Here is a 135,178-nt window from a genome sequence, read left to right as displayed (position 1 = left end):
GTACAGGGTACTGAACCTATTAGTTCACTGCCCTGCCATAACTTTTTTAAGGCGTAGGAGCGCGCATACGAGGTACTGAGCCCATTATTCGCTACCCTACAATAACATTTTTTAGGCTTTGGAGCGCGTACTCACTACTTATTAGTACAGAATGGGAAAAAAATACCGTTGGGCTTGCCAGCATTTTATGGACTAACAACGCGTACGCGGTTATTAATGTAGCGCGTATGCGGTACATAGACATAGTTTTAGTTGCCCAAGAGACTCAACAACCTCAAAAGAATTTTTGAGGTCGTTTGAAGGCCCCACTAGAACTGTGTATGCACTTCTATCACTGTTTTATACATAGAAGTAAGTGAATTTTTTTGTTTTTGCATGATTTCAAATAATTGAAGTGTTGTTCTTATTAGTTTTGTAAATAGTATTGTGATTGTTTAATAGTTTGATTCCAAAAAATAGTGATAAGATGCATATTTATGGTTATTTGTTTATTTATGAACTTTTGTTTACATATATATGTAATATGATTCTATTTAGGACAACCGATATCAACCATGGGAAAGAACAAGCGAGGAACAATGGAACAATGAGAGGTTGAAAAGGAAAGACAAAGGTAGCGTATGAAGAAATTACATGACATAAGAACAATGGGAGAAGAAGGTATGTCATCCTCAACATCTCAATTCGATTTACCAAATGATCATAATACACCTAATGCAATTGAAGAAGAGACATTTGATTTACCGTATGAACCTAATGCAATTGAAGAAGATACCGCATTGAATAATCAATTAAATGATGAACATACACCTTCTCTATTTGATGAATTGAATGTACAATAATGCACCTATGTTAACACCTCCTAGAATCATTCGTAGGAAACCAAAGTATCCAATTGACATCGATGAGAATATATTGAAGCCAATGCCCAATAAAATGAATGAACGAACTTGTAGGAGAATGGTTAAAAGAATATGACAAAACTATTTTGAAAACTTAAATCAAACCGCAAGATGTCAATTAATTGTTCAAATGATTAAAAATTTGAATTTTAGAGAGACAATGAAAATTCTAGACCTAAAATCATCTGAAAGTAATAGTGAAAGAACTATTGTGAGAAATCTATTTGATGCATATCAAGCTATTGGTTCAAAATCACGTACTAAATATTCTAATGCTACTCGACGTGTCATTACATCAACCATAATGAGAAAGAAAATAAAAAAAAGATCGTTTGATAAGCAAAACAAGTAAGTCATTAAATGTTAGTAGAACAAAATTAAGTAAAGCATTAAAGAGGCAGGATAAAAAAACAGGAACCTAACAATAATTCTCTTTGGGCATTCTCGGGTAGACTACCACGCAAAGACAAGGTTGTTGTTGATGCACTAAGAACATTAATTGAAATTTTTTGGCATGACAACACAAGAGTTTTGCCCAACCAAAGAGATATTGTTAGAAGGTGAATTAGGTCTAAAAATCATGAGCCAAATGCCAAACACTATTTGGATATGACTCAAACTAAATTTTATGAAAGATTCCTTCAAAAGTTTCCTCAAATAAGAATTTCTCAAAGATTTTTTGAAATGACAAACTTTTTTATATTAAGATTAATCATGTACGCACTACATGTTGTTGTAGGATGCATATTGAATTTTCCATGCACTATGATATTTTTTGTCATATTTGTTCTACTTTGTACACTAACGATGTTTTGTAGGAATGCAATATACAAGAACCTCCTAAGTCAGTAAGAGAATTTATTTCAAGTGTGTTATGTAATAGACATGATGGTTGCATTTATTATAAGATGCCTTTTTTGGAAGGTTCTTGTGCTATATGTGGTGGTTTGCAATGTTTACCAAGATGCGTACATTTGGAAAGTACACATGAAATTGGTACAAAACTAGTTTCTTTCAAAAAATACAAGACAGTCACATATGGAGTTAAAGATGGAAAAGATTTGAAGAGAAGTGAGCTAGTGAAAAATGATATATGTGTAGCTAAATTTATGAAAATGTTTCAAGAGAAACTATTTTATGAGTACATAATGCATACACATAGAGCTTGATGGTTAGATGAGCAATTCAAGTTATGTAAGGACACATTTCCTCTTGGCACCATTGTCTCTATCATTGATTTTGCTGAAAATTATACACTACAACCTCAAAATCAAGTGCAATCTATGTATTATCACTCTACACAAGTTTCTATTTTTGTACACATAGAATTTATGCATACAGATGATAGCACAGAGGAGGATAGAAAGGTTTTAAGAGAGTATCACTTCTACATAAGTGATGATCGTACTCATTCATTGGATTTTGTACAAGGATGCTTTAAAGTTTACTATGATAGTTCAAGGGAAAGGAACATACGATACAAGTGACACTTAATATGGTCAGATAATTGCACCGCACAATTCAAGAATGCAAGGATGTTTTATTCGTTGACAAGGATGCATATGACAAGCGGTGTACAACATTTTTGGAATTTCACTGAGGTTGGACATGGTAAGGGAGAGCACGATGGTGCAGGAGCATGTGTGAAAAGAGCCCTAGCTAGAGAAGAATTGAAGTACGAAGGTGGTGCTAAGTTGATAGATGAATAAATAATTGTGCGATGGTGTAAGTCTACGATGGGTCCAGGTAATACAGGTACATGAATGGTTCATAGATATTTTTGGTTGATCACTGAATCTAACATTGAGAACTATCTATATTGTTGTACAGTTGCAGGATCGAGTGACATGCACTCATTTATGAGTTCAAATTCAAGTTCACTGGTAATTTATACGAGACAGATGGTATGTTTTTTCTCTTCATGCATGTATTGTTTGTGGGAAGAATGTGAATCACAAGAGTGGGTTGACAAATGGTCTTGTAGACCGTTGGTTCCCATTGATTCATATCAAATTCCCAAAGCACTACAATTGAGCCAGATGGAGACATCAGTGGATTTTGACCATGTATCTGACCTAGTGGATTCAAGTGATTTTTTGAGTTAATTTTTTTGCTAGTATTCTTTTTGGTTCATTTTGTTGTACATCATACTTTATTTTTGGTATTAATTAACACTTTATAAAATGCAAGTCATGTGTATGCAGTTGTTGCAGAAGAGAACAATGAAGAAGGAACAGATTACTATTTGTGTCGTTGTGTTGAGCCAAAAATAAAATTGACAACCACAATCATTGATGGAGAGGGTATTGAGTACCCAATAGGGTATGTTGTCATGACAAGAACATGGCTTCGGAGATACCCTATCAAGAATTATGATGTTTGGTTGTTCGAGGACTTTGAAACACACAGACATATTCTTCATTTCTCTAACCTTGTTGTTGCAACAAATATTCATTTGATGAAGTATCGTGGTAGACCTCATAACAAGATTTTATGGAAAGTTTGTGAATCTGATCACAAGGCAATACTTGACACAATACAGGTTAGAGTCGATCCTAAAGGCTCACTTGATTGATTATACGGTTCAGAGTAGAATAATTTTGAGAATTTTGTATAAATTGTCGACGAATTATTCTATATTCATTTTTTGTATATATAAATGCCCATGAGCTGATTTTTACATGTCTAGGGGCATAATTTTGTATATTTAAATGACAATGAGTTGATTTGTACATATGTAAATGCCAAATTTTGTATATTAAAATAGTGATGAGCTAAATCACACATATTGTAATGCCAAATTTTTTATAAAAGCCCATGAGATGATTTTTAAGAATTTTTTTTGTATAATCAAATAGCCAAGAGCTGATTTGACCATATTTAGAGGCAATTTTTTTAATAATATGTGACAATGTTTTGTGACTATGTTTTGAGTATATGTGATGTGTCCCTGGTCAATCATGAGCATTATTGATTCTTGTATAATCATGGATAATTATTTGATTCATTATCAGGTCATAGGGGTCATAGATTGAGACTAGATACAATTTGAGCAAAAATTGTCATTGTTGTCAAAAAAATTGTCAAAAAAGTTGTCAAGCAACTTCTACATTGCGTTGGTAGGGTATGACTCTCAACGTTTCAGCGCTTTGGGATGCATGACAAGGGAATGCCTAGCATAAAAATTTCCACCCAGATGTGCTCATGACGTCAGTTTGTGTACATGACAAACCGAATCAATTCTAGCCAATCCTGCAACTTTGCATTGCATGCAACTGACGGCTTTTGCAACAGGCAAAAAATGCTACCAATTGAAAATGGCTCTGATTCATCAAAAACTGAGATAGGACATTGTAGAGGAGCCTCACGTGACCCCATAGGTTCAAACAGATTGACCATATGTGTCCTGGATTTGAAGAAACAGTTCGTCAAATTTTGACAATTTTTTGGACTCATGGCACTTAAGAGATCACCTCGGTATGGTATGACTCTAGATGTTCCAGCACTTTGGGATGCACAAGAGGGGCATTCCTATCATAAACCTTCCCACCCAGACATTCTCATGACTTTGGTTTGTGCACACGATGAATTGAATCAATTCTAGCCAATCTTGCAACTTTGCATTGCATGCAACTGATGGTTTTTGCAGCAGGCAAAAAATGCTACCAATTGAAAATAGCTCCAAGTCATCAAAAAATGAGATAAACCATTGTAGAGGAGCCTCACATGATCCCTCGGGTTCAAACGGATCGACCATATGTATCTTGGATTTGAAGAAACGGTTTGTCAAATTTTGACAATTTTTTGGACTCATGGCACTTGAGAGATCGCTCCGGTACGGTATGACTCTCGACGTTTCGACACTTTGGGATGAATGAGATGGGAATTCCTAGTGTAAACCTTCCCACTTGGATGCTCTTGTGATGTCAGTTTGTGCACACGATGAACCAAATCAATTCTAGCAAATCTTGCAACGTTGCATTGCATGCAACTGACAGTTTTTGCAGTAGGCGAAAAAATGCTACCAATTGAAAATGGCTCCGAGTCGTCAAAAATTGAGATAGGCCATTATAGAGGAGTCTCACGCAATCCCATGGGTTCAAAAGGATTGACCATATGTATCCTAGATTGGAAGAAACAGTCCGTCAAATTTTTTCTTTTGATACTTTTTTTTAATTTAAAAAAAGTTAAGATGCATGTTTTTTAAGTTTCTAAATTAGAAATCAATTTTTCTCTTTCATGGATCCACTATCTAAATGAATTTTTTTAGGTACATTTTTTTTTTGATCGGTAATTTTGGATATATTAATTTTCAAGAAAAAAGTTACAATCTATAGGGCCAAACAGATATCAACATCAACCCCAAATCAGTTCAAAACTACAATGCAGCATTCTAGCGAAAACAGAAAAAGACGTAACGCAGTACTGTGCATTCATGCACGACATACTACAGTAATCCATAAAAGTTTTTGTTTGTTGTTAAAAAACCAACAAAGGCAGAAAGCAAAAAAAACAAAAAAAACACAAGTTTTGGCACCCTGACCACTTAATCCAAGTCGCTCTGGTTCGACATCTTCCTCTCCTCATCATCGAAATCTGCCAAGGCTTTCCCTTTGGCTGCTTCAGTCTTCATCTTCGGAATACAGTCTAAATTCCCAAAGTCTGGGTCACCTTCCAGGCTAGCTAGGAACTGTACCAATCTCCCCTCCTCGAATCGGTCCCGGATCTCTCTTCCCACCTCCATGCGTGACACCACCTTAAGTGCCTTAAGGACCTCATCTGTTCGTATCAACTTGACATAGAGATTCATGGCTTCCCAGCCAATGTGAGCTCATTCCCTACATTTCTCCTTTAATCGACTCTCTAGTCCCCTAATAAACGGTAGTATCTCCTCCTCTGCTTCGCCTTCCTGGATTCGAATTCCTGTCTGAGGGATCACCCATTCCAGGATAGAATCTAGATTAATTAGGTAATCCCCATCAACAAGCTTTTTCATTGTTAGCTTGATTTTCTCCACTTCAGGCTCGAATTCACACACCCAACCCATTATCAATGAGTAGACCTCCATATTTGTTCTGTACCGGAAATGGATATGCACCAATTCCTCCCCCAGCATTAACTGAGCAGCACTCCACAACTTCTCTTCCTTGTATTTGAAAAGACCTTGCAGACGCTTGTCCGAAACCGTTCCCAGGAAAGGGACCAATTTCTTCTCTGTTCGGAGCGTGAAATTCGCCTCCATTGAAACTGCTCACAACCTGTTAAACTAGAAAATTTAAACTGCAAAGACACAAACAACCTTCATTAATTTGGTTTTTGGCGAATGCATTGCACAACTTTCAAATTAATTATAAATCCGCTGTCATTTGTGGCTAGGAATAAATGCATGATCTGTGAATTTAATGGAAAGAGATTTAACAGTAGATTTCCTGCCCGCCGCCATTGTCTCTAACCAAGACTTTATGCTTTTGAGCTGCCACATTAATTATTATGCCAGTGATAGTGATTACTCGTCCTTGTGAGTCGTCTAGCGTGCTTACTGGTTTGTAGCTTCCAGAGCTGCATTAATACCACTACCATTACCCTTCCACCACTTGGCCACTTGGCATGTCATATCACACCCAGCATTTGAGAGAAGGTCTGCCACTGCGTTAGCGCTTCTCCTGACATGGGAAACCCGAAAAGCTTCAAAAGAGGTGATTTTTTCATGTATTATCTCCACCCAATGAGATAATTTCCAAGAGGGGGTGTTACCTTTCGCTATTGTGTTGATCACCACTTGGGAATCCCCTTCCAAATGTAATTTTGATACTTTCATGTTTATGGCCAATTCCGTAGCCATTAGTGCCGCTTGTGCTTCTGCTTCGTTATTTGTCCCATTCTATATTCGTCAAGCCCCCTTGAATAGGATAACCCCTTTATCATCTCTTGCAACTACTCCCACTCCTGAGATACCCGGATTCCCCTTAGAGGCCCCATCAAAATTAATTTTAATCCACTCCTTTGCTGGCGGTTCCCATTTAACCTCGTCCTTTGTTGGTTCCAACAGGGGACTAACCCTCCAGGACCCATTAACGGGTTGGCATTTCACAAGTGGCCAGTTCGCTTGGATAAAATTGTCTTCACTGGAATACAAATATTTTGTTAAGTTATGATTTCTAGCTGCTGCTAACACTGATTCTGATATTTCTCTTTCAACCCTTGATAACAAGCTCGTCGACGATTCCTCTTTCTCTTGAAATATCCTTCTATTCCTTTCCTTCCAAATCTCCCACACTACTAGGGATGGCGCCACTAACCAGACACTAGAGAAGACTGATCTGCGACTCGGTATAATCCAGCTAGAGAAAAGTTTAAAGACTGAATTAGGAAGTGGAGTTTGCCAGCCTAACTTCTCTAATAGGAAATTCCATACCATTTGTGCTTCCTCACATTGTAAGAGCAAGTGGTCCAGGGATTCCTCTGCCTTCTTACACATTACACATCTGAAAGGGCCAAAGAACCCTAATCTGCTCAATCTTTCGCCTGTTAGGATGTGCTTCTTCAGAGCAAGCCATGTGAAGACTCCTGCTTTTGGAAGAACTGGGGGACTCCACATCAGCTTTAAAGGCCACTCCTTTTTTTCTTCCATTTTGACGAGGATATTGTATCCAATCTTTACCAAATACTGTCCTGATTTTGAGCCACACCATCTCATAGTGTCCTCCTTTGCGGTTAGCATGGGGGTGTACTCTTGCAAGATTCTCTTTAGAGTCTCCTTCTAATTTGCTGGTAAAGGGAGGTTTTCTACCTCTTTCCATTCACACACATCCACCCCTTGCACTCTCTTCTTCAAGAGAAAATCTTCTACCTTCTCTCCCCATTGATATTTAGTCACCTGTCTGATGTTCTCAATCTCTTGCCTATTTGAAAGAGCTGGTCTCCCTTCCCATGAATCTGTCCAGAACTTGGCCTTTGACCCATTACCTATTTCCCATGTGAGATGTTCAGTGATAACATGTCTGCATGAGGAAATAAAATTCCATATGGCTGAGCCTTTTGGTAAATCTGAACTTGTGAAAATTCATTCCCTACTCATCTGGTCTAGATATTTATGCTTTAGGATTTGAACCCATTTCTGGTTTGGCTTAGCATAGATCTGCCAAAGCACTTTTGCCCCCAAAGCTTCGTTTAACAATTTCCAGTTTCTCAGTCCTACTCCCCCTACCTGTTTGTCTTGACAGACTTTGTCCCAAGCTACCAAAGGAATTTTGTCATTTGCCACTTTGCCATTCCACATAAATTTTCTCATTCCCCTGTTAATAAAATTGATCACTTTCTCTGGAATCCTAAGGGCTGACATGGAGAAAATGGGAAGGGCCAAAAGAACTGCTTTCAGCAACAAGATCTGACCGGATAGTGAAATCCATTTGCTCTTCCAACCTTCTAATCGATTTGCACAAGCGTCAATGAGATTGTTCCACAGGCTTAGATTGTTCCTTCCAACAAACAAGGGGGTACCCAAAAATTTTCCCAGAAGGGTCCCCATTCTAACCCCTAAGATGTTTGAGACTGCTTGTTGTCTACCTATTTCTGTATTAAAGAATATAGCTTTTGATTTGGACCAATTAACTTGTTGTCCACTTGCTTTACAAAAAATATCTAGTGTCTTTCTCATGACTTGGGCCTCTTGAAGTGTGGCCTGTCCACAGAGTAGAGTATCATCCGCAAATTGTTGATGAGTCACTGGGTCCATCCCTTCCGCAATTTTGATGCCTTTCCATCTCCCTCGCCATTGCTGTGATTGAATTAATCTTCCCTGCACTTCTGCTAGAATAATGAATAGGAAGGGCGATAATGGATCCCCTTGCCTAAGTCCCCGTGAGGTTTGAAAGAAGCCTTGTGGGCTACCATAGACCAAAATAGAAGTCCACACCCCCCCCAATGCAAGCCCTTATCCAACTAGTCCATTCTTTGGAGAAGCCAAACCTCTGCAATACCTAGATAAGAAATTCCCTATCCACCATGTCATAAGCTTTGCTAATATCTAAATTAATCATCATTCGATCCACCTTCGCTTGGCGGACTGTGTGAATTGCCTCATGCGCTATGATTATCCCTTCCATAATCGATCTGCCCGGGACAGAGCCACTCTGTTCTTCTAATATAATAAGGTTTAATAAAAGTCTCAATCTATTTGCCATCACTTCATAAATGATTTTGTAGATGGTGTTGCATAAATAAATTGGTCAAAACTCACTGAAACTGACAGGGTGCTCCACCTTAGGAATAAGGGCAATGAGTGTGCAATTAAACTCCTTTGCCACACTCGCCCTATTATGAGATTCCTCCACAACTTCCCAAACCTTAAAACCCACAACCTCCTAGAAAGTTTGAAAGAAAAAGGCCGGGAAACCGTCCGGCCCTGGCGCTTTATCCCCTTCCATACTAAAAACCGCCTTTCTCACCTCCTCAAATTGAATTGGTTTCATCAGTGTCTGATTTTGTGCATCTGTTATTAGGTCTGGGATAACATTCAGCCCTTCTTGCTACTTCTCCAGATCTGGATCATTATCCTTAGATAATAATGTTTGAAAGAACTCCACCGCCTCTTTATTGATATCATCCACTTTGTCTAAAACTACATTCTCTCTATTGAGGATGGTCATGATTTTGTTCCTAGATCTTTTCGCCTTGACCGAATTATGAAAGAATTTTGTATTTCTATCCCCTTCCTTAAGCCAACACTCTCTCAATTTTTGTCTCCAAAAAACCTCCTCTCGGGCTAGCACCTCACTATAATGTCCTTTGAGTTCTCATTCCTACAAAAATTTCTCTGATGTCATCCCCATTTGAATGAAGTCTTCTTGTAAGTTTGCTAATCTGTCCTCGAGATCCATTTTGATAGCAAAAATATTGCCAAACTTCACTCGGTTCCACTCTTTAAGTTTAGACTTGATGAACTGCAGTTTCTTAACCAAAACAAACGCTTTAGTTCCACTCACCTCCGGGGCCCCTGACCACCAATCATTTATTAAATCCCTCAAACTTTGATCCCTCAACCACATTTTTTCAAATTTAAAGGGGCATCTGATGGGGGGACCATCAAAAGTTATAGATAGCTCCACAGGTAAGTGGTCGAAAGCAGCCACTGGATGGATATTTGAGGAGAATAGAAGATTAGTTTCCGCCCAGGGCCCACCTAAGAAGAACTTGTCCAGCTTCTCTGCAACATGTTGTCTAGTGATCCTTCGATTTGACCATGTAAACTGGCCTTCCTTGGACTTGATTTCCCTAAGGCCATTTTCTGTCACAAAATTTTCAAAAGTGTGCTAGATTTGCAGGAATTTCACCCTTGCCCCCCAATTTCTCTCTTAGTTCCAGAATAGCATTGAAGTCCCCCCCAATGATCAAGAGACCCCCCTCCAGCTCTCGAATGAGGGAAGACAAGGATCTCTAAAAACCTTTTTGCAACCCGGATTTACACGGTCCATAGACATTGATTATTGTGAAGTCAACATTTAAAGGGTAAGAGTGTAACTTACATACCTGCCACTTATTGGAGGCCAAACCTTCCTCCACCTTATGAATATTTGCATTCCAGAGGATGCCCAATCCTCCCGAGGCTCCTTCCGAATCCACAAAAACCCCCGACCACTGCTTCCATGACCCCAGAAGAGACTTCTCTTCCCCATTGTTCATCTTTGTTTCTTGAAAAAAAAAAACATTTGGCCTTAATTGATCCAACCCTCGCTTGATCAATCGACATTTATCAAGGGCATTACAGCCCCTAACATTCCAGGATATGATTTTCATTGTCCTTTAGGAAGGGTGACTCCCTTCCCTACTATCAATTTACTTTGGCCTTTCACACTACCAACCATCGTAATTTTGAATTGGTTTGACTTTTTGCCCCTCAATCTCTTTTCTCCTATTCGTATCTTAGTACAAGTCGATTCCGATTGCTCTATGGTTCACATTTCCACAATGTCCTCCTCATCCATCCAGCTCCAATCGTCATCCTCCTCGGCTCCCTCCAGCTCTCTATTATCTTTGACTTCCTCACAATCCAACCTCGAGCCCATTTCCTTCTCTGAAGGCTGATTCAGCTCCACATTGGTACCTACTTCTGCAGGAGAGGTAGTCCTGGCATTAACCTCATCCAGAATATCCACTGCTTTCTCAACTCTTGTAATGGCTTCTTCCACCCATCCTACTACCTCCCTATGCTTATTGAGTATATCATCTTCGGTAACAATCTCTTCTGGTTCCAGGGCAGTGATGATGGGAGCCTTTGAAACCTCCCCCTGCAAAACAGGGTTATGATTGGCTTGGATCTCATCCTCCAAGGGTCTCGTTTCCTTGCTTGTGTTGCCCTTACTTGCAAAAAAGTTCACCTCATCTTCTATCGTTGTCTCCACCATTTTCCCTTTTGGGCCTATCAGGCATGTCTCCTCCGAATGTCCTTCTTTTTTACAAATCTGACAATTTTCACTCGACTCCTCCATCTCTATTTTTTGAAGCTACTGTCCTGCATTTGTAATGATCTCCACTTGTTTAGGAAGTGGGTAGTGGGGTTTCCATCCAATACATATTCGTGCATACATGCTAAAGTCTTTGGTCTCAATGGCCTCATCTGCTCGGATGAAGAACCCCAGTTTATTACCCAATGCTTGAAAAAAATCCTCATTCCAGTATTCTCTGGGTAGATTATACAATCTGAGCCAGACAGGTACCATTTCTACCGGGGCCAGCACTGGCTTGAAATTTTGCTCCCAATCCCTAATGTACAAACCCTTTCCACCCATGAAAAAAGGTCCATTATTCAATATTTCATGCTTATCCTTATTATCCTCTGTTATTACCAAAAAAAAACCATTTGGAAGGGTTTTAAGCTCGATATTGCATTTCCAGGTTTCAGTGCACCAACTCTTCATCTTTCCCACCGTCGGCCAATCCCCAAAGCATTTGACAAACAAAACCCTCTCTCGGAAAAAGGAAACCGAGTCGTTCCAGCTTTTGTTATCTATCATCAAAGTTATTTTCTCCATTTTCCTGCGTTCATTTCTATCTGGAGACTTTCTCTGCTTCTGATCATTCCTCTTCGGAAGCCATTCTTTCTCTTGACAATGTTGCTAAATTGTTTTTGGTCCATACTCTGTTCTGCAGTGTCCTTGGTTTCTGAGTCCCCCATTTCTCACATAATTAGGACTTTTGTCTGCAACTTCATCCCCCCATTTCGCGTGAGAATGGAAAAACCTATCCTGATCCTCCCACACCTTTTTTGGGTTTTGCCAAGGTCGCTTTCCAGTCCGTGACTGTGTGGAATTCTGTGGTCGTCCCCTGTCTGCAAATTTTCACTTCTGAAAGCCCTCTTCCTGAGATCGAAACCCTTGGAAACCCTGGAAATTTTGAAATTCCCTCGAGCGAAACCCTAGTCTCCTCTTCCTCTGCTCCATTTTACCTTTCTTATTTTTAGGTACATTAAAATACTTGCCTTTAGCCAATACTATTGCAATGAGTTTATTTTTTTCCTATTATAAAAAAATTATTTTGAACCAATTACAATTAAGTATTTTTATTTTGTTTTATTTTTTTGGTTTTTCTAAAGTATACATGTAAAAATTTTAATTTATAAATTGTCAAAATTATTTCTTTTTGCAATAATTATAAATTTGGTTCTTGTCACATCAAGTTAAAAAGATGATTAAATTGTATTAATTAAAGCAACACACTTACCTATCCTTCTCCATAGAATGTTGGAGCACAACACAATAATAACAGTTTATAAAAAAAAATCGAATGAAATATTTTAACCATCAATAAAAATAAAGAATCAAATTACTTGAATAGAACTACTAAAAAAATTAATAAATATATTTTTTTTAAAATCATATTTATGTCTTTAAAACGAATAAAAATAGAAATGACCTTTAAAACATATATCTATTATTAATTATATTTAATATATTAAAAATAACCAAAATAAAATATATTAATATATATTTTTTATATGGTATATAATTAAATTAAATATTAGATAAAAGATGAATAAATAATTTAATATAATAAATATTGTTGACAAATATTTTTTTTATCGGTAATTTTTGTATTATATTAATTCAAAAATAAAAGATATACAACCACCAACATCCATAGGCCATTTAATTAGTGTAAACAACGACCCAAAATATCCACAGACATAACCTATTCTACAACCATACAAATGCAAAACCAAAAAAGGAACCAGTCCAGAGCATCTCCGCACCAAATATTACAGACATATCACTAAAAACAACTAATTAACAATATATTTAAAGGAGCATGGAAAAAACAATGGCCAAATGGCCACTCACTCACTCTTGCTCTAGTTCTCCTTCTCCCCATCCACCTTATCAGCCAGAGCTTTACCCCTTGTCGCTTCGCTTTTCATCTTTGGAATGCATTCCAAGCATCCAAAGTTGGGGTCACCTTCCAATCTCTCCAGCAATTGAACAACCCGCCCTTCCTTGAACCTGTCTCTCAACTCCCTCCCAACCTCCATCTGCGCCACCACCTTTAAAACTTTCAAGACTTCATCCATCCTAATGAGTTTGGCACAGATCTTCATGGCTTCCCAACCATTGCGAGCATGTTCACGACATTGGTCCTTTATGTCATCCTCTGGTCCATGAACAAACGGCAACAACTCCTCCTGGTCAACACCCTCCTTGATGCAAATACCTGTTTGGGGCACTAACCACTCCAGAATGGAATTGAGGTTGATTAGATACTCCCCGTCAATCAATTTTGTCAAAGTGAGCCTGATTTTCTCCACCTCCGGCTCAAACTCACATGCCCATGCCAAAAATAGGGAATACACCTCCATGTTCGTCCGGTAGCGAAAATGGATGTGCGACACCTCTTCTGCAAGCATAAGGTGCACCACACTCCACAGTTTCTCCTCCTTGTATTTGAAGAGCCCCTGCATCCTCTTCTCTGATACTTTGCCTAGGAATGGCACCAACTTCTTCTCAATTCGCAAAGTGAAATTTACTTCCATGAAACCTGCACAATGTATTCACTCCAGCTTCTAGAATACAAATGACATAAAAACCATTAAAAATTACACTAAATACAAATGAAACCACCAACTCACAAACCAAAGGAATTAAATTCCTCCGCCGTCATTTGAGCTGGGTAATAAATGCAGGAATTATGGCTTAAAGGCCATGAGATTGCATGACAGATTTGCTGCACTCTGCCACCTTCTCTAAAACATGTTGTCTGCCATGGACAACTGCCACTTTTAATAGAAAACGCCAGCTCGCAGGATGTACTTGCCATAACGGGCTTCCTTGCGTGCATGTTGTTGGTTGCATATTTCTAGGACTGCATTTAAGACCACTTCCACAATCTACAGTCTCCATTCCACCACTTGGCCATATAACTATCCATGTCATAGCCAATATTGGAGAGTAGATATGCCACTGCATTTGCACCTCACCTGACGTGGGAGACACAAAATTCCTCAAAAGATTTGAGTTTCTCTCGGATAATAGACAACCAATGAGATAATTTCCAGGATGGAGTGTTGCTTTTAGTAATTGCATTAATGACCACTTGAGAGTCTCCTTCCAAATGCAACCGTTGGACTTTTATATTTAAGGCCAACTCAGTTGACAGAAGTGTCGCCTGAGCCTCTACTTCGTTATTCGTACCATCCTGCAGATGTCGTGCTCCTTGGAAAAGGATAGATCCTTTATCATTCCTCGCCACTACCCCAACACCTCAGATTCTCGGGTTTCCTCTAGAAGGACCATCAAAATTTATTTTTATCCATTCCTTGCTAGGTGGCTCCTATATGACCTCCCCTTTATCTGATGAAGGATTAGCCCCCAAAGACCCATTACCAGGTTATATTGTTGACAAATATTATTAATATATTTAAGTCTATATATATAATAATATAACTAGAAATATTATATTAAGATTAAATTTATTTTTGATATTAAAAACAAATCAAAATTAAATATGTTAAATATAAATAATAAAATTATATATGAATATATTAGTAAGGTAAATTAAATTATTAAAATATAACAAAATTTGAGATAAAAGTTTGACTAAATAATTTAATTATATATATATTATTAACAATTTAATTCTAATCTAAATTATATTTATAACATAAAATAAATAAAATACTATATACCCTTATCATATAATATTAAATCTATATAATACAATAATATAATTTAAACTATTGTATAAAAAATAATATATTAATTATAAATAATTTATTAATAATAACATTACTTAAAATATGTAATAATAAATCCATTATTAATAATTATATTATAACTTTAATCTTTAATTCTTTTTAATTATTATAATTCTAATTAAGATTAAAATTAGGTTTATAATAAGAGTTAGTGTTATAATAAGGGTTAAGGTTAAGGTTAAAATAAGGTTTAAATTATTTCTAAATTAAGATTAAAGTTAGGCTTAGACTTAGATTTTGAACTAGGATTAGAATTAAGGAAAAAATAGGATTGGGGTTGTATTTAATGTTTTTGATTGAAAAAGCAGTGAGAACAAGGGCACTAACCCTTTACATAGCAGAACTATCAATCATAGCGCAAAAACAACACTATAACAACAATTAACAACACCAGCCATAAAAAAAGGAACCAAGTCTTTTTAACGATAAAAAACAATAGCAGAAAAAACAAACTACAAGGGTGCCTTGCGCACCCTAGTGGCCTCCATGGTACTGCTCCATTTGATATATAGGAATTTGTAGAGGTCCCTAGCCTCCTGTTTGTCCTCCTCAGTGTCAGCGTAGTGTTCCCTCAACAAAGAGAGGGTGAGTGCGGAGCTGTGTAACACCTGCAAATGGAATTTGTTCAGGCCCACCATTTGGGCTTCCCAAGTCTCCATCTTGTTCTTAAGTTGTTTGACCTCCTCCTTGATAGACTGCAAATCAAGAAAAGGGCCGAGGTTTTCAATTCTCTGCGTGATGTCCAGTACATCCGTGCTCAACTTTTCCATTTGTTGCAAAGTAGGGGCCTCCTGGGGGTTCTCAAGAGTCAAGTCATCAGTAGTTTCCATAGTCTCTTTGGGATCGCCATCAACAATGGAGTTGTCAGTATCCTTAACCAGGTCCATCAGAGGGATATAATGCATCACCTGTTTGGCCAAGTTTAAATCCTTATCCAAATTTCCAGGATCCAGAGCATTGTTGTCAGTGGTTTCCACACTCATAGGACCCTCAGTATCCATGTTCAAAGGGTCGTATCTTTATCGTCAATGAGTTCCTGGGATTTCCTTTCAGGGGTAGTCATTTCAACAACACCAATAGTGGTCGGGACTATGGGGTCCCTAGTCATATTAACATTATCAGCATCCCCCTCAGGGCCCCCCTTAGTTTTAGGCCCCTCCTCCTTCTTGTCCCCAATGGGGTCCTCCTCAGAGTCTAGATTCTCAATAACCGGGGTCTTCTTCCTGCGGCCTTTGGAAGCAAGTCTGGAGGATCTCCTTTTAACCTCCGAGTCTGGGGAAGGGTTGTCGTTCTCAGTGTCCTCAACTGAAGAATTGTCATCATAGACAACGCGTTTTCGTTTTGCGGGGGTTTTGCTTTTTCCCTTGGACAGGGGGCGAGAAGCACTAGGGGAGGTAGGTAGAGTTAATCTAGGGGAGACCGCCAAAAGAGAAACAACAAAGGCATAGGCAGGTAGGGACATGGTGGCTGTGGCAAAGCCCTCCTAGGGATATTGGAAGAATCTAGGGAAAGCCAAAGACAGGGCCGCAAGCTGCTAGGGAGTCGACATTGGGGCTCAGAGAGAGAAAGATTCCTAGGGGGCAAAGAGCCTCATGAAATTTATACAACTTGTAAATAAGACCCTGGTGGAGGAGGAAATGAGGCTTATCCCCATGCTTAGGGTCCATAGTGTCCTTAACAGAGCTCTCTAAGGAATGCAGTAAATAAAACGTCAGACAAAGCAAATCATTATTGCGGAAGTGATTGAGGAGGGGCAAATGGTAGTAGTAGAATACCTTATACCTGCCTTCAAAAGTGAAGTATTCCATGATCATGAGGCAAATCATGTTCCACGGGTGCTTGAGCTCCTCTCGAGCAAACCCACCTTGTAGCTTGACAGGTTCCTCACGGTTGCAGAAAAACCGTTTCAAACCCTCATTGTTTGCAACATGGCTGGTACGCTTCTAGCGACGGCCATCCAGGGTCAGCTTCGTAGCTTGGGAAATGGTCTCCTCAAAGACATCAAAGGTAATGCTGCCAACCGAGACTCGTCTTCCAGACCAGGAGGAGGCGAAAGCAGTTGAGAGCCGCTCATCATGGCCCTTCAGGCAGTCCAAAAAATCAGCAATTCCACCTTCAACACGGAAATTCCAGACGAGAGGGTCATTTTTAAAATCATCTGGATTGTCTGGTTCATATCTCACTCTATCGCCCCCCATTTCATCCGCCAACAAAGCTTCCTTAGTCATAAAACATATTGAGTGGTAGAGACCCTTCAAGAAGCAAGCCAAGAAGAGAAAATGGGGAATGTGTGAGCCCAACATTAATAAATGAGAAATGAGGTTGGGCGCATGGGAAAATAAGAAGTCGCTTTTAGTAATGATTTGCTGGTTACGAGGCATTAAGAGCCAGCAGATACCGACAGCAGCCAACACGTTTCCAATCCAGTCATACTTCATCATGGCTTTGCAAGTCCAAGTGAAATGCCAGCACAACAACGCGTGCATCATCTCCAGTCTGGCCAAACGAGTCACCGCCTCATCCGAAGGGATCTGAGGAATATTCCCATTATTTGAATTATAAATCAACCACCTCCAAACAGACTCAAAGAGGAGGGGGAGGGAAGCAATTAGCAACCACTCAGTCATTAGTGGGGATCCTAGATTTCTCTTCCTGAAGGAGGAAGTTAACATGATCTAGGAGTGATTTGTGACTCCTCCAACATCTCAGCCCTGAGAGGTTTAGGCCAATGGCTGCCATGGTGTCCACCACATGGTTGCCTTCCCTATAGATATGCATAACTCTGAATGAGTCAAGCCTGGAGATAAGCCTCAAGGTGTTCCTTGATGGTTCCCTCAATTGTCTAATTAAGCTTATTCCACCCTTTGACAACATTAATGATGAGCATGGAGTCCCCCTCAATGTCCATAATTCTGATTCCCATGGAGAGGGCAATGCAAATTCCCCAAGCTAAGGCCATCGCTTCAGCTTGATTAGAGGAATGACCATTTAGGTCGCTTGCATAAGCAGCAACGAGGGCCCCGAGATGGGATCTGATCACTCCACCACCAACAGCTAGGCCCCCCCTAGCAGCCCCATCAAAGTTGAGTTTAAAATTAGTAGCCAGGGGGAACCAAACCGTTCATTGTCTTAGAAGTCTCTTAGAGGAGTCAACAAGAGAGAACGAGGTGGGGAGGTTCCAGCATCTAGCAATTCCTCAGTCCCAGATAGAGGGGGGCTTGGACGCCATTTGAGTTTTTGAAACATAGATGTTCTCGAGAATTAGATTGAGGAACTGAGCAAACACCATTTCCACAAAGGTCTCTTTGTCTTTGAATATCCTGTCATTCTGCTCCTTCCAAATACACCGGCTAACATGGGGGGGATCTGCTTCCACAGTTGTTGGATAAGGGGGTTGGAAGAGGGGCCCTAAAACTGACACAGATTTACCAAATTGTCATTCATAACTCAACTGATATCAAGTTTACTATAGGCCATCCCCCAAAGCTCTCGAGTGAAGGCACAGTGGAGGAAGAGATGGGCTGGACTTTCTTCATCATCTTTGCAGAGGATACATCTGTTAGGGAAATGAAAACCCCTCTTAACCAAGTTGTCTTGGGTCAAAATTTTGTTGAGGAGGGCAGTCCACCATAAGAAATTGACCTTGGGGAGGAGTTGGGGATTCCAAACCTCTTTCCAGATAGAGGAGACAGGTTCCCTGAGTAAGCTGGTGTAGGCAGTCCTAATAGAAAAGTCTCCAGAGGGGTCCCACTTCCAAATAAGTCTGTCGTCCCTAGGGAACAGGGGGAGGAATATACTAGCCAAAAGCTTCTAGAGCTCTCTAGTAGTAGGAAGGAGGAAGGGGAAGTCAGTACAACAGTCCTCCAAGGTCCTCCAAGTGCAATTACTGAAGTAGTCACTGACCCTTTCATCGAAGAAGCCTTTAGTGGCTTCCTACAACCATCTCAGGAAGGGGGAAGAAGCAAGGGGTCTCTCCCCTAACCAATAGTCTTCCCAGAAAAGAATGTTCCTGCCATTTCCAATAATCCACTTCAAACCATGAGATAAAGGGTCCCTGCAACTTAAGATGTTATTCCATATTTTGGAGCCCCTGGGGAGGTCCTCCTCTTTCAGGACAGAGGAAAACTCTACATTACCCATGTACTTAGCCCTGATGATCCTACTCCAATCCGTATCCTTGTTTAGAAGATTCCAGGCTATTTTAGTCACAAGGGCCTTATTGAATCTTGAGATCTTAGAGTTCCCAAGCTGCCCAAAGCCTTGGGAAGACACACTTTGTCCTAGCCCACCAAGGCAAGCCTCTTGTTTTCTTCCATTCCCATTAAGAGGAAAGTCTTTTGAATGGTTTCCAACTTAGCAACCATAGCCACAAAAATATTGAACAGGGAGAGAAAGTACACGGGGATCCCCTAGAGGGAGGAGGAAAGTAGCTGCAACTTCCCCGCACTACTCAGGAATCTACCTTTCTAGCCAGCCAACTTTTTCTGCATTCTTTCAAGGATAGAGATCCAAAAGGAATTAGAGACATCCTTAACAATCAGTGGGAGTCCAAGATAGGTGCCAGGGAGGGAGGCTTTTTCACAGCCAAGGATTCTGCAGACTTTATCTTGGAGTTGGGAATTAGTGTGAAAGAAGTAAATGTTGCTCTTATCATAGTTAATGTGTTGGCCAAAAGCCAGAGCATAGGCATTAAGAAAGGATTTCCAGGCCTTAGCTTCCCAAACAGAGGAGACACCAAAAATGATCATATCATCAACAAATTGTTGTAGAACATTGGGGGGCTCCGTAGAGGCAGGCTTGATGCCCAACAAAGTACCCCTGCGAACCACAAAGTTTAGGTTATAGGCCAACACTTCAGCAAGTATGATGAAAAGGTAGGGGGATAGAGGATCCCCTTGCCGCAGCCCTCTGGAGGCCCTTAATTTCTCTAGAGGGCTCCCATTTAGCAGCACAACATAGGTGACAATAGAAATGCATTCCCCAATAAGTTTAATAAGTTTGTCTCCAAACTCCATAGCTCTGAGAACTTTGAAGAGGAAGTTCCAATTGACCCTGTCATAAGCCTTGGAGATGTCAAGCTTGAGAACCATCCCCACCTGATGACATTTATCCATGGAGTGAATAATCTCATGAGTAGAGATGACCGCATCAAGAATCTGTCGGCCAGGAATGAAACCCTTCTAGGATGGGCTAATCAAAGGATCCAAAAAAGGTTTGAGCCTATTGACAAGAACTTTGCTGAAGATTTTATAAATAGTGTTGCAGAGGCTGATGGGGCGGAAGTCCTTGAGAGAAGATGCCTCCTGCGTTTTAGGAACAAGAGCAATGAAGGTGTGATTGAGTTTGTTGAAGAGCCTTCCCGATCTGAATAAATCTCCAGTAGCCAAAACAACATCAGGGCCCACCACATCCCAAAAATCTTGAAAAAAAGCCCGGGGGAAACCATCAGGACCCAGCGCTTTGAAGAGGCCCATAGAAAAAACAACAGACTTGACTTCCTCCTCAGAGACAGGGGCTAAGATGAGGTTGTTATCTTCCACCAAGAGGGGTGGTGGGAAGCAGTTAAGAAGGTCCTCCCCCGTAGGGTCCCCCCCATCGTCATCATCCCAAAATAAGGTTGCAAAGTAGTTGGTAGTCAAATGACCCAAGCTATCAATGTCGTTGACTACCAGATTGTTGTCGTCCATGAGGGAAGATATGTGGTTCCTACGCCCATGGATAGAAGCAGATCTGTGGAAGAAAGTAGTATTTTTATCACCCTCTTTGAGCCATTGAACCCTGGATTTTTGTTTCCAATATAGTTCGTCTTTGTGGGAATTTTCCTTCCATTTTTTGTGGAGGGCTGCCTCTTACATATGGGTGGCTTCAAGGGAGTCACCTTGGTCAATACGCTCTTGTATAGCAGTCAGTTTACTGTTGAGCTCCTTTTTTTGCTTGAATATATCCCCAAAGGTGTATTTGTTCCAGCCCTAAACGTTTCTTTTGACCAAGTCGAGCTTCTGGGCAATCTTGAACATAGGAGTACTAGATATGTTGGTTCTCCACCATCTTTTAATGCAGTCCTTGAACTCAAGGTGAGAGTTCCACATAATTTCATACCGAAAAGGATACTTCCTCCTAGCAGCATTAGTGGTATTCCATAGGAGCAGGGGGTTGTGGTCAGAGACCGTTCTGGGGAGGGCAGTAAGCTTCAAGGCTGGACCAATTCCCCAGTTACCCGAGATGAGAAATCTGTCAACTCTGACCTAGATAAGATCCTTTCCCTTTCTAAGATTGGACCAAGTGAATTTTTGCCTTGATAGTTCCACATCCATTAACCCATTTCTGCCAATGAAATCAGCTAGATCTGTCATGCTATCAGAGTATTCAGGAAGGCCTCCCAACTTCTCAGAGGGAATCAAAGGGGAGTTGAAATCACCCGCAATCAGCCAGTGAGCATTGGCATCATTTTGTATTAGAGTTGTTATATCATTCCAGAGTGTTAATCTACCAAATCGGACATTAGGGGCATAAACATTAACAAGGATGCAGGAGTCCATCGGGGAGGAGAGTTCAGAAACCAAAAGGCTGGCCAAGGAGGAGAGAAAACTGCCAAAAAAATGGGAGGGGTCCCACATGGTGACCAGACCACTAGAGGCTCCAGTAGCCTCACTAATAACAAACTTAGCACCTGACTAGATTTTCTCAGCCACCATGGAGAAGGAGGACAAAGACATCTTAACTTCTTGAAGAAGAAGGACCATAATTTTATTTTTAAAAATGCATTTTTTTAGAGCATATTTCTTTTGGGGGTTGTTTAGGTCCCTCATGCTCCAAGAGAGGACCTTCATTTCTTACCTTTTATGGTCCTCTCCAAGGTCCTCTGCCTGCCATTGGCAATGTCCCTTGCTGCCTCCTTTTGTCTTGAAAGTCTCTACAATGACTGTCCCGCTTTGAGATCTGTCCCCATGTCAGGCTTAACGGTCCTGGTCTTGCGTCTTTGAGTAATCCAACCCTCATCAGCCGGGGTCATGCAACCACTAGATGACGCACCAAAGGCACCAAGAGAAGATAAGCCCTGGTTCAAGGGGGGAGCCACCAACGGAGAGCGAATTGTCTCCGGGACGAGAGAGGGGTCCCTCGCAATCTCGCCATCTTCCAGTTGACCAGCTAGAGAAACCAAGCTGGCCGTCGAGGACATGCATTGGACCATCCAGGCCGGAATAGAGGCTTTGTCCACAATCTTTGCAGGAGATTGGAGAAGGTTGATGACACTCTTAGCAAATGGGTATTCTTCAATAACTGGATCTTCAACAACCAAGGGAGGCAGGTTCGGGCCAGTAGTAGGGGGGATAACAGGCCCCACAGCAAGGTCATGGTGAATAATAGGAGCATTTGGCACTGGGTCCTCCCCTAGGGTCAGGCCCTTGAGCTTGAGGAGAGGGGGTGTTGGAGCCTTGCATTGAAATATAACATGCCCCGATTTACAACACTTCTAGCAGAAGAGGGTAGCATTTTCATAAACCAAAGCTTGAGTCTAGTTGCCTAGCCTGGATTTAAGGGTTATGAAGTTGGGAAGGTTCTTGCTCACAGTAGCTTGGACACAAAAGTGAGCATAGACCATGCATGATTTGGATCTGGTGATTTCATCAACACCTACAAAGTGGTCAAATGAGTTCCCAATCCATTTGAAGATGGATTCGTCCCAGTATTCAAGGGGGAGCCCCAGGAGACAAACCCATATCGACGCAATTTTTTGCAAGTTAGCTGCATGATCAAAGCCAGCCTTCTAGCGACAAAGGGAGAGGTTATTACGACCATAGGACCAACAACCAGATAGGACATGGGCAACATCCTCCTCGACAGTGAATTTGAAGAGGAATAGGGCGCCATGCATAGCACTGACAGAAACACTCCCCTTCAACTTCCATTTGTCCTTGACCCATTTTTGGACCATCTCCACCGTGGGGCACAAGGAGAAGAACTTCCCCACCAGAGTGTTAGTCATGTTCTGCAAAATGCGGTCCAAGACTACGTCAAGAAGCTCAAAAGACGTTCTCTCCTCAGATTGTGAGTAAACTGGGACAAAGTTGGGGTCCACAGTGTCCGACTTTCCGACCAGTGCGTTCTTCCATCCTTTGAGATTCGCGTTGCCAGTCAGAGGCTCCGAGGATAGAACAATCGACAAGATAAGAATAGGGTCAAAATTTGAAACTACACTCGTGTCCCGAGGGCTCTCCAAAGGAGGACTGTCAAATTGAGGCACCAACGAAATGGACAGAGGAATCACAGTGGGACCAACAGAGGATGTGGCAGATAGTGTCAGCAACGCAGGTTCTAGACCGGGGGCCGTGGGTTGTATTTAATGTTATATACAGAGTTAGAATTAGGTTAAAAATTTGGGCTAGGGTACAGATTATGTTAAAATTAGAATTAGGGTTATTGTTAAGGTTTTAATTAGTTATAGATATTATTGTAAGTTTATAACTATATTACAATTGTAGGCACTCTATTAATATATTGTAACAATATATTATTAATTCAAATTATTATTCAACCTAACTCTAAAAAGAATTATTATTATTGCAATACTAAAAAGGCAAGTACTGACCACTAGGGGAAAGGACCCAGTAGTTGTGCACCCTAGCTTCGCGCTTCTCAAAATCCTACTTGGAAATTTCAAATCACTCCAATTTTTTTACTGCAACTTACTTGGCAAGTCCCCTGCTTATAACTAAGGTTTCAGGGCCACATCATCAAATATGATGCCACATCAGCATGCTTGTTGCCAAGGTGTCCAAAACAACCCCCCAAAAAAGTGAGACCAATAGGCGTGCAAAAGAGACCCCAATAGTTGTGCAGCTGATATGGCTTCACCTAATTGGTTACTTTTTACAATATTAGTACATTTCTTAACAACTATTGGTACATTTCCTAACAATTGTTGGTACATTTCCTAACAAAAATTGATATTTTCTATTTCAAACAATAGGTTTTATTTGTTCAATTTTTGAAATAAAAGGTATCAACAACCCTCACAACAATTGTTACATGCTCAACTATTGGTACTCTTCCCCTATATGACACTTGTTATAGTATTTTTTCAAATTTTGAGTTTGCTTTTTCCCGGGTTTTCATCAAGGAGAGTATTAAGTTGCTCAATGGTACGTTTTTGGGATTTTTAGATACATGATGTTTTTTTCCACCATTACCCACTACACTTCATCGTTATCTACTACACGCAATGTTTTATCTGCTCTAAAACCTCTCCCATGAGTACGGACCAAACAATGTGACCTGCAAACTTCTGGGGTTCTCATTTAGTGCAGTGGTACAACGCCTGGTTAGTGATCTTTTGTTTTTGAATTTTAAACGGTTTTGTGTTTTGATATTTTTGTTTTGACAGAATACCCAATATTGGATATTGTAATGATAGTCTTTGATGTACCCGATAGCAGATTTTGTAGGTTTCTGTAAATATTTGTGAGTTTAAAAGTTTTATTCTTTGTTTTGCACTTTATTTTGTTCGATTGATCCATGCAACCAAGAATCTGGTAACTCTCGTGGATCTTTTGAAATCTACATGTGCTTATCCCTGTTTTGTTGGTTTTCGATGTGTTTTGTTAAATTTGTTACAATCGGAAGATATAGGTTTTGTATATTGAGTGGTTGTTAATGCAAGAGTGTTCGATTAATTGGCTATGAGACAAAAATTTCGTTTCCTGTTTTTCACTTCTTATTGATTGTTTTTTAATTTTTATAAAATTCACTCGCCTGCTCAAAATGCTTTATATGCATAGGAAAATATAAAATTTGAATTTTACGATAGCTCCCCTGATTCCCATGCACTTATCTTGTGGCCGTCAACTGTATACTGAATAAGATCACGAGCATTCCTTGAATCCCATGGTTTTCCCATAACACCTTTTGATATGTCGTGTCTTCCAATTAAGGCTTCCAATCCAAATGCTACTACAGCCCTATAGTCACCATTCATATCAGATAACATCTAACATGCTAATTAAAAACGAGGCTAAGCTTGCATGATGTACAAATGATTTGGAGACCATTTAAGAACTTGCCATGTTATACTGAAAAATGGATTGAGGGCGTCCCATTTTGACATGGGCAGGCATCCACCCATGAATCCAAATCTAGAAGAATTATTCTTCACAAAAGGATGACAAGGTTGCTTTAAGTTATATGACTTGGTCTTGCAATGACCCACCCAATATTAATTTCAATGGTTGAAAAGCTGTATGTCTATATGCAAAACAGCAGTAGACTAATATAACAAATTTTGTAATCTAAATCTATTATTATGGAGTATAACTCAATATATATTTCAATTCAAACACAGACACCAGTATTTGGACCAAATTGTGAAATAGCTTTATTGTTTTTCATTAGTTAACACTGAATATGCTTGCTGTCCCCACGCTTAAAAAGTCCATTTTCCTCAACGATGGGTACATGCATGATGCAACCATAGTTTGGGGATGTATCAATGTGCAAGAAATATTACCAAAAACTAACAAGTACTACTTGAAATTTGAAAATGCAAATATATATGTGCTTTATAGTATTTGCCAGCAGCGGGCTTTCAAGATCCTGCTAAAAGACAAGAACAAGTTAAAACAAGTCCATACTAGATACATTTATATTTCTGCAATGCGTTGAAAATATTGCCTTTTGCAAGAGATTGTGACTAACAGTTCGTCACTCTTTATTGGTTGCAAAGTGCAATCCTACTTATGGCTACACACACACAGTGAAAGTATAAAATTATGCATAACAAGAAATGTTTAAGCAGAATTTTGCTGTGGACCAAGAATGATTTTTTCAAACCTTGTAGATAAACCTTTTGGCATACATTTTAACATGTTTTAAGTGAGCAAATACAGAAAGTAGTTCAAGCTTCTAACTTTGATTCTTAAGCTCACTTATTTTATCTTTTCTACCTTTCTTTTTCCTCAGACTTTGATACTCATTCTTTCTATCATTTTTCTGGAACCCACTAAAGTCATGTCTTTCAGCTTGAGGTCTTGTCAAATAAATGTAGACTATCAATAAAACATAAGGATTTAACTCTTCTCATTTCATCAGAGCATTCTAGGTAACAAAAAAAGTTGGCCACGTGAGGAGTTAGTGTTGCTGAAAATACCTATCACAATATTTTTCTTGGCAAGATGATCACAACCACCTAGGGCCACTGAAAACCATGTTGTATTCAGGTCGTTATCAAACCCTTAAAAGAGACCTATTTGATCGAATTATTTTATCTAGCTGATCACAAAAGTACATATCTTTGATATATATTGGTTGTGGAGCTATGGCTAGAATAACACAGCCAAAGAAAAAAAATGGACAGACACCGATGAAAGTCAAAAGTATCCCAAGCAAAGTACTCCAAATAAGAAACAGACAAATTGTAAACAATTGACAACTGAGAAGCAATGAACAGAGAATGCCACAAAATGGATGATATGCACAACATCATCTAAGATGCCATCAGGCATAACTTTACAAAGGTCAAGCAGCAATTGGAAGGATCTACAGATTTCAAGGTTGCAGAGATTGAGAAAAAATCCAAAGGTTTGTGAGCTTGAGAAAAGAACCTAAGGAGAGATGTTAGGCATTCAAGATCAAGCTAGATATGGCTAATGTTCATACATTGCCATTGCTCTTATAACAAGCTCATCTAAGTACCGATCCTTTATCTAGCAGTGCTAACTTTCTTTCAAAAGGTATGCAAAATATTAGTTTCAACTAAAACAATTCTGGGACGAGATAAAATCAACCAAAACAATTTTGGGACGAGAAAAAATCTTCTGAAGATTGATCTTAAATTTGATGGCAAAAATATAATGTGATGGGTAAACCAATATGATAAATATATTCGGCTTCAACAAATCCCACAGGAGAGTCAAGTGCAAGTTAACGCACTCAACTTGGGGCTGGAGAAATAGTGGACGCCAATAGGACATATTTCATAAGAAGGATACCTAAAATACAAATATATAGACAATCCAACTTTTTATTTTGGTAATTTAGTGGGGCCAATATGGAAATGCATGGATCAAGGATTTATTTCAAGCAGCTAATAAAACTAACCCCAAGATCTGTAATGCAATATAACAATGACACCAAAAGTTGATAACTAAGGTTAACAAGTTGAGTAATGATGAGCTGTTAGGATTTATAAATTTTAGTTATGGGATGTGATTCAACATGAAATTGAGGTTTAAAAGCCAAAATCCGTAGAGGAACCAATCTAGGTGACAAAAGAATTAAGATTATAAAAATGGCTAGCCACAAGTTCTTTCAACGATCTTTATGAGGTTCAAGAGGGGTGCAACTTACACCACACTTAACTTCAGTCTCACATCACAGCAACAAGATGCACAATGAAAAAGGCTTATCAGAGACAATCGAAGAAGTAGCTTATGATCATAACTGGGATCCAAATAAGTTAAGTTGTCGGTTCGGGTTTGGGTTCAAGTTCGGGTTCGAAGAACTGGTTTGTCGGTACGGAAAATTTTTGAAATAGGGTTTGGGTTTGTTAGTTAAAAAACATGTAATATATATATATATATATATATATATTTATATATATATATTAGAATCATGTCATAGTTCATACCATTATAACATCATATACTTCAAGTTCAACATCGAAATATTAAATGATATATCAAATTCAAGTATCATTGTTTCAAAATTCAACTTGCAACAATTGGAACTTTATACTAAGTTAAAATTCAACTTGCAACAATTGGAACTTTATACTAAGTTTAAATCATCTAATGGATTCTTCTTCTTCTTGCTATAGCAGTCAAGAAGACTAATTGCAAGTCAAGAATAAATGCAATAGCAATCAAGAATAACAGCAAGAGTCTTTCACGGAAATGACTAATGCCATTGAAGATGAAGAAGAAGAAGAAGAAGAATGAGCAGTTAGGAAAGTGAGCTTAGGAAACTGAATATTTTTGTTGCTTTTCATAAGCTGAGGATTGTAAATCAGAATGAGCTAATGCATGAGTATTTTGTTGTTGTGATTGAGCATTGCTCTAGTGCATTGTATAAGGTTAACAAGTAAGAGGTCAGAACTCAATTGTTTGCTGTTCTTTTTTATCTTGCTTCAGACATAAATTTTTTGAATAAATCTATCAATTGTCTGTTGTTGTTCTTAATAATTTAAAGTCTTAAACCTGCATGATAACTTGCAAAACAATCATACAAATCTACAAGTCTGAACTCATTGTTATAAATTTTATAAAATTTTGAAAAAAAAAAAAAATGTAAATTTGGGCACCCAGGTGTCCAGGTTCCCCCTAAGTTCGCTCTAGACGAACCAGCTTGCCCGAGTATGAACCCTGGTTGAACCCAAAGGCAAACCGAAGCAAAACCCAAACTCAAAACAAATCGGACCAGTACCGGGCCCTAAACTTGGCGAACCCTGCAACATAGCAAATAAGCAATAACAGAATTTGGAATCCAAAGGGAGTTTTTTAGTGCATGAAATTACACATCCAAATGTTTATAAATAGGAAACACAAATATAACTCTAGAAAAGGAATGTGAGAGTGATAAGTTAGAGAATTTGGTTGCTTGTAGAGGAAGAATCGTGGTGCAGAGAGTAGTTTGTGTGACAATAGTAGTAGAACATACTCTATCTGAGCTCTTTTTAACTGTTTTGGGTAAGTTACATTTTCGTGTTACAATTCTGATACATAGTCACCGAGAATTGTTGACAACTAATAAGAAGGTCAAGCAGAATTTCTTTCATAAAGGATTATAAGGAGATGTCTGGGAGTTTGTGTCTACGTGTTCGGTTTACGAGTATAATAAGGCAGAGTCAATCAAATTACCACCATGACTAATGCAAATATTGACTATTCCAAGCTATTGCTGGAAGCAAGTGTCCATGGACTTCCTCGCAATCATTCCCGAATCAGAAGAGTGAAGGTTGTTAATTGAGGAATGTATAGTGGTAGACAGGCTTACCAAATACAACCGTTTGTCGTATCACTCATCCATTTCCTGGAAGCACATTGGAGCCATTCTTATGGAGCATGTTCAAAAGATTCATTACACTCCTAAGATAGGTGATTGAAATTCAATTCTAACTAGAATGTGTTAGATAGAATTATTCAGGATTTTTACAAGTACTTCGGTACAAAATTCTTTATATCATCCTCAATCAGATCAAAGGCTACTACCTCATCAGTTTGCTTTTGAAAACGAATCTCAACAGATCAAGCACTTGGATGAGTTGAGATATAACACTACTTTGGACATCAACTAAATGGTTTTATGGGAAAAAATCTCTATGACTATATTATTAACATATATATGTTGTTGCAGTTTTCCTAATTTGGGGATTCTTAAGATTTGGACATCAATTTTGATAATGTGTGCAAATAGACAAAATCTCAGAATTTATATTTCTGCAGAAGTGAAAGACAATGCCATTTAGCAAACATATTTCTCACCTATGAAGGTTCCGACAGAGCTTAACAACCAACGACAAATGAATAGACACCAATAATGTCCCATGTTGTGTCAGTGTCAATTGGCTACCTTAAAAGATATCCATTGGCCATTTATAAAGGTTATTTAACTTTTTCTCAAGTGAGTAGATTTTCTAGATGGAATCACAATTTGGTGAGTGACTTGTTGCTAGCTTTGAAACAATTTTGGACAATTATGAAGCCAATTATGTTCCCCCTACCTGGGAGACGATGTTTTCTTGTGTTTGCAATTTTTGCCATTTTATGACATTTTATATCAATGAATGTATTAATATTTATATTTTCCAGATGCCTGGTTTTGTTGAGATCCTAAGGTTGTGCTTTAATGATTTCAATTTTTCTTTTCTATGAAAAGTTTATACCAGTATGATTTACAAAAATAGAAATTTACTTAAAAAGACTATTACAGTAAGGGAAATGAAAGGTGGATGTTGGAAAAAGGACATTGCACAGTCAGAAATAGAGATGTCTAAGGTCCCAGATCAGCCAGAAACATGGATGTGCTTCTTCAAGAAACACCAGATGCTGAATAGGTAACAGTATCTAAACATGTACTTTTTAATCATTTTGTTGGTCATTCTTTTATTCGTTTCGTTTCTCCTAAGTATTGCTCTATGTCCATTTTCCACTGGCCAGCATATTGATGCTTTCTCTCTTCGGTACTACGTTTAGTATTGTGTAGTTGCTGGTAAGTTAGCCGTTTAATTTCAATTCAATTTTTTTAGAGCTGGAGTCCAGTAGCTCAATTAGGTGTGTTAAGGGTAGGATATCAGAACACTAAGAAAAGAAGAACCGGAAATATGAAAGACATAATTGTTATTTGATCCAGGAAACCACTAATTACCAATAAGAAACATTTCCAATGAATCTGGAAGAATATAGATTCTGCCAATGAGAAAGAAAATTTTAGAGGAGTTTCTAGTGCCAAGGATCTAGAAATGGTTAACAAAATCCACACAATTCAACATATCTGACTTAAATGCATACTGATACATAAAATAATTCTCGGCTCTTTAGGGATGAGTGATAGCAAACCATTCAATTGATTTTTTAAGCATTGGCCTTAGGCGCTTCCCCAACATAAACAATCCCTTGGTTGGTTCCGAGTAGTTGGCTGCCATCCATCAATGTGAACCCTAGCTTTTAATCTTATTTCTCACAATCACCTTGTCTTGAATATAGATTCTGCCAATGAGAAAGAAAATTTTAGAGGAGTTTCTAGTGCCAAGGATCTAGAAATGGTTTACAAAATCCACACAATTCAACATATCTGACTTAAATGCATACTGATACATAAAATAATTCTCGGCTCTTTAGGGATGAGTGATAGCAAACCATTCAATTGATTTTTTAAGCATTGGCCTTAGGCGCTTCCCCAACATAAACAATCCCTTGGTTGGTTCCGAGTAGTTGGTTGCCATCCATCAATGTGAACCCTAGCTTTTAATCTTATTTCTCACAATCACCTTGTCTTGAATATAGATTCTGCCAATGAGAAAGAAAATTTTAGAGGAGTTTCTAGTGCCAAGGATCTAGAAATGGTTTACAAAATCCACACAATTCAACATATCTGACTTAAATGCATACTGATACATAAAATAATTCTCGGCTCTTTAGGGATGAGTGATAGCAAACCATTCAATTGATTTTTTAAGCGTTGGCCTTAGGCGCTTCCCCAACATAAACAATCCCTTGGTTGGTTCCGAGTAGTTGGTTGCCATCCATCAATGTGAACCCTAGCTTTTAATCTTATTTCTCACAATCACCTTGTCTTGAATATAGATTCTGCTAATGAGAAAGAAAATTTTAGAGGAGTTTCTAGTGCCAAGGATCTAGAAATGGTTTACAAAATCCAGACGATTCAACATATCTGACTTAAATGCATACTGATACATAAAATAATTTTCGGCTCTTCAGGGATGAGTGATAGCAAACCATTCAATTGATTTTTTAAGCGTTGGCCTTAGGCGCTTCCCCAACATAAACAATCCCTTGGTTGGTTCCGAGTAGTTGGCTACCATCCCATCAATGTGAACCCTAGCTTTTAATCTTATTTCTCACAATCACCATGTCTATTTAGATGTGCTTTAAAATGGCAAATTGTTCCAAGTGTCAATGCACTTAAGTTTTATTCTTTTCCCATATTGATGCCAAGAGTGTTACTCAAAATAGAACGAGTTCCTATAAAATTTTTGTCAACTTCTTTCTCTAATTGCACTAAGAGGTTCCAAACCAAGTATTCAATAAATATCAAGTTCAAAATTTCAGAGCGATAATTAGTGTGTGATGTGTTTTTTAGACACCTCTAACATAGAATACAATACCAAATGTACTCTATCCTCTCTTGATCAAAATCTTCTTGGATGTTGAATTATATGATCAACCAAGACGACTCCAAGGTTTCTATAGTCAGGTCTTGATGTATGGATAGCTCAATGGTTTGATGTGATATTGCTGGGATCACAAGGTGGACTTACGTTGATACTTGAACTCTTTCTTTAATGCTGCTGGAACTTAGATTCTAACTACTTGCTTGGAAAATAAAAGGGCAAAAGAGATAGGGTTTAAGGAGTCTAATATAATCCTAAGAATGTAGGAACGCTGACAATCTTTGGTGAAACTCAACTAAGCCTTGCTTTGACATGCAAAGCAACAACTCCACAAAGCTTAGTGCGATCTTCTAATGAGAGAAAATGATGTTCAAATCACTATTAACAACAAAGATACCATCAAGGGAATGCATATCAAAGTGTGAATATCAATTGAAGTTAAGCTCATTTAAGGATTCTAGTTGATCACACAAGGCGAACTTACAATCAACAAATTGCTAGTGGCATGGATGTATAAATTTCACCATTGATCATTTACAAAGTTCTCTCACTCATCTAAACAGCATGAAAATGAATTGAGAAGTAGAGACCATGCAACTTTTTGAAATAACACATTAAATTCACCATAGCTTCAATGAAATCATATGCTCTTTACAACAAAGTCTTGGCAACAATCTTTGACTTCTCCTAATCCAGCTTCTACTCTATCTTCTACTCTATTCTTCTTACTCTACTACTCCTTTGTTAACCTTTACAAATGAAAAAACTGAGCCTTATATAGAAGTTTCATTACAATGAATGGCTCAAGTTGATTCACAATCAATGGCCAAGATTACAAGATGAAAACCCTAATTAGGGTTTGTTACAACAACTCCCTCTGTCCAATGAGAAAATTACATTTAATTTGACACATGTCATCCATTGAATGTGAACAAATAGGAAATTAGGTTAGGTATCTTGAAGTTTGTGCTTCCATGGGTGAGTCAGGTACATTGCATCTGAACATGTTGATGTGGAACCCTTTGATTGGTGGAATGATGACTAGGATACCACCACAATTTGCTTGGTAGACTTGATACTCAAAATCACAAGCAAGTGTTGATGCCTCGAGCAATATCTCTTGATACTCAACATCTCAAGCTTGCTCAATATGGTGATGATGACGGGAAGCATCATTATGGTCAAGTCAATCCTCTATCTTTGCTTGCTAATCCTGTGTTGATCAACTTAACTTGATTAGACTTGCCTTGATTAACTTGTCTTCGTACTGGTTGACCTCTTGATGATGTTAAACCATGCATCATTTTTGCTTCAAAGTTCCTTATTGAGGTTCCTCCTTCGGTGTACTAGCAATGATTATTGGATTTCGGGAAGAAATTCAAGATTGTAGAACATCTTCTCATCCTTTATGTTATCTTTCTTTCATGCCCTAAGGCCTTGACCTCCTTGTGTCACCATAATGTGATGAGAGCTTTGATGAAATAGAGATCTTGATGATGATCTTATTCTTTTACTTCTCCATGTTCATCATGTCATAGACTCATCCTGCTTTGGTATGATTCTTGATTGCGAAATGTGTCTCTGATATCCCCATCTTCACGTTGGTCCTCCTACAATCAGACCTGCCCCTTTACCTCCAAAACAAACAAGAAGATATCAAACATCATATAGTACATATTAACATTACCTATCCTTCATCTCTATATGTCTGATTTTGTCTGATCAAATGATGTTTCAAGGTTTGATTGCTCACTCTCTTGGTCTGATTTTATGTTTGCTACAGGTCCGATCATGCATGGAAATTTGCTCAGACCTGTTGTTGTTGTCTTTAATGAATGGATGAAACAAGCCTCTTTCTCAAGCTCAAACCTTCCAAATCAAGATCGCACCTCCTTGATGTGGAGTTTGATCAATGAAATGATCAACAAATTCGCTGATCTTAATGAGTTTCGCACTGTCTGAAGGGTTTCTATCAAGATCACTTGGAAAGATTGCTATGAATGATGTTTTGATTGTCTTGTGAGACCTCCTCTTATAGGCGCCAATGAGTAGGGTGCTTCTCTTCAAGTGATAGCCAACTTGGCATTGCAATGAAATGTTTTACCTTTTACTTGATGTGCCTGATCTCTGTGTTCTTATTGGCCAACTTAATCACTTGAGCGCATGAGTTCTTCTTTGGCGGTATTTTAGGGTTCCTCTGCACAATCCGATCGGATTTTGGGGGGCTCTATGCCCAAAACCGATCGACATTTTGCCTTGAGCATGCATAGTGAGGTCGGGATTTTGCATCTCTCATGTACAATTTGATCGGTATTTTATGCTTCATGTGCACAAGATATTGTGTCGGCATCTATCCCTCTATATGCACAATCATGGCGGCAATTTTGGTCTTGTATGTACAAATTTGCTAGTTGGCAATTTGTTCTCTTCATTTACAAATATGTTGAGTCAACATTCTTACCTCCATATGCACAAGATCATGTTGGTATTTTAACCTTGATTTGTACAAGTGTGTCGACATTCTAGGCTTGATGTGCACAACTTATCTTGTTGGACGAAATTATTGATGTTGCCTACGCAACTTTTTTCCAAGTTGGAATATTTGATCTTGCTTGCAAAAGCAAATCGGAAACTTTGGTCTTGCATGTACAACTTACCTCTAGCTAGGCGGCATTTGGGGTCTTCTATGCACAAATTAGGTCAGAAATTTTGGCTTGATGTGCACAAACAGGTCAAAAGTTTTGGTCTTTCATGCACAAATATATGACAACCTTTAAGTTCCTTGCACAAGGTGTTCATCAAGTCGGATTTTAGAGTCTTACATGCACAACTAGATCAGCTTTCTAGCTCTTTCATGTACAAAATACCTAAGGCAAGTCTTCTCCCTAGAGTCTTCTCCATTATGATAACTTGTCACATAAATCGTCATATCATCGTGAAACATGAAAGTGGTTTGGGGAGCCTACCAAGTGACAGCAGAAGTTGCTGGTTGGTGGGAAAACAAGAAGGCCGAATTAGGCCTAAGGTTAGTCGATGTAACCTGGGATAGGTTTGTGGAGGTCTTTAGGCAAAGATGGCTGCCACAACTCTTTTTGGAGCAAAAACTAACAAATTTATGAGATCTGAGACAAGGGGAACTCTCCATAAATGCATACTTGGAGAAGTTTACTCGGTTACTCAAATATGTACCCCAATTCTAGATTGATGAAAATAACCGAAATAGAAAATTCATCATGGGTCTTAACAATCGTATAGGAGGAACAATAGATGTCTTGACTACAACCACAATGGACGAAGCCTATGAGAAGGTCGTTAGACAAGAGCAAAAAATCAGAAAAGATGCCTCTATCAGAGATGGAAACAAGAAGAAGGTTAAATGGTCTCAGTCCTCCCAAACTTTTAAAAAGAAGGGAGATATGTATGAACATAACAGTAAGAGTGGTAAGAGGTTCAAGGGAAGTCGTCAGGAATCTAGAGGATATCAGAAAGGGTTCAATAATTCAAGAAAGGATAGTGAGATAATTAATAGAGGGACAAAGAAGAGAGGACCTCTTGGGGGGTGTTATACATTTAAAGGTGAATACTACGCTAATCAGTGCTCGACAAAAACTTAGGGAGGGCAACCACAGAGAAACCCTCTGCCACCACAACATGCAACATTTCAGCTGAGGATACATGCACCGATGGATAACTGATAGGTAGAATACTAGTTCTCTCCAGTCAAGACTCCAGTTATGTTGTATGGGAACCCCATAACAGTACTTATAGATACAAGAGACACAAAATTTTGTGCTTATAGATACAGGAGCCACAAATTTTTTTATTTCACCTAGGATATTGATTAAATTTCCTAAAAGAGCTGGTTTCATGGCTAAATTTTGGAGTGTAGAATATGCCAACAAGTTGAGAGCTCGGGTAGAACAATGTCTATTTGAGGCTAAGGTTGAACTTCCTATTGGCATTATTGGCATTAGGTTGTCATTGATGTCAACTATTTGGCATGGTCACCGGTGAGTAAGTAGTAGTGACCGTATGGCTGAAGTAAGACATGATGATGTCAATCCATATGTGTGTAAGCAGGCAGATAGGTATGTTACCGATACATATGAAATGCATCATTGATCGGTAAAGTAGAACCACCGGCAAGGCAAAGCAAGCAAGCAAAAGAAGAACTAAAGGATGTGAATTGGTATACACAGAGAAGTTTAATGCTGTCGGTAAATGGACTTAGTAGAAGGACCAACATGTTTGATGGAAGGCCAAGTTGATCCATCGATAGAGAAGAGGTCAACAGGTATGAAGGACCATCGGTGAAGGTAGGTTATATCGGTAAGGTGAGTTAAACCGGTAGTCAATCTTGGTCGGTGAAGGATGTCAAACCGTCATAGCAAACCAAGCATAGGTGGATGTCGACAAGGATGACAAGTGGAAGCCATGTGGTGATCACGCAGAGGTTGGTGAAGTATTTATCGATGTAACAATCAGTAAGAAGGTTGGCTTTTCTGAAGAACCCACAAATTATGGGAGGATGGCAGAAGGTTGTAGCTTGAGGAGGAAAAGGTGGCAAGTGATTGAATTGACCTTGCAAGAAGATATGATCTTTGTACCCGTTTGTCGAAGGAAACAACAACCATTAATGGCGTTTGACAGAGAAACACAGAAAAACATGTTGCAGACATCCAAATATAGAAAACACACATTGGAATGCGAGGGGTTGGCGGTGTTGATCGATGACATGCAGATTATCAGTCCAGAAAAGAAGATTGGATCAAATCTAATACGGATCAAGTTGGTGAAGGGAAAACCTAACATGACATCGTTTGAATGTCGTTTTGGTGGGAACCCTAAACGATAAACATGTCAGCTTGAGACTGAAGTTAGTTGATGCTTGATATGAGGTGTGAGAGAAGAGAGCCTAATCAAGAAAGATAATTTGTCTTAGAGTTATTTTCTCAGGGAGTTACAGTGTGTGTTAGCAAGTTGAACCAGCGAGAGGGTCTAATCGATAGAGACAAAGTAACCGGTAAACTATTGCAGTTCTAACAATCAAGCAAACCGGTGAGGAGTGATTGGTTAAGAAGGCATCCAATAGTGACACAGTGGAGTGTGAGGCCGAGGAAGAGAGAAGAGAGGCTGGGAGTAACTAGTGAGAGACCAAGGAGAGTAATCTGATAACCGACAGTGTGAGAACCAGTGAAGAAGAGGAGTTTGTTAACCAACATAAATCCATTGATCAGGTGTTGCAAAACTCATTTGCAACTAGGTGCTATCACTGTATCAAAATTGTATTTCATTATATATCACTGAGTTGGAGCTTGGTGCAGGGGTTGGTGCTCCTTGGTTTGTTGCCCTAAATCATTGTAATCTGTTGTTTCATTGTGAGGCTGGATTGGAGCAATAGACTCCAACAACATTGCTCACCGAGGTTTTTTCCATATTGGGTTTTCCTCGTACATCTAGTGTTGTGGGTTATGCATTTGTGTGTTTGTCTCTTTTGATATCCTCTCTTATCTTACCGGTTTGATAGCTTAGTGCTTAGGTGGATAACCGGTATTCCAAGCTTGGTTTAAAAGGCAAACATTTGAAGAACCACTGATTCAGCCCCCTCTCAGTGGTACATTTTGTTCAATAATTGGTATCAAAGCCTAGGTTCCTGGTTGATTAAAGCTTTCTCTAGCTTGGGTAGATTTTGGTCAAAGAACACAATGGCAAGAAATGAGTCTGCCTCCTCAAAAGCCCCCATGTTTGATGGATCTAACTATGCTTTCTAGAGTTGAAGAATGGAGACTTATATTTCTTCCCTTGGCTTTGATGTGTGGGTGTCTATCAAGAATGGATATACTGTCCCTAGTGTTCCTCCCACTGATCCAGATGCTAAGAAGGAGTGAGAGAATAATGCAAAGGCTAAACATGCTATCTTAAGCGGGCTGTCTAATAATGAGTTTGGCAAGGTCATGCACTGTGCATCCGCCAAGGAGACTTGGGATAAACTGCAAAGGTTATTTGAAGGAGATGCCAAATTTAGAGAGGCCAAGCTGCAATCTCTAAGAGGTCAGCTTGAAGGCATCAAGATGAAAGATGAAGAAAAGATTGCAGACTATCTTCACAGAATAGATGAAATTGTGAACATCAATAGAGGACTTGGAGAAGAAATTGCTGATGAGATTATTGTCAAGAAGGTACTTAGATCTCTCACATCTAAGTATGATACTAAGGTTTCTGCCATAGAGGAAGCCAAGGATTTGAAGACCTTCACAATGGATGAGCTATTTGGCTCTCTAATAGCCTATGAAATGAGAACAACCGGTGAAGCATCCTCAAGGAAAGAGGCAGCTTTCAATTCCACCAAAAAGGGCAAGGAAGAGGTTGCTCATAAAGGATCCAGTGAAAACTCAGATGCAGAGGTAGCAAAATTTGTCAGAAAGCTCAAGAGAGGATCTGACAAGTATAAAGGAAAGTTACCACTCAAATGCTTTAACTGTGGTAAAGTGGGACACTTTGCCCCAAAATGTCCATATAATGAAATCAGTGGAGATGAGTAAAGAAGTTTAGGCAGATCTGTTGGTAAAGACAAAGAAAGGATTATCTACCAGCAAGGAAGAAGAGGCTACCGAAAGCAGAACAACCTATATACTATTGAGAATGATTCCACATACGAAGAAAGTGCATCAGAAGATGACTACCATGAGAATGAAAGAGAAGTTAATCTCTTTATGGCACTTGATGAACTGGTTGGTGAAGATGAGGAAGAAGAAGACATTGAAGCCGAAGTGGATCTAGAAGGTGAGATCATAAGTACTCTCGAGGAGTTAAGTAAGACAAGAAGAGAACTCAAGAGGGTCAAGCTTTATGTAGTAGAAGAACAAAGTCTCTTGAAGCAATCCCTGGATGAGTCCAATCAAGTTATCTCTGACTTGAAACTCCAGTTGGAAGAAGCCAAGAGGATATGTGAAGTTACATCCTCTGATCTGATGCAGAAGGAAAATGAGCATCAAGATCTGGAAGTAGAAATAGTGAAGCTCAGAAAGGAGCTTGAAAAGAGTAAGGATGAACTGAAAGTGAGAAGCAAATATGAATGTAGCACAGGAGCCTTAGACAAGATGTTGAGCAAGCAGAAGCAATCTAAAGATACCGGTGGCTTAGGATTTGAAGAAGGACAAAGTTCAAACAAAAAATATACTTCTAATAAAGAGATACAATTCACTTCTTCAAGTGAAGGTGAAGAGAAGAAGACATTCACAGTAAGCAAGGATACCGACAAGAAGACTTATGAAAAAGCTATTAGAAACCCTCACACAAACTGGTATGCACAATCAATGAACCGGAGGCCACATTCAATGTATCGAAATACAAATCCTAGGAGAAATGCAACAATTGATCATGAAGGATTTTCTAGAGTTAGCAGCATGAAAGGAAGACCTCCTGTGAGGCAGACGCTTGCAAGACCAAGGCAACCTAATCAGTATGTTCCAAACTTTCATGGTTACTGTTACTGGTGTAACAAATTTGGACATAGGTTAGCTGATTGTAGATTAACCAATAAGCCCACTATGAGTTATAAAAGTAGAAATCCATTTAATGCACTCTAGGATATGCATGTTGTTTGTTATTAGTGCAATGGATTTGGTCATAGGAGTTTTGAATGGAGGAGTAAACCGGTGTCCTACAATAGTTTCAAAGATTCATCTTTCAATGTAAATGCGAAATGCTATAACTGTCAAGAGTTTGGACATATAGCAAAGTTTTGTAAGAACATGAAAATCAAGCAGAAGGGACATATCATGATCAGGAACCAGTAGTCAAACCAGAGCACAAAAATGCAGCTGATAAGAAGAAGGAAACTCAACCGGTTTGGGTTGAGAAAGAATACGACAAAGCATAATCAAGTCTGATAGTGCGGACTGCCCTACATGCTGAAAGAAGAAATCTATGGGTTGTAGATAGTGGCTGTTCCAACCATATGACCAATGATAAAAAGAAATTTATCAAACTTGAAGACTGGAATGGTGGCTCAGTAAGGTTTGGAGACAACTCATCGATCAAGCTAAAGGAAAAAAGGTACTCTCAACATTGATGGCAAACTGAAAGCACATGATGTGTATTATGTGGAAGGCCTGAAGCACAATTTGTTGAGTGCGAGTCAAATGTGTAACAAAGGTTTCAAATTCACCTTTGATTCTATCGGCTACCAGATAAAGAAGGAGAGTACCGATCAGATTGTAGCCGAAGGCAAGAGGACATATGGTAATGTTTACAATCTGAAAGAATGTTTTGAATCCAAATGCATGTTGGGACAAGTAAATGAAAGCTGGTTGTGGCACAAAAGATTAGGCCACATAAATTCTGATAATCTAGTTACGGTAAGCAAAAAAGGGATGTGTAAGAAATATTCCACCCATCATCAAACCGATAAGCACATTTTGTGATGAATGTGGGAAAGGAAAGCAAACTAAGGTGAGTTTCATAATAAAAGAACACAACACTTCAAGACCACTTCAACTTGTGCATACAGATCTATGTGGTTTGACTAGGACAAGAGCTCTTGCCGGTGAAAGATATTTTATGCTTTTCATTGATGACTATTCAAGAATGACATGGGTTACTTTCCTACAAGATAAATCTCAAGCATTTGACAGATTCAAGATCTTTAGGAAGATGGTAGAGAAGGAAAGTGGGTGCAAACTGAAATACCTAAGATCAGACCGGGGTGGATAGTTCACATTTGAAGATTACTGTGAAATACATGGAATCAAAAGGCAATACTTAGCCCCTAGGACACCACAACAAAATGGTATGGTAGAAAGGAAGAACATGACAATCAAGGAGATTGCCAAAACCATGTTAAATGAAGCAAGTTTGTCGGACATGTATTGGAAGGAAGCGGTTCATACTGCTGCATATACCTTGAACTGGGTTCAACTAAGAACAAACAACAGAATGACACCTTATGAGTTGTGGTATGACCGAAAACCATTAGTCAAGTACTTCAAGGTATTTGGAAGCAACTATTTTATCAAGAGAGATATGGATGGTTTAGGTAGTTTTGATTCCAGGAGTGATGAAGGAATCTTCCTTGGTTACTCAACTAACAACAAGGCCTATAAATGCTACAACAAAAGACTAAGAAGAGTCATTAAGAGTGTGCATGTAAGAGTTGATGAGGATATGCACAAACGAAGACAATCACAAGTAAACCGGTATGATGATTTTGGTGAAGAATCTCAGTCAGACAATGAACCAGAGGAAGCAACCAAAAATGTACTTAACCGGTATGTGCAGATAAACCACCCAGAAGAACAAATTTTAGATAATAAGAGTGATGGTGTGCAGACTAGGAGAAGACTTGCTCGGAATGATGAACAATCAATTTCTGCCTAATGACTGAAGTAGAACCTAAAACATTCAATGAGGCCAACAAAAGTCAGAAATGGATGGATGCCATGGGAGAAGAGTTGCAACAAATTGAGAAGAATAAGATGTGGGAATTAGTCCCTAGACCGGAAGACAAGAACATCATTGGCACCAAATGGCTCTCCTAGAATAAGATGAATGAAGAAGGTAAAATTGTTATGCATAAAGCTAGACTTGTGTGCAAAGGTTACTCTCAAGTAGAGGGCATTGATTTTGAGGAAACATTTGCACCGGTGGCTAGACTAGAAGCAATTAGGATGTTTCTAGCTTTTTCAACCTACAAGGGTTATAAGGTATATCAAATGGATGTAAAATCCGCCTTCCTCAATGAAAATTTGGAAGAAGAAGTGTACATGGAGGAACCTGAAGGGTTTCTGTTACATGATGATGAAACCTTTGTGTGTCGGTTGAAGAAAGCCCTATATGGTTTAAAGCAGGCTCCTAGAGCACGATATTCAAGGCTAGATCAGTATCTGAAGGAGCAAGGATTCAAAAAGGGGAGTGCTGACAACAATTTATACATCAAGGCAGATGGAAATCACATGATCATTGTGGTTGTATATGTAGATGAAATCATTTTTGGAGGCAACAAGGACACTCTTTTGCAAAGATTTTGTTGATCAGATGCAGTCAGAATTTGAGATGTCAATGCTTGGAGAATTGACATACTTCCTTGGTTTGCAGATATCACAACTAGATTAGGGAATCTTTATCTCACAAACCAAGTATGCAAAGGATATGTTAAAGAAGTTTCAAATGGAGGACTACGAACCGGTGAGTACCCCCATGGTGACCGGAAGCAAATTAAGCAAGAATGATGAATCACCAGTGGTGGATCAAACTTTGTATAGATCCATGATAGGTAGTTTATTGTATCTTGCTACTTCTAGACCAGATATAGTGCATGCAGTGTGCATGGTGGCTAGGTTTCAAGCAACACCTAAGCAGGCACATATGAATGCTGTAAGCAGAATTTTTAGGTACCTGCAAGGAACACTCAATTATAGATTATGGTACCCTAAATAAGGAGAATTTATCTTGAAAGTATATATTGATGCTGATTGGGAAGGTTGCATTGATGACCGGAAGAGCACAAGTGGTGGTGCATTCTTCCTAGGTGACCGGTTGGTCTCATGGCATAGCAAGAAGCATGATTCAGTCTCCCTATGAACTGCTAAAGCAAAATACATTGTTGCTGCTACATGCTGCTCTCAGGTGCTTTGGATGAAGCAAACCCTCAAGGACATACAGGTGGACATCTTTGATCCTATTCTCATTCGGTGTGATAATTCAAGTGCCATCAACATATCAAAGAACCCGATGATGCATTCAAGGACAAAGAATATAGCCATCAAGTATCATTTTCTCAGAGAGAAGGTTGAAGGATAGGAAGTAAAGATGGAATATGTCCCTACAGGAGAACAAGTGGCAGATGTCTTCACCAAACCTTTATCGGTAAACACTTTTGAGTACTTAAGACACAAGTTGGGAATTGTGTCACCTGCCTCATGTACTTAAGTTTGTAAGGAGATATATGGTTCAGGGGGAGTTCATAACATCATCTATAGATCTTGAACCACATGCTGATCATAGGGAAAGTTCATGGTTGTATATCTCAGTATTGACTGTAATCACTAAGAGAAGATTTGACTAAGGGGGGAGCTAAGTATGAATCAAAGGGGTAGAATAAAGTACCCCGACCCTTTGTCATTGTGTCAAAGGGGGAGAAATCTACCAGTGTCGAAGTCTTGTAGTGTGTTGACATCAATGCTAAAGGGGGAAATTGTTGGCATTATTGGCATTAGGTTGTCATTGATGTCAACTGGTTTGGCATGGTCACTTGTGAGTAAGTAGTAGTGACCGTTATGGCTGAAGTAAGACATGATGATGTCAATCCATATGTGTGTAAGCAGACAAATAGGTATGTTACCGATACATATGAAATGCATCATTGATCAGTAAAGAAAAACAACTGGCAAGGCAATGCAAGCAAGCAAAAGAAGAATTGAAGGATGTGAAGTGGTATACACAGAGAAGTTTAATGCTACTGGTAAATGGACTTAGTAGAAGGACTAACATGTTTGATGGAAGGCCAAGTTGATCCACCGACAGAGAAGAGGTCAATAGGTATGAAGGACCACCGATGAAGGTAGGTTATACCGGTAAGGTGAGTTGAACCGGTAGTCAATCTTGGTCGGTGAAGGATGTCAAACCGACATAGCAAACCAAGCATAGGTGGATGTCGACAAGGATGACAGGTGGAAGCTAGGTGGTGATCACGCAGAGGTCGATGAAGTATTCATCGATGTAAGTCAACAAGCAGGTCGACTTTTATGAAGAACCCACAAATTATGGGAGGATGGCAAAAGGTTGCGGCTTGAGGAAGACAAGGTGGCAAGTGATTGAACCGACCTTGCAAGAAGATCTGATCTTTGTACCCGTTTGTCGAAGGAAACAACTGAGCCATTAATGGTGTTTGACAGAGAAACACAGAAAAGCATGTTGCAGACATCCAAATATAGAAAATGTACATTGGAATGCGAGGGGTTGGTAGTGCTTATCGATGACATGCAAGTCATCACTCCAGAAAAGCAGATTCGATCAAATCTAATACGGATTGAGTTGGTGATGGGAAAACCTAACACGACACCATTTGAATGCTTTTTTGGCGGGAATCCTAAAAGATAAATATGTCAGCTTGAGACTGAAGTTAGTTGATGCTTGATATGAGGTGTGAGAGGAGAGCCTGAGCAAGAAAGACAATTTGACTTAGAGTTATTTTCTTAGGGAGTTACAGTGTGTGTTAGCAAGTTGAACCGGTGAGATGGTCTAATCGGTAGAGACACAATAACCGGTAAATTGTTGTTGTTCTAATAGTCAAGCAAACCGGTGAGGAGTGATTGGTTAAGAAGGCAACCAAGAGTGACACAGTGGTTTGTGAGGCTGAGGAAGAGAGAAGAGAGGACCAGTGAGAGATCAGAGAGAGTAATCTGATAACTGACAGTATGAGAACCAGTGAAGAAGAGGAGTTTGCTTAGCGATAGAAATCCATTGATCAGGTGTTGCAGAACTCATTTGCAACCATGTCCTATCACTATATCAAAACTGTATTTCATTATATATCACCGAGTTGGACCTTGGTGCAGGGGTTGGTGCCCTAAATCAATAGGGGTTGGTGCCCTAAATCATTGTAATATGTTTTTCATTGTGAGGCTGGATTGGATCAGTAGACTCCAACAACATTGCTCATCGAGGTTTTCCCATATTGGGTTTTCCTTGTACATCTAGTGTTGTGGGTTATGCATTTGTGTGTTTGCCTCTTTTGACATCCTATCTTATCTTACCGGTTTGATAGCTTAGTGCTTAGGTGGATAACCAGTATTCCAAGCTTGGTTTAAAAGGCAAAGATTTCAAGAACCACTGATTCACCCCCCTCTCAGTGGTACATTGTGTTCAACACTTCTTGGCTTCACAATAGAAGTTGACCTATACGTAGCACCATTAGGCATGCATGATATTATCTAAGGGATGAACTGGTTAGGAAAGAACCAAGCTAGGGTTGACTGTTATGATAAAACAATAGAGTGCTTAGATGACTTAGGGAACAAGGTGTTTTTTGCAAGGCACCTGACATGAGGTCAAACTACAACAACTCTTTGCTATCCAATTAAATTGGAGTGAAAATAAGGGGTGCCAAATATTTGTAGTTAAAATGGAAGAATTTAACGAATCTAACGAGATCAGATTTCACGATGATATGACAATTTATGTGACAAGTTATCATAATGGAGAAGACTCTAGGGAGAGAGGAAGACCAAAGGAATCTTTTGAAAATAGATATCCATATCTTCGGAATTATCAGGATGTGTTTCCTGAAGAATTACCTGGGATGCCACCCCGATTTCTCTATAGAGTTAATGCCAAGAGCAACGCCTGTTTCAAAAGCCCCATATTGAATGACAACTGTTGAACTCATGGAGTTGAAAGTGCAGTTACAAGAATTATTAAATAAGGGATTGATTAGACCTAGTGTATCACCATGGGAGGCACCAGTAATATTTGTTAAGAAGAAGGATGATACTCTTCGCCTTTGCATTGACTACAACATGTTGAATAAATTAACCATCAGAAACAAGTACCCCTTGCCACCCATTGATGATTTGTTTGATCGTTGAGATGTAGTATTTTCCAAAATAGAGCTTTGTTCAGGGTATCATTAGTTGAGGCTTAGAGACGAGGATATCCACAAAATGACCTTTAGAACTCGCTATGGACATTACGAGTTTGTTGTATTGCCATTTGGGCTTACCAATGCCCCAACCACATTCATGGACTTAATGAATAACACATTCCATGATTGCCTCAACAAGTTTGTACTAGTGTTCTTAGATGATATTTTGATATACTCTAGGAATGAAGAAGAACACCTACAACACTTGCAAAATGTCCTACAACGCCTGCGTGAAAATAAGTTGTATGGAAAGTTGTCCAATTGCACTTTCTTTTAGAAAGAGGTGCATTATCTAGGGCTTATCATATTTGCTAAGGGTATAGCTATGGATCCATCTAAGATAAAGGCTATTTCGAAATGGCGAACCCCTAGAAACATGCAAGAAGTAAGAAGTTTTATGGGTTTGGTAGGTTACTATAGGAAGTTTGTAATTAACTTCTTGTGCATAGCTTATCAAATAACCTCACTTCAGAGAAAAGTGAAAAGGTTTGAATGGACCGAAAGGTGCCAAAAAGATTTTGAACTCAAGGAAAGATTGACCATGATACCAATACGTAAAGTGCTAGATCTAGAGGGACATTTTATGGTGGTAATCGATGCTTTGGAGAAGGATTGGGTGGAGTCCTAATGTAGAATGGACAAGTGATAGCTTATGAGTCCTGGAAACTCAAGAATTATGAGCAAAATTATGCGCTACATGATTTAGAACTCGTTGCAATAGTGCACACTTTACAAGTGTGGCATCACTACCTTTTAGGAAAACCTTTTGAACTCCGATCTGATCATCAGGGGTTAAAATACATTTTCACCCAACCTAATCTTAATGCATGTCAGAGGAGATAGTTGGAATGAATTTTTGACTATGACTTTAAGATCAGTTGGATCAAAGGAAAGGAAAATTGAGTGACAGATGCCTTGAGCCACTGACGTCATATAAATGCTATAATTGCAGTTCATACAGATTTCATGAAACGAGTGCTTTAGCGGATAGAGGGTGACAGATATTACCAATAGGTAAAAGAAGTCCTACAAATTAATCCTAAAGATTCTAGATATGAGGGTTTTTGAATTGAATTTGATGGTTTATTGAGGTATCAAGGCAAAATGTATGTGCCTGGATCCCTATAACTAAGAAACCTAGTATGGAGGGAGGTGCACTCAACACCATATTCAAGACATCCAGTTGTTAGTTAACTCTTAGCTAACATTAAACTCTATATTTTTGGAAGGGTATGAAAAATGATGCCGCAAGATTTGTGGCTAGTTGTTTAGAATGTCAAAGGGTTAAAGCAGAGCATCAACATCTTGCAGGATTCTTACAGTCCAACGTCGTGCTAGAATGGAAATAGTAGATAATTAGTATAGATTTTGTCCAAGGATTGCCCATGTCCAAAAAAAATAATAATGTTATATTGGTAGTGGTTGATAGGCTTACCAAGGTAGCCCACTTCATGCTAGGAAACCTAACTGATGGGGCGCTCACTATATCCTATAAATTTGTTCATAAAATATTTAGACTACATAGAGTACCGAAAAAGATAATATCAGATAAGGATGCCAGAATGACATCCAGATTCTGGGAAACATTGTTTTCAGGCCTAGGTACTCAACTGAACATTAGTTCCGCCTATCATCTTGAAATAGATGGCCAGATAGAAAGGGTCAATCAGGTACTTGAAGATCTTTTGAGAATGTACTGCATGGAATAGCAGTACAAATGGGAAGAATATCTTCCCTTAGTTGAGTTTGATCACACATGGGAAGATTATATTCCTATTCTATTTTGTTGCCTTAATTTTTTTATTTTTTTTTATTTTCCCGCGTTAGGCTTAAATCCCGGATTGGAAGCCGCTCTTGGTCTCGAAACTTTACTTAATGTTGCCAAGAGTTGTTTGCATTTGGGTATTCGTTAAGATTTTGTACTCAAGTTAACAAGTCTTTGAACATTCCCTTCGGGTTTGCAAGTTCTGCAAATCCTCGACCATCCGACTCTCCTTAAAACATTGTCGATCCACATGGCGTGTGAGTTCTTGTAGCCGGTCAGTCGAAAAGTTTCGGATTTCTTGCACCTTTTGTTAACTTACTTCAACAGTATTAATATTAATATACATAACCCTTTTCAACCTTTTCTCTCTTTCATCTCAATATTGATATACATCAATATTATTTAATATTAAAATTATAAATATTTTCATTTAATTATTTACGACTATCTAGCTTTATAACAATTATTATTATTAATTTTTTTATATACTTTAAAAAAATTATAATTTAAAATATAAATTTTTACCTGTATAACATATTTATTATTTATAAATATATTAAAGTGGAAATATTTTTCTTTTTCTTTTTCTTAAAAAAATAGATGGTATGCTTAAAGCTTCAATAAAAGCCTTCACTTTATTAGGATTAAAAGAAGACCCATAAATATGGTATCATCATTCTCTTGACTTTTGACATAATTTATTTTATTTATATGAGCAATATCATTTTTTTTTTCTCATAAACCATAATTTAAATTAAAATAGAAAAATAAGAAATATTGTGTAGAAAATAAATTATTATTATTGCTTAAATAAAAAAACACATGTTTGTTGCATGGTAAGTATTTCAATGAAGAAATATTCATGCACTTTTATTTATTTTTACATTTTCCTTAAGTAATGTTCTTCATCTAATATTATTAATGAGGAAGTGGTGGGGAATAATGAAATTGGTCAATGGGCTTCCCTTCACTTTGCTAATGCCTACTCGAATGATAGGGTCAGAGAACCTACTGAAATGAGTGATAAACTCCTCAGTCTCATTCCTCAAGTCCTGGATGAGGCTGATAATGAGCTGTTGATAAGCCATGTGTCTGAAGAAGAGTCAAAGCAACGGTTTTTGCTATGGCTGCCTTTAAGGCCCCTAGTCCTGACGGCTTCCCCCCGACTTTTTTCTAGACTTTTTGGGAAACTGTGAAGTATGATCTCACTAAAGCTACCAGGGACTTCATTCACACTGGTAAACTCCTGAAGAAGTTGAATAACACCTTCATTGTTTTGGTGCCCAAAGTTCATGATCCAAAATTTATATCAGACTATCGGCCCATCAGCCTATGTAACTCAGTTTACAAAATTTTCTCTAAAGTTATTGTCAATAGAATCAAACCCCTGCTTGATAAATGCATCAGTCCCTCCCAAAGAGGTTTTGTTTCGGGCAGACAAATCCTTGATGTTGTCATTACTACTCATGAGGTCATTCACTCCATGGAGAAAAGTCACAACCTAGGTATGGCTCTCAAACTTGACATCTCTAAGGCTTATGATAAAGTTAATTGGAAATTCTTGTATGCGGTCCTTTCTAAGATGGGATTCTAGGAATGATTTATCAATATTATCAGGGTGGCGGTGGAAACTGTTCACTATTTGGTGATTGTCAATGGCACCCCCTAGGGCTTCTTCAAGGCTGAGAAGGGGCTACGTCAGGGAGACCCTCTCTCACCTTATTTGTTCATTATGGTAGCTGAAGTCTTGAGTAGGAATTTCTCCAATCTGATCAGGACCAATAGAATCTTGGCGGTAAAGGCTGCTTCCACACTCCCTCCTATGGTTATGCAACAATTCGTGGACGAGACCTTCCTTTTCGGCCTATCGTCTGTGATAGAGGCTAAATAATGGAAACATTTGCTGGAAGAGTACGCCCTTGGCTCTGGTCAACTGATTAACTATTGCAAGAGCAAGGTTTACTTCTTTAACACATACATAATTCTCCAGGGTAAACTTACCCAAATCCAGGGTTGTAGTGCTGCTGATCTCCCTGATTCCTACCTGGGTCTCCCCCTCACTACCAAGGAGGTCACCTCCCACTTTTGGGAATCAATCCTAGAAAGATTGCAAAAGAAACTTGTGGGCTGGACTGGAAAAACTCTGAGTAGTGCGGTTAAACTCCAGCTCCTGGCGGCCTCCCTTCAAGATGTCCTTGTCTACTTTCTCTCTCTTTTCAAGATTTCCAATTCTATGGTTGAGAAAATCGAGAGAATCCAAAGAAGCTTTCTGTGGACGGGTTTGGAGGAGAAGACCAGAATCAACTTAGTCAACTGGGAAAAGGTATGCAAACCAAAGGTCATGGGTGGCCTTGGGATTAGAAAAATCTCTGATCTGAATAAAGCCTTGTTGACTAAAATCGGATGGATCCTTATGAAGGACAAAACGGATTGGAGCATGATTATGAGGGCCAAGTACTTCAACCACACCCCCTCCCCCTCCCTCCTCTCTTCCAATGAGTTCCCTCCTGGGTCTAAAATTTGGAACAACTTTGTTAAGAACAAGAAACTTCTCAAGCAGGGTCTAAAGTGGCAAGTTGGAAATGGTGAGAAAATTAGATTTTGGGAGGACAACTGAATTGGTGACAGACCCCTTGCCTCCTCCTGATTCAGTTGTCTCATGATCACTTTGAAGGATTTGATTGGCTCCCTTGTGATCAACTACATCTCTCCCTCCCGCTGCTGGTTAAGGCTTGCTGATAGTCTAGGAAATACCCTCCAATGGATTCATTTGGCTGAAGAGCTTCAATCCCTTCTTAAGGGGATTAGGATCCATTGTTTCACTCACAATGATAAACTTGTTTGGACCGCGAATCCCTCAGGGTCTTTCAGTGTTAAATCGGCCTACAATCTCTTGGTTGCCTCCTTCAATGACTTTTACGGCTGGAAAGAAGTTTGGAACTCTCAGCTCATCCCTAAAATTAACTTTTTCTGGTGGACGACCCTTCACGGGAAGATCCTTACTATTGATAATCTGAAGCGGAGGGGAAGATCCTTACTATTGATAAATCACCTCTTTATCCATTGCACCTTTGCTTCTGGGGTTTGCCACAAAGTTCTACAAAAATTCAATTTGGCTTGGACATTCTCGGAAGACTTGCAACAGTTTATTAGCAACTGGAAGTGCTCCTCTGCTCACCCGCTAGTCACACTTTTTTGGAGACTTTTTCCTCACTATGTCTGTTGGCATATCTGGAAGGAAATAAATAATTTGATTGACACGGTGACTGACATAGCTGAGAATTACCTCAGGGAGAATGCCATCATCAGCAAGTGGAGAACCCCGAAAGCTAGCCCTATGGCTCTGGATCAGAGGTGGATTAAAACTTGGAATTTGCCAGATAGCTTCCTTCGATATGAGAATTCAAAAAAGATGGAGAGGCTTAATACCAGATGGTCATCACCCCCCTTGGCTGATGACCATTTGGGACAATTATCAGGGACAACTTGGGCAACTTGGTTTTGGCCTATGCAGGAATTTTTTACTCTGTATCGAGCAACATGGCTGAAGCCCTTGCTCTTTTTTGGGGGCTTAAGCTAGCCCCTGGCACCAATATCAAAAAACTGATCATTGAAGGGGACTCTAAACTAATTATTGAGGCCACTAAAGGCGCTTCAAGGATCAGCTGGAGAATCATAAATGTCATCAAGGACATCTGGTCCATGATTGTCTGGCTGGAGGAATTTCAAATTCAGGATATCTACAGAGAGGGGAATGTGGTAGCAGACTCACTGGCTGCGATGAGACTGGAGATAAAAGGAATGAGGTGCTCGAGTCACCTTGATTCTCTCACTGACAAGCAGAAGGACCTTATTGGGAACGAACAAATCGCCTCTATCCATCAATGAAGTGCCACTTTCCTTCAATCAATAGGTTGCTTTGGGCCGGCTGCTGGCGGGAAATTTAAATTCAAATTGGGCGGCCTTTGCCTTGCTGGCCTCTACAGGTCCCCACCTTCTCTGCCAAATGCTGACTAGGCTGGCCACCTATTTCTGCGTCATCGAGGGGTTGGAGTGCCAACTTTTGATCATTAATCACAACAAGGACCCTAATTATTACATTAACTGTAAACTTAGAACTCGCCATAATGATGATCTTTGCAAGTTGGCAGAGATCTCAAGAGGTGTCCCTTCGCATGCTTCCCGGAGCTGGTGGACGTAGGCCTTTGGAAACAACACCAAAAATCATTATTACACCTTGCACATTATTTCGGCTAATTACCGTTTGTTTTCTCTTAACTCCATCGCTAGTTTTCCTCTTTGCATTTTTCTTTTCAGGCTTGCACTGTATCTCAACTTCACTCTGGAGGAAGCTAGCATGGGAGGGGATTTAGTCCAGGTTGAACCAGACATAATTGACGACTGTTTTCACAACGACCCGTGCGTCTGGATGTATGCTAAGGAAGGAGGAATCATCCCGTTCATGGAAGCCATGAAGGGATTTGACGAAAACCTCTCCATGCAATTTGTCAACAGTTGGAAGGACAAGAGTGTATTCATGGAGGACATTTCATTTGAAATCAGTGAAGAAGTTATCGCCCAGGCTACGGGTCTCTCCACCGAAGGCAGGAAATGGAAGAAAACCAACAGGGTTGCGGACGAAAACAACATGAACCACTTCTTCAAAAAGGGCGAGGAACCGACCAAAATGCGTTGGGGTTTCAACAGGGAATGTTTATCGTACATGTGGGATTTGGTTTGCAAAATCATAATGAAATACTTCACTCTCGAAGGAAGGTATGGTGTGTTCTACTATTATCACTTCTTGCTGCTAAACCACTTTTGCAACCATGACACCATTTCTTTTCCTTTCTTTCTGTTGCATGCTCTTGAGTCTATTGTCAAAGATGTCCGCAATTGTATGAGTCAAGAGGGTAATTTTACCATCCTCCACCAGGGGTTGATGTTTAGGCTGTACAATTTTCATAAGGCCCTTTGCCCCCCTAAACCTATCTCGGTTCAACCTGCCCCCTCCATTATGGATCCCCCTGAAGGCTCTAAAAAAGGCCTCAAAAAGTCTTCGAAAAAGTCGATGACTCCTTGTCAATCCCCTGACCAACGCCCCCCCTACCCCCTCAAAATTGGGGAAAAAAATAAATGCAACCCTTCTGCTGCGAAACCCAGAAAGAAGCCCAAAATCCTCCTTGTTGAGTCTGATGTTGAGGAGGGTATCACCCCACGCCGATCCCACATAATCAAATCCATGATGAAGCAAATGGTTGTGAGAAAGTATTATGCCGACGAAGAAGAGGAGGATTATGAGAAAGCGGAAAGTGAGAAGGGGGTGGAGGATTTGGAGGCCACGGAGGGCTCACATTCCTCCAATTTGGGCACTAATGTCCTTGACTTGGAGACCATCAAGGAGGATATCAAGAACACCTCCCCTCATTCTAACACTTCCCTGCCCCACACCTCTGAGGGGGATGGTAGACATTTTGACGGCGGGAAGACTGTTGCTGAAGAAGGGGAGAAGGAAGAGGTGGTGCATTGTTCGGGTTGTAGTGCTATCTCTGAAAAATCTAAATTGTGTTAAGAAAAAGCTGGAGCACCTGGAGTCCTATGTCAACAAGATTGGGAAATTCGCTGCCAAAGTGATGCACTCGTCAACTACCTCTCTGTGCTTGCTCCACATGGATAAGGATGATTTGGAAGGGCTGGGATGCGACACCACTAAGGAACTGTTCAAGTTCTTGACTGATGACTAGACTGGGCTTATGCTCTCTAAGCACACAAGTGTTGATAATTAGGTTGTATGGTTGGTTTCCTTCCTTTTTGCTTTAGTTTTTGTCGCTGGAATGCTTGGTTCCATGGTAATATTGCTACTTTTAACAGTTGTTATAGTATTGACATTATGATGGTTTACTGTTGGTTATGGCACTTGTTGGACGATATTGGTTTCAATCTCGGGTTATCCAATAGCGGCAGGGAGTTTTTGTTTTTGATTACTAGAGTAGGGATTGGCCGACTGCCGCGTGTCTGTGGTATTTGTGCTGGTAAAGCTTTTTTCTGTTTCTTTCGGGTCAGCCCCCGGTTTTGGCTGCTTTATAATCAAAAACATTAATTTATATAAATTACATTTAATAATAGTTTATCATTTATATATATGCATTTAATAAGAAACTATTATGTAGATATAAATAATATAAGTAATTTTACTATAAATAGTAAAGTTTAAAGAGATCTTTGAAAATAAATAAATACAATTTATGAATACAAGAGGTTTAACATGAAATATTCATTTTATTTTCATTTGGAAACCATCTTCAGTTTAAAGAGATCTTTGAAAATAAATAAATACAATTTATGAATACAAGAGGTTTAACATGAAATATTCATTTTATTTTCATTTGGAAACCTTGAAGATGGAAGATGAAAAAGTAGACGGATCAATTAATTTAAGTATTTAAAATAATGTTAATAAGAAATTATTGAGAATAGATGCTATAGTCAAGTAAATAACTTTAGATATATTACTTTAATTGAGCTTAGCTTTCAATTTTATTTTTTTTGAAAAAGGAGGGGTAAAAAATTATTCAGAAAGAAACGGAAAGTGCAAAGAAGGCGACCAAAGGCCCATCAATCCCAACCACCAAGCAATCAGATAAATGGCCAAGAGGACCCATAATAGAACACTCAAGCATCCCGATCCTCAATAACTAGCCTATCAAACAACTCCAAGTACTCCGGAGGAAGGAACCCCCGATTATCCAAATTCCAACCGTTCAGGCCCTCAGAGGCCCATTTAGCAAGATATTCAGCCACCTTGTTCCATTCACGAGGAATGTGACAAAGAGAAATCTGATCAACCAAAGAACACAGATTCAAAATCTATTTAATGACCACTTCTTACTGCCAGTTAACTCCATCCAACTGTCGACCATTCATCAGATCAATCACAATTTGGGAATCAGACTCACAGACAATACATTGCCGTCCCAATAAGCAATCTCTTTCAATCGCCTGAAAGATAGCAAGGGCCTCCATAAGATTATTAGAATGTTGCCCCATACAGCGGGAGAAAAAGAACACAATACTCCCATCAACAACACGCCCAATTCCCCCAACTCCCGCATGCCCACGGTTCCCCTTGGAAGATCCGTTAGTGTTAACTTTCCAAACACCATCAGGAGGAGGGAGCCAACAACCCTCCCTTTGAATCCTTTGCTAAGCACAAATCGATCTCTTAAAGGCTAAACGAAATAAGCCATTATCCACCAGCGACAAGTTCCTACCAACATCCAAGTCACTAGGATCAATAGGAATTGAAAGATCACACTTAGCCGAAATAGTCTCCTAGAGCCCGTTGATAAAATTTCTGCATAAAAAGATGCTACTATTGCTAGTCCCTTGGAAAATGCGACGATTCCTTTCCGACCAAATGTTCCAAATTAATAGAGAGGCCAATGTCCCAAGCAACCTCGAGGAAAGAAGACCCGATAGGTGGTCTACCCATCTTTTCCCATAACTCAGCAAGAGAGGTAGCATGGATGCAAACATGATTCCACGCCGCCCACTACAGATGCCAAACCTCTCTGACATACTGACATTGAAAAAAGAGGTGGGAGGTACACTCCTCATTGCTATTACATAAAACACAGATGGAGGGACCCTGGAAACCACGATTATGCAAATTTTCCCAAGTAAGACACTTACTCTCAACCACTAACTAGATGGAAATAATACACAGGCCATGTAAAACCATTCCAGAATTGCTTCCACCAGGAAACACCAACTGAATCGTACACCTCCTTATCCAATTTTGAATACCTTGAAGAAACCGTGAACTTACCTTTAGGATTTGGGCCCCAAGTAAGAACATCCCCATCCTTAAGAGAGTTCAAAGACCTGCTAGCCAGAATCCTAGCCAAATTTAGATGATATTCCATATTTCCTCCCAAAGGCCACATCTGAGGGTCCTTCCAACATATCATTTCAATCTGACCCTCAGCTTAATAGTCTTAAAATGTTCCATTGTATTCCATCTAGCAACCATCATAATATTAGACAAACATTGAAGATGTGGAAACTTATGTATGATCGAAGGATGGCCATCCCAAGAATCAAGCCAAAAGAGAGCAGAATATCCCTTATTGCAAATTCAGAAAAAAATCATCTTTGACGAGTTTAGCCCCTATCTTGAGGGTCTCCCAAATCATAGACCCTTCCCCAATAAGCTACATTGAGGCACCTTAGACTCACAAACCCCCAACAGGTACTTATGAGTGAGAAGTTTGGCCGACACTTGATTCTGGCAAGTGCACCACCTCCAGTACAACTTAGCAACAAAAGATTGACAAACCATCTTGGTTGATCAGAGCCTAAGACCACCTTCATGCTTTGGACTACACAATAATGTCCCAACAAACCAAACTCCATTTGGAGGGAGTAAGATTACCAGACCAAAGGAACTGACATGCCAAAGCATCAAAATCTTTGATAAAGCTAGAAGGAGCCCCTGAACAAAAAACTTGTATAAAGGAATGACCTGCACAACAACCTTCAAAAGAGTCGTTTTGCCAGCAGTAGAAATCCATCTATGGGTTCAATTATTAACCTTCTTGCGAAAGTTTTCCAAAATCTCTTACAAAAATTGTCTTCGTTGGACTCCCAACCCAAAAGGAGTACCAAGATAAACAAAGGGGAGAGACCCAATCTGAAAGCGAAGAATGCGAGCAATTCTAGATTGGATCAGACAAGGGGTATTAAAGAAAAAGATGGAAGATTTATCTTCATTAATCTTTTGACCCAAGGTAACCAAATAAATGTCCAAATTTCTCTTGAAGTTAGCAACCTCCATAATTCTAGCCACACCGTCCACAAACTGAAGGTGAGAGATAGGAAGGGGAATTTTCTGACCATCTCCAACCTTGAAGGAGACCCAACTGAACTTGGGAACAGATAAATCTACCAAGCCCCTTAGCCACAATGATGAACAAATAAGGGGACAAAGGGTCTCCCTACCTGAGGCCCCTAGAAGCCCTAAACAAATCAAAGGGCTCACCATTAATCAAAATAGGAAAAGAAGAAGAGGAAACACAACTCATGATGCAGTCCACCCAATTTGTACTAAAACCAAAGGACAATAAAATCTTTTTAAGGAAGGACCATTTAACTCTGTCATACACCTTAGCCATGTCAATTTTGAGGAACATGACCTTTTCCTTGTAGGCCGCCATAAAATGAATAACCTCCGTAGCAAGCACAATACCATCAAAAATTTGTCTTTCAACAATAAATCTCCCTTGCTTAGTAGATATCAAGGCATTTAGGCAAACCTTCAGCCGGTCTACAATCAGTTTAGTGATAATTTTGTAAACAACATTACACAGGGCAATGGGCTGAAACTGATCAAGCTTGTTCACACCATCCTTTTTAGGAATGAGAGCTAAAAAAGTGGAATTCATAGCTCTCAACATCTTCTTATTTCTATGAGATTCTTGGACAACCTCTAACGGATCAAGTTGAATAATCTCCCAAAATTATTGAAACAATTCAATAGGGAAACCATTAGGACCAGGTGCTTTAGCTTTTTTCATATGGAACACAACATGCTCAAGTTCCTGAAGCGTGATGGGCCGAATAAGAGCACCATTCATCTCCAGAGATATCAAAGAAGGAATATAGGCCAATATAGATCTTTCATTCTCATGAGCAGGGGGAATCCTCTGAAAATAAAGCTTGAAAATACTGGGAGGCTTCACGGGAGATGTCTCCTATGGAAGAGAGATGAACTCCATCAGTAGACATAAGATAAGTAATGAGATTACCATTCCTTCTTGCCTCGACAAAATTATTAAAGAAAGCAGTATTCCCGTCCCCCTCCTGGAGCCAGTCAATACGAGACTTTTGCTTCGAAAAAATTTCCTCGCTAAGCTCCCATTCCTCTAAATCTTTAATGGAAAACTTTTCTTCACTTTGCAATTCCAATGCGAGCATTTGGTTACGAATGAGGCGAGTAATATTATCCAATCGGACTTGAGCATTAATCTTATTAGAGTGAAGATTGCCAAAACATTGTTTATTCCACCTCTTAAGCTTATATTTGACATACTGCAATATTTTGACAAAAGAGTACATTTCCCAACCGTAGGCAAGCTTCCCTTCGGCCCACCAAATAGGCATCAAGTCTTGGAGAGAAATATCCCGCAACCACATAAGTTGGAACTTGAAGGAAGGGTTCTTCAAAACTATGAAGGACTTTGTCGAAAGCTTGATTGGCCAATGATCTAAGCCTCCCCAATCTAAAATCTCTGAGCTAGTAGACCAATTAACTCCCATCCAGAGGAAAGAAACTAGGAACCTGTCCAACCTTTCAGAGATAGCCTCCTCACCACACCTTTTGTTATTCCAGGTGAAGATACCATTATTTTCCTTCACATCTATAACATTCAAAAGATTTATATCGACATTAAGGAGCAGAGCAGAAGGGTCAAGCCGAGCTACACCACCTCTTTTCTCATCTAAGCAACAGATGGCATTGAGGTCTCCAACCAAGATCCAAGGAAGAAAGGGTGCCAGAGATCAAACAAATCTGATATGATCCCACAACTATGTCTTACCCAAAAGATTAGTAGGAGCATAGACATTAGTAAACATACAAATTTCCCCTGACCCTAAAGTAGAAGCAATCAGAGAAATAAAAGAGTGACATGAAATCCATTGGAGGGGAACCACCTTTCTTGAATCCCAGAAACAAGCCAACCCGCCAGAACTATCACGGGCCCCAATACATTGATAGGAGACATGAGCCCAAATCCTAGGAGCTCTATCCAACATACTATCCACTGACAACTTCATCTCCTGGTTGAAGACGACATCGGGAGAATGAGAAACAACCAAATCTCGAGCAACCTTTTGTCTAGGGATGCTTTTAAGATCCGTCACATTCCAAGAAAGTACTATCATTTATGAACTTGGGAGAAATGCGAATCAATGGTTTTCACTGACCCAGATTCCACCAGAGTATCACCCATCAATTTAACTTTCTCTTGGTCCGTTTTATGACCTATCTTTGACAATTTCTCCGAAGGTCCCTTCTTTAAAGATTTTTTCTGCAAACCTAGCCCATCAGAGACCTTACTGTTCTTCCCAGAGTCAGGGGTCCTTGTTGTTGGAGAAGCAACTTGATCACCAGCTGTAACATTCCCCTTTGACACCATCTTCCGATTAAAATCCGTCTCAAATTGGGGGTGTGGAGGCACATTAGAAACAATCTGTTTTGCCTGACTAATCATCAAAGGCAAAGTAGGCACATTACCCACCTTGCCTGCATTAACATCTTCACCCATATCCTTAGCCCCTGAAGATAACTCCATAGGAGTTCCTTCTTCCTGAGTCAAATCATCTAGCATGTCGAAATGATTATAAGACTCATCATTTGGTCTCTCCCTCAGAGTCCACTTTTGTCCTCTTCCCCTATTGCGGGGCTTAACAGGGATAAAACCATCCTTTCAAGCAATTAATTTAACAATTTTTTAAAGTAAACTACTATCATAGTATACCTTTCTAGGGAAGCATTACTTTTGAAGAAATTTGATTTATTATTGTAGTCATCCTTTTAGAGAAAATATTAATCTTAGTTAATTTGATTTATTTTCATTACTCTTTAAGTTATTCGAATTATTATCATAATTTTAAATTCCAAGCAAATAGTTCCTTACAAGTAAATTAGATCTATTATTTTCAAACAAATAGTATTTTTTCAAGTAAATTGATTTATTTTAACTTTTGAAATATTTATAGTGAATAGATTTATTTTCATATAATAGAGTCGATTTCATCTTTCTTAGTTAGATAACTAAACAAGAGGAGATGAAACCAAAAACTTAGTAGTGTTCGGTATCTATGGTGCTTATGGGTCACGTTTACGGGTAATGTCATCATGTTGAACTACTGCACTTAACGCCTAATAAAGTTGCAACAAGGGTGTCTGTGGCATCATCCCTATAAATCATCGGGGAGAAATAAGGGTCATTTGTAAGTTAAAATCCAAGAGGTGGGTAATTCCCCTTGGATCAATAACCTAAAAAGATAAATTCTTAATGAACTAACATTCGTTCAGTTAAAATCCTATTAGGGTAGGTTATGTGCGATGAATTTATAAATTATTTATCTTGATAAAAATTCCACAGATAATAATGGGTGAAGGGTGATGTAACTCATAAGAAATAGGACTTAGTTGTTTAGGCCATAAGTAGAAGGCCACCTTGAGCCTTTTTACTATAAGAGCTACCATCATGGGTAGCAACTGCAGAGAAACTGTCTAGGACATTGACCCTAGAAAGGGTTGCATACCCACCAAAGAACTTACATTAAACATAAATAGAAACTAGAACTACATATTTTATGGCTTGATCCCATGTCGAAACGGGTATATAGGCAGTTTAGGGATGAAGTTGTCCCTAGTACTTAGGCGTTTGTGGATGGGGACTAGGATTTGGTTAAGGATGAGTTATTAGATTTTTGAAGCTCCATAGTCCTTTAATCAAAGGTCTAGATAATACTAATTGAAAGATTAATGTAATTGAATGCATACTCAGAAGGAATCTCGTATGGATTCGCTTGACTTCTCGAGGCTTTAGGCCAATTTTTGAGGCAGAACTCAAGCTAATAATTATTTTCATATAATCCTAAGGACAACGACCTCGGTGCACTCCTAGTAGGGGAGTGTAGTCTTTAGAGAGTGACTCAGGACCTAGATGGTCTCGATGAGTCTATATCTTCGGTTATAGGATCCCATTCTTTATGAATAGATGCCTACCCTGTTTGGGTAGATGCCTATCCCAAATTGGATAGATGAAATTCATGTCTCATATGGATGGATGCCTAACCCATATCGCTAGATGCCTATCTCAGATGGATGTCTTGATGCCGATCTCGTTTGGATAGAAGTGTCTGATTATGTAATTAAACCAAAGATTAATAAATAAATAAATGTTATTGAATTTTTTTAGGTTAAGTGGGTCTTTACATCGATGGGAAAAATTATGTACCTCGGATATATTTTAACATTTCCTCTTTGATTATTGTATGGTCCTCTTTATTTGGATAAACATTACCCATATATGATTGCCATCTAGTGGAAACCTCATCATTGAACCATGGTTTATTGTGAGACCATTTTGGATTAAGTAGAAATCCAACTAAATGAAGAGGACTGTGAAACATCTTCCATCTTTGTAAACTATATTCCCAAACAAAATCCTTTGTCTCTTGATCAAATGATGGTGCCCGAATCTTGTAGTCTTTCCCTCATTTGATCTAGTTTCTCAAATACATCTCGCATGTATCATTTATCATTGTCAAAAAGATGAAGAACTTCAAGAATATGCCAAGAAAGTGTTAGAACGTCACTTGCCTATTGCCAGAATAAAATTGACCCACTACCTATTACGAGGTTAGAAATTTCATCAGATGCTTTGCTATTGGTACTTGGTCTATCTCTCCATCTCTCCCATTCAGTGGACACCACCATTTGTCTTAATGCTTGTTTTACCTTCACAATTCTATTAACCATGATAAAATTGGAAGCAAAACATGTTTCTGCACATATAAGTAACTATAAGGAAGCATATTTCCTATATAGCATGTGATATAGAGTGATTTACAACAAAATGCTTTTTTTTTTCTAACATTTTCTACTACCTCACCTATCCAAGGAAGTGTATTGTGTTAATCTTTAATAAGAAAGTTCATGCAATGCATTGCACATGGTGTACAAAAAATGATTGGATATTCATCTTCAATCCTCCATCTTGTTAAGACATTATTTGAAGTATTATCAGTTATAATTTGTACAACATTATTTCTTCCTACATGTTCAATTGCTTCTAAAAGAATACCTACCAAATATGTTGCATCTTTCACATGATCTGAAGTATCACGTGATTTCATAAACATTGTACCCTTAGGTGAAGAAACAAGAATATTAATTAGTGGTCTCTATGCAATGTTGGTCCAACCATCATAAACTATAGAAACACCTCTATATGACCAACTATCTCTAGTGTCTTGTAGTTGTACTTCAATGTGTTTCTTTTCACCATCTAAAACAATAATTATCTTTTAGGCACATTATTAACCATCCACATAGCCTCTTTTCATAAATGAGACCTAGCTATGTTGAATGATATTCCACAACGAAAGAAGTTTTCCATTAGCATCATGTACATTCTTTTTGTTAGTATCATCAAACATTTTCCCAATTTGAGATTCATAAATATAGGTAGAAGAATTTGAAAAGGGTGGCCTTCCTGGTCGAGAATATTTTGATTGTCTTTCAAAAGATTTTTAAAGAATCTACAAAATTGAACTCTCTGATCAAATCAAATCTGTCTCCTTTTGGAATTTGATTGCAAACAACTATTTGTTCTTTCTTTGCAACCCCAACAAATGATACCAAACTTGTGCAATTGAACCAGTCTTGCTTGATTTGCAATGTGGGCAATACTATTGCCTACTTCCAAAAATTCCATAATTTGCTATTAAATTATTTCTAGACATTGTAACAATCTTCCACAACCTCCACTCCAATTCCTTCTTTACTTTTCTATATTTTGTGGGTTTTGTGGATTGATTTTGTGATTCTGACATAGAAGGATTTGAGGAGGTACCATCCATTTTTCTTTAAATGTTGTTTATGAGTATATACATTTTCAAAATAAAAATATATACAACCTACAAATATGTTTCAAAATTTTAAAATATAAACTTTTTTATTGCAAAAAAAAAAATTGTATAAAGAACCAATTCATGTGCTAAAATTTATTTTATACCAATAAAAAAGTGATTTATAAACTAATGGATAGAAGAAATAAACACATTTGATCTTGCAAAGTGAATTCTTATTTCTCTTCTTGTAAATCTTTCAATCAATTCTCTTTACAAATTTTGTTTAGTAAATTATAATCTTCATTTCAATCATTTTACAACCAAATTAAAACATTTTATATAGAAATATCTATTTCTAAAATAAGTTAAACTATTTATTTAAAAATTACTTTTTAAACTAATTTAGAAAAAAATAGAAATTATGGTTAACTTTCTAAACTAAAATAACTTGGAGAAGAATCTCGATTACTCTCCACACCCTATCTCTTTTTATGGACAAGTCTTACTTCACTTTCCTAATATGAATTATGAATATGTCGATGAAGTAGTGGAAAACTTACACATCCAAAAATTATAAAATATATTTTTATATTGTAATTTTAATTTTAATTTATAATAAAAAAAAAATCTAAAATAATAATATTAAAACTTCTTTATTTAGAAAAAATTAAATTTATTTTTTCTCCACAAAATAATCTATATTATCAATTATTTAATATGTTATATTTCTATATCGATAAAAAAAATATGTTATTTTTTAATGAAAATATAATTAAATAAAATCAATACTATTTGTAAAAATACAATGCATGTAATAAATAAATAATTCCATTAAATAATATTAAAATCTAATGGACAACTTCTCAATTAGAAAATGAACAATTTACTCCATAATCTCTAGTCTTCATTTTAGGAAAAAAACTAAAAATCAAACTCCCAAATCGTTAAAATTTAGAAAAAGTAAAAAATATAGAACTCCCAACTCCAGTGAATATTTATTAAAGTAAAAAATCAAACTCCCTACGCGTGCAATGAATGATCTATGTACACACATTTGGCATTGTGTTGCATCGCTTAGAAACTCGTTTCTACAACATAGAAATTGATTTCGTTCATTGAAACGAGATAGGGTGTCATCATGTGTTTGGTAATGAAGGATTTCTATTGGTTTATCGTAACAATAATAACATTAACAACAAAACAACAACAACAACAACAATAATAATTGCACGAGTTTGGCCGATATCATTTGTTAGGGGTTGGAAAGAAAGAACAAATAGTTGTTTGTAGTCAAATTCCAAAAGGAGAAAGATCTGATTTGATTAGAGAGTTCAATTTTGTAGAGTCTTTATAATCTTCTGAAGGACAATCAAAAGACTCAGTATTTATTAATCTCAAGTTGGGAAAATGTTTGATGCTATTGATACAAGGAATGTAGATGTTGCTATTGGAAGACTTTTTTTTGGTTTTGTAATGCCATTCAACATAGCTAGGTCTCTTTTATGGAAAGAGGCTATGAGGATGGTCAATAATATGCCTAAAGGATATGTGCCTCCAAGTTATGAAAAACTTTGCACTATTGTTTTAGATGATGAAAAGAAACACATTGAAGGAAGACTACAAGACATTAGAGATAGTTGGTCATATACATATGTTTCTATAGTTTCTGGTGGTTCGATCAACATTGGACAACTTCATTACCAAAAATGTGACGACGCCTTGTTTCCCATTTCAACGAACGGAACTGATTTCTACGTTGCGAAAACAAGTTTCTAAGCGGTGCAACACATTTCCAAACATTTATGCATAGCTCGTTCATTGCGCGAATAGGGAGTTTTATTTTTTTACCTTTTTCTAAATATTCATCGAAGTTGAGAGCTCTATATTTTCACTTATTCTAAATTTTGACGAGAGTTGGGAGTTTGATTTTTTAGTTTTTCTCTAAAATTTATACTAGAGATTATGGAGTAAACTATTTATTTTCTAATTGAGAAGTTGTCCATTAGATTTTGGTGGAAATGTTTTCACACATACTTTTAAAATAGTAAAATATTAATTTTTTTTAAAAATTCATATATATTTTTAATATTATTTAACGATTGAATTATTTTTTACATACATTTATTTTTTCAAATAGTATTGATTTTATTCAATTATATTTTAATAAAAAATATAACATATTATTAATTTTTTTTAATATAGATTAACTTATGAAAAAAAAAACAAATTTATTTATTTTATTATTATTTTAGATTTTTTATTTTTATTATAAATAAAAATAAAAATAAAAATAAAAATACAAAATATATTTTATTATTTTTAGTAGGTGTAATTTTTCCACTACCTCATCAACATTTCCACAATTCATATTAGGAAAGTGAAGTAATACTTGTCCATAAAAAGAGTCAAAAGAGTCCTCAAGATTCCTCTCCAAGTTATTTTAGTTTAGAAAGTTAACCATAATAAAAAAAAAATAAAATTAGTTTCGAATGTAAATTTTATATACATTGTTTAAGTTATTTTAGAAATAAATATTTTTATAAAAAATGTTTTAATTTGGTTATAAAATGATTGAGAGGAAGGTTATAATTACTAAAGAGAAATGAATGAAAGATTTACAACAAGATTAAAGTTAAGAATTTGCTTTGCAAGATCAAATATGTTTATATCTTCTATCTGTTAGTTTAAGAATAATTTTTTTATCAGTATAAAAAAAATTAGTACATGAATCGATTCTTTATACAAATACTTTTTAAATTTTTTTTTTATATTTTAATATATTTTTATTTTGAAAATGTATATAATTGTAAACAACATTTAAAGAAAAATTTATGGTACCTCCTCAAATCCTTCTATGCCAGAATCACAAAATCAATCCACAAAACCCACTAAATATAACAAAGCAAAGAAGGAATTTGAGCAAAGGTTGTGGATGATTGTTACAATAACTAGAAATATTATTTAATAGTGAATTATGGAAGTTTGGAAGTAGGCAATGGTATTGCCCATATTGCAAATCAAACAAGACTGGTTCGATTGCACAAGTTCGGTATCATTTGTTGGGGGTTAGAAAGAAAGAACAAATAGTTATTTGTAGTCAAATTCCAAAAGGAGAAAGATCTAATTTGATCAAAGAATTTAATTTTGTAGAGCCTTCAAAATCTTCAAAAGGATAATCAAAAGATTCTCAACCAGAGAGGCCACCCTTTTCAAGTGCTTCTACCTCTATTTGTGAATCTCAACTTGGGAAAATGTTTGATGCTATTGACAGAAATAATGTATCTATGCTACAATTTGAATATTTTTCTTTGGTTGTGAAATGCCATTCAACATAGTTATGTCTCATTTGTGGAAAGAGGCTATGAGGATGGTCAATAATGCGTCTAAAGGATATGTGCCTCCAAGTTATGAGAAACTTTGCACTATATTTTTAGATGATGAAAAGAAAACATTGAAGGAAGACTACAAGATATTAGAGATAGTTGGTCATATACATGTGTTTTTTATAGTTTCTGAGGGTTGGACCAACATTGCACATAGGCCACTAATTAATATTCTTCTTTCTTTACATAAGGGTACAATGTTTATGAAATCACATGATACTTCAGGTCATGTGAAAGATGCAACATGTTTGGTAGGTCTTTTTGGAGAAAAAATGAACATGTGGGAAAAATAATGTTACACAAATTATAATTGAACTGCTTCAAACAATGTCTTAGCAAGAGGGAGGATCAAAGATGAATATCCAAACATTTTTTGGACACCATGTGTAGTGCATTAGATGAACTTGCTTCTTAAAGATTTACATAGTAAGCTTCCTTGGATAGGTGAGGTAGTTGTAGATGTTAATAAAATTACAACTTTTTTTTGTAAATCACTCTATGTCACATGCTATATATAGGAAATATGCTTCTTTGCTAATAGTAATATGTCCAGAAACATGTTTTTCTTCCAATTTTATCATGGTTGATATAATTGTGAAGGTAAAAAAAACATTAAGACAAATGGTGGTATCCACAGAATGGGAGAGATTGAGAGATAGACCAAGTACAACTAGCCAAGCATGTGATGAAATTTCTGATCTCACAATTGGTAATGGATCGTTTTTATTTTGACAATAGGCAAGTGATCTTCTGACACTCTCTTGGCCTATTCTTGAAGTCCTTTATCTTTTTGATAATGATAAATCATGCATGGGAGATGTATTTAAGAAACTAGATCAAATGAGGGAGAGGCTATAAGATATATCTACTGTTGGGAAACCATCATTTGATTAAGAGACAAAGGATTTTGTTTAGGAATATAGTTTACAAAGATGGAAGATTGTTCACAATCCTCTTCATTCTATTGGATTTCTACTTAATCCAAAATGGTAAATCACAAAAAACCATGACTGGATAATGAGGTTTCCATTGGATGGTAAACATATATATGGCTAGAGTTTCTCCAAATAGGGAGAACTGTACTATAATCAAATAGGGGAAATGTCAACCTGTTAATGGGCTTCCTAGGGTTAATCCTATCCAAGACCTAGATAGTGTTCTATCGTGGAAACCTCCGAACCAGGGTTGGATTAAGATAAACTTTGATGGTTTTGCCTAGGGCAATCCAGAACCATCAAGTGCAGGTTGTATTGCCCGAGATGCCAATGGAAGTATATTGGCAAAGTTTTCTCAAAACAAGGGAAATGGTTCAAACAAAATGGTAGAAGCTAAAGCAGTTCTACTTGCTGTCCAATTGGTGAGAACATTAGGGATCTTTAACCTTCATCTTGAAGGTGACTCATAATTTATCATTTATGCTATATTAAAGGGGAAAGCTGAAAATTGGAAAATTGATAGAGACATTCAGTCCATAAGACACAGTTTGAATTATTTTCAAAACTTCAGGGTTTCGCATATCAGGAGAGAAGGAAATCAAGAGGCCGATGCATGCGCCAACCATGCTTTAAATATCCAGGAAGGTAAAATTCAAATTCTAATATTTGAATCTAACGGCCAAGTTTTAGAGGAGTTTTGAATTCATTTTTGTTCCCTTGTAACACCACTTGCAATTTGAATGGGGAGAGAAAAACATTCTCATATGCCATTAATAGCATTGAATGTTGAGATAGGACGGTGGTGTTAATGACCAACGACTACTCGACCGACAAGCTTACTTCTAAATCTTGTCATATCCTTGGTTAAGCGTGAGATGCGATGGCCACTATGTTTGATGTGCATGCATAAATATGTATTATTTAGTTGATAACTCCTCTTTCACTTTCTTATCGTACTTTGATTTTCGATGAAAGGTTGCATATTATGATATATGTCATATTAATTAAGAGTAGTAATTGTTCGCAAGAGGTCTTAATAGAATGTATATAAAGCATATGAAATTGTATTTTTGCATTTTGGCTTCATATTGAAAGATGAAAGTCTTAAGCTTCAAAAAGAAAATCTGCATGGTTAGTAATGTGAATATGAATACTGAGTGGTATTAGTGAAAGATATAGGAATGACGTTATTTCCTTATTTAATTTGAATTGTAAAGAATTTCAGTACTTGTATCTAGAATAAATTCTATTTAGTTATTCAATGTGGGAAGCATAATTAAGAACTTCCTTGAGTAGATGATAGTGTTACTGAATAGTACTCCCGTAAATGTGAATAAACCAGTATTGGTGCTTTCGTTGTGTATTGTGAGAAACCAGTGCTTTCTATATGTGCCCAGGGGATGGTGAAGTAGTCAACCATGGAGGGTATGCTTACTTATGAGTATGGGGAAACCATACTGTTTATGTGATGTTGCTTATTTGTTACCCTACTAAATGCCAACCCACCAGTTGTTGGTAATTCAGTATGTAAAGGGGTAGTATTAGAAGTCACCATTCCTTGAATAGTATTTTTCGGTGTACGAGTAATGGCTGCGCGAAGCGGCTTTAGCTTCTCTATTTCGAGGAAAATAATAGTTATATAATGAAAGTATATTAAAGGTGTACTCAATACTTTCCCTTTTTGATGAACTAATTTATAAGGTTTATGTGTGCCAACCTTTTTCCCCTCTTTTATTTGAGCATATTGATGGCAGTTCTTGAGCATAGTGATGGTGTATCTTGGATGATCTTTTGCCTTGTCTTCATGAAAGGTATGTTATTTCCACATGAGTTGCCAGTTGGCAGGCGTTGGTAGACATGTGGGGGGATCTTATCCATGTATACCGCTGGCTTACGACGAGTATCTTGAGAGGTACATCGCTATGCAGGGTGTGACTTGCGCATGCCTTTTTCTGCGAGGTACATTGCCATGCGGGATACGTCCATTGCGTGCCTTCTCCGCTTGGAGTATTGCCATGCCATGCTGAGACACAATGCGGGATGTAGTAGGCATTACCATGCGACCTATCGACTTGTTCAGGGTAGAGCCATGCCACATGACGACGTGATGTAGAGTGTTGTCGAGGTGCACACTACCATGCCATGTGGATGTGTGACTAGGCCACACCACACGATGAGCTACTGCGATAGCTAGATGATTGTTCTCTCCTTCCTCGTTGGTGGCGAGATTCTAGTCACATAGTGATGTTATGTGCAATTATGATATTCTTTTTTATTTCTTATGTGGACCAGCAATTTATTCTATTTTGACTTTGAAGGTTTAGCCATGGTCTTGCGATCTTTTGCTTACTTGATTTGGTGTTGCAATTCTGGATTTTTCTTTCCTTACTGTTGGAATTGATGATTTATTATCTTTATTCATCTGTATTTTGGTGGCTAAATTGGTTTATCCTTATTGTTTTCGTATGCTGGTCTTGTGTTGAAACGTGAATTCCTCTCCAAGGATGTATGAGACGGTCTTGGTTGAGTGTATACGAGGAAGTAGACGTAGGGAACCTTGAGAATGGGGGTATGTGAGGCTGTGATGCATCTAGGATCCACTACCTACCTATGTGTGGTGACTATCTCTTGGAGGCTAACCACCTTACTCAACAAGGGATGGTCACGAGGGTCTTGTATGGAAGGTATCACCGCTATGTGTGTGCCCTTGCACCATCAAGCCCTTGAGTGAGATGTTGGATATTTATGATCATGTTATTTTGTTATGAGATCAGACATAGAGATGCTGATCGTGCATATTAACTATGACCGAGCATTAGATATGCTCACATGTCGCCTTATGAGTTGTATATTCTAGTTATGTAGATGGATATTTATGTGTAAATATGGAGTAAAATGTGTTCTTTTGTCACTATGTTATGGGACATAGTCATTAGAAAGTTTTTTATATGCTCGACAGGAGTAAGCAATTGTGTTATATATGTTGCTGTTATTTCATGAAAGTTAACTTGGTTATAGAAGTTGGAATTTGAAGCTATTTCTATGCGATAAGTTTATGAAGTGGATGGAATGGTAAAAGATGTTGATCATGATGACATGTTTTCTTGTCATATTTGGTAGATAAGTGTTGTAATTGTTGGTTACCTCAATTAATGCATTAATTTGGTGTGATGAAATGAATAAAATTCTTGTTTCACTGTTATGATTATAGATAATTCCTAGAATGTTATAAAATGTATGAATTTGGATGTATCTTACCAATGGATAATGACATTTGTAAAGGATTTAGCAGTAATGTTTCATTTATCTGTGAAAAGATTCTTATGTGCAATTTGATATTTGTTAAATAAGTTTCAGGGCTAATGTGTTTTGCATGTTTTCCTTCCAGCCTTACGACTTCCAGGAGTAAGTTGGAACCTAGGGTGGGAGGATGTAGTACCCCTGCCCTAATCATATTTTTTAATCCAGTTTGACCTTGGTTGACTTTTTAAGTGTCTTTCTTGGATGGTTGATTTACCATGTTGTAATGTTATAGTCAGGTATTATGATTATTGTGTAGACTTGTAAATATTGTTTTCGCATCGATTCTTATGTTAGATTAGTTGTTCTTTTGATTCGTGTTATTAACCTCGGTCTAACACTTTCATTGAATATATATATATATATATATATATATATATATATATATATATATATATATATATATATATATATATATATATATATATATATATATATATATATATAGTTGTAGGAGATTGCAGGTACAATATCGCATAGGTACGGGGTTCGTCTCAACCTAGCTTCGCAGGTTTGAGTGTACCTTATTGGTCCAAAGGAATTGGTTTAGGTAGTCGTAAGACCCTACGTTTTACCCTAGTCGTGCTCTAGTGAGCGTCGTCAGTCGTCCGTCAAGTTTCCCCTTTGGTTGGGTATGCAGGTCATGTATTGGTTTGGTTTCTTGAGTTGCGTGTTGTATGTTGGTAAAAATTGATTATTAAATCCTAAGTATTTAATTAGATTAAATGTGTTTTTAGGCATTCGTAAATTAAAGGGACTAAATTAAATAGGACCCCTTTGTGTGATTAATCAATAATTAGATTGCTAAATTCATATTTGTAGCAAGTTTGGTTAAATGGTTATTTTTAAGTGATGAATTAAGTAAGTATATGTATTTTGAAAGAAAGGTTAATTAGAAATTGGAAAATAGAAATATCTTACCCTCTTTGGCATTTTGAAATAGAAATGTTAGTTTTTATTTAATTGAGAAAATCAATTTTGGAAGAAAAGCAATTTTTGCATATTAAATTGTCGGGAAATGATTTTCATTTGGGTGGAAAATAATTTCAACCTAAAGAAGAGATTTTTGGTCAAAAATTTCCCTTTTAACCTAGGTTTTCAAAAATATTTGGGGGGGGTTGTTTTTGGAATTGAAAATTTTGGGGCATTTGTGGGAGAAGAAATTCTTGAACTTGTAGGTTGGGCTCTTCACCAAATCACTTCCAGGATTGCTAATAGAGGTTGGATTCTTGTTTATCTCCTTGTTTTTTGATTTTTTTGGAAGAGATTGATTTGATTTGGAAGAAATTTGGGTGTGCATGTTTGAGTATCTCATAAATTTGTGGAATAAGGAAGAGTTGTAGTTAAATCTTGAATTTGAATCCTCCTTACTTTCATTCCCAACCTCCAGATCAGATTCTTGTCTGTTCAAATTGATTTCAAAATCAAAATTTGGGGTTGGCTGTTCACAGTTAAATTTTGTTAAAATTTCATTTGAATGCATCATTCAATTTGGGTTCTAAACTAAGAAATTTGTTTGTGCTTGGTTAAATGGAAGTGGAGAATGCTTGAAATTTTTGCAAGTCTGAGTATTTGGGGCATATCGATTATTTCTTTAAAAAAAAATAAAAAATATATATGTAAATCATTATTTATTTATGGAAAATGTTCCCAGAAATTGTTCTTAGAAAAATATCTGAGAGTACTAAGAAATTTGGCTATTTGTTTTATGATATATAAAAAAAAATAAAAATAAATTATTTTACCCCCCACATGGCAGGGTATACCCCACCACGTGGGATGGTAGCTTCTGCTACCATAGGGTAGCAGCGCTACCGCTTGGTAGCGGTTGCTACCATATGGTAGCAGTGCTACCATTTGGTAGCGAACTGATACCAATGGTAGTGACCATTGCCAAAACCCTCCCTTCTTCGGTGCATAATTTGGTTCACCAGATTGATTAATTTGCTGTTCTATGACAACGCGGTTATAAAGTTATTTTAATTTAAAATATAATTAAATTGATGTTAAATTTGTATATTTTTAAATATAGCTCGTTAAAAGTAAAATAATATATGTTTTTGGTTAATTCTAGAAAGTGAAATTAATATATATTTTATTTAGTAAACTTTAGAGAAGTGAAATTATATATATATAATTTGGAAAATGTTAGGAAATGAAATAATATATGTTATTTGGGAATTTTTAGAAAGGAAATATTATAGTATTTGAAAATTGGAAAAAAAAGAAATATTATTTTATTTGTTAATTCTTGGAAATTAAAACAATATATTAATTGGAAATTTTTGAAATTAAATAATATGTTAATTGGAAAATTTGAAGATGGATAGATATAGTTAGAAAATTGATGACATTTTCTCTTAATGAAATATGGATATTAGATGAGAAAATACATTTATGAATGTTTTGTTTTTATTTATTGGAATGAGGCATGATCATATGATTGCAATTTTGGTATTGAAATTATTATGTAATGGTGATTTTGTTCAAATATTGTATTTGGAAATTTAGATCAATTAGAAAACTTGATCGATTTGCATTTTAAACGATATGGAAAAAGATTGTCATTTCAGATTTATGTCATTGCGTGTTTAATTTTCTGTTTTCGAATTTGATTAAAATTTTTTCGGCAAGATCTCGATCTCGAGTATTGACTGTTTTCATGTGATTGTTTTGCATATGGTCATGTCCTTGATTGCAAGTGTTGGATATTGTTATGTGGTTGACTGTAGCTAGTCATGTCTCTAGTCAGAGAATAGTCAGTCAGTGCACCTCATGTGAGGACTTGTTTGGCCAAGTGGGTATTCCTACCGTATTGAACTCCGTATGCTTGTCCTGGTGTATACCTTGTGTTGGTGCCCAAAACCATAGATTGGAAAACCAAAAGACTTGCCAAATCCTTAAGTAGTCCAATTGGCCTTGGCCAACAAACATGGATGGTCAAAGACCAAATCCCTCTACCATTTAGGCTCCATTGAACCTAGGTGGGTGTGCCTCTTCCTCTCAAGCACAAAATCGGCTATTTATAGTGGATTTAAACCTTTTAGCGAGTTTACACAACTGACAAATTATTGTTCTGCAACTATGCTTTATTATGTGCTTTAATTGAATGCTTTGAAAAGAAATGATTATAAATGTATATTGAAAATGAGATTGCTTTCAAGACTTAAATAAAATCTGCACAGATCAGTTCATATAGGATTTGGGAAGAATGTTTCTCTATCAAGGACCTTGAATGCATACAGATCAAAACCTTAAAAGATCAATAACAGACCAGTGCCTCTATCTGGGAATATATATGACACTTTGTGGAGAAAATGTCTTATCAAGTCAAGAGATGATTTCTCATAAACTATGAAGGTTCAGTATGCGTTACACAAACAATAAGAAATCAATCTTTCACTTAATGCAATGACATGTGATTCACATCATAGAAAGTCTATAAACAGATTTATCAAGAGGACAAAGATAACTCATCAACACAAAAGTGTACACAATATTTGGAAAAGAGACAACGAACCTTGTATATTAATCTTCAGGAACTAATTTCATACATAAGCTGCACTTGTAAATAATTCATTACAGATTTCTTGCACAAAATGATACTTCTTCCTATAGACTTCTTTGAAACAGAATGATATTCAATCCCTACAACATGTCGTTCTTATGACTTCCCCCTTTTTTACATAAAAAATGACTCCCTATAAGTATGTGAATCAAAAGGCATATATGAAAGGACACACCCTTTCATACATGAAAGGGAGTTACAGACAGTTTCCCTCCAAAGGACACACCCTTTGGTTTAATAAAAAATTACAAATGAGAACCCTTAAAAAATACTAAATGATGCTTTAATAATGTGTCTTCTATTCTCCATCTTGACAACATGTATTCATTATCTTCTCATTATTTTCTGCACACAAAGATAAGCCAATCAAATTCCTTGGTTTAAAAATTAAAATATCTCATCTTCAATTAGGTCTTAATTGGAAGGATCAACAATCTTTATTCCCTTATACAAATACTTATTAAAATAATTCATTTAAATCAAAGTCTTAAACACTTGTAGTTTTTTATTTAAGTAAAATAATTTACCCAAATGATAGTATTTTCATAACCTAAGGTAAAAGATTTTATATGAGAAGTAAAATAAAATACTTCCCTTTTAAAGATGACATATGTGAATCAATATTCCAGCCGCATTTTCACCCTCTAGTTTGAACTATAGATTGAACTTTAATTTTTTCTCTTTGCTGCACATCCATTCGTGCCACGTATCTGCTTTTGATTGGCTCCGGGGTCTTTATCTTGCCACCTCAGTACGACTTGGACTCGCCCCCAAAATGAGGTTTTTTGAATTGCTTCCTTAGTGGGCCCCACCACTCAGTTGCCATGTCGCGGCAAATATACATCGAGCACCTTTCGATCGCGGTATAGCGAACACCATTCAATCAATTCATCCAACCGTCCTCATCTGCTTGACCTTTAACCCTGCTTGAGCGACTCTCTTTTCTTTGTCTGTTTGTGCCGCGTGTCGCTTTTTGGTTCGCCCGTGGATCCACCTCGATTGCCACTGGACCTGATCTGTCTAGCCATTTCATCCGCCACTGGACTTGGGTTCTTCTTTTGCGCTCCACCACGTGGCACATCTTGACTCGCTTGCAGATCTACCTGGACAACACCTCATTTGCCACTTTGGCAGTCGCTATGTCACAGGTTTAAACCAGCGTGCATCTCTACCTTGCAATGACCGTCAGATCCTCCGCGATCACGGTTCGATCAGTCAAACTTGCTTGAACTTTAGCCTCCATCCTCGCTAGTCTATTGTAAAACTTTGGTTTCCTCGATACGTGCGCATGTGGGGTCCACCGGCTTCAGCCTTCTTCACGCCAAAAAGCCTTTTGTCTTTCGACAATTATCATACAGGCCATTTCGAACTTAAACATTAAACGATCTTATCCCACAAACAATGTGGGATAAAGGCTTTCCCTCTGTTAGTGCAACACACTTGAAAGTTTCCAAAGCCTTTTCCACCATTCTGTATGCACAAGTTTGGGGGTCTTGGCGATGCTAGTTAATCTTTGGACAACTCCATTTTATTCAGTATGCTCCTGCATATAAAACACCCGCAGTAAATGTTCAAATGATAAGAAAAAGGGCATCTAATATAGCACAAAGTATTTTGTAAAAATGTGCTAACACTTGGTTTTAGGAGTTCCGTTTGATTGCGGTTTAGTGTAATACGGGAGAGTGGCTTTCGAGTGAGGGCCGCGCCCAAAGTGGTAGCAGGGTAACCCATCAAAAGTGTGTCTAAATAAGTGATAACTTAATAGTTTATTAGGGAGTTTAGTAGATGAAAACACTAAGTAAGATAATTGTGCCTTGCGCATGGGATGAGTGCTAGTACAAACTCAGAATGCAGTGAGAAGTCTAGAAATGGAAAACCAACAACCTTGTCTTCACGAAAGGATGTGTTGGGTCCACATGAGACTTGGATGGGTCAGAGGTTCGAGAAAGGTTTCCAGGGTAACCCAATGGATGGGGCCGAGACCTATGGAGATCTGCCAGGGTAACCATACCAAGCTGTGCGATGACACTCTTCCCTTATGTTTACTAGTGTGCAATTTGTGTTGTCTTTGCTAGGAGTACTGTTGTGGAGTCATATCTGGTTGTTTATGCCTTTGAGAGTACTTGATATTCATGATAGACCATGGGTTGCTTATGATGGGTCGCGAGGACTTAGTTTCGCGGGTGCTCCAGTGGTTCTTTCGTATTTGCTTCTTATCATGTTTTAGATGGATCCTTTTCCTTCTTCTGGGATCATTCATATATCTTTTGATCGGTGTGGTCATATGTATTATTTGTTTATGTACGCCTTATTGGTAGGTTGTAATGGATGTGGACCTTATGTATTCTTCACCCTATTATTTATTAGAGGGGTCTTGCAGTTGAGCAGACTCGAAGATGTAGCCCATTAGGGGTGAACTCCGATATCAATTTGGTGTTATGTGGTGTTTGTGTTCATCTGGTTCCTTTTTATTTTGCATGTATGGATGACATTATGGTTAAAATATATATTGTAGATTAGATGATATTAATCTTAAATGCATGCATGAAGTTATTAAATGCAGTATTTTGGATCATGAATATTGTAGGTTTAGTGAAGTGCAAAGTATTCATTAGATTTTAATGCAATTAAAGTATGTATGAAAATTAAATGCATGACATGTTTTAATTTAAGATTGGATGTAATGTATGGTTAAATTGCAATGGATGAAATTAATCACCTTATCTATATTTTTAACCTATCAAATAAATTTAACCATTGTTTAAATATAATCATGTCATTAAGTTAATCAACTTAATTGGATTAATTAGCATGAGTTGAGTTAGTGTTGAACCAAGTAATCACGTTGGGAAACCCTTTAGGTGTTAGTTAAGTCTTCTGTTGTGTAATCTGAACTTAATGTTAACTCAATGTATCATTATTTTGTTTTAACTTAAAAAAAATAAAAAAAATTTACACTCTATCCTTGTGTTTTAGTTTTATCCCTTTGGGGTTTCCTGGTGGGGCATTAGAATATCTATCCTCAAAAAATCCAAGGGGTTGATTTTCTTCACCAAGTGCTATTTCAATTATTTAATCATGCAAGTTATATGTAGATCAAGGCTATGTAAAATTATGTACAAGTGTACCATGTTAGAACATTCTATATTTAGAGAGATGTTTTTTTAGCTTAACTTCAATTAGTTAAGCTTTAGTTGAACTTTATTTACTTACTTTATCCTTTATTTAGTTTTTTTAATATTAGATTAAGACTTCTTTTGTTTTCTATAAAGCAAGTCATTATACATTGTATTATTCACTCTAATTTTTTTCTTTTGAGGAATATAGCAATTCTCTTCTTATTGTTCCTGTTTGTGGAAGGTGTTATTTGTTTGTTGTTTGATATTATAGGCTTGTGATGTAAAATTCAACATGGTATCAGAGTCAAGTTTTAGCAAAGGGTATTAGAGCTTGGATTCAACAAACCCATTCTCAAGCTTAAAGGGTTTTTGTTCTCAAGAATGTTTTAGGGTCACCAGATCTACTTTTTTGTTATTGATTTAGAAGTGTTTTTTTTTTAATATACAATTTTGATCATCCTAGAGAAAAAGGTTTTGGGTTCGATTCTTGGGCATAAAATACCATTTCGGTATCTCTTAGTTTCCCAAAATTTGTCACAATTTTCTAAAAAAAAATAAAAAAATCTGGCCATAACTTTTTTCATATGATTTAAAAAAAAAAAGATTTTTGGGTTTGGTTATCTATTTGCCCCAATAATCCATTTGGGTATCTATCAAATTTTTTATTTTGAAGTCAAAGCTACCTATTTTTTTCTTTCGGGGCCATAAATTGCTCAAGGAAAGTATTTTTTTGCGAACGAGTAGGTGTTGGAAAGAAGGTTCAATGCTCTATCCAAATACTATTTTTTAAGAATTTGCCCTAGGTATTTTTTATTTAGTCTTTTGTGTTTTTACTTTATGATTAATTAGTTGGTCATTTTGACTCCTGAAAACTTTCTATTTGTGTTGGATGACTTCCCTCAGACTGTTCAACATGCATTTCTAGCACTTTGCCCTATTTGGGCATTTTGAACATTTTTTTCATGCACTTTTTTGTTTGTAGATGCATTGAGATAAAGTGCCATGGGGGATTGTATAGTGCTTTTTATTTTGTCATCACACCATTGTCTAGTGGGTGTCCCTCCACGACGACATTGAATCCTAGAGATTCTTGTCCCACGTGTCTGTGAATTGGTTGCATGCTCCTGGTCAGTTGTATGTACTTTCTTATGCACAATAAAATTATCCTTCATGCACTACTTGGTGACACATAGTTTCATTAAACCTGTAATATCTCTCCCTTGTCAACATTATGGAGGGGTTTCTACTATAGATGCTTATGATTCCTTATTTTCTCTTTGGTGTGAGCTACATATTCGATATGTGTTCCTATGTACTATCTAGATGTAGTGGATGCATTTCGATGAGATGGATGTTTGTTGCTATATCTGATAAATTATGTACATGAAATAATAATACAAATGATAATGCATACCAAACACGATAGTAAAATAAATCTTTATTCACACATGCAATTATCACAAAAAGAAGACCAGAGATGATCGACCAAGGATTACAATTCTATATTGCCTTCCTTGGCAGTATACAATATTTTTATAGGACTCGGTGATTGTCAAGAGGTACACAACCATCAACTAACCAACACATTAACTAACTGAAAGTGACAACCCACTTAATACAAATAATTAATACATTGACAAATAACGAATATTATCACACATAACAATAGGCATTTTATGTCGACTACATCATCATCCCCCAAAAGAAAAAGTCATCTTCAAGATGACAAGTAAACATCAAGTGATATTTAGAAAGACTAATGATAGACAATGACTTGGACTAGACGACCACAACTTGTAGTGTACTTGCCAAATCAAATATGGGTCTGGGGGCAGTGCCCCCAGCGTGGTCGAGTTTGCGTTAAAATGCTATTATATAGTCATTTCAGTGAAGTTCTTTTCTTCCTCTCAGTGCTGTGAGGCTGAGTATATCTGATTATCTCAATATGTTTTGAGTACACAAAAGAATAAGGCAAATTTAAATCAACAAAGCTTCAGCAATTTGAGCCAAATAATAGTTGATATTCTCTATTGTTTAGAGAATGCAGTTAAAATTCCAGAACGTTCCTTGTATTTATAAAAGCACATTGAAAAGATTTTCAATGTTTTAGTTTATGAAAGTCTATTTCTCAATAAATTTAGAACATATGATTTGAAAGTTGAGAAAGATTTCAGATGAGAATTTTACAATTTGGGTATGAAATATTTACTCAACTTTACATGCATTGTGTTTCAGAATCTTTCACATTGAAAAGATCTTCAAGGTTTAAGTTTATGAAAGTCTATTTTTCAATATATTTAAACATATTTTTTGAAAGTTGAGAAAGATTTCAGATGACAATTTTTTTTTTTTTTTTTCGGTAAAAGGCCGAGGCCAAGAATTTTATTAATCATTTTGAAATTATACACTACTCCACTCATGCGGGCGCCGGTAGGAAAGAGTGGAGGCGAGAAAATCTCCGGCCTTGCTGAGGACCATAGTACAACAAAACATTTATACTAGTTTTAGATTTAATACATCATCACCCCGGGCCAGGGTGAACAGGTGGGGGGTATTTTATTTTTCTCCCCTTACAAGCCCAAAAGTATAATTTTTAATAATCAGTTAATCATTCCTTCAGCTTCCGTCGGTTTGGCTCAGAGGTTGTTCTTTGATCGTTTATACTCTCTCCTTAATTATCCCAGATAACCTGTTTGATCTGCATTGTTATATCTCAAACACTTGGCAGATCTGTTAGTGTTATCCAATTATTTATATCATATGAAAATTCATCTGTAAAGTTAGACTCTGCCTATCATGCAATTTCCTGTGAAAACCAATCTTTTCAGATCATACAATAAAGAATTTAAAAAAACAGAATTGAGATTCTGATTACAATTAGGCTGGAGCAAGATTGACCAGTGTCCTAACAAACCAAATAATCTTTAGACTACCAACTCTTGTTTATGCTCCTGGATTTTGTCCTTCATAAAGGATCAGACCCAGGCTACAAAAACAAGAGTAGGTGAAGGATATTCAGTCATACCGACCCTCCCAGCCTAGTAAATTTATTAGTAGCATCATAAGCCAAATTTCATAATGTAAAACTATTGATCTATTCTTCAAACAGTTATTGTAGCCTTGTATATCTCTTATTTTGATATCCCATTATTCTGATTATACCAAGATAAGAGACTACCCAGGCTACAATAAATGAAGTTAAGTCATCTCTTACAATCCGGAGTTCTTGCCGTCCACTTCCGGACTGGGCTTTTTGAATATAAGGATGTAGGAAAACAACTTAAAATCTTACCATGTTTGTAGTGTCCCATTTTACCTGGTTGACGAAGCCTTAATGCTACCAACGCTGCATTTACCTCTTCTGAATTCTTAGCCTTCAATCCTGAACCTTATGTTCCAACTACCGTTTCCAGGGGCCATTGTAGCCATGGAAATCTCAAAAAGAGTGTTAGCCGATCAAAAAAGGAAAGTAAGCAGATACTAAAAATGTCATTCGTAAACCCCTGCTCATTTTACCATGCCATTTGGGACAGCTCATAAGCAGTATGTATATACCATCCTTATGTTACTATATGTATATGTCTATATACATGAAGATATAGGTATGCGTTCGATCAAAAAATTCAACCACATAATCTAGTAGAGTCGAAAGAGTGTATTGAGAGCATAGTCTATTCTAATTTCAAGTCTTAACTTAGGACTATATTTGCATACCTATTCACATATTAAGCAGTCTTGCAGAGATATTAAAAAGTGTTTGCCTAAATTCAGCCTTAACCCATATTAATAGGAACCACTGGTTCCGCGTATACAGTGATATTTTCTGCTGCCAGATAATCCTCAAACCAATCCTCCTTTGTTGGAGGCTTCACATGCATTAACTAGCATAGAAAATCCATGCTTCGCCTGATCTCTTCCTGTCGAGATCCGAAGTTGTCTTCCTCCCCTAGCATTAAGATGGGGAACCTCGGTGGTGGTCTGTTATTCCTTATGAGAATGTCATAATGTCTGGGCCGAGGGATTGTGAGATTGTCATCTATATTGAAAAGAACCTTGTCTAGTTCTCCCAGAATGGATGGAATAAAGATGTTTTTGCATAAATTCCTTATATTATCTCTGTTGCTGTCGAAATGCATGGCTACTGTGAGGAACATTGCAGCAATGTCACTGTTTGCCCTGGTTCTGTCATCATTCTGAAGGAAATCCTTTCCTAGCACCTTCTTTACTGCATAAATGTCAACTTCATGTGGGAGTAAGATAATCTCATTTAGGTGTTTTTTGGAAATTTCCCCACAAAAGGCCATTTGTCTCTTGTCACTCCTGAGTCTGATAATTGTATCCATTTTTCCAATTTGAGTTTGAGAGATATGGGATCTATGTTTTAATATAAACGCGAGCCAGGCTTAATATCAAGTTATAATCATTATTTGAAATGGCAACATGTGTTTTCGTGCCATTTTAGTTATTGATAATCCAAGTTAACTTTTTGTTAATTGTGAAGATCTAAATCGTATCTAAAAATCTCTTGATGTCGTATTCTCCTTTAATGACTAGTAGATGTTCCGTAGATTGAGATCATGCTTAATTTATCATTAATTGATTCATTTGAGACGACATGCTTCGGAGGTCATATCTATCCTATCCTTCACATGTTTCAAAAATAAATTTTGGATATCAATATCATCGAAACTAATGCATAATCTTCATTCTTAATTATGCTAGTAAGTCTGTATAGAGGATCGAGCCTCTTGGAGAGCATCCGTGTCGATCTCCATAAATTCGGCCAGTCTGGATCAATGCTTTTATATTACTCAGCTGAAATAAATTCTACTAGAGAGTGAGCTAGGTTGTAAGGGTATAAGACCGTATATATATAAATGCATTTATATGAATATACAAGTATATAACAGTATATGTATACCCATATGTTTATGAAAATATATATCTATCTGTATATATATTTGTATGTATATAGGTATATACAAATATATATATATCTAGATATATATGATTATATATATATCAAGATATACAAGTAAACAAAGATATATATATACATATGTATATATATATATATATAGATAGACATGATATACACATATATATATGTATATATATAAATGTGTATCTATACATATATATCTGCCAGATATATATATATTTGGAATATATAAGTACATATGTATATATATCTATATATAAATATATAAGTATATGTATATATATTTATACATTTGTATATATATATATAAGTGCATATGTAAATATATATCAATACTTGTCCAATCTATATAAGAATATATTCAAATATATATGCATTTATATATATATATCCGTGGGTATCTCTGTATGTGCATAGATTGACTGAGTCTGAGCAAATATGTAGAACTTTTTTGTTTATGCCTTATCTATATGCGTATAGATATATAAAAATTTGTTTATCCAACTTGTTCCTTATCGGTAGAGTTTGATATATTAATCGTTGTCTTAGTTATCCCATCTGCCCCTAAATTGGTTAGAGCATCAGCTGCCAAGTTTGCCTCTCTGTATATGTGGTTGATAGTGAAATCTGTGAAATAATTGAGTAATTCCAATGCTTTATCAAGAATACCTTGAGTTTCCAATTAGACATTCCTTTAGTCCTAATTGCATTGATTATTAATGCTGAGTCACCTTCAATTTCTAAAATTTCAGATGACAATTTTACCATTTGGGTATGAAATATTTACTCAACTTTACATGCATTGCATTTCAGAATGTTTCACATTTTTTGGAAAGATTAGAATCTACAAGTGTTTAACTGCTATTTTCTTATAAGCTATTTGTCTCTTATCACGGCATTTGTAAATTTGAAAAATTAGGGAGAATTTTTTATGGAAAAATAACATAACTTTATATTTCAATAAAATAGGAAAACCCAGTTAGGCCAGAAACACAAGAAAGGATGATGCATAGTTGTTTTAGAGTGGTTTTCTACTTGCAAAAAAGATTGGCTGCAATAGACTACATTTGGATTTCCTTTCTTTCCCCTCATTTCTCTTGGGTTAGTTTCCTGTTTTTCTTTTTCAGTGGGATTCTTTGATGAATCTTAATCTTTTGTCTCTTCCAATGTTTGGTGCTTCTCATTTGACTTCACTGAGAAGTGTTGTGTCAAATTCCTCTACGACGTTGAAGGGAGGGTTTACATTGGTTCTTTTTTTGGGACTGCGTGCTTATGTGGTATTGTTATATGATAGCATTTTTCTGCCCTTGACCCAGTTTGGAATTGCTTCATATTATTCTGCATCTCTTGAACATTGCTATTCTTGTTTGGCTTAGTGGCATCTCTCTATTAGCTTTGGTTCCTTTGGGGATGCCCCTTTGATATTTTAGACTTGAGCAAGGCAGACACAATGAAAGCAATTTCTGCATTTCAATAGAAAGGTATTGTAACGAAGAGTCAAGTACGACTTATAATCCTTTAGTTTGAGTATATTTGAATGTAGGCAAGGATCTTTCAAATCCATGGTAATACAAATTCCTGGATAATTAAGGTTAGCAAGCATAAATAATACAAGGCAGGCACTAGTAAACAGTGTCTCAAGAAGAAACTAGATTGAATGTTTCAAATTGACCTTGATTGCTGAGCAAATAAAGGATAACCCCTAATGTTGGCTACCATCAGCTCAATCAATTGAAAGCGTGACTCCCAAGTGTCGTATTTACCTTTTCTCTCTACTTGTTCACCTAGATTTTATGACTTCTTCAGCTTTTGTGCCTTAAATAAACTTTTTAACCTTTTAGCATAAGCAAAAAGTTACCATGTCATTTATTTTTTTGAATTGATCAAATATTACCAAAGAAAAAGTAGGTTTCACTAGTAGATGCAGAATTTTTAGTGCTAAAAAAACTTTGTCAACTTAGATATTCCAGCTTTCGTTATATCTGCCCATATCATAAAAACCAATTGGTGGATTGCTCTCTAAGACTCGTTGGATCTAAGCACCTCCAGCTCGCAGTTATCCTCAACAATTCTCTGCTTTTCTTTGAGATACATGTCTTGATGAATAATTTTTAGTGCTAAAAAAACCTTGTCAACTTAGATATTCCAGCTTTCATTATATCTACCCATATCATAAAAACCAATGGGTGGATTGCTCTCTAAGACGTCATTGGATCTAACCACCTCCAGCTCGCAATCATCCTCAACAATTCTTTGCTTTTCTTTGAGGTACATGTCTTCTATTATGAATATAAACAGTGCAGCTTTGAGGTACATGTCTTATATTATGAATATAAACAGTGCAGAATTAAGTAGAGAAATCAATAAACGATACACACAGATTTACATGGAAAAACCTAGTAAAAATATATCAAGAAAAAAACCATGGACAAATATCTTTCCTATTATATTTCTGAGGAATTTTCACACTTAAACAATCTTCAAAAGTGTCTAGAAAACATGACTTTGCATAGCATATAACATCTGAGTTGCAGAGTCGTGATTGAAGACAACTTTCCAAAACTAGAAAGTATGGCTCGTTTTTAGTATGTCCCCAAAAATCTTTGAGAGCAATTTTTTTGGTATCACTAATTTTGCAATGAATTGCTTATTTCTGCTCTAATTACTCTAATTTTTTTAGATGTTACAATGTGTTTCTGGAAAACCCTTTAAAAATGAGAAAAAATTCAGCTAAATTTGAGGGAGGTCCTAAAAAATAATTGACAGAAACCCCCTTTTTTAAAAAAAAAAAAAAAATCTTGCAATAAATCACTTAGTTAACTCCAATTTCACTAAAATTTTTTAGACTAAACATTTCAATATACTATTGAAATTTCAAAAATTAGGAAAAAATTCACTTAGATATAAGAGAGATTTTCTTCCCAATAGAAACCTTAATTCTGTAATAATTCACTTGATTTGGGTCCAATTTATTTGAAATTTTTATTGTAGACACTTTATCTTTTTTCTTGAAAAAACACTTTTTTTTAATAAAAATTTCTAAGTGTGAGAGATATGCGCTTCATAAAATGACATCGAAAATTGAAAGAACAACTTTTCATGGCTTTGATATTCTTTGTTATGATATAACTTGTACAATAGAAGATATAATATAAAATATGTTACAAATGTTTGATAATAATATGCCACTTAAGGGGGCAACCTCTTAATGCACTTTGAAGGGGGTATCTTCAATTTTCTTCAACAAGAACACAATAGTCCACATTCCGGTAATAACTAACTTATACCTCTTATATATACCATACTTATGCTTAGAATATCATCTAGGATGATTTACAAAATAACATATAACAATTATAATCTCTAAGTGGATTTAATTAACTAAATGAGAATATAATAATGATTATATAACTTAATTAAGAGTTAATATAGACAAACTGATTACTCATGACCCAATACACACAATAAGACTAAGGACCTAACACCTTCCATATCCGTCTCTGTATTTTAGAAAAGCTTACACGACCAGATATCTAGTTATCTTAGCTAACTGATGAACAACTTACACAACTAGATATCTAGTTATCTTAGCTAAATGCAGAAAATCTACCAACTTCATGTCTTTTATTAAGAACCCAATCTCTCATAATTGAGTAAAACCAAGAGCATCACTCTAACTTGATTGTCCACATATATAAATATTGTTTATTTGTTGGCATATTTGCCGACTTTTTTTTATATGTTGCAGTTTGGGGTTAAAAGGTAAAATTCTTTATTTGTTCCCCTGATAACCCCTAATAATCGCTTGCAGTTGTCAATTATGTGTGCCTTAGAAGCAAGCCATTATCCACTAGCCGCATTTGAGATTGAGTTTCAACTATACATTTGTTTAACGCTTTCATAGACATCGTCATACTTTGCCAAATCTGAAAAGCCTTAGACACAATTATTTTTGAGATAGTATGGACACAGTCATACCAAAAATTTATATTTGGTGTTTTGGCAGAAAATAAAACATGCTTTGAAATTAATTATATGGCACTCTTTTTCTCTCAGCAAGAGTTTCTTAGCATGTTAAATGCTTGATATTTAACATCAAATGGTCACACAATTATATGTCATTCTATTTACAATCTTGGATTGACGAATATTACTTCATTCTCTTTAATGAATTTTTAAGCTCCCAATATTATGTTGTTAAAACCTCCCTTTAATATACTTTTCAAATTGAACATCCTTAATTTTATATTGTTAAACCCCCTTTTATATACTTTTCAAATTGAACATCCTTAATTTTATATTGTTAAAACCCCCGTTAATATACTTTTCAAATGAAACATCCTTAATATGTTTTTAAACCTCAAACATGATATTAATTGTTAACAAGTAAATAAAATGGCAATTAAGTACCATCTCCATAAATGAGGGATTTAAATAGTATATCATAGGTGGAGAATCCTAACTAGCATTGCTTCCCAAAACAAATTAAAACAAATTGTGTACAACGAGAACAGTTAAAACAAATTAAAACAAATTGTGTACAACGAGAACAGTAAAAAGATCAAGAGAGAATTATTCTTGAAGCATATATTCCATTTAAGTAAAATGACATGAAAACAATTTAAGTTGGTTGGAGTCACTAATAAGATACAAACAACAGCATATTACTTGTAAACTATGTATAATGTAATCAACATAATATTGTAAAACCCTATTCAATTAAAGCATTCTTTTGTTTTAGCTAGATATTTTGATACCCTTTTTTCCTTTTATTTTTTAACATTTTTCAAGTAACTTGTGCATTTGTAACATACACTTTAAAATGTATGATTTAAATTTTATTTTGATTTAAAAAATAACTTCAAATTTTATCTTAGTATAATAATTTTTCTAAATTTCTAAATTGTTTTAGTTTTATTGCCCAAAGTAAAATTTGCTTTTAATAATTAAAAATAGGTCTACAAATAGAGCATACTCTAAATCATCATAATCCACAACATGAATTACAAGGTACTCCTCAATTGCTGTCATACAAAACCGTTAAGAGCTCATAACCAAGAGCATCTAGACAATACAAATTGGCCCAAAATAATAAACTAAAAACTATAGAACACTAATCTAGTAGTATTGCTAGACTACTACTTGTTCCCTTGGCAACCATGATAAGATCATCACACTTATAATATTGTATAAAATTTTCTTGAATATGTGGAGGAGGTTTGTTTTCCAATAGCGAGTATAAATTTGGTTTCAAAGCTAAGTTGAAATGGTTCTCCTTCACAAGATTTGCTTAGTAGGGTAATTACTATGATTATTATAAGTACCTAAATTTTCATAAGTCAAAAATTAGTTTGACGTGATTGCTACTACTTGAAAAGCCATTATGGCATAAATTATGATGATTATTTTTGACATCTTGAATGGGCCTCCCTAACTTTTTTTCCATTTTTTGTCTACATGTGTTAGTCTCTTGTCCACCTTTTCCTCTTTGCATTTGTTTTGTTCCTTTAAATTTGGGTTTTGCCAACTTCAATTAAACCACTAGTCACACATAGAGGTAATTGTGAAACATTGTTATAGGGAATATGCATTTGTTGCGATTCTAATCAATTTTGCTATAGTGGTCCTATTTTTTGTCATTGAATTTGTGTCTGCCATGGTAATTTCATTTTTGTCATATGGCAAAAACATTTTTTCTTGAGCTTGTAGAATTAAAAATTGAAAGACCATGACAATAAAACCCCCCTTTGCTTATTTTACACCCACATTGACCTTGCTTTAGGAGCATAAGTAAAAACTTTAATATTCACATATATTATTGAGGAAACATTAGAAAACTACCAACTCACAACAAATCCCTAGTAAACTTAGTATGTTGCTTACTCTCAGCATCTTCAAATCTTAGGAAATCTTCATCTTATTATCTAGTATATGTAGCCAAATTTTTGTAGTTCTCATTTAGGCATGCATACTCTCAAAGAAATGACAATCTCTTAGCATGTTCTAGCTTTGTTTAGGGTGATTAATTTGCTAGTTCATGCATAGGGAGATTGATAAATTGACATCCTTTTGAAAACATTTTACTTGTAGAAGTGTGATAGATTTCTTCTTCAAATTAGCATTAGAACTACACTTAACTAGATACATGTAGTCAAACGTTGGCATTTTCTTATGTTTTGCTTAGTTTTTTTAGAATTATTTTTGATTAAATGGTAAATAGGTCTTATTGGGCTTCTAAACCTAGTTACATCTATATGACAGTGAAACAATTAACGACTGAGAACAAAACTATTGTCACAAAGATTGCACCCTTGCTAAGTGTGAAACTTAGCTACAATGTGAAACATGGGACCATCCTCAAGCCGTGAATTGCTTAGGGCAAAGATGAACCTCTAGAAAGAGGGTTGGTTCCCTTGATGAACCTTATAAAAACTACTTTTTTGGCAAGGAAAAGGGATATAGAGGTAACATGAATTGAATCTATGGATCTTAGGAGGTGATGCATCAAAATTTGAAGATCTACTTCTTGTCTTAACCCACAATCTGCTTCAATCAAGGGCTTTTGTTTGTTCACAACTCAATTTAGAACATGAAATATATAAGTATTTCATAAGAAGGGTTTGAATTCAACGATTGGTTGAAGGAAAACTATTGGTTTTCACAACTTCAAACTATTGAAATCAACTATCACAACATATAACCTATATTAAACATGTGTTTTCTTGCATCAAATTTTGCTTGAATGAGATAAAATTGGAGGATTCATACATAAATAGCATCAAATCATTCATTCATCAAATAAGACAAGAAGTTTTGAGAAGGATGACCACTGCTTTTTATTGAAATAAAGGAGTTTTTTGATTACAAGTTTGAAATTGCTTCTAATATTGAAAATAAATTGTTGCTACTCTTAAAAAGCATTTTGAAATTGAGTTACAATGCTTTTGCCTTTGCTATGTGCAAAAAAGCAAGAAGAAAGAATTGAGAAAAGAGTGAATACAAGGTTTGCTTATATCAAACAACTCTCTTGCTTCAACTGGAAAAGAAATTGAAGTTGACTCTACCTCTTCTTTGAATTATGCTTTGTAATTTGCTCCAATTGATTGTGTGCTTGACTTTGACCTTCCATTCAACAATTTGCATGAAGAATATCTTCTTGGGTTGTGCAAACTAAAAAGGCATGCATAAAGGATGTCAAAATTGATCTAAACTGATTGTAAGTGCTCCCAAGACTCCCCTTAACTGATACTCTATCCATGCGGGATCTCCAAGTAGGACTATAATTGATGCATGCGTCCTTTGAATTCATTTTAAGCCACCAAAAAGGATGGGGTCAAATGAAACTGGTTATGTGCAATAAAAACCCTTCAATTGCTCCAAAAGTGAGATATTTTGGCTTCAAATTTTTATTCATATGCATATGCATTTGGAAGGCACCCTTACTCATGTCAAAACTTCATGTAGGAGTCCAAACCTTCTCCTTTACCTACACTTTATACACTCTTTCAGTTGTCCTCTTTGGCTACATGCTCTTATCTTTTACAACTACTCAAGTCTATAGGCTTTATGACTTGTCTTTGCTAGCCTTCATCTCAATGGAAACAATTTTCTTGTCAGATGTGTATCATTGTTGGATACCATGCTACCTTTCACCTTTTCTATTTGGCATTGTCTCTTTTATTCATGATGTTTGTCCTCTTTCTTTTATTATGACTATTCTTATCCTTTTTGGGATCTAGTGACATGCATATCTGAAGTGACTACCATCATCATAATAGGGATTTGCAGAGTACATTTGTATTCACAAACCATGGAGATTGTCCTCCATTGTTCATTAGCAATGTCCTCATTGGACTAAGGATATCATCCACTGCTCCAATTTGGGGTCATAAACCTAGGATAAATTTCCTAAACCAGAAATATTCATTTGACTGGTATTTGATTACATATTTAAGAAGATGAATTTTTTTTCTCCCAATAATGCGTAACTTTCATACTGCCATGGGTTAAGTTTTGAATTCAATAATTTTCCTATTGAAAAATAACTGAGGCAACTACCTCTTCCTAAAAAGATGGAGAAATTTCTCCCATGTAACCTCTCTAGGAAATAACTTCTTTTTGGCCTTCTCATTGCCCCACTAGATGGTCGCTTCACCTATAAGTTGATAGGTTGCCCACATTAACTTCATCTCATTAAAAATAATATGGAGATCAAAGTATTTTTCTATCTCTATAACCCATGACTCTACTTTATCACCCAAGGTCTTTCCATCAAACTTGTGTGGGGTGACTTTTATTAGATCCCTACCTAACTCATAAACAATTCTAACTTGGTTAACTTTCCCTTGGTTTTTAGCTCTCTGGTTTTGTTCCTCATTTCTAGGGTTTTCCTTTTAATACCCTTTTTGATTTCCCTAGATTTCTTGCTCCATATTTTCCATTTGTGCATCGTGCTGATTCAAAATATCAATAAGTTGATCCACTTTCTTGTATGGACCATTACAAGGACCACTAAAGTTTGCATGCCTAGTATCCATTGCAATAATCTAAATTTCTCTACACCAAGGTTTACTTGTTTAGTGTAGTGGACAAGGTGCCAGTGTTATTATTCACTAAGTTTAAAAATATTGGTTGTATTTCCAAGGCAACAAGATAAACATGTTTTTGATAATAAAAGTAGCAAAACAATGGTGTTCAACTTATATACAAACAACTTGTAGGTAGCATAGAATAAAAGGTAGCAAAACAAGGGTGTTGATCCTATACAAACAAGTCAAACATGCCATTAATAGCAGGTCAAAAGACCACTGTTAAAAGGCCAAACAAACCATCAACAACACCATAGTAAAAAGCTAGGATCCCAACTCAAGAGTGAGAAGAATCACCCACAACTTGACTCAGAAGAGTTTGGGGGTGGGGACAATTACCTTTTCACTTACGACAAGCAACAATCCAGGCAATACTACTATTAGGAACATCATTGCATGTGGGATCAGGGGGGGAAACTCCCCCAGAGTGTCTGTCAGCACTTGGAGTAGACTGTTGCTGCAGAATGGCACATGGAGAAAATTGTTTCTATAGAACAGGAGCAACATGAGTAAAATCATCAAGTATAGAGGGGGGCACACCAGTAGGAGTAGGATCTAGGGGGGCAGTAGAGGCCACAACAACAAAATCTCTTTATTTAGTTATTTGTATATTTACAAGATATCACTGCACATAGTTTTACAACAACAAGATTTACATATCATTATCGTCACTAGAGTGTGATGCTTCTATACTTCTTGCCCATAAAATTGAAATGGAATAAAATAGAAAGTGGAGCATTCATGAAATTTTCCATCTTCTTCCTTCAATTATTTTCCTTTAGAAGTGGTTCCTTCATCATGTGCAATTGGCACATCACCATGAACAATTGATTGGGCATAAGGAATATATTTTCTTGATATTTGTAGGCCATTTATTTTGGCCACATCAAAGACAATAATGGAAGAAAGAGCCTCATAATTAGTTAAGAGCACAAACCTTGAGTAATCATATTTGGTAGGAGGTTTCTCATTTACTTGAAGTTTACGTAAAGGCATAAGAATTGATTCTCATGCAATTTGTTTGAATCTCATCCTATCATTACCAAAACAAGAATATTTTTTGCTAACGTTAGCCAATTTCATGTTTCAATAATTCTTTTTGAAATGGCGAGCTCATAGATTCAAGTACTGAACTAGTTGCTCTGGTACCACAATGTAAGGACTCACATAGTCTTACTAATTTTCTACCATAAATTAATTACTCATAATTGTACAATTAACAAAATGAATGTCATTCTAGATTTTATTATAACTTCCCTTATAATCAAACAAATGAATTAAGTACTTTTCCACAAGGGTACATTTATAATGTGGAACTAACTTTTCCATTTCAATTACAATACATTAAATGATCATTACACAATAATCAATATGATAACATAAAACCTTTAATCACCATAACCACTTGGTCTTTCATAGATCAAGGGACGAAAATGCAATTGAGTTTCTTTTTTTCCCAACCATGAAGCCTTAGCTTCCCCTGAGTTCTTCCTGACACGAACACTTGTTGACCATGCTCAAAGTGCCTACCAACCTAGAGACAAGTAGCAAGAAAAAATCTTGGTACAAGACTGATCTACATGCATATTCCTAAATTGAATGTGTTATATTAATTAGGATGTGCAGAGAATAATAAAATAATAGTTTTCCTAGGTAACATTCATCTTTCTCAATGAACTCCCGAATTTGGCCAAAGTACTTGCAATCAAAACATGAAACCAAAAAGACATTCGTGTTCTCTGTGACCCCACATTCGACACTATCCTAGAAGATAATATTTCTCAAATACAAGCATGCATATAAAAATTAACTCAACATGCACATTGGAAAACAAATCATGCACTTAACATTCCCTACATGTAATAATGGTTAAATAATGCATGTTAATGATGGAAAAATAATATATTTTATTGCATGCAATTTCTTCTACTACATTTGAATGTTTATCTACTATACTTAACTATGAATAATGCAAATTTATAAATCAAATATTATTAAGCATTTATGATGAATAAAGAAATCCATATCACATGAATTTTCAAGCATTTCATTCATGTCTTAATCTAACTTTGTTTCCTATGCTTTCATTTTGTAGGATAACAACATGAGAGAATGATATTTCTTTTATATGCTATCATAAAATGCAATGCATGTATTACATACGACATGAGTATGTGTATTTACATACATCCACCCATAATTCGTGGGTATATGTAGATACATATGCTTATATACATATGTAAAAGCAACTTAACAAACAAATTATTGAAATCAAATTATTATCTAATTTCAAATGAATACGGAAATACATGCAAATAGATTCCCTCTATTCATTCATATGCAATGCATGCAGATGTTTCCATTATCTACATGCAACTATGTATGTGATGATTTCATATTTTCAATCAATTTAAGAACAACAATGTAACAAAACTATAAAATTCAGATTTCTCACAATTGCAATGAATAAATTTAGTTAAATCATGATTAAAAAAACCATAAAATACCTCAAATTTACTGAGTTGTGCATCTAGACTACAAGTCTACCTCTTTCTATAGTTGAAAATAAGTTGATTTTTTCTAACTTGCAAAGAATTAACACAAAAACAATGCACATCTTTCTAAAGGCAAAACTAAAATTTTAATTGTTGATTATACTTCACGGAATGAAATTATTGTGGCACCCAAAAATGATATACCATAACACCCAAATGAATGCCAATTCATTGTATATATGGGCACCTTGGAGAAGATTGAGTTTATTTGTTTTAAAAATTATTTTTTAATCTATTCTTAGCAGCCCTTATCTCCAACGCCATGGTGGAGTTTGCAGATTTTTAAGTGTAAAAATTATTTTGGTTTCCATTTTGCTTCCCATGACTAGCTTGGCAATGCAACTTCACACTTTTAGAGCAATTTTAGGGAAAGACAAAGAGGTGAGTAAGGAAGGTGCCACCTTCATAAAGCACATTATCTTATTATTCCCATTTGTCTTATTTACTAAATTCTCTTGCCCAAGCATATCCTTGTGCTAAGGTTATCACTTTCTTTCTTTTATATATATATATATATACATATACATATACATATACATATACATATACATATACATATGCATATATATACATATATGTATATGTACAAATACATACATACATACATACATACATACATACATACGCACACACGTACACACACATTTGTGTATAGTTAATCACATATTTAACAATTATCAAAACAATTTGATAAAAAGTTAGCATCTTGATACACATATAAAGCATCTAGATATAATACCAACTAGATATAAGAAACATATACGTTCATATGTATAATGCACCATGTATAAACATATGTATATTAGATACATCATACCCATAAACATTTGTAGAGGACGAGATTTGTTACCCTTAAAGTGATGAACTCCAAGGAACAAACCTACCTTCGCTTTACAACACTTAAATTGGTGCTAAAGGTGAGCCATGGGATGAAAATATAAAACCAAACTAACAAGCTATAAATAAGACTCCCGACTGACTCTGTTAAGTCTTTGTCCTCAGGACGAGCGTGTGGAACTAGGACACCAACGTGACGTGCTAAAGTCCTGTATGGATAGAGCATAGAAACCACATGAAAGAGATAAGTATGATTACACTACTAAACAAATAATACAGTAATAAACTAAACAAATGATATAGGATGTGAAACACCAAAATAAGATGAGAAAGGACAAATGAAGCTTACAACCGGTCCATGATTGAAAACTCTCGTTAGATAAGTGTCTTCCCACAATCACAAACCTACACACAAATAAGAAAGGAAAATGTTTGGGGTTGTGTTTAGAGGCTTGCCTTAGTCAGACCCCTGTTTAGGTGTTTCCACCTCCACAAACAACCCATATAGTAGCAATGATAGAAATGAAATAATAAAGATAGCAAATAGATAATTAAGATAATAGGAAAGATCGATGAAAGATAATGGATAAGTAAACTAAGAAAAGAGAGTGACCTCCCCTCCAACACTTGTGAAAACAACACCACAAATTCTCCAAGAAGCTATAACAATTATTGTCTTCAAATGCTGGAGAACATGTGTGAGATAAGGAAAAATGGATACCAAGAGCTTAAGAAACTTCCAGATGATCAAGAATCCTCCAGAAAGTCTCAAAATGCATGAGATATAGCCTCCAATCTGAATCCCGACGTTGGTGGCCACATACAGATTTGTTACAAACTCTTTTGGGTGTAGGTATAATGCTCAAATGGCCACCTGCAAACTGACAGATTCATGGGACTCTAGTGCGATGAGTGGACGTCTTTACGATACGCTAGAGTCCATCGGTTAACTGGTCAACATGGTCGCCAAAAGCCAAGTTCTATGATGACAAGGCAATCCATGTGGACAAAAGGACAAATGAGGCGATACATGATTCCAATCAGCTTAAAGTGAAGGTGCTTATATGGCATGAAATTGCACGTGGTATAATTTACGATATTACATTTTGCCCCCACTTTAGCGAGCATATCTTTATCAAGAAATGTGAAGCCAAAGTAGAGAGATGTTGTCAAGATTTTCAAAGGGGAAAGAAAATTTTTCTGATAAAATGAAGTTCCCCCAATGAGATGAACTCGAGATAGAGTTAGATTTTGCTAAGCTGTTTCATGACAAACACGTCAACTGCAGTCCAACATGTTAGACGAAAGAGCGATCAAACATTGAATAGATATGATATATAAGATAGCGTAATAGAAACAAACCCCACTTAATGGAGGAATACCCCTATTATGAAAGATATAAGATGCTAGTTGCCATGATAAAAGAGATGGTGCTAGTATGGGTAGCAAAGTGTGTTATGCTAGATAGCCATATGATAGGGCAATGATTTGCAAGATTTCACCAGTATGGATAGCAAGTTGTGTTATGCTAGATATCCATATGATAGGGTGAGATTTTGTTGGCATGAATAGAAAAATGCTAGGTAGTCATGTGATTGGGAAGTTGTAGATTGATTTGAGAAGAAATGGATTGGGCCCCACCAAAGGCGACAAGATAAATAGATTAGATCAAGTGGTTTGACCCCCACCAAGGCAAACAAGATAAATAAAATAGATTAAGTGGTTTGGATCCCACCAAGGCAAACATGAATGCTAAGATCAACATATACAAATGCCAAATGCAGATTATGTAGATATGATAGCCCCCCCCTTAGAATGGTATGCATAAAAGACGTCATTCTAAGGAGAATAAATGTTGTGCTACATCAACATAGCGAGATGTTTCCACAAAATATCTTCTGCCAATGACACATAAGAACTACAACATCAACAAAGATGCAAGAGCATAGGGGGATCCGATTATTTGGCGTCACAACCCATAACAGTGAGATAAAATAAATATTATAGTTGCAAATGGAAGTTTCATCATAATGCCAAAGGTCTTTGATCTGAAGAAGGGAACATGAAGACAAAGATAAAATTAAAATTTGGGTCAACATGGAAGAAGGCCTAAATGCCCCTAACGCTTTGCATTGTCCCCGAATGGTGAAAAGAAAAATACAATAGATAGAAGAAATAGATGAACAAAGAGAAGAAGTTATACAACAAAAATTCCCATGTATCCAAGCAATGACAGAGTAACTCGGGTCCTCTAGGAGATCACAATAGATAAAGACAACCAACCTCCCATTTCCAAGCACCTACGAAGTAGCCTGGGTCCTTCGAGAGGGAACAAACATGTAAAGAAAGAACGAGGGAACACAATCATGCACACACACTATGCTACAAGATAAAGAAGGGGCTGTCCTACAATCCTTCAATGATTAGGTCACCGTCCTCCCAATTTTGATCATATGGGGAAGGAGGGCGAGACCAAAGAAGAACAATCACAAGGGTAGCACAAGCTGCCTCACCAACAACAAGGGTGAGGGACGAGGTGACAACAACATCCACGTCCATAAGCTTGGAAGAGACAAGAGTCAATGAATGCATAAAGATCGAAGACAACCCCAAGATATCCTCTAGAGAGTCAAACAAGAATGCCTTTGTAGAGGAAGCAAGTGACTACGTCCAAGGAGGCGAAATATGAGTTGGATTGCTAGGCTCTGCAAGACCCTAAGAAAGCTCTGATAAAGAAGCAACTACAAAATAGGAGGGGCATACAAAGATACACTAGACACCACCTACATGTGCAGCATATCCAAATATTGAGACAATAGAGGTACATTTGACAACAAGGTGATAAGGGGAGGGTCTAAGGCAGGAGCAATGAAGACCTGGACCCTTTGAAGGGGAGGTTCATTTATAGGCCCCAAAATAACCGAGAGGAACACCAAAGATGATGTAGAGACTAGAATATCTAAAGAGATAGGATCAGATACAACATGAATAGGTGATGAAGGTGCACCATTAGATTGAAAAGTGGCATCACGTTCTCGAGCCATGGCCTGTTGATAATGCTTATGCTCATGCGCACGTTAATTATGATGAAGATGAGGACCAATGGATGAATCCCAGGAAGGGCCAAGAGCATCATGATCCATAGAAGAGGCCTTCGAAACATTATCGAGGATAGGAGAAGGCCCAACCAATAGAACAAGCTGTGCACCCAAGATAGGCACTACATTCACAACAATGGGTGCCCTGCCTCTATTTTCTCAAGGAGAAGTTGGAGGAATAGAGGGTACCAAAAAGAGCTATGAAGTAGGAGCAAGAAGTGAAAAACAAGCATGAGAGGAACGCTTTAACATTTCATTTCGAGAAGGTCAAGGGATACCGAGTAGGATCGGGACCTCGAAGGGAGGGTGAGCCATAGAATTTGACATCGTGGGTGCCTTTCCCTTGTGTGCACTAGGTGTAGTCATAGGAACAAAAGACACCACTAGAGGTTGCATAGTACTTGGTAGATGAGGAGGTCTAATTAGAGGAATAGGCTTAACCTCAACCCTTAACAATGAAGGGGCACATGACACTACCCACTCCAGCACAGGAATAGACAGAGCAAAGGTCGATGCAAGAAGAGTTAATAGATAGCTAGGTTAGATCGATTTAGGGGCGATGCAAGAAGAGGTAATGGATAGCTAGGTTAGATCGATTTAGGGGCCAAACCCCCCTATCTTGTATAGATAATATGATCGATACATCAAGTCACCATGGGGAAGCATAGATCCCACTAGACTAGGCCAAAAATGAACTAACGAAAAATCTCCATGGGCTACTAGGGGTCGATATCGAGTATCCTGGACGACATGCACCAAATCCTCATGTGGAAACTTCAAGCACTTATGGATCACTAAAGGGACCATATCCATAGCAATCAACTAGGGAAGACCTAGTTTAATCCAAAAAAGGTTTGTTTCAGGGATGATAACAAACATAGATGAAACAACCTTGGGTCCCACCAAGACCGTCAAGGTGATACTACCCAAAGGAGAAAGAGACAACTCAATATGCATTCTGAAGTAGCACGCCACTCGTCATATCTCAGCCTATGGCTTCCATTTACAAATAAAGTCTTCTTGATGATAACATTGACTCTATACGAAGGGTCAATCATCACACTTGTAACAATTTGATTGTTAAGCTTCATAAGGATGTACAAAGGATCATGCTCTCCATAGTATGGAGCATATAGAAGGGTGAATGCTATGTTAGAAACTATCGTCTTATGGCTAAGAGGCAAGATCAGAGTGATAGTTGTAGATGTATAAAAATGATCATATTCCTAAATGAATATTTTATGTTCATTTCTCTATTTAATTAAATCCAATTTAATTAAATTACCCTCATTCCTCTATTTAATTAAGTAAATTACTCAATTAAATTCACTATACTCAATGAATAAATCATTTTATTCAATTAAAACCCTCCTATCCACTTTTAATTAAATAGTTATCCTAAATTGAATAAATCTAATTTATTTAATTTCCCCAAATTACAACCAAATTGAATTAAATTAACTTTATTTCAATTAAATCCTATTATCCCTCCATCCACTTGCATTTTCCTACATCTCCCACTTGCTTCCTAAACCCCTTCCTAATTTCTTGTAGACCCTTCTAATCACTTCTAAATTAACCTAACCCATCTTCTAAACTTTGTCACATCCCTAAGTAAGGGGAGGTCACTTCTCAAAACCTTAAAGTCTTTGATAACCATTAAAGGCTTCAAGTCTTCAATCACTTAATTTTCCAAAGTCTCCCAAACCATTAATGGTTAACTCAACCCTCTAGCATGATTAAAGAAATTCTTTTAACTCAACCTCCATGTAACCCAAGGGTCTCATCAAGCATTCATTGCTTTGACTATGGTTATCCCTTAATCATTTGCATAAAAGTTTATCCTTGGATTAACTCTTAATCCAATGGGTAATCTTAACTTAGGCTTGACCCTTACCCTCTAGATAACTATAAGGTCTTCTCAGACATTTAATGCCTCCAACCCCTTCTCTCAACCCAACCCTATGTTGACAAATGTCATCATTTCATTGGTGCAAATTGCAAACATGGATTCCCAACTTTCAAACTCAACCCTTGATCAACTCTTTTAATCTTGACCATCCATTGCCCTATTTTTGCTATAAATAGAGCTCTCATTCCTCCATTAAAAAAATTCAAGTCTGTAGTATCATACTTATGCTCAAATACATTCAAGCTTTCATATACCATTTATGCTCATCATTTTAAGCTCATTTTTAACTAGGAATTAGTCTAAATATGCATGTTTAGAATACTTTCTATTATCATTAGCTTAAATAATTGAACTAATATAGTATGCCAGGATAGTATTGCTACTAACCTTGTCATCTTATAGTTAGTTTATTGCATTTCTAGAATCATGCATAGCTTAGGATGCATCTCATATTAAATCAATAAAAAACATCCCTCGTTCTTGCATTTGCCATCCTTAAACCATTTTGCTCAGTAATCTGAGAGCAAAAACATTGGTTTGAGGGACCGTATAAGATAGAGAACCATGGGACCAACCTTGGGAAGCTGAGTGATACTTCATTACTCCATAGTCCTGTGAGTGTGTGCGCGAGGCTCCCTAGAACTCCGTTTTTTGCATTTTGAGTTCTATCGACCCGCTTTTCCCGCATACATTTCTGGCACCCACCGTGGGGCCCAAACCCACGTATCTAATCGGTTTTGAAATATATCCACTTTTGTAGGCACACAAAAAAAATTGAATTAGCGCGTTGAGTTAACTGTTTAGCGCATCTGGTTAATAGCCTAGCGCATTCGGTTAACTGTTCAGCATGTGGAGTCCGTAATCTAGTGCTTCAAGTCCATTTATTAGCGCATAAGATTACTAATTTTTCCTGTAGGTTTCGGTGCGGGGGAAAAATAGAGCAGCGTCTTGGGTGCATAGAGTAGCGCATCTCGAGGACAGTATAGCGCATCACTGGCTTATTTTAGCGCATTACTGTGATTTTGTAGCACGTACAGTTTGTTCTGTAGCGCATCACAGGCCGAAATAAGAAAAACAAACATTGTAACCGAAAGTTCGAAGTTAGACTTGTAGAAGTCCACCGAGGTATCTAACTGGTTATTTTACAGGTCTCTTACAACTTCATTGCAGATAGGAGCTTCATCTTTGGATTAAGATAGTTAGATTTTTACTAACTTATCTAGGTTAGTTTAAAATTTGATTTTCTTTTCTTAAAATTGAACTCACCTTGTTTTTAGGCTATAAAAAGAACCACTATCAATTTTTTTCTTGCTTTCATAGGAGAAAACCTTCATTTTAAGCTCTAAAACGAACAACACAAAAATTTTCTTTTTGCAAAAATAGAGCTATAAAAAGAACCTCACCATCCTTTGGTGCATAAAAGGATTCACTTTTGAAATTTTGCAAAGGAAAGAACCTCACCTCAAAAAGCTTTGTTGCAATTAAAGAGGGAAGTTATTCCCCTTTTGTTTACCGATTTTTATTTGTTGACCAGATCGAACCTTTTGCTTTGTTGACTTGGTTATTTCCTTAGATTAAATAATCATTGCTTTGAGGAAGTAAAATTAATACCATGCTTTTCTTGGAGCAACATCTCCCAATAGAGGTTAGAAAATCACTGAATTGAAGGTTTAAAAAGAAATTTTGATTGCCTTGAATCGAAAGAGGAAGGTATATGCTCTCCCCTTAACTGGGTGATTCAAAAACCAGACCTCTCTTAAAAAGCTTTCTTTCCTTCAAAAGCATTTTACATCCTTTAGCAGGCCTGCCTTCTCGAGGAGTTGAAATCAACTCTTAAAGCCGTTTATGGCCGGTGTGAAGGGAACGACCTAAGTGGGGAACAACTTTGATGCCAAGTATTCCAACCCACTATAATCAAAAGTGAAAAGTGATGAAAGTCCTTTTCAACGGTTGCGCGTAGCGATTAGCCTTCCCCTAGTATCCTCGAGATACGTAAAGCCTTTGTTCTAAAGGTTGGGAAGCCTCTTGAGGGAGTTTATCACTGACGACCGAACATGAAGCCTGATTACGAGCCATAGAAATAGAAACTTTGAACCGAGTCAGTAACCAAATATTTATAACATCATAGTGCAAGGGTGAGGAAGAATCCGCCCCCAAGATTACTCACCATATATCTCCCAAGATAACTACTCAACTGTGAAGTGATTCACTTTGAGTTAATTTCTGACAAAAGGCAAAAAAATGGGCGCCCTCTAGGGGGTGACACAGCTGTTTGAGCTGACGAAGTATCAAGACTAGTGGGCTATGATATTATTTATGACCTTTGAATAAAGAGTCTTTCTGAAGTGTATTATTCGTATCCAAACCTGTTGAAATATTGGGGATTTGAACACATCCTCGCAGAACATACACTTTTTGTTAGATTAGGAAAAATGGTTGTACTTTTTGTGCTGTGCTTACATTTATTACTTCAAAAAATCATCCATCTAGACTGAAAAACTCGCGATCAAAACCAAAATTTGCAGAAAAACCAACTAAAGAAAAAAAAATAGGGTAGATTAGCACGTGAGGACAACTCCTTAGTGCATAGAGTAATTCAGTTAGCGCCTCAAACCATCCAGTTAGCGCGTCTGTTCCAAATAGTAGCGTTTTATCCCAAAATAAAACCAATATTAAAACATTTAGCGTATCACAAAAATAGTCTAGCGTGTGGAAGCATCAACTTAGCGCTTAACAACTAAACATTAGCGCATCAGGTTTACAAGTTAGCGCGTCACAGACCCAGGTTAGCGCGTAGCTTTTTAAAGAGAGAAATTTTTGAACAAACAAAACTTTAGCGCGTGTGTGGGGGCAGCCTAGCGCGTGTGGTCATTCTTTTAGTGCGTGGAGTAATTCTGGTAGCGCATTTTGTCTCTGTTTTAGCGCATGACCAAAAACATACAGACAGGGGGCAAAACAGTGAGGAATTTTAAAACTTTTTGAAAACATTTTCAGAAGCCTCTTTTTATCAACAACATTTTTCATCAAAGCGGAGTAGCGAAAAGAAACCATTAAAAGCTATTTCTTGAGCTAAATTTGTGTCAAAACAAACGTTGTAAAAATTCAAAACTGATCGCACGGTAAAACATATCTATCTTATCATAATCCGGAAACCTCATCATAAGAATCAACAAAATCCTTTACCATCTTATGGATTTCATCTCAAAAACACTTGTTTAAACAATTTTAGGTTGTCAAATCAAGTCTCCATAGCGGGAGGCTTTTTATCCATATCATTTGACGCACTTTGTCGTGAAGGGGCATCTAAACCTTCATTTTGATAAAGTAAGACTTGAAATTTTCAAAACAAGACCAACTGAATTCAAACAAATCAAAGGAAACCATTGATCACTCATGCATGACTAATCCCCATATTCTGAGAAGAAAAAGCCTTTATCGTAACATCACGTTGAAGAAACAACAACCTAGTTTTTCCAAATTCATCAAGAGAAATAAGTTTTTATACATCAATCGTCAACTCTTCAAATCTCATCGGGTATTCCTTCATCATGTGAAATGTTATATCCAAAACAAATCCAACGAATTTGACAAAGAGCCTTTAAAAACAAGAGCATATTGTCAAAAGTCTGCTTTTAATCAAATCATAAATCGCGGAGGAAGGATCAATCCAGCATTCTTGCCCGACGAGTGTATCACTTATAACACATCTCGACTAGAACCACCCACCCCCGAGCAACATATCAACAAGGATTTTGTCCCCTTCGTCACTGAAAGTTTCTACTAAAATGCCTATTACTTGCTCTCAAAGAAACCAACAAAGCGAGACACACGTAGAGTCTAGTATGAATCGAAGGTTGTCAAATCCTTTTGAAGGTCCACACCTAGAAGAGACTGAAATTTATGAAGCGCTTCTTCAGGAATGTCAGGAAAACCCTTCATTCCAAAAGCTTGTAGAAAGGCTTATGGAAAATGACAAAGAAAAATATTTGCTCATGCTCACAAGTAAAGGCGTTAAACTTCCCGAAGATTTAGACACAAACATCTTTAGAAACGGATCTCGACAATATGCATATCAAGAACAACAAAGAGAAGAGGAAACTCGTAACCTTGAACAACTCATACCTGAGCAACACATTCCAGAACAACGTATACCAAAAATGCGTATACCTGAGCTAGAAACTCCAGAGCAAAATATACCATTTAACACACCTTTTCAGCTGAGAACTAATACAAGGGAAGAACTTTTCCCTCGACAAGACAATGTACCTTTGGCTGCCCTTACTCAACAAATGCAAATGTTACAAAGGAAAATACAGGACATGCAACAAGGGACAACAATACGGTACTCTTTAAATGCAATCTGTCCTTATCCTTTCGACAGGAGATTGCACATGATCCCTTTTCCTCCAAACTCAGATGTGCCTAAATTTGACAAATACGATGGAAAAAGTGATCCCCGTGATCATGTTAGAGAATTCTGTACCATGAGTCTTGAGTTTGCTCATGATGACACCTATCTGATGAGGTTATTCCCAAGAAGCCTGGGAGGACAAACCATGGAATGGTTATCCAAAATTACACCACCTGTCAGATCATTTGATGAATTGGTTAATAAATTCATAACCCAATACTCCTATAACATCCAACATGCCATAACCATGCTAGATGTTTGCAACACCAAACAAAAGAACAATGAAACATTCATGATATTCCTTCAACGCTGGCGATGTATGGTATCCAGATATCCTCGAGATATTCCTGAAAAGGAGAAAATGGAGATCTTCATCGACAACTTGAATGGTGAAATGAGTTACAGGATAAAACTTCAATGCATACCATCTTTCGCTAAATTGATTGAAAATGGCATTCAAGTAGAGGAAGCATGTGTCAAAAAGGGAACACTCAAATTCTACAAGGAACAAACTCATCAAACTACAATAACTAGAACAACAGTAACTTAGACAAATCTCAATTTTGGACTCGACACAAAAACGAAGGCAACAATGACTCACATGATCTCAAATCTAAGCAACCAGTGCTTGCATTATCCGGAAATCCTCAGACTACGAAAAATCCTAAAAATGCTAATCCAAATACTAGCACATATGCACCAAACACTGATCAAGGACAACTCAACACAAACAACACCAATGATACTCAAAGCAAAAACATGAATCCAGGACCTAACAACAATTCATGCAATAGCACAAACAATTTCCAAAAGCGTATCTTCACACCACTGGGGCAATCACTAGAATCAGCATTTAGAGAACTTCTGGCAAACAAAATTCTCTCCTTGCCTGCGGTCAGCAACTATGAACCCCAAATCAAACCACCTTGGTGGAATGATTCACACTATTGTGATTTCCATCGTAACAAGGGTCATCGGACAAATGATTGCATGAGATTGAAACACATTGTGCAAGACATGATTGATCAAGGTAACTTAACAATAGATGGTCTCAAAACAAATGGTGATCATGAAGCCTTTAAAAATCCTCTCCCAAATTACAACAAAGATGGAGCTTCAACCTCGGATGATACACGCGGAGCTCGTATCAACCATATCTACAACAACACCATAAATCACATATCAGCTGAAGATCATCAAGTAAATGTCATCACCATCCGAGATCAGCGTGATCATGAATCTGTCAATGTGACAACTTGAACTCAGAAATATGTCTTAAAAGGGCATACTGCGCCTATAACTACTATACCAAAAATCCAATATGACTTGGTTAGCCAACTACGCAAAACTCCAGCTCAGATATCTATACTAGAATTGCTGAAACTATCACCGAAGCACAAAGACATATTGGAACAAGCGCTATTGGAAACCAATGTACCTCAAAATCTGGATATGGAGAGATTTCAAGCCATGGTCGCCCATATGACCGGATCTCATAACCTCACCTTCTCAAAGCATGACAGTGATTCCTTGAGTCATCCGCATAACACTCCTCTCCATATCGAAGTCATTGTTTGCAAACACCGAGTAAAAAGAGTCTTAATAGATGCAGGAGCCGGACTTAATATAGGTACTTTAAAGCTTATCTATGCATTAGGCTTCTTAGAAGAGTCTATTGATCCTTGCAAGAAGATTACCATAAAGGCATATGATGATGAGGAATGGTCCTCTAAAGGAACCGTGATGCTACCTATTCAAGTGGGACCAGTGCAAAAGGATACTATGTGTCAGGTCTTAGACATAGATCTCACCTACAATATTTTGTTAGGGCGACCCTGGATACATGAAATGCAAGCAGTACCCTCTACGTATCACCAGTGTGTCAAATTTCCTTATGACGGACAAGAAATCTCCATATCTACTGATCACAATCCATTTCAACATTGCAACGCAATGGGGGTAGCCCAAGATAGTTTGGTTCCTCATAATAGAGAAAAGCAACGATTTTCAACATCAGATCTACAAACAGCAAAGCCCAACTCATTATCTGGAGATTTCAAGCAACAAATGCAAATCAAAGACCAAGGCATGGGAGAATACTCTTTGGAGCCTTTATGTTTGGCCAAATTGCCAACATCACCCAGATCTCATGGATTGCCTACTACATCAACACATCTGGTCACTCAGCCCATCACCAAATTCGATAGTACCTTCATCCAATTGGGCACTCTAGCACATGAATCAGAAGATAAGGATATTCTTAGCTAGTTATACAAAGATGAGGAAGAAGATAGCAGAGTAGCTACATTGGACATTGTTCTACCTACACACCTATATGGAAAAGGATACTTAATCACGCAGCAAATGGGATATGACGGTAAAGGACCTATTGGGAAACGCAAAGGAGTCATTGAACCCATAGATCTTCCTTCACAACCCAATAGAGACAAAATAGGGTTGGGTTGTAAGCTCACTTTCCTATTAAGAAAGCCGCCCCGCATAACTGCAAAACCTCAATGGAAAGTAAAGAAGAAGTACAAAGAAGAATCTTAGTAGGAAGCACTCTTTGAGTCAGCCGAAACAATCCACAAGGCACGGGAACGTCAAGAACATAAGTTACATCAGGGAAAACTTCTAAGCCACAAGAAGGCCATATTTGCAGCAGTAGCTCATATTCAAACACCAATATCTCAAGAACAAATAATATCATCTCCAGATACCATTATTCCTCCTCGAGGAAGCACAATCTATGAACAAATACAGAAAGTAGAGCAGGATCTGACACCGAATCAACAAAAACTATCAAAATGGTATCCATCATCAAAGATTTATTTTCACCATACAACATACCAGTTTATAGCACTGATAGAATCTAGGATGATGCCTCAGAGACTGATTCCAATGAATATGAATGGGGTACCTACTCAAATGCTACTACAGATATCCCTAATGATACTGACACCATATCCCTTTCTCAGGAAGAGCATAACGCAGAAGATAGACCTCTTGAATTTGGACCACAGAACATCTATGACACCAAGGAAAGCGAACATAAACATTATGAACAAGTCTATATGGAAGATAATACCATCGAAGACCTTGACAAAATCCTGAACTTCTTTACAACCAAGAACAATCACGATGAAACCTTTGTCTTGACACTTACTGTAGCAGAACTTAATCCACCAAATGATACCTTACCGCTTGTCTTTCCTGACCTCATCGACTGGGATGAACCCGAAATCCATGATATACAATTTTCCCAGATGATGAATCTATTATCCACTACCTATGTATCGTAAATCTGGAAACAGGCTCTACCAGTGAACAAAGTAATGATGTCTGCCAATCAGGGAGTGCCAAGTCTCTCAGTCGCAAAAATAAACCAAATAAAAGATCTGATACTGAAAACCAGTCAATGGCAACTCTAGATCACAAAAAAGTAAAAATAAAGGACGCATCTGAGGGTGAAAACCTTTTTAAGGAACCTAACAATGGGAGACTTGACACTCTTCCTGAGCACTTTCATGAGCGATCACCTATATTGATTGAGCCCACTCAATCAATCAACATTGGTACCATAGAAGCAGTCAGAAACATACACCTTGCAGAATCTCTGATAGAGGAAGAAAGATCAGCATTCATCATTTTCTTTAAAGAACAACAAATTAACTTTGCTTGGTCATATGTTGATATGCCCGGAGTAGATCCACACTTAATCATGCATCACTTGTCCATCTCTTCAAGAGTTAAACCAGTCAAACAAAAGCTATGAAAGATGAATCCACAGGTGGCACTCATGTCAAAACTGAACTAAAGAAACTATTAGATGTCGTATTCATCCGACCCATTGACTATGCAGAGTGGATTTCCAACATCGTTCCAGTATCAAAACCAGATGGTAGTATTAGAATATGCACCAACTTCAGAGATGTCAACAAAGCTTGTCCAAAAGACGACTTTCCTCTGCCCAGTATCGACATAATTGTAGACCTCACAACAGGTCATGCAATGCTCTCACTAATGGATGGTTTCTTAGGCTATAATCAAATCAAAATAGCTCCAGAAGATCAAGATAAAACCGCGTTCACCTGTCCTTGGGGAACGTACTGTTGGAATGTTATGCCTTTTGGCTTAAAGAATGCAGGGGCCACTTATCAAAGAGCAATGATAACAATCTTTCATGACATGATGCACACATTTATGGAAGATTACGTGGATGATTTACTAGCTAAATCCTTCACTAGAGCGGAACATCTCAGCATCCTGACAAAGATCTTTGATCGATTGGAGAAATTCCAAGTCAGACTCAACCCTAAGAAGTGTGTCTTCGGGGTTACATTAGGCAAGTTACTAGGCTACATAGTCTCAGCTAAAGGTATCGAAGTAGATCCAGCAAAGGTACAAGCCATTATGAAAATGCCACCACCAAAGAATATCATTCAACTCAGATCTCTACAAGGATGACTTCAATCAATCAGGTGATTCATTGCTCAGCTAGTAGATAAAAGTCTACCATTTAACCATTTACTACACAAAAATGTACCATTCAGATGGGAGACCAAGTGTGCAGAATCTTTTTACCAAATCAAATAGTACCTGATGAATCCACCAGTTCTAGTACTACCAGTCACAGGAAAGCCACTTATCCTCTATATCTCAACAACAGATATATCGCTGGGGGCACTATTGGCACAAGAAGATCAACAAGGGAAAGACCGAGCCATATACTATATCAGTAGGACATTGAATGGCTATGAACTCAACTATACATTCATTGAAAAAGCTTGCCTAACAGTGGTCTTCACATCTCAGAAGTTCCAACATTATATGCTAGCACACACAATTAAGTTAGTGGCAAAAATTGATCCTCTCAAACATCTACTCAGCAAGGCAGCTCTTACAGGCAGATTGGCTAAATGGGTCATGATTCTGAGTGAATTCGACATCCAATACACAGAAAGATGAGCAATCAAAGGACAAACAATTGCAGATCAACTGGTTGAAGCACCGCTACCAGGAAAACAAACTATGGAGATTGAATTTTCAGATAGGGACGTTCTTGCTATTTCTACCAAACAATGGACCCTATACTTTGATGGATCCTACACACAACATGGTTCAGGTGCTGGCATTCTATTCATCACTCCTGAAGGACACACTATACCAAGATCATATAGGCTTATGTTCCCATGCACAAATAATGTGGTTGAATATGAGGCATTGGTTATAGGCATCAAAATGGCCATCGAATGGAAAATCACAGAGTTAAAGGTTTATGACGACTCACAACTAGTCGTCAATCAAATCAACAACGACTATCAAACAAAAGATGACAAGCTGCTACCCTACAAGCGAATGGTGGATGACTTCAAATAGTATTTTATGCATATCACCTTCGAGCAAATACCAAGGTTGAACCACAAAACAGCTGATGCCATGGCTACTATCGCCTCATTACTACAAATTATAGAGCAACAGAGTTGTTACGGGTTCCTGGTAGAGCATCTGTTCTCCCCAGCTTATGACCACTCTGAATCCCATGTTATCTATGCCTTGACTGGTTCATATTCTTTGTTATATGGACCAATATACAACTACTTTAAGAACAATATCTTACCCATTGACCTATCCAGAAACCAAAAATGTAACTTTATCCAGCAAGCTGCCCATTATACCCTTACCGCTGATACTTTGTATCATCAAGGTCTAGATGGTACTCTTCTTCGTTGCCTTGATCGTAATGATTCTGATTCTACTTTACACGAGCTTCACGAAGGTATTTGTGGAACACATTCAAGTGGGACTACTCTTGCTAAAAATCTTCTAAGGATGGGATACTACTGGCCTACAATGGAGAAAGATTCATATCATTTCACCAAGAAATCTCCTAAATGCCAGATCCATGGCAATCTGATACATGCACCAGCACAGGAACTACAACCATTCACGACATCCTGGCCCTTTTGTTAGTGGGGAGTAGACTTAGTTGGCAAAATTCATCCTTCATCTTCAAATGGACACAAGTTCATTATAACTGCAACAAAATACTTTACCAAGTGGATAGAAGCAGTTCCCATGTCCACAGTAACTGGGAAACAAATTGCCTCTTTTATCCTAAATTATCTAATTTGCAGATATGGTATTTCAAGTTCAATCATCACAGATAATGGACGGCCTTTCAAAAACCAAGATGTACAAGAACTATGTGAAAAATTCAAAATCCAACATCGGTTCTCTACTCCATACTACCCATAGGGAAATGGTCAAGCAGAAGCATCTAACAAGACAATACTAAAAATCCTAAAGAAAACAATGAATGATGCAGGCAAAGATTGGCATGTACAACTTAATCCAGCACTTTGGGCATACAAAACCAGCATCCGTACACCTACAGGAGCAACACCATACTCATTGGTATATGGATCAGAAGCCATTTTACCCCTGGAGGTAGAAATCCCATCTCTCAGAGTCTCTTTGAAAGGTTTAATCCCAGATGAAGAGTATCGAGTTAACCGATTGCAAGAACTCGAACTATTAGATGAAAGACGTCAGCATGCTTACACTCATCTCAAAGCATATCAACAACGCATGTGCCGGAGCTACAACCACAAGGTCATCCCTCGCAACTTGAAAGTTGGTGACCTAGTCCTCAAAGAAAATCCAAGAAATCAGCAAGATCGAGAAAAGAAAGGGAAGTTTGAACCTAACTGGTTGGGTCCCTATGTCATCATATCAGTCTATGGATCAGGTTCCTATCAGTTAACAACTTCAGAAGGAGATGTGCTTGATGAACCAACTAACAACATCCATCTAAACTTAAGTAGCCTAATGCATGGAAAAAGCCAAAACAAGCAAAAAAATCAAAAAATCTAGAAAAAGCAAATAACAAAGTACAATAAAAGCAACTAGTGAAAACCTGGTAACAGGCGCTATTGTGAAAGAACGGATCCTCTATCTATCTCCATACCATTTTATCTGTATCCTTAAAACACTATTGGCCATCGCCCGACACTTAGCACATATCCATTCAGGACATACTTAGCGTAGTCACTATCCTGGTTTATCCAGATATATCCTCTTAACACATTCCACCATGGCTTGGAAATCACTGTACATATTCACATCAAGAGGCACACTCAGCTAGGGGCAATAAATCGTCAAAACTTGCAAACATTCAAGACATCAAAACTATTTGCAAAATTCAGAAGCATTGCATCCAACAACCAAAACTACACTTCATCACAAAGCAAAACAAAGAAACACAAAAAAACCAAGGATGAATGATTTTCTGAAGTACTACATGTTGCATTATCGCATAAAATCTTGACTATTTTTGCATTATTGAACTTTTTAAATTATTGGATTTTCTCCCTTTTCTCACTAAAATGCTTCACAGCTAGAGATCATGGGGAAACTCCAATATTTTCTTAGTCTTCTGTCTGGGAGGCGATCACTTGTATTGTGTGGATACTTGCCTCGAGACGTGATACATCGAATATCACTGAAGGCATGATTCCACTTCATGCATACAAATGATTTAATCTTGTCTGTTTACGCAATCCGCACTCAGGTTGTCCTGGTTCAATTATACCTTGACGCTTGTGCTATCTTGCAAAATCAAATATCATGTAAATTTTTCTCAGGTCATTATGGTTCAATTATACCATTGTGCTTGTATAAATTTTCAACATATCCTAAACAAATCAATGCTCAATGATGATACCTACACAGAAAGCAAACAACATATGGCTATATCGGATCGCAAATACAGAATGAGGATGCTACCAAAAAAATAAATAGTTGCATATCATTTTACAATTAGTTGCATATCATTTTACCATAGTTGCATATCATTTTATAATTAGTTGCATATCATTTTAACATAGTTGCATATCATTTTACAATTAGTTGCGTATCATTTTACACTTAGTTACATATCATTCTCATACATCTCATTTTCAAGATACATCTCACAGCATAAAATCATACATCTCATTTTCAAGATACATCTCACAAACATATCAAAGCATACATCCTACATCATACATTATATCATATATTTAAGCATTGCATCATCATAAAGTAAAGAAAAGAACACATAAGCACATACATTCATATAACACACCACATGATCAAAGATAATAATGCCGTATATATATATATATATATATATCTCCAAAAATGATCAAAATGTACAAAATCTATCATCTCTGTGTCTAGTACAAAGAATACAATGATCAAAATACAACAGAGACCACATCTCTCAAGTATGACTATCCCCTGATGGAGATGGTCTGGCTCCAGATGTCCCCACCCCTGGATCTCCAGGGGGATCTTGTCTCGATGGCCCTGTCACACCTCGGCTCTCAGACCGCAACCCAGTATCTCGAGATCAACTAGATCTCGACTATGTGAAGCTCTCTACTCGGTGATCCCTGGGTACCGCAGCCTCATAGTGCCGACGGTAGTACTCCGCCTCCTGAGCTCTCAAAGATATCTCTCTCAGGGTGTCTCTCATCGGACCACCCGCCGCTACTCTCTGCACGCTCGCTGCAAGCTCCTCCACTCGACCTCGTCGCTTTATCTTTGTGTCTCACTCAGCGGTCAACTGTGCAATCTACCACTGATATGTCAATACCTGTGCCTGCAACTACTGTACAGTCACCTGCAGGGTCCGAATCTGTGCATCCTCAACATGAGTGGAGATCCGAACCCATAGCGGTACCTGTGTAGGGGCATCCCCTCTAACTCTGCCTGACCTCAGTGCTAGAGGTGGGAGCACATCCGTCCTCCTCCTCTGAGCTAGCCGTATCACCTCGTCCATCCCCCGCACTGCAGGTAGAACCTCTCCCATCCTCCCCTCTCCACCTGCTCCAATGGCCAAACCGCCTCTCCCCCTGTACATCACCACCCGTCTAACTGCTCTCTCCAAACCTCTATCTCCTCTCCTCCCTCTATCTCCCCTCCTCCCTCTATCTCCTCTCCCTCGTCGTCCTCCTCCACCATCTCCATCATCCTCATCATCTCCACCTCCCTCATCATCATCATCATCATCAAATGCCGACCGCATCTCCTCTGGATCTGAAATCCTTGCCACTGCCTGCGCAGCGAACAATCTCGCGAACTCATCTGTCATGCTCGCATCCAAAATCTCTGGGGCATAATCCCATATCTGGCCTGCCAAACCGACAAACTCCTCCATGACCACCGCACTATCAATCATCAGACCCCAATCTGGTATGTCCTGCCTTCGTCGTGTATATAAATAGGCCCCCTGAGGTATACTCTACTGTCGACCAAACTGTCGCAAAACTCTGGTCACCACAAACCTCTCAATAACAAATGGGGTCCTCCCAATCAGGTATCTTGTCATAAACACATAGGGCATCTCCAGCTCGTCCTTGTTGGGAAAAATGGTGTCTCAACCTTGCATTTATGCGAGGCTACTATTTATAGTAAGTTTTCATTTGAGCACGAAATGGTGCGAAACTCTCCCTGAAGCTTCTGGTTGGCTAGATAAGCATTCCGGTAAAGTTGCGTCGCAAGGTCACAGCTAGTTTTGAAGATATTAAAGTTTTCATCTTGGAGGGGTGCGATAAAATGTTTAAACTTAATTTTGGGGGCTTTAGAGGCTCCAAAACGCCCTAAAAAGTGGCCGTAACCGGCGCAGCCGGTTACGAGGTGATAGAGCACTTCGCGAGCTTTCCGCACTTCAAACGGTTCGTCAATCGGACACCCGGTTCTCAAGTTATGGCCTCCGGAAGTTTGTACTCCTGAAATAGGAAAAAATAATTTGTATCGGATACATAAATGAGCTGTAAAAGGGAGTGACACGTGTTGATGTGTGCTTTAACATGTCATAGGGCATCTAGAAGGGAGATAAGGTCGGCTACACCTTATTGGGTGGTTTTAACCCATGGTTTTGTAATATCGTTTGACGGTTTTTTGTATTGTATCTCCTATTTATGAGGTGTGTGAGATAGAGGTTGTGTGGAAGAGTCTTATGGCTATTGAGTTGCCTCTGAATCTCTGATTAGTGGTACTCCTACGAAGAGCTTACTCTGCAAGTATGTTGTAATCTGTTTTTGATTGCTGAATAAAATATTGAGCTGCTTTTGGAGGGTGGGGTTTTTCTCCCGAAAGGGTTTTCCCCACGTAAATCACTGTGTTGTGGTATGATTGCTATTATATCTATTTCTATTTTCTGTAACTGTTGTAACGATCTGAAAAATTTTTGCATTACCCTCCTCTCAAGGTTAGTGTAGGAAGTTGTTTCCACTACTTAACTTCCTTACAAGTGGTATCAGAGCCTGATCACCTTTGGTTTCAATTGTGGGCAGTTGGGTTTTTTTGAACTAATCCAGATTTGAGTGGGAGCTTATGCAGAAGACACTTTTTGATCTTGTTGCAGAAATATTAAGATGGCAAGTTCATCAGGGAGAATAGAGGTGGAGAAATTTAATGGAAGTAATTTTGAGATGTGGAAGCTGAAGATGGAAGATCTGCTAATAGATCGAGATCTTTGGGATGCTGTTGATGCGAATGTCCAAAGTCCCTCAGATCCTACTGCGGCAGCTCAGTATGATGTTATGGACTGAAAAGCCAAGGGTCTAATCAGACTATGTCTGGCAGACTCTGTTCTAATCAATGTCCATGAAGAAAACTCTGCAAAGAAGCTATGGACTAAGCTTGGTGAGATGTATCAAGTGAAATCTTTATTAAATCAAATTTTCTTAAGAAAGAAATTGTATTCCTTGAAGATGGAAGAGGGTGGACGAATTGAAGACCACCTGGAAGCATTCAATATGTTGGTGGCTCAATTAGTATCCGTCGGTGTTAAGATGGATGAGGAGGAGAAATGTCAGATCTTGCTTTGTTCTTTGCCTGATTCGTGGGATTCTCTTGTTATGGCTATCGGTAGTACTTCTGTTGTTTTGAAATCTGAAGACGTGGTGGGTGCCCTACTCAGTGAAGAGATGCGAAGGAAGGTATCCATTAGTTCAAAGGAAGCCCTAACCGTTCGTGGAAGACCTAAGGAGAAAGGCAAGAAGAATGAGAAGCGCGACAAGTCCAAATCCAAAGAGAGATCGAAATCTCCTGGAAAGTCCAAAGTCATTTGCTAGAACTGCGGTAAACCGGGTCACATCCGTAAGGACTGCAACGAAGAAAAGAAGAAGAAGAAAAAGAAAAAGTTCGATTCTGATTCTGAGTCCGACAAGGAAGATGGTGATGCATTTATTGCGGCTTTGGCGACTCATGCAGGTAATGATGCCTGGCTAATTGACTCAGGTGCATCTTTTCATATGACTTCCAATAGAGATTGGTTTTCTGAATATGAAGGATTTAATGGAGGTAAGGTGTACTTGGGTGATGATTCACATCTAGACATTGTTGGTCGAGGTAAAGTTAGAATCAAGTTTTCTGATGGTAGAATAAAAAGGATTAATGGTGTGCTGCATATCCCTGGATTAAAACAAAACTTGTTATCTGTGAGCAAACTGATAGATGCGGGTGTGCAGGTAGTCTTTTCTGAAGCAGGATGTAAGATGATTAAGGGTGCTATGGTAGTTGCTAGAGGTGTCAGGCTTGGCACTTTGTATAAGCTTGAAGCATACACTGTTGAATGTAATAGCACTTCTATAAAAAGCAAATCTGCGGATACTTCACTGGAAGATTTGAAGGTTTCACCTTCAACAGATGGAAATGGTTTTTGGGTACCTAAGGGTGCTCTTTCGTCTGAAGCAAAGTTACCTGCAGAGAAAACTATGTTATGGCACCAGAGACTTGGCCACATTGGAGAAAAGGGTCTAAGGACCTTGAAAAATAAAAACCTTGTTGAAGGTTTGAATGACTGTAATCTTGACTTTGATTTCTGTGAGCATTGCATTTATGGAAAACAAAACCGCATTCAGTTTTACTCGAGTTCTCATAAAACTTGTGGTGTTTTGGATCTTATCCATTCTGATGTGTTTGGTCCAGTAGATGTCTCTTCGATTGGAAAATCCACATATTATGTTTCATTTATTGATGATTTTAGTAGAAGGACATGGGTATATTTTCTAAAGAGTAAATCTGAAGTTTTTAGTCGTTTTAAAGAATTTAAAGCAATGGTTGAGTTGCAGACTGGAAAGAAAATAAAATGTTTGAGAACTGATAATGGCGGTGAGTTTTGCTCTAATGATTTTGATAGATTATGTAAAAACTATAGAATTAACAGGCAGAAGACAACTCCGTATTCTCCACAACAGAATGGAGTTGCAGAAAGAATGAACAGGACACTGATGGAGAAAGCTAGGAGTATGTTGAGTGGTGCTGGTCTCGAACAAAAGTTTTGGGCTGAAGCTGTTGCCACTGCTTGCTACCTAATTAACAGGTCTCCTACATCAGCTCTTGTTGATAAAACGCCTATGGAAGCATGGTCAGGTCACAAGCCTTCATTGAGACATCTTAGAGTTTTTGGTTGCGAGGCATATGCACATGTGCCAAAGGAGAAGCGAACAAAGTTGGAGAACAAGGCTGTGAAATGTATCTTCATCTGGTATAGTTATGGTGTGAAAGGATACAAGCTTTGGGACCCTGTTGCACAAAAGGTAATTCACAGTATAAGTGTTATTTTTAGAGAAATTAAGTCTCCTTCTATTACATTGCAGCCAGAACAGACTAAAAAAGAAGATGTGATTCAACTTCCTTCTACACCTGAAAGAGTTGAATCGAGACCCCTAGATAGGCAAGAATTTGAGGAGAGCTCGTCTAGCTCTGAATCTTCAGAAGAGGAGGAAGATCCTCCAACTCAGCTTGTTCGAAGGTCTACAAGACATAGACAACCACCTGAAAGGTATTCACCTGATGATTGGAGATGTATTTTTGCTCTGAATACTAGTGTGGATGAACCAAAATCTGTAGAAGAGGCATTAGGTATGAATGATGCAGAATCCTGGAAGATTGCTATGGAGGAAGAAATGGTAGCTTTGAAAAAGAATGATACATGGGATCTTGTACCATTGCCTGAAGGACAAAAACCTGTTGGTTGTAAATGGGTGTTCAAGAAAAAAATTGGTTCAGATGGAAGCATTGAAAAGTATAAAGCAAGGTTAGTTGCAAAAAGCTACTCTCAGGTTGAGGGTGTTGATTACGGTGAGATATTTTCTCCTGTTGCAAAAATGACGTCCATTAGATTTTTGCTTTCTATTGCTACTGCTTATGATTTAGAGGTTGAGCAAATGGATGTGAAAACTGCTTTCCTTCATGGTGATTTGGAAGAAGATATTTATATGACACAGCCGGAGCACTATGTGGTGAAAGGCAAAAGTAATTTGGTCTGTAAATTGAAGAATTCTTTGTATGGCCTCAAACAAAGTCCTAGGATGTGGTACCAGAAATTTGATACATATGTGTTGAGTTTGGGATTTGAACGTTCTAAATCAGATCACTGTGTTTATTATAAATCTGATGGTGATCATTTCTTATTCATTGCATTGTATGTTGATGATATGTTATTCATTGGCAAAGGGAAAGGTATGATTTCAGAACTGAAGTCTCAGCTCGCTGCTAAATTTGAAATGAAAGATCTTGGTGCAGCAAAGCACATTCTTGGGATGGAAATTAGAAGAGATAGGGTGAACAGAAAGCTATGGCTAGGCCAGAGTAAGTATGTGAATTCAGTGTTACAGAGGTTCAACATGCAGAATTGTAAACCATTGAGTGTTCCTTTTACAGTTGGAACGAAACTATCTGTTTCAGATTGTCCTACATCCCCATTGGAGATGGAAGACATGAGCAGAGTGCCTTACCAGAGTGCGGTTGGAAGCTTGATGTATGCTATGGTCTGTACTAGACCAGACATTGCCCAAGCAGTGGGAGTACTTTCTAGATATATGTCTAATCCTGGTAGAGTTCATTGGGATGCAGTCAAAAGGGTCTTCAGATATTTGAAGGGTACTTCAGAGTATTCTTTGTGTTATCATGGTAATTCAGTTGGAAACATGACTTCCCTTGATATCCATGGTTATGTGGATTCAGATTGGGCAGGTGATATTGATAGCAGAAGATCCACCAGTGCTTATGTGTTTACTTTGTTTGGTGGTGCAATTAGTTGGATGAGTAAGCGACAAGCTGTGGTTGCTTTATCCACTACTGAAGCAGAGTATATGGCAGCTACTCATGCTTGTAAAGAGGCCATTTGGCTTAAGAGACTGTGTTTAGATATTGGAATAAAACAAGGTACAGTGACAATTTACTGTGACAGTCAGAGTGCAATTAGCCTAGCTAAGAACCCGACATTTCATGCCCGGACCAAACATATTGATGTTCAGTATCATTTTGTTAGAGATATGGTCAAAGATGGTAGGGTGAAGCTGGTTAAGGTGGAAACTTTGATGAATGTTGCAGATGCTTTAACTAAGGCTGTGAGCACAGAGAAGTTCAGATGGTGTTCAGAGTCTATGGGCCTTATGGCCCCTAGCAATTGATTCATTGTGTTGACATTCCCTTCCGCTCATGCAAGGTGTTCGACAAGTGGGAGATTTGTTGGGAAAAATGGTGTCTCAACCTTGCATTTATGCGAGGCTAATATTTATAGTAAGTTTTCATTTGAGCACGAAATGGTGTGAAACTCTCCCTGAAGCTTCTGGTTGGCTAGATAAGCATTCCGGTAAAGTTGCGTCGCAAGGTCACAGCTAGTTTTGAAGATATTAAAGTTTTCGTCTTGGAGGGGTGCGATAAAATGTTTAAACTTAATTTTGGGGGCTTTAGAGGCTTCGAAACGCCCTGAAAAGTGGCCGTAATCGGTGCAGCCAGTTACGAGGTGATAGAGCACTTCGCGAGCTTTCCGACGCTTCAAACGGTTCGTCAATCAAACACCCGGTTCTCAAGTTATGGCCTCCGGAAGTTTGTACTCCTGAAATAGGAAAAAATAATTTGTATCGGATACATAAATGAGCTGTAAAAGGGAGCGACACGTGTTGATGTGTGCTTTAACATGTCATAGGGCATCTAGAAGGGAGATAAGGTTGGCTACACCTTATTGGGTGGTTTTAGCCCATGGTTTTGTAATACCGTTTGACGGTTTCTTGTATTGTATCTCCTATTTATGAGGTGTGTGAGATAGAGGTTGTGTGGAAGAGTCTTATGGCTATTGAGTTGCCTTTGAATCTCTGATTAGTGGTACTCCTGTGAAGAGCTTACTCTGCAAGTATGTTGTAATCTGTTTTTGATTGCTGAATAAAATATTGAGCTGCTTTTGGAGGGTGGGGTTTTTCTCCCGAAAGGGTTTTCCCCACGTAAATCACTGTGTTGTGGTATGATTGCTATTATATCTATTTCTATTTTCTATAACTGTTGTAACGATCTGAAAAAGTTTTGCATTACCCTCCTCTCAAGGTTAGTGTAGGAAGTTGTTTCCGCTACTTAACTTCGTTACAGTCCTCCACCCACACCTCACACCCTGTATATAGTCACCATGTGACCGTATCAATGTCATCCAGCACTCTCCTCCAATGCTTTAGTTTGCCCAGCTTCCGCTGGACAACTAGACCCCTATACCCATAGGCATAGGCACGTCCAACGGGCCTATTTTTGTTTGCTAGTGGCCTGGCTGTCGGAATGTGCTCCCAGCACCATACCTCTAAGAGCGTCATGCCAGCTGACAAACTGCCATAACCTAGGTATACCACCTCGTGCAAGTCCCTATATAGATGGGCTAGCATAACTGATCCCCACGTGAACCTGCGGCCCTGTGTAACCATGTCCTCTAACACCAGCCCCCATCCCATAGAGAATCCCTTTGACCTGCAATCAGGACAAAGGAATCCACCTATAAACCCTACCAGTACTGATGGAAGCAGTGCATAATCCAAGTCTAGGAATTCCTGCCAAGGGATCTCATATCTGCATACTGTCTCATCATGGAATATACAGCGAAGTGCCTCTGTGCCACCCTCCTCTGATTGCTTATAAGGTAGTAGTGAACCTACTACTGGTATGCGCAGAATCCTGTAACAGTCCTCTGGTGTGACTGTCATCTCACCCATGGCAAAGTGGAAGGTGTTCGTGTTGCTGTGCCACCTCTCTGCGAGTGCTATAAGTAACCCCCGGTTCATAGTGAACCGAGGCATATCCAACAGGGACGTCAACCCGCATCTCTCAATAATATCCAGGTCGGCCTGTGTCAACCGTGGTATCAAAGTCCAAGGCCTAGGAAATCACTCACGCGACTGAACCACACCCAATCGCTCTTGTCAACTAGCAAAACAAGTCCAATATCAGTTTTCCACATCAAAACAACGATATCAAAATCAAAATCACATCAACAACATGAAACAAATTGCTCATCTACATCAAGTTCAACATCCTATCATTTCATATCAGCTTGTAAAACAACTCAAGTTATCAAAAACCATATCAAAACTTGTAACACAACTCAAGTCTCCAAATCACATAAACTTGTAAAACAACTCAAGTTTCCCACCCATATCAGCTTGTAAAACAGCTCAAGTTTCCAACCCATATCAACTTGTAATACAAATCAGGCTTCACACATTGAACTTGAAACAAAGTGCAAAAACAAATCATGCTTTGATCAAACCAACACATTAATATCTATGCATAACTTGAAATATCACAAATCAAAATAAGTTATATCAACACTCATATTAGACAAATCAATAAAAACCATGACAACAAAACACAACAATTTCACAAATCACCCCATCTCACAAAATTTTTCCTGATGCGCTAAAACAGATTGTCTACACGCTAAAATCTACCCATTCGCTAAGCTATATTTCCCACGCGCTAATCTATTTACCCTATGCGCTAGAATACCTCTACGCGCTATCCTTTTTCCCCAATGCACCACCCAACCTACCCTATGCACTAAAACCCCTTACCCATGCGAACCCCTATGACCCCTATGTGCTAGGTCTTACTCACGTGCTATCCTGCTAACCTTATGCACTACCCTATGTTCGACATGCGCTACTTTCCCTCAATGCGCTAACTGAGAACTTCTATGTGCTACACTATTTTGTTTCGGACGCAGCCCTAAAATTCAAACTTTATGCGCTACCTAAATTTTCGTATGTGCTAAATTGGGACTTTGACGCACTAAACCGCTAAAACCAAATTTCAAAAATAAAAAACTGACTAAAAACGACAAAATAAAAAATCAAAAAAGGGTCAAAAGTGTTGACTTACTGGTGCTCCATATGCGGTAGGTCTCTGGTACCTCCGAACGTGCTCAAAACGATGCCTGGAATACGGAATAGGCATTTTGACTTTTCTCCAAATTCTCTTTCTCCAAAGTCAACAATGCACAAATGAATCAAATCAAAGCACTTTTCCCCTTTTATAGGAGAAAAATGAAATTAGGGTTAGGGAACTGGGCATGTAATTTGCTCGTGGTCTCCCTTATACCCTAAAACATGTAAATTATCGGGAGATGAATCAATTTCAACATTTCACATAGACACAATCACACACCAAACACAAATCATAAAATCCAATCAAAATTTTCAAAATATTGATTCATCTCCTGAGGGGGCATCACGCATCAAATCAAATCTGGGGCACGACTTGAAAATCATAAAAGCAAAAATTCCATTTGATCATAAATCATGATAAAACATCATTTTCTTTGAAATAACATGTGCACACACGTCACTTCAAAGAGGGGCAAAATGTAGATGTATAAAAATGACCATATTCCTAAATGAATATTTTATGTTCATTTCTCTATTTAATTAAATCCAATTTAATTAAATTACCCGCATTCCTCTATTTAATTAAGTAAATTGCTTAATTAAATTCACTATACTCAATGAATAAATCATTTTATTCAATTAAATCCCCCCTATCCACTTTTAATTAAATTCAAATTTAATTAAATAGTTATCCTAAATTGAATAAATCTAATTTATTTAATTTCCCCAAATTACAACCAAATTGAATTAAATTAACTTTATTTCAATTAAATCCTATTATCCCTCCATCCACTTGCATTTTACTACATCTCCCACTTGCTTCCTAAACCCCTTCCTAATTTTTTCTAGACCCTTGCAATCACTTCTAAATTAACCTAACTCATCTTCTAAACTTTGTCACATCCCTAAGTAAGGGGAGGTCACTTCTCAAAACCTTAAAGTCTTTGATAACCATTAAAGGCTTCAAGTCTTCAACCACTTAATTTTCCAAAGTCTCCCAAACCATTAATGGTTAACTCAACCCTCTAGGATGATTAAAAAATTTCTTTTAACTCAACCTCCATGTAACCTAAGGGTCTCATCAAGCATTCATTTCTTTGACTATGGTTATCCCTTAATAATTTGCACAAAAGTTTATCCTTGGATTAACTCTTAATCCAATGGGTAATCTTAACTTAGGCTTGACCCTTACCCTCTAGATAACCATAAGGTCTTCTCATGCATTTAATGCCTCCAACCCCTTCTCTCAACCCAACCCTATGTTGACAAATGTCATCATTTCATTGGTGCAAATTGCAAACATGGATTCCCAACTTTCAAACTCAACCCTTGATCAACTCTTTCAATCCTGACCATCCATTGCCCTATTTTTGCTATAAATAGAGCTCTCATTCCTCCATTAAAAAAATCCAAGTCTGTAGTATCATACTTATGCTCAAATACATTCAAGTTTTCATATACCATTTATGCTCATCATTTTAAGCTCTTTTTAAACTAGGAATTAGTCTAAATATGCATGTTTAGAATACTTTCTATTATCATTAGCTTAAATCATTGAACTAATATAGTATGCCAGGATAGTATTGCTACTAACCTTGTCATCTTATAGTTAGTTTATTGCATTTCTAGAATCATGCATAGCTTAGGATGCATCTCATATTAAATCAATAAAAAAACATCCCTCGTTCTTGCATTTGCCATCCCTAAACCATTTTGCTCAGTAATTTAAGAGCAAAAACATTGGTTTGAGGGACCGTTTTTTGCATTTTGAGTTCTATCGACCCGCTTTTCCCGCATACAATAGTAACCATGTTAATATACTTGGACCATCATTTGGCATTGAATTTGATGCAGTGATAAAATTGGATGAATGTGACAAGAAAGCATTTGTGTAGATTTGCAACTCACTATTTGTTTTGTCAATAGACTTGTTAGATTTATGATTTCTATCACCGACCTTTATAGCTCCACTGTCAATGTGGTCTTGGACTATGTGTCTAAGATGATAACAATTCTTAGTGTCATGACTAGGCAAGCGATGATATTGACAAAATTTAGAGCCATCATACCAATGAGGGTATGGTTTGTTGTCAGGTAGAGGCCTAATCTCTAGAAGGGTTATGAGGTTGTATTTCAACAATATTTGCATTATGCTCAAATAGGATTTGTTCAACTTGTTGAAGACCCTATTGTGTTGTGGTTCCTATGCAACAACTATCAGAGGAGTAGCTATGATATTAGGGTCAAATTTGTTCTTTATAGAACCTTCCATGGACATGCTTGCGAAAGTACTAGTACGCATGAGGGTTTGAAGAAGATTCTCTGAACTAAGTCATCATATGCTGGTAATCAGTGAGTGCGGAACACAAATTAGAAGAGTTCTTATAATGATTAAGAGATAATTTCTCCTTGAATGTCGGCTGCAGATTTCCAATGAATATCCTTTGGAAGTCACTATATGGAAAAGCAAAGGGGATCTGGGTACAGATAAATTGATATCAAGAAATGAAATCTGTAACTCTCTCATTCGACTTTTGCTTACAAGGAACAAGGTCATAGATGGTGACCCTGTGGTGAATGTTATCTTGAAACCATTTGAGGAACATATCCATAAGGTGATCAAATGTCTAGATGGAGTGATCAGGTAATGAACTATACCACTCTAACACAGTCGCCTTGAGAGAACACAAAAATAGTTTGAGTAAGACAAAATCCAAATCGTGGTAGTCACTACACATGGAAATTAATGAATTGGTGTGCACGTTAGGATCTCCATCACCATTGAAATGATCAAACTTCAAAGACTCAACTCCCTAAGGAAGGATGGTATTAAGTATAGTGATATCAAGTAGGCACTTATGATAATAGGCATGCATCAAAGACTGGACAGAGGCAAACACAAGGTTTGTGAACTATAATGATAGTTGTCCCATATTTTTGAATATGGTGTCCATGACATGATTAGTAGGTGGTGAAGGATGAGGAGGAGTACCATGTGCACTACTACCTCCACCAACATTGACATGCGGACCGGTAACATCGCTAGGGATAGCACCGACACCTAGACCAATGTTGACAGAAATGGTATGCCTTGCAATAGAAGTGATGGTGGAGCTACTAGCCATGCCAGTATAACCCATGGGAATGGTAGAAGTATTCATACTAGGGATGATGGAGTCAACCATATACACTGTCATCCCAGATATGTTGACACCAAGTTGAGAACCATAGGTGTCAAACTGATTATCTTGAGGAGAAGTACCGTCCAAGGGATTATTCTTAATGGTCATAGACAATGCTCTCAACATCTCTAGGCCTCTTCTGTCTAAGATCAACATGTCTCTTAGAGTGTTCATAACACTTCCAGCATGGGGGAGATCATTCTCCCAATTTAGAAAATGCTCAAAGTCTCTCAAGTTATTCTCTACACATGTTAATCTAATCAAAGTTAATAGTGACAGTAGAATCATGATCAACAACAAGAAGAGAAGATGGGGGAGAATTTCATGAGGAGTTATTCTGAGAATTAGATTGCAAATTGTGTGGAGAAGGACCCCCTATCAAAATGGTTCTAAAAGGGTGAGAGGGTATGAACTCATTAGGATCAGGAAGCGGGTCGTTAAACATTGGACCTAGCCAAGGAGGACTGTAATGACTTGTAGGAATACTTTTCTTAGTAGTCCTTCTTGCAATGAATCTTGTGGCAATCTGGGTTGTACATATCATGGACAAGCTCCACAACACTTCAACCACACTACCAGGATTCCTCAAGTCTATAATGCTTAGAGGTGAAGAAATTTGAATCAAGTTGTGCTTAATATTAAAATGTGTTTGTCTTTCTATTTTTTTTTTTTACTTTACTTTAAATTTTAAATGAAATTACAAAAACAAGAAATGCCAATGCAACTAGCTTCATGCCGGGTTCACCAAAAATGTAGAGGATGAGATTTGTTACCCTTGAAGTGATGAAATCCAAGGAAAAAACCTATGTTCACTCTACCTCACTTAAACTAGCACTAAAGGTGAGAAAGGGGATGTAAATATTAAACTAAACTAACAAGCTATAAATAAGACTCTCGAAGGACTTTGTTAAGTCTTTGTCCTAGGGACGAGTGCGCAGAACTAAGACACTAACACAACACTCTAATGTCCTATATGAATAGAGCACATAAACCGTATGAAAGTGACAAGTATTATTACAATACTAAACAAATGATCCTTAAACCACCAGATGCATAAGAATGAAAGAAAAATGTAGAGACAAAGTAATCAACCACAATCATAACACCAAGAGTTTTACGTGGAAACCCGGAAAGGGAAAAACCATGGTGGGATTTGTACCCACAATATTATTACACAATGGCTAGAAGTATGATAATACTACATAAGGGGAATGGACTTTCATTTAGGAACACTACCTAGAGCTCACTGCTCAAATACATTAGAGGGAAACAACCCTGAAGGACTCACTGTCCTACAAATGATATGCAAAAGTAATTACAGTGTCTAAACTAGAATATAGCATCTACATATGCCAAAGATCAATTCCGGTCAAGCACAATATGATTGTCAAATGCTACTCTGTCTTTCTGCCCTGTTATGCTGCATAGTCATCTATCGGAGCGTGAATTCTGCATTCTGATGCTCATTCACATACCACACATCCAAATTCACATCTATCATACCTAAAATGATCATCTAGATCAATATTATATATCCACACAATCTAATAAGATCTCAAACATGTCCACTTCATAAAAAATTGCATAACACGCAACATGAAACATGTAACCTTAGCTCAGCTCAATCCGCCCACAAATCCCTATGCGAACCTAAACAAAATGATAACCAGCTTCATATGAGTTAGCCCAATCACCTCAAACATGAAACCAATCATAGAAATCAACCCAACAATTCTGCATCACACGTTACACCAAAATAGCTCCACTGTAACTGAATTACCAGATACCGGTCGTTCAATCTTTCTCTTGAATTAACACCAAATATTAGAATCACAAGATAAGCTTCCTCGAACCTCGAATCATCTGCCTTAATCACCGCAACCAAAATTACATCACCAATATCAAGATGTGCAGAATGATCTCATGCTCTACCGATTATTGTGTTCCACCTTCCAGATTTATGCCTTATGAACATTATGATTGCCGGTAAATCAAATCTATATACACCGGATGTGATTTATGGACTGCGTTTCCATCAATGACAACTCCTAAGCATCTCTCATGCACTGATCTTCACCAGAACAATGTCTCTTGCCAACATAATTATTCATAGTTAAAATGAAATTGCACAATTATCATTACATCATCATAATATGCACGATTAAATAATAATAAATTTTAAAAATATCATTAACCAAATCATGTGAAATCGAGATATGACAATTTGGTGTGTGTTATGAAAAATAAGTGACAAAACTTGCGATTATTTACATCTCAACTTTCCTTATTTGATAAACTCTTGGGATTGGTTGCAAGAGAAAATGATTTAGTTTGGACCAAGGAATATGGATATTGTATACACCTAAAAATGGTCTGAAGGTAATTAATTGAATAAGCAATTATTTAATTAATCATCCTTCCCAATTTAATTGAATTCATAAGCAATTTGATTAAATTCTCCCATTCATCTACCTATTAATAAATCTAAGGATTTATTTAATAGGTTCATTTCAATAATCCCCTTTGATTAATTAATTCAAATTAATTAATTCCCCCCATCAAATTCTCTTCTTCTAAAATTCCCTAATTAATTAAAACAAATCAAATTCATGAGTTGTTGAAATTAATTAGCCTTTTCTATTATTTGAATTTTTAAATTCAAATTCTCCTAACTTCTAACCACCTAACCTAACCACTCCTAAACCTAACCCATTCCATCTAACCTGGGTTTGCCTAATCCCATCCTAGCATGAACATCCTAACCACCATGTCCCCTTTCCTTGGACACTTTTCCCTCTCATGAGCAAAGCTTCTTGAAACTTGTCACCAAGTGTTCCCTTTCATCCAACCTCTTCTAGAAGCTTCTTGACACTTGTCACCAAGTGTCCCCTTCCAACCAACCCCTTTTCCTACCAACCTCTTCTAGAAGCTTCTTGACAGTTGTCACCATAAAGATGACAAATGTTCCCTTTAATCCGACCTCTTCTACAATCACCTCCAATTTCACCATTGATATCTTTAGATTCAATCTTGATCGTTGATTCATGCCACCTCACCCCTGACCTTGGAAAATCCTATAAATAGACCCCATTTTGGAGTTCAAAGGACCCCTGATTGATTGATCCCGAAGTGCATTTCTTTAGCAAGCTTGCCCTTCCGAGGAGTAATAACTCTTAGCCATTAAGGCCGATGAGAGGGGAACGACCTAAGTGGGAATGACTAACACCAAGTAATCCAACCCACTATAAAATAAACATGATTTGATGAAAATCAAGTCAATGATAGTGCTCGGGAATAGCTCTCCTTTGTACCTCGGGTATAGAAAACCTTGGTTTTCAAGGCTGGGAGACCTCTTAATTGAGTTTATACCCTGATGCACCAAATAGATCCCTTACTAGTGCCAAATTAAAATAGAAGCTACCCGATTCATCTTCGAAAGGGTGATAATCTTTGTGCAAGAGAGATAGTAACTCTCCCAAGATACTTGCCATATCGTGCCCCGATTAGCATTTGGAGTCGGATAATACGGCGTTGAGAATCCATTGCGTAAGACTCAACGGCCATATTCTAATTAGCTATTGGGTGTGTACCTAAGTTTGCAAGCAAAGGTTTTCTCTCTCAGCCAACTTCCTTAGGGTTTAGCATGCTTGGAGTCACTTATCATATCGCATGTTTGCTGTGTATTCATCCCTAAATTGAAAAATCAGACATCTAAAACTGGAAAACATAAGCAAAACATCAAACTTCAGTGATCAAAATTCGACCAAACAAACATTTTTTTTATCTTTGCTCTGTTATCTGTCGTATGAGTTAGGATTCTCTGTCGTACTGGCTGGTAATTTGTCGTATGGTTTAGAAAGAAATGTCGTACGAAACTATGCTTTTTACATGAAATTTCTGATTTGTCGTATGGTCTTGTATCTCTTGTCATTTGGGACTGTGTAATCTGTCGTATGAAACTCTATTTCTGTCAGTCCAGAGCTGTGTCCAACATGCCTTTTTTAGATCTGTCATTTTTGCTTGATCAATTTGCAGTAATCATAAACACCCGGTTATCTGCCACTTTGTGCTTGGATTGTCTCCTTTGTTTGCTTGGTCAAGTTATCATCCATCAAAATCAGACTTTAGAACATAAACACCTCAATATTTTCAAGTGCTTACTCTCAACAAGTTCAAGATCTAAACATCTCAAAGAGCATTATCACCCTCTTTGGTAAACTGATCACTCAAACATAGTTTCTCATTAGGATCTATCATCCTCTATCATGAAACTGAAATGTTTGGTCAAGATAATCTTGTCCCACATCGTAGGATACATCATTCCTACTGGACTTGGTTTTTATCAAATCATCATCATTAAACTCCTAAACCAAAGATCGAAAAACTTGCAAACTTTTAAACACTTGAATCATCTTTTCGTTCCATATCACGCTATCACATTTACATTGACAATTGATCACTTACCAAAACAACTTTTGGACAATCGAACCCCTGAAATAGAAACATAAACATTTGAAATAGCTGAAAATCATATCAACATGACATACCAAAGAAAAATACACATAACAAGCCAATATATCAGAGAAATCAAACAGTCCAAAATCAAAATCCAACTATGTTAAAACCTCACAAGAATTCAAATACATCTCAAAAGAAAAGTGGTTCTTTTATGCAACTCTTAAAGATGTCCCTAAAGGATTTGGTTGAAGAAGATCAAAATCGTACACCTATGTCTACCAATGGCTCATCCCCCTATAAACAAATTGACTCTCCAAAGGAATATATTCCTACACCTCTTGAAAGCTTGCAAGAATCTTCCATAGCATCATTACCAAATAATAAATCCAAAGATGAAGTTCCCTAAGGGATATCCATAATTGCCATCAAACCTATTTCAGAGGATCCTATTCAAAACTCATCTCCTTCATATCCAAGCATTAATTCATTGTAGCATCCCCATAACAATCTCTTGCAAATTGAAGTCCTCATTCATAGAACGCTTGTTAAACAAGTCCTAATAGATGGGGGAGCCGGCTTAAACATCTGCTCTTTGAGTCTTGTCTATGCTTTAGGTTATTCAAAAGATGCATTTGATCTCAGGAAAAGGATAAAAATCAAAGAATATGGTGAAGAAGAACATTACTCTAAAGGAATTGTCGTATTACCCCTCAGAGTAGGACCTTTGCAGAAAGACACAGCATGCCAAGTTCTACACGTGGACCTACCATACAACATACTCTTGGGGAGACCATGGATATAGGACATACAAGCTATTACATCAACATGTCACCAGTGCTTAAAATTTCCATACAATGGACAGGAAAGCACAATATCAGCAGACTCAAATCCATTGCAATGTTGTAATTATATGAAGTCAGCTCAAGAGGTAATTGTTTCACATAATAGGGAGGCAACGTCTTCAAACACACATTCCAAGGAACAATCATTTGCATCAATTCTATCAAACATGAAGAAACAAATGCAGCTAAGAGATCAAGGGACCAAAAAATATTTTCTATCATGGACAAACAAACAAGAACAACTTGAAAGGGAAAGAGAATAAACATATATAGATGTCGATGTAGTTCATGTGTATGCAAGACAAACGTTAGGAACTAGCTTACTTGAATCAGAATCACATTCGGTTGACATGGACTTAATCGAGGATGATCAGGAACTCCTTGTGCAAGGTCATTCTGACAAGAGTACCGTTCTAGACATGGAAATACATATCGAAAGCTCTGACATCTCTATCATGACCCCTAATATCTTTGACATAATTCAACATGAGGATCCTTTATCCTTAATCCCTCTTGAACCTATGGACTGGGAAAATGAAGGACATACCGCCATTGATACCTTTCCAAATGACCATGCCATATCCTTATATCTTAATGAAATCAAACCCGCGACAAATTTCACCAGGGATTCTGCTAACGTATCTTCTAGTCAAGTGGGTGTTAAATCTCCTAGTCGCAAAAGTGAAAATCAAGAAAACAATATCAGTTATAATGCTGAAAACCATTTATTGGCAACATTAGACCGGGAAAAAGTAAAAAATAAAGGACAAATCTAACGGTGAAAACCTCCTCGAGGCACTGGAAGATGGGAGATTTGACACTTTACCTGAGCACTATCAAGAAAGGTCATCCATTTTGATTGAACCGATAGAGGCAGTCAACATTGGCACAATAGAGAGACCAAAGATCTTACATCCAACAACATCTTTATCAGAGGTACAAATGCAACAATACATAGAATTCTTCAAGTGGCGACAAATAAACTTCGCTTGGTCATATGCAGACATGCCAAGGTTAGATCCAGAGCTTATTATGCATCACTTAAATGTTAGTCCAATAGCCAAACCAGTCAAACAGAAGTTAAGGAAAATGCATCCTCATATTGCTCTTCTAGTCAAAGCAGAACTAAAGAAATTATTGGATGTAGGATTCATCAGACTGATAGCCTATCCTCAATGGGTATCCAACATCATCCTGTTTCAAAACTAGATAAAAGCATCAGAATATGCACCGACTTCAAAGACCTTAATAATGCATGTCCAAAGGATGACTTTCCTTTACCTAACATTGACATCATTTTAGATCTAACAGCTGGACACTCTTTGTTTTCCCTAATGGATGGTTTCTCTGGATACAACCAAATTAAAATAGCACCTGAAGATCAAGAAAAGACAACCTTCACATGTCCATGGGGTACTTTCTGCTGGAACGTCATGTCTTATGGACTAAAGAACGCAGGTGCTACATATCAAAGAGCTATGCCAACTATATTTCATGACATAATGCATACATTCATGGAAGACTATGTGGATGACATATTGGCTAAATCATTCAACATAGAAGAACATATAGAGATACTGGAAAAGATCTTTGATCGGTTAGAACAATACAAGCTATGACTAAACCCTAAAAAATGTGCCTTTGGTGTCACTTCAAGCAAGCTATTGGGATACATTGTTTCAGCTAGAGGTATCGAAGTGGATCCACCTAAGGTTAAAGAAATCATGGAAATGACATCTACTAAAAATATCAGTCAACTCAGATCACTCCAAGGAAGACTCCAGTCAATCAAAAGATTTGTTTCTCAACTAGCAGATAAATGTCAACCATTTACTCATCTATTGCACAAAAAAGTTCATTTCAAGTGGGAACACCAATGTGAAGATGCATTCAATAAGATCAAGGCATATCTCATGCAACCACATATCCTAATGTCACCTATTCTAGGAAAACCATTATTACTTTATATATCAACCACTACAACATCATTAGGAGTTCTACTCACACAACAAGATAATGAAGGAAAAGAATGAGCCATCTATTACATCAACAGAACACTAGTAGGATACAAGATCAACTATTCACCAACAAAAAAAGCATGCTTGGCAGTAGTTTTTGCTTCTGAAAAATTATGATATTATCTACTATCTCACTCCATCAAGTTGATTGCTAAAATTGATCCTCTGAAATATTTACTCAGAAAAGCAACATTAACAGGAAGACTAGAAAAATGGATCATGATCCTGAGCAAGTTTGACATTGAGTATGTTGACAAAAAAGCTATAAAAGGATAAGTCATTGCAGACCAATTAGTAGAGGCACCACTTCAAGATGATCATCCTTTACAAATTGAATTTCCCGATGTTGATATCCTAACAGTCTCCACTAAAGCATGATAGCTATACTTTGATGGTTCATATACACAACACGGATCGGGAGTAGGTATTCTATTCATTACACCACAAGGTCATACAGTCCCAAAAGCATACAAATTAAGATTTCCATGCACCAACAACACAACAGAGTATGAAGCTTTGGTTACAGGTATCAAAATGGCTATAGAATGGAACATTACACAACTTCAATTCTTTGGAGACTATCAAACAAAGGATGAAAAATTAATGCCTTATAAAAAGATGGTTGATGATATCAAGAAATACTTCGTAGAAATATCTTTCTAGCAGATTCCAAGAAATGACAACAAAGAAGCAGATGCCATGGCTACACTTGCTTCTCTACTTCAGACACATGAAAATCAATAGCGTTATGAATTCTAGGTGGAAGAGTTGTTTTACCCTGCTCATAATTGTCCTAATTCCCAAACTATCTATCACATTGTGGGGCATGATTCCTCACGCTATGGCCAAATTTATACATACTTGAAAGATAATACCCTACCTCCTGACCTATCAAAAAATCAAAAGAGAAACTTTATTCTCCAATCCTCCCATTTTACTCTTGTCGTGGATACCCTATTTAAATGAGGTCTAGACGGTACTCTTGTAAGATGTCTCGAACAAGAAGAATCTGAGAAGGCCTTACATGAAGTCCATAATGGTATTTGTGGCACTCATTCAAGTGGTCTTACCCTTTTGAAAAAAATCATACGCTTGGGCTATTATTGGCCGACTATGGAACGAGATTCTTTTCAGATAGCTCGAACATGTAAACAATGTCAAATCTATGGGAATTTGATTCATGCACCGACACAAGAACTTCATGCTTTAGAAACATCTTGGCCTTTCTGTCAATGGGGTCTTGATCTAGTAGGAAAGATAAATCCTTCTTCATCTAATGGTCACAAATTCATCCTTGTAGCTACAAAATATTTTATAAAATGGATTGAGGTAGTACCTCTCATCAACATCACAGGAAAACAAATTGTTGCATTTATCTTGAATTATAGCATCTATTGCTATGGAATACCAATGACCATTATCACTGATAATGGGTGACCGTTCAAGAATCAAGATGTACAAGAGCTATGTGAGAAGTTCAAAATCAAGCATAGATTCTCCACACCCTATTATCCACAAGGAAATGGGTAAGCAGAAGCATCAAACAAAACTATTATGAAAATCCTCAAAAAGACAATGAATGATGCTAGAAGAGATTGACATATTCAATTGAACCCTGCTCTATGGGCCTACCGTACCAGTATCCACACACTGATGGGTGCCACACCTTTCTCTCTTGTCTATGGATCAGAAGCCATATTGCCAATAGAAGTAGAGATACCTTCTCTACGAGTATCCTTAAAAGGCCTTATTCCAGATGAAGAAAAAATAATAGCTAGACTACAAGAGTTAGAACTGATCCAAGAATACAGACAAAATGCCTTTGATCATCTAAAGGTATATCAACAAAGAATGTGCCAAAGCTACAATCACAGGGTCAAAACACAATTTTTTCAAGTTGGAGAACTAGTACTAAAGGAAAATCCAAGAAATCAGGCAGAGTGAGAAAATAAAGGAAAATTTGAACCGAATTGGTTAGGTCCATTTGTGATCACAACAATATTTGGGTTAGGAGCATATCAGTTATCAACACAGAACGAAGATCAACTCAACGAACCTATCAATAGCATGCATTTGAAAAATTTTTATGTTTGAAAAAGTAGAAAATCAAAAAACAGTCAAAAAACAAAAAAATCAAAAACAGTGAAAAAGCAGAAAATCCAAAAAAAAAAAACAAAACAAATATGAGCAAAAGTGTAATAAAAATAAATGGTGAAAACTTGGAAAATAGGTGCTATCTGTCAGCTAGCTCTTCCATCTATTAGTTCATGCATCTTTTTGCTTGCATTCATCCTCCATCAGCGCTATCCATATCCATCATAAGAATTTATACATACGCAGGCATCACAACTTCTCTCTCACCATGGTTTGGATCATTGAGTATATCATAACAACTTTGTTTCTAGGCTTGGGGCAAAATTCTACCCCTAGTTGGGGATAAAATTTACGATCATTTTGAGCTTAATCAAACAGGTAAAATAATAGTTAGACAACTATTAACAAGTGAAAACACTCAGACACATCCAATGTTGAACATGAAATCAAATTGTTAACCATCAAGCTATCACACGCCAGTCTAAGCACATCGCACATTTTTTAATGGATGATATCTTTTGGATACTACTTTCAACACTTTGTGTCAACTTTATTATCTTGATTTTCGCTATCATGGTTTCTGAGTGACTCCAGGATGTCTTTGACTAGAGGAACATGATATTTTTCTTGTCTATTGTCTGTAAATTAATCATTAGTAGGTGAAAATTGGTCTCAGGACATGATCATCGGAGTATCATCAAAGACATTTCCGATTTGCATATACCAACGGTTAATATTGCCTATTTTACATAAGCAACACTTAGGTCATCTCAGTTTAATTATACCTCGATGCTTGTGCTAACTTGCAATATCAAAATCCAAGAATGAAGTGCTCAAGTCATCATAGTTTAATTATACCATCAATGTTTGCATTCACTTCCCACATTCCAAAAGCTCAATGATGACAAAAAGAAATAATCTAGTGACTGGTCCAATTTTAGCTTTGCATTTCATTAACATTCGCATTAACATTTAGCTTGCATTTCATTCTTGCATGGGATCACAAAGGTTCATCTTATCTAAGGTCAAATCTATCGCAAGAATCATTAATGTATTATCATAGGTGTATACACAATCAGAATGATGACTCATCTCTCTCCAAATATCGTCAACCCAACGCAAATTTTATGCTACCCCCTCAAATGTACCAACATCAGCAAGTCTAAATCATCCCGCAACCTGATATCAACAAATTGTCAGTTCTTTATCCAATCAACCTTATCCATTCTATCAATCGATCGCATCTGATCTATTTTATCATGTCTTAAACATGATGTATCTTTCCTGAAACTAGATGCTTCTGATAAAGTCGTATACAAGATATATCATTCCTGAAACCAGACGCTTCTGAGCATCTTTGTCTTATACAAGAGGTATCTTTCCTGAAACCGGACTAAATCTAGATCTTATCAAATCTAATCAATCTTATCTTGTCAATCAAGATTTATCAAACCTTATCAATCATCGTGATCAAAGAACTCACACTTTCATCAATCAATATTGCAGAATCGAATCATTTCTAATCGGGATATCAATTTCGCAAAACACTCCAAGATCAATTATCTCAATTGATCTCCCGAGGGGGCATCATCATACCATAATTTATCAATCAAGGTCTAGGGCATCCTATCAAATCAATATCATCATCAAAAGGAAATTATTCTTTGAATCAACGTGTCATCACACCTCGCTTCAAAGAGTGGCAAAATGTATACACCTAAAAATGGTCTGAAGATAATTAATTGAATAAGAAATTATTTAATTAATCCTCCTTCCCAATTTAATTGAATTCATAAGCAATTTGATTAAATTCTCCCATTCATCTACCTATTAATAAATCTAAGGATTTATTTAATAGGTTCATTTCAATAATCCCCTTTGATTAATTAATTCAAATTAATTAATTCCCCCCATCAAATTCACTTCTTCTAAAATCCCCTAATTAATTAAAACAAATCAAATTCATGAGTTATTGAAATTAATTAGCCTTTTCCTGTTATTTGAATTTTTAAATTCAAATTCTCCTAACTTCTAACCACCTAACCTAACCACTCCTAAACCTAACCCATTCCATCTAACCCCGGGTTTGTCTAACCCCATCCTAGCTTGTACATGCTAACCACCACGTCCCCTTTCCTTGAACACTTTGCTCTCTCATGAGCAAAGCTTCTTGACACTTGCCACCAAGTGTTCCCTTTCATCCAACCTCTTCTAGAAGCTTCTTGACACTTGTCACCAAGTATCCCCTTCCAACCAACCCCTTTTCCTACCAACCTCCAATTGTACCCTTTCATCCAACCTCTTCTAGAAGCTTCTTGACAGTTGTCACCATAAAGATGGCAAATGTTCCCTTTAATCCGACCTCTTCTCCAATCACCTCCAATTTCACCATTGATATCTTCAGATTCAATCTTGACCGTTGATTCATGCCACCTCACCCTTGACCTTGGAAAATCATAGAAATAGACCCCATTTTGGAGTTCAAAGGATCCCGAATCCCATCTCATTTGCATCTCATGCATTGTTACTATAGGCATATGCAATCTTAGTTTATCATTTGAGCATTGTTATTTTAGTTTAATTGCATCATTTTAGCTTATTTTCTAGCATAATTGTTGAATCATGTAGCTTAATCATTCTATTTTGCTAGCTTAAATGTATCATTATCATCTTAAATCTTCCATCTAGATGT

At 37.3% G+C, this 135,178-nt stretch overlaps 1 long non-coding RNA gene across 1 annotated transcript; it reads left to right on the top strand.

Annotated features, from left to right (window-relative positions):
- The first annotated feature begins 24,256 nt into the window (after nucleotides 1-24,256).
- LOC131070861 (uncharacterized) lies at nucleotides 24,257-70,018 on the top strand. The gene is made up of 3 exons (XR_009112414.2): nucleotides 24,257-24,466; nucleotides 30,067-30,190; nucleotides 69,750-70,018. It is a non-coding gene; the product is annotated as an uncharacterized LOC131070861 (long non-coding RNA).
- Nucleotides 70,019-135,178: the final 65,160 nt, after the last annotated feature.

The sequence above is a fragment of the Cryptomeria japonica genome, chromosome 1, assembly GCF_030272615.1.
Source record: "Cryptomeria japonica chromosome 1, Sugi_1.0, whole genome shotgun sequence".
NCBI lineage: Eukaryota > Viridiplantae > Streptophyta > Pinopsida > Cupressales > Cupressaceae > Cryptomeria > Cryptomeria japonica.
The sequence above is the reverse complement of the archived record's forward strand: the minus strand, read 5'-3'. Positions and strand labels throughout refer to the sequence as shown.